This window comes from Muscardinus avellanarius (genome assembly GCF_963383645.1).
Source record: "Muscardinus avellanarius genome assembly, chromosome: 17".
Lineage (NCBI taxonomy): Eukaryota > Metazoa > Chordata > Mammalia > Rodentia > Gliridae > Muscardinus > Muscardinus avellanarius.
The window spans coordinates 18,070,104-18,213,743 of NC_137803.1; the positions used below are offsets into that span (position 1 = coordinate 18,070,104).

General features: G+C 45.7%; 2 protein-coding genes and 2 pseudogenes across 6 annotated transcripts; 3 read left to right on the plus strand and 1 right to left on the minus strand.

Moving 5' to 3' along the window:
- Positions 1-1,840: 1,840 nt before the first annotated feature.
- NARS1 (asparaginyl-tRNA synthetase 1) lies at positions 1,841-28,641 on the plus strand (the record flags this gene model as incomplete). The annotated part of the gene is made up of 15 exons (XM_080714298.1): positions 1,841-1,883; positions 4,612-4,694; positions 8,698-8,763; positions 8,864-8,956; positions 9,042-9,131; positions 12,391-12,469; positions 13,924-13,994; positions 16,813-16,899; positions 21,528-21,749; positions 21,860-22,059; positions 22,792-22,927; positions 23,279-23,392; positions 25,725-25,856; positions 26,178-26,309; positions 28,510-28,641. 15 exons carry the CDS (start codon positions 1,841-1,843, stop codon positions 28,639-28,641), a joined length of 1,680 nt encoding a protein of 559 aa, XP_080570424.1.
- Positions 28,642-38,193: 9,552 nt separating this feature from the next.
- On the plus strand, positions 38,194-83,447 carry FECH (ferrochelatase; the record flags this gene model as incomplete). Of its 3 annotated transcripts, XM_080714299.1 has the most annotated exons (11): positions 38,194-38,260; positions 43,703-43,826; positions 51,944-52,063; positions 56,131-56,279; positions 63,269-63,403; positions 67,374-67,480; positions 72,079-72,177; positions 77,106-77,213; positions 78,286-78,450; positions 82,597-82,656; positions 83,313-83,447. In XM_080714299.1, the coding sequence occupies 11 exons, from the start codon at positions 38,194-38,196 to the stop codon at positions 83,445-83,447; spliced, it is 1,269 nt and encodes a 422-aa protein (XP_080570425.1). The 3 variants fall into 3 exon arrangements, with proteins under 3 accessions (XP_080570425.1, XP_080570426.1, XP_080570427.1); XM_080714300.1 differs by lacking the exons at positions 38,194-38,260; positions 43,703-43,826; positions 82,597-82,656 and having other exon boundaries at positions 51,951-52,063; XM_080714301.1 differs by lacking the exons at positions 38,194-38,260; positions 43,703-43,826; positions 72,079-72,177 and having other exon boundaries at positions 51,951-52,063.
- Positions 83,448-87,098: 3,651 nt separating this feature from the next.
- LOC308275934 (heat shock factor-binding protein 1-like) lies at positions 87,099-87,308 on the plus strand (annotated as a pseudogene). Its single transcript has one exon. The product of its transcript is annotated as a heat shock factor-binding protein 1-like (transcript).
- Positions 87,309-101,456: 14,148 nt separating this feature from the next.
- Positions 101,457-101,913, minus strand: LOC308276006 (microtubule-associated protein 1 light chain 3 beta-like; annotated as a pseudogene). The gene has a single exon. The product of its transcript is annotated as a microtubule-associated protein 1 light chain 3 beta-like (transcript).
- Between the last annotated feature and the right edge of the window lie 41,727 nt (positions 101,914-143,640).

Consider the following 143,640-nt stretch of genomic DNA (forward strand, 5'->3'; position numbering starts at 1 on the left):
GTGTAACAAAATACCCCCAAGCTCTGAGGCCTGAGAGGACAATCAGTTATTCTTTCTCAGCTGTCAACTGTTCTAGGCTGAGTTCAATTGCGCTGGTCACCAAGCTGCAAATTGGATCTTCTCCAAATTTCTTTTGCCGTCCTTAGATCAGTGTGCCAGTCAGGAATGTTCTTTCTTTCTTTATTCTTTTTCTTCTTTTATTTTTCTTTTCTGCAGTCCTGGGCCTATGTTTTATTCTTTATTTTGAAATAGGGTCTCACTAAGTTGCAAAGGGCCTAAGTAGCTGAGGCTGGCCGAGAACTGAGATCTTCCTGTCTCAGGCTCCCAAATGCTGGGATTACAAGCATGTGCCACCACGCCCAGCTCTTAGCCCTATTTTATATTCTTCATCTTGAAACAGGGTTTAAGTAGACAAGGGATAAGTAACTGAGGGTGGCTGCAAACCTGTTATCCTCCTGTCTCAGCCTCCCAAATCCTGGGGTTACAAATATGTGCCACCAAACCAGGTTAGAGTTATTTTTATAACAAAAAAGTAATCCTCTAGTATCAGCCATCATACCGGGTTCCCAGGTTTCTCTCTACTACACTACTATGGTCTCCCTAATGGTGATTCTTGTAAAATTATTTATTTATTTATTTATTTATTTATTTATTTATTGGGGTACTGGGATGGAACCCAGGGACATTCTACCTCAAGCTACATGCCCAGCCCTATTTTTTATTCTTTATTTTGAAACAAGCTCTCAATGAATTGCCAAGGGCCTTACTAAGTAGCTGAGGCTGTCTGCGAACTGTGATCCTCTGATCTCAGTCTCTGGAATGCTGGGATTACAAGTGTGTGTGCCACCAAGCCCATAGTTCTCATGCTAAGCACAGAGGTATGTTAATTTTTTAAAGTTAGAAAGTTGGACCTTCATGGGTCCTATTTTACTTCTTATTTTGAAACAGAGTCTCACTTGAGTCAAGAAGGGCCTAAATTGCTGAGGCTGGCCTTTAACCTGCCATCCACCTGTCTCAGCCTCCCAAGTATAAGAGTGAGCCACCACGTGGACTCGATTTTTCTTTATCACCAACACTACTCCTCCCCATGTCTTTGGGGCGCTCTATTTGCTGATATTAATTCAACCAACATTCTAGCATATGGGGATCTGAGCCCCATCTGGTCTGGTTTCCAAGAGGGGCAGAATTGTTAGTCTCAGAAAGTTAACTTTTACAAAGCCGGGCGTAGTGGCGTATACTTTTAATCCCAACCTCTGGGAGGCTGAGACAGGAGGATCACTGTTCGGAGCCAGCCTTAGCTACTTAGTGAGGGTCCTTTGTAACTCAGCGAGAACGTGTTTCAAAATAAAGAATAAAAAATAGGGCTGGGGGTGTAGCTTGGAGGTAGAATGCCCCTGGGTTTCATCCCCAGTACTGCAGGGAAAAAAAAGAAAAGAAAGAACGTGTTTCAAAATAAAGAATAAAATATAGGGCTGGGGGTATATCTCGGAGGTATAATGGTATAATGTCCCTGGGTTCCATACCCAGTACCGCAAAAGGAAAAAAAAAAAAAAAAAAAGCTAAATTTGAAAGCCAGTACTGAACAAGAAGGATTGAAGCCGAGCAGCAAATTTAGGGCGGAGGAGAGGGGGCGGAGCCAGACATCCCGTGACCGGAAGTTGCTTCTGCCCTGAACAAACATGGCGGCGGCGGCGGCGCTCGCCCGTCTCCCGTAGCCAATGGAACTCCGACGCTCGACTGACTCACCCCGGCGACTCTGCCCTAGGTTGTATGACGCGACGCTCAGCCTTAGAGTCGCGGGTGCACGTTGGGGTGACCGGGCGGCCGCGGCGTGCGGGCGATGTCTTTGGAGGTGACCAGGGCGACTCAAGGGATGGTGCTGGGTGAGTGCGGTCGGCCTCGGCGGCCCCTCGGCGGGCGCACGGCGGCCGCTCCCCGCTCAGTTTGGAATGAGGAGCGAGCGGAGGAGGAAGGCGCTGGACCCGCGCGGGCGGCCCTCCGCGCCCGGGCCGCGCGTCCCGAGCCCTGCGCGCCCCGGCTGCCGCGGCCATCGGTCCTGCCCCGGCGGAACGGGGGCGGCGGCCCCAAACAGGCAGCTCTTCAACAGATCTTCAGGAAGGGACTTAATCAGAATTGATTCTCTTTCGCACAGCCTCTTGCTTTTTTTTATTTCCGGTACTGGGGATTGTACCTGGGGCATTCTACCTCCAAGCTAAACCTCCAGCCATACCTTTTATTCTTTCTTTTGAAACAGGGTCTCAGGAAGTTCGCGTAACCCACGATCCTCCTGTCTCGGCCTCCCAAGGACTGGAATCGTAGACTTGCGCCACCGCACCCGGCCGCACAGCCTCATTTTTGTGCTGAGATTGGGGGTGGGGTGGAGGGAATTGAACCCAGGGACATTCTATCTCTAAGCTACACCCCCGGCCTGATTTTCCTTTTTAATTTTTTAGTTTGAAACAAGGTCTCACTCACTTGGTGAAACTGGCCTCGAACCTCCGATTTTCCTGACTCAGCCTCCCGACTCCTGGAATTACAAGTTTGCGCTGCCACGCCCGGTTTGTACTGAGATTTTCAGTAGAAGAAAAATAGTTTAGGAGATCTGGGCTGATTTGTTCAGTTTCAGTTTGTACAATTCCACAGTTTCGGTTTCTTTGGAAGGCCAGATGGAACTGATTTTTTTTTTTTTTTTTTTTGGAGGTGGAATCCAGAGGCTTTCTACCTCCGGGCTATACTCCCAGACCCATTTTCTATTTTATTTGGAAACAGGATCTCACTAAGTAGCTGAGGCTGGCTTCGAACCGTGTGATCCTCCTGTTTCAGCCTCCCAAGCGCAGGGATTACAAGCGTGTGCCACCACGCCCGGCTGGAACTGATTTTTAAATTTACTCTCTGTAGCAGGGCATTCCGGAGCATGCCTATAATCCAAGTACTTAGGCTGACACGGGATGATCACAGGTTCGAGGACGGCCTCAGCAACTTAGTGAGATCATGCTTCAAAATAAAAATAAAACTACCTCTGGATGTAGCCCAGAGGTAGACTGCCTCTGGGTTCAATCCCTAGTACCAAAACCCCCCACATTTGCTCTCTCTGCCATGGCATTGGGATGTTTAATTTACCTGCTGTACGACCTTTCAAGATGGATATTGTTTCCCCATTTTGTTAACAGATAAGTACAAAAGGGTTGAGGAAATTCCCCAGGACTTAAAATACTGCGGACAGGATCTGGGTCTGGCCACCTTAAACTCCCTTTCTTTATTGTTGGGTACTCAAGTAGAAGTACTGTAACAAGTTAAAGTGATCAAAAAGTTTATTTGAAGCCGGGCATGGTGGCGCACATTTGTAATCTCAATGCATGGTGGCGCACATTTGTAATCTCAATACTTGGGAGACTGAGGTTCAAGACCAGCCCCAGCTACTTAGTGAGGCCCCCCTGTAACTTAGTTAGACTCTATTTCACAATAAAGAGTAAAAAATAGGGCTGGGACTATAGAATTAAAAAATAGCTTGAAGGTAGAATGCCCCTGGGTTCAATCACCAGTACTGCAAAAAAAAAAAAAAGTTTAATTTGAGAGTCTAATTTAGGAGATGAATATCTTTTTTTGTGTGTGTGGTACTGAGGATTGGACCCAGAAACATTCTACCTCTAAGCTATATACCCGGCCCTGTTTTATTTTTTGTTTTTAAATTTTTTTATTTTTTATTTTTGCAGTACTAAGGATTGAACCCAGAGGTATTGTAGTTCTGAGCTACACTCCCAGCCCTATTTTATTTATTTATTTTGCAGTATTGGGGATTGAAGCCAAGGGCATTCCATCTCTGAGCTATACTCCCAGACATATTTTTTTTGTGTGTGGTACTCTTGATGGAACCAGGGGCCTTCTACTTATGGCCAATACTCCCAGACCCATTTTATATTTTATTTGGAAACAGGGTCTCACTAAGTTGCTGAGAGCCTCACTAAATAGCTGAGGCTGGCTTTGAACCCGTGTGAATCTCCTGTCTCAGCCTCCTAAGAACTGGGATTACAAACATGTGCTACCACACCCAGCATATTTTATTTATTTAGAAAAAAAAATTTTTTTTTTTTTTGAAGAACTGGGGATTGAACCCAGAGGCATTCTACGTCTGAGCTATACCTCCAGCCCCATTTTTATTCTTTTTGAAACAGTCTCACTAAGTTGTGGAGATCCTTAGTAGCTCGGGCTGGCCATGAACCTGCGTCCTTCTGCCTCAGCTTCCCATGTACTGGGATGGCAAGTGTGTGCCGCTATGCCCAGCTCCTATTTTTTATTTTTAAATGGTCTCGCTAGCTTGTTGAGTCTCACTATTTACTGAGGCTTTTCTTAAACTTAGGATCCTCCTGTCTCAGCTTCCCATATGCTCGGATTCCAGGCTTACAGGTGCGCGTCACCATGCCTGGCTCAGCTTTCCTTGAAATAGGAAAGTGGGGAAATAATTATGTTAACTTCTTTCTGACTGCAGTAATTTTTTACTAATTATATGCTTATTTTGTTCCCAAAGATAAATTTATGGGTAAAGTAGTTACATTATAAAGTGACCGAGAGTTATTGGCCAAACAAGTAACGTATTCTCGTTTTTGTCAACAGCAGAGCTGTATGTCTCAGATCGGGAAGGAAATGATGCTACAGGAGATGGAACCAAGGAGAAACCGTTTAAAACAGGCCTGAAGGTAGTGTGTCTTCATCGGGAAAACAGCTCAATGATTACGTGACTCGTCAAGATAGACTTTTGGTTTTGTTTCATGTAAGATGTGTCAAGTCGGCCTTTCATTGCTGTAACCAAAAGCCCCGACATAAGCAATTTCAAAGAGGAAGGATGTGTTTTGGCTCGTGGTTTCAGACTCTGGTCAGCTGGCTCCTTGCTTTGGGCCAGAGATGAGGCCTGGGTGGTAAGGGCGCATCAGGGAATCTGGTCAGCACAGCCGGGAAGCAGAGGGAGGGGAAGGGGTCAGGCATTGTTTAGTCTCCACTGCACACACCCGCCCACCCGCTCCTTCCATGTAGGGATCACTTCCTGTATTTTCAACACTTCCTCATAGGCCAGTCGGCCAGGATGGGTTAATCCTTGGATTAGGCAAGAGCCCCCTCGATCCATGACTACTCGGAAGCCCCACCTCTGAACATGACTGCATGGGGTCCAAGCCTATAACACGGAACCTTTGGGTGACCTTCTAGATCCAGACCTGAACATGGCATCTTGCTGTGTTTCCCAGCCTAGCCTCGAATTCATGGACTCAAGCTGCCCTCCTGCCTCAGCCTCCTGGATTGCTGAGAGTATAGATGCATACCACTGTGTTCTACTAAAGCACGTGTGTGTGTGTGTGTGTGTGTGTGTGTGTGTGTGTGTGTGTGTGTGTGTTACTGGGGATGGAGCCATGGGCATTCTACCTCTGAGCTACACCCCAGTCCTACTTTTTATTCTTTATATTGAAACAGGGCCTCACTGAGTTACAAAGGGCCTCACTAAGTAGCTGAGGCTGGCTGTGAACCCATCATCCTCCTGTCTCAGCCTCCCAATGCTGGGATTACAAGCATGCGCCACTGTGCCTGGCTTAAAGCACTAGGTTTTTATTTTTATTTTTTTGCGGGTCTAGGGATGGAACTCAGGCATTTGACCTCCGAGCTACACCTCCTGCCCTATTTTTTTATTCTTTATTTTGAAACCAGGTCTCACTGAGCTGCAGAGGGCCTCACTAAGTAGCTGAGGCTGCCCGCCAACCGCGATCCTCCAGGTCTCAGCCTCCCGAATGCTGGGGTTACAAGCGTGCGCCACCACGCCCGGCAAAGCACTAGGTTTTAAAAGAAAAATTTTTAAGAATGTATGTAATGTATGCAGATAATGTAGCTTTAAGACTGTTAAAAGATGAAGCTGGCTACGGTGATGTTCATATGTAATCTCAGTACTTGGGAGGCTGAGACAGGAGGATTGCAGCCTCTATGACTTAGTGAGACCCTGTTTCAAAATGAAAAAATGAAATTGGGCTGGGATTGTAGCTCAGAGATAGAATGCCCCTGGATTCAATCCTCAGTACCCCACCGCCACATACGCGCAAAATGTCAAAATGTTATGATGAAAACCTTAAGTTCTTTGAACATGTAAAATGGATGTCTGTGGGTACCTTCTTTCCTTTCTTTCTTTTTTTTTTTAACCACAAAGCTTTGCCTATTGGTATTTTTCCTCTCCAGTGAGTCAGGTTGCTGGTTTTCACAAATTGTGTAAAAATGAAAATTATCTTTCTTTAGTGACACTGAGCTCATATCCAGATCACTCCTCGGGTAAATTTTTGCTACAGTCCCACTGTCATCCTGATCCTTGAGACTCAAAGACCTGACTTACATCAGTGTATCAAAGATGGACCCATTTCTCAGAGCCAATTCATGCATCTGAAGCTGGAAACTAAAATGCCAGTTTATTGACATATGCTGTTATTTCCAGAATCCTTCCATGGAGTTAGCACATTCTTTCGAAGCAGAATTTTATGGAAAGCCAAATGAGATCAAAGGGTTCTCTGAGAGCTTGGACTCCACGTGGTGTACGATGAGTAATCCCGTCAGGTGAAGGTGTGGCCCAGGACACCCCCTCTGGGTAGCCACGGTCATACCTGTTGAGCAGGAATGCTGGGATCCCTCCTAAGCTGGGAGTCAGACAGTTATGCTTTGGTATGTCAGGCATGGCCCTTATTTTTTAGCTCTTGGAGGCAAGTCTTCCTCCTTTTTGGGAGTCTCTCTGTGATTCTTCAAAACTAATAACTCAAAAAAAGCCAGGCGTGGTGGCTCAGACTTGTAATCCCAGCATTCGGCAGGCTGAGGCAGGAGGATCGTGGTTCTCGGGTAGCCTCAGCTACTACTTACTGAGGCCATTTGCAACTCATTGAGACCCTGTTTCAAAATAAAGAATAAAATATAGGGCTAGGGGTGTAGCTTAGAGGTACTGCAAAAAAAAAAAAAAAATGACAACTTTGTTCAGAGGAAGCTCTGCAGGATGTCACTTAGCAAAAGTTTTGCCATTCTGATTTGAGGAATACATTTGACTCTTCAACTTCAGCAATATAAAAAGAGGGATTGGTGTAGACTGTCAGGGAGTGAGTTGTGAATGACCTGCAAGTGCAGGCGGCTCTGCCTAACCACAGGGATGGCGAGAGCAGACTCACAGCGACGACGGCCACGTGGAGACTAGGGTGTGTCGGCCATTACTGACTAAAATAGGAAGCTGCGTGTGACTGTATTCCTCTGATGTTTAACTGTTCATCTTTCTAGATGAACTCCCAGCCAGGCATGGCGGCGCACACTCGTAATCCAAGTACTTGGGAGGCTGAGACAGGAGGATCCCGGGTCCACAGCCAGCCTTGGCAACTTAGTGGGACCCTCGGTAGCTTAGATTCTGTTTCAAACTAAAAAATACAATGGAGCTGGGGTGTTTCTCAGGGGTAAAAAGCCCCTGCGTTCAAGCTCTAGTAACACACACACACACACACACACACACACACACACACACACACAAACACACACGGCAGATGAACTCTCATGGATCTTTTCAAAAGATCCAGGTTCCTTCTCTGTAGGAGTCACTGAGTTGGAACTGATGTCCTTTTAGAAAAGGTTAGTTTTTGTAAGCTTCAGATCTTTCACCAGGATAATTTGTTTCACTTTCTGTTTAACTTATTAACTTGAGAGAGATATTGAAAGTATATTTCAGCCGGGTGTGGTGGCACATGCCTGTAATCCCAGTGCTTTGGACGCTGAGACAGGAGGGTCACAGGTTTTGAAGACAGCCTTAGCAACTTAGCGAGATGCTGTTTCAAAATTATAAAGGGCTGGGGGTGTAGCACAGAGGTAGAATGCCTCTGGGTTCACTCACCGGTAAGGAAAGAAAATCAGAAGGGAAGAAAGCTGGTTTGAAGCAGTTTGTAAATATTCATCTTTACGTTCAATTCTTTTTTCAAAAACACATGAGCTATAGACTAGGAAGTGATGTGTAGCACAGCAGTGCCTGGTGTGCCTTAGCGCTGGTGAAGGAGGCAGTCTCCAGTAGTCTCTCAGGTCATAGGCCTTTAGCCCTCTGTGTGCGTCGCCATTACTGAGTTGGAGAATGTCTCCTCTCCCTCCCTTGATTCTTACGCAGCAGCCTCGTAGATGTCGTTCGCAGTTGGCTTTTGCCAGGAGCGGTTCTGTTGTGTCCCTGGGGCCACTTAAGATCAGCTGTTTCTTATCTGCTTGTCCTGGTCCTAGGACCTTTACCCCGTGCAGCGAGCAGGTGCCCCCTGTGGTGCAGTGTCAGCTTTAGCTGTTGGAGGCTGTGTGTGTGTGTGTGTGTGTGTGTGTGTGTGTGTGTGTGTGTGTGTTACTAGGAATGGAACCCTGGGGCATTCTACCTCCAAGCTACACCCCCAGCCCTATTTTTGATTCTTTATTTTGAACCTGGGTCCCACTGAGTTGCAAAGGACCTCACTAAGTAGTAGCTGAGGCTAGCCTCAAACCGTGGCCTTCCCATCTCAGCCTCCCAAATGCTGGGATTCCAGGCTTGCACCACCACGCCTGGCTGCTTTCTTCTTGACTCTTTTTGACTCTTGACAATGTTCTAAATTGGTGAAGTTGTTTCATAATTGAAGTGCTATTTTCAGGTATTATAAAACGCTAAAGGAATTCTTTTTTCTCTTTCTTTCTCTACCCAAGGCTTTGATGACAGTAGGAAAAGAACCATTTCCTACCATCTATGTCGACTCACAAAAAGAAAATGAGGTAGGGCGAATCAGAACCCGCGCAGGACTCTATTTTGAGGCTTAGTTTTCGTTAGGACCTAGAGGTCTTGAAGAAATGACGTGTGTGTCTTTCTCTGCAGAGGTGGGACGTCATTTCTAAATCGCAGATGAAGAACATCAGGAAGATGTGGCACAAGGAGCAGATGAAGAACGAGTCCCGGGACAAGAAAGAGGTGAGCAGGCAGTTTGCCGCTGTGGCATCTTTAAAGGCAGGGTGCCGGGAGCTGCGCTGACCAGTCGCTTTATTCTTACAATTAGGCAGAAGATAATTTGAGAAGAGAAAAGAACTTGGAAGAAGCGAAGAAGATTACGATTACTAATGACCCAAGTCTGCCGGAGCCCAGATGCGTACGTGTGATGTCATCCCCTGGTCGGGGACGGGCGGCGGGCCGTTCTTTCTGGGTTTGAGGGGCGTGCGCGCAGTTCGTCACTTTCCATTGGTGTTCTGTCCTATTAGAAGGGATAGAGAGAAACAGCGTATTAGAATGATGAGGCTGATTCTTTTTATTTTATTTTATTTATTTATTTAGGTGGTACTGGGGGTGGAACCCAGAGGCTTTCTACCTCCGGGCTATACTCCCAGACCTTTTTTTATATTTTATTTGGGAACAGGGTCTCACTACATTGCTGAGAGCCTCACTAAGTAGCTGAGGCTGGTTTTGATCCTTCTGTCTCAGCCTCCCAAGTGCAGGGATTACAAGCGTGCGCCACCATGCACGGCGAGGCTGATTCTTTAGAGGTTCATTTTAATGCAGAGCTTAGTAATCGCATGTTCTGGCTGAACTCTAGCTGACCTGGAACCCACAGGCGGCTGTGCTACCGAGCTGACACCATAAGATGAAACAAGGAAGTGGAAAATCATGAGTTTTTATCTCTTCCTTCTTTTTTCTTTCCCTTTCCCTTCTCCTTCCTCTTTCTTTTTTCTTTTTTTTTTTTTTTTTTCTTTGCGTGTTTGGGAATGGAACCCAGGGGCATTCAACCTCTGAGCTATACCCCCTGCCCTATTTTTTTTTATTCTTTGAAATGGTCTCACTAAGTTGCGGAGGGCTTCACTAAGTAGCTGAGGCTGTCCGCAAACCGTGATGCTCCGGTCTCAGCCTCCCAAATGCTGAGATTACAGGCATGCACCACCACGCCCGGCTTTTTTCTTTTATAAAAATTAAATTTCTTAAATTTATTTTTTGGCACTGGAGATTGAATCCAGGGGCATTCTACCTCGGATCTATACCCTCCAGCCCTGTTTTGTTTTTTTTATATCGAAATAGTCGCACGAAGTTGCTGAGGCTAGCCTTGAACCTGCAGTCCTCCTGTTTTAGCCTGTAAGTACTAGTATTACATGTACATATCACTTCACCCAGCTTTAGTAAAGTTTTTAAAAAAATTTTTCACTGGTGCATTATAATTGTACATTCTGTGGTTTTTTTCTTTTTTCTTTTTGGGGGGTGTACTGGGGATGGAAGCCAGGGGCATTCTACCTTTGAGCTATACCCTCAGCCCTATTTTTTATTCTTTATTTTGAAACAGGGTCTCACCGAGTTGCAAAGGGCCTCACTAAGTAGTAGCTGAGGCTGTCTGCAAACCTTGATCCTCCTGTCTCAGCCTCCCAAATATTGGGATTGCAAGCGTGTGCCACCACGCCTGGCTCATTCTGTGTTTTTTGTTTTTTTTGTTTTTTTGGGGGTTTTGGTGGTACTGGGGATGGAACCCTTCCTTCTACCTCCGGGCCACACTCTCAGACCTATTTTATATTTGGAAACAGGGTCTCTTAAGCCAGCGAGGCTAGCTTCGAACCTGCGCGATCCTGTCTCTGCCTCCCAAGCGTGGGGATTACAAGCGTGCGCCACCACACCCAGCTATTCTGTGCTTTTTAAATAGAAAAAAAAAATGTATCCAGATATAGTAGCACATGCTTGTAATCCCATTACTAGGGAGGCTGAGACAGGAGAATCACAGGTTTGTGACCAGCCTCAGCTACTTAGTGAGGTCTCTGCAACCTAGTGAGACTCTGTTTCAAAATAAAGAATAAAAAATAGGACTGGGGGTGTAGCTCAGAGGAATTCTCCTGGGTTCAATCCCCGGTACTGGGGGAAAAAAAAAAAAAAAACAAGTGCTTATGACTCATGGGACTGGGTCCATTCTTCTCATTCCTCCTGCTCTTTCCAGAACCCAGGCAGATGTGTTGGAGTGTGAAGGGCATGGTGTGGTTGCCAGTGGCCTTGCTGGTGAACTGGCTATTTCTCCTACTTCCTTAGGGATGGCCGTGTTCACCTTCCACCTCCTCCGTTCATCTTTGTTCTTCATCTTTCCAACAAAAGCCTTTGTTAGCTTCCAAGTCCCAGAGCGTGTTGAGAGGTGGGGCAGCTGTAGAAGGCTCTGTTGGAGCTCGGCTTGTAGCCATACTGGGGAGCAGGGACTCCACTTAGGACAAATTGAAATAACTACTTCTATAGCAGTATCTAAAGTTTTTCGGGTGTCTCTGTTATCAGTTTTGCACTAAGAAAATAATATTAAAAGGTGTGTGTGTGTGTGTGTGTGTGTGTGTGTGTGTGTGTGTGTGTGTTTACTGGGGATTGAACCCAAAGGCATTTTCCCTCTGAGCTACATCCTCAGCACTTTTTATTTTAATTTTTTGCAGTACTGGGATTTGAACCCAGGGGCATTCTACTCTGAGCTATACCCCCAGCTCTGTTTTATCTTTATTTTATTTTATTTTTATTTTATTTATTTATTTATTTATTTTTTTGTGTGTGTGGTACTGGGGTTCCTGGAAGCCCTTCTACCTCTGGACTACACTCCCAGACCTATTTTTACATTTTCATTTTGGAAACAGGGTCTCCTAAGCCAGCGCGCGCGGCTGGCTTCGAACCTTCGCGATCCTCCTGTCTCTGCCTCCCAAGCGCGGGGATTACAAGCGTGCGCCACCACGCCCGGCTTTATCTTTATTTTGAAACAGGGTCTCACTGAGTTTCAGAGGGCTTCAAAAGTAGCTGAGGCTGGCCACAAACCTGTGTCTCAGCCTCCCAAGTACTGGGAATACAAGCGTGTGCCACCATGGCTGGCACACTTTTTATCTTGTGTTTTGAAACAGGGTCTCACTAAGTTGCTGAGGCTGGCTTCAAGCCTGCAGTCCTCCTGTCTCAGCCTTCCAAGTGCTGGGATTACAGGTATAGGCAACCACACGTGGCTATAACCCACTTCAGTATGGTGAATTTTTTTTTTTTTTTTTTTTTTTTTTTTTTTTTTTTGGTGTGTGTGTGTGGTACTGGGGATGAAACCCGGGGGCCCTCTACCTCTGCGCTATACTCCCATACCTATTTTATATTTTATTTGGAAATAGTCTCACTAAGTTGCTGAGAGCCCCACTAAGTAGTGAGGCTGGCTTTGAACCTGTGCGATCCTCCTGTCCCAGCCTCCCAAGTGCAGGGATTACAAGTGTGTGCCACCACGCCCGACTTGGTGGAATTTTTTGTTGTAACCTGAAGTAGAGTAGCTGGCTGCAGTTTTGCATTATTTTTTATTTTTAACACTTTATTACTATCCATTTGATATTAGTGGTAACATTGGTATGTGATACATGATGTGATTGATTAAGTATTTACTTTGACAGGTGAAGATTCATGCGTTGGAAGGCTATCGAGGCCAAAGAGTGAAGGTGTTTGGCTGGGTCCACCGGCTACGTAGGCAAGGTGAGTCGTTTAAGGTTTTTTCCCCCCCTGTTTTTAATTAAGCAACACTGGTGTTAGATGAAAAAGAACATAAGAATATTTACTTGGGTTAATTAAAATTTTTTTTTTCTTTTTTGGTGGTACTGGGGGTGGTACTCAGAGGCTTTCCACCTCCAGGCTATACTCCCAGACCTATTTTATATTTTATTTGGAAACAGGGTCTCACTAAGTTGCTGAGAGCCTCACTAAGTAGCTGAGGCTGGCTTCGAACCTGCACGATCCTCCTGTCTCAGCCTTCCAAGCGCGGGGATTACAAGCGTGTGCCACCACGCCCGGCTTAAAAATTTTTTTTAAAAGGAGATAGTGATTTAAATCCTAACTATGTTCCTGTTTATTAATTTGCTTATTAATTTTGTTGTAATATGATAGAACCCAGAGGTATTTCACCTCCGAGCTACACCTGCTGTCCTTTTTTGTTTTGAAATGGGATTTTTTTTCTTTTCTTTTTTTGGTGGTGGTACTGGGAGTGGAACCCAAGGCATTTCTACATCCGGGCTATACTCCCAGACCTATTTTATACTTTATTTGGAAACAGGGTCTCACTAAGTTGCTGAGAGCCTCACTCAGTAGCTAAGGCTGGCTTCGAACCTGTGTGATCTTCCTGTCTCAGCCTCCCAAGCGCGGGGATTACAAGTGTGTGCCACCACGCCTGGCTCTTGTTCTTGCTAAGTTGCTGAGGCTGTCCTGCAACCTTTGATCCTCCTATCTCAGCTTCCCACATATTGGGATTACAAGCATGCGCCACCACGCCTGGCTAATTTGTTCCATTAAAATGGCTATTGAAAGTTTAAAAGTTAAGTACTGTCTTACTTGCAGTAGCAACTATAGTGAATAGGAGGGGTGCAGGAAATACTTGTCAGATTGAATTTTAATTAGTTAATGAAAAACTGGGTATACTACATAGGAAGGTCAGAGTCTAATCTGACACTTGGCCCTACCTAGGTGACCCTTAGAGTGCAATTGTATTCTGCTGCTCTCTTGGCCCTTCTTTATCTTTTTATTATTGTATAATATGTATTTTTATTGTAAATCTTTTTTTTTATTGTAAATGAAAAGAAATAGAACATAAATTTTTTTAAAAAGTGCTTCTGTGCCTGCGCCTGCGCCTGCACCTGCGTGCGGGGCTGGGCTGGCAACGCAGGGGCCTCGGTTGACTAAGACGTTGCACCTCCATCTTTCTGCCCATGGCCTTGCGGATGGCGACAGTCACGTGTGACTTAACAGTTCCGTACAGTGTGAGCACAACGTGTCTAGTGCTGTGTGGCAGTGTCACACGTGGGTACTTCAAAGATAAGGGGCCCCACGGGAGGTTTGAACTTAATTTTGGGTGTTTTTTTATGTAAGATGAAATTAAGAAAAGGTGCTTTCCAGCCCCTTGAGATCAGTCTGCCTAAATTTCTGTTTCTAATTTTTAGGAAAGAATTTAATGTTTCTGGTGTTGCGGGATGGTACAGGTTTTCTTCAGTGTGTCCTGTCGGATGATTTGGTAAGTGTTCTATATGGTTGAAAAGTACCTTTTTTTCTTAGGCGATTCCTTTATTGTTAATTTGGGGTATCTTAGGATCTATATGCATATTTTAAACCTTCATTTTGTGCATTATTAATACATATGTCAAAATGTGATCTTGAGCCGGGTGTGGTGGTGCATGCTTGTAATCCCAGCATTTGGGAGGCTGAGACAGGAGGATCATGGTTCTCGGCCAGCCTCGGCTACTTAATGAGGCCCTTTGCAACTCAGTGAGACCCTGTTTCAAAATAATAAAGAATAAAAAATAGGGCTGGTGGTGCAGCTTTGAGGTAGAATGCCCCTGGGTTCTATGCCCAGTACCACACACAAAAAAAATTCTTAAAAAAAAATGCGATCTTCTATACTATACATTTTTTAATTTTTTTGGTGGTACTGGGATTCCTGGAAACCCTTCTACCTTCAGGCTACACTTTCAGGCCTATTTTTTATATTTTTTATTTGGAAACAGGGTCTCTTAAGCCAGCGAGGCTGGCTTTGAACCAGCGCGATCCTCCTGTCTTCGCCTTCCAAGCGTGGGGATTACAAGTGTGCGCCACCACGCCCGGCTATACTATACATTTTTTAATTTCTTTTTTTTTTTTTTTTTTTTTCTAGTACTGGGGATGGGACCCACAGGCGTTCTATGCCTTCAGCTACACCCTCAGCCATATTTTTTATTCTTAATTTTGAAACAGGCTGTCATAAGTTGCAGAGGGCCTCACTAAGCAGCTGAGGCTGGCCATGAACCGCAGTCCATCTGTTTCAGCTTCCCAAGTACTGGGATTACAAACATGCACCACCAAGCCCGGCTTAAAACATTTTTTTAATTTCTTAATTAAGTTATGGGGAAAAGTTTTTATTCTAGAAAGTTCCTAACATAGAAGAGAATGGACAGTTGAAGAAATCCTTATCCCAGCGTCAGTAACTACCAGTGTGCAGCCAGTCTTATTCTGTTATTCCCACGGGCGTCATCATTCCATTTAAATAAGCTTTTGTATGCAGCTCTTCACAGAACCTCAGAATATTATCTAATAACTCATGAGATTCTCCAAGTGATTTTTTTTTCTTTCTGGTAGGGTTTGAACCCAGGGGTATTCTACCTCTGAGCTACACCACAAGCCTTATTCCTGTGACCCTCCTGTGTCACCCTCCCAAGTACTAGGATTACAAGTATGCACCAACATGCCTGGTTCCTAAATGACTTATAATGGTTTTTTTTTTTTTTTACAATTTTTTTATTTGAATGAAGAGCCAAAGAACTCTCCATTCCTGCATTTAGTTAGTATGGCTTAGGAATCTCAGTCTGTAACAGAGCCATCATTCTGCTTTTTTCCCTTACAGTATTGGGGCTGCTGCTCAAGAGCACTCTAACACTGAGTAACATTCTCAGCCCTTCTTAGTTATTATTGTTTTTTTTTTGTGTGTGTGGCACTAGAAATTGAACTTGGACATTTTGTCCAAGTTCATAAAATAGCTATAACCTATAAAATATAAACCATTTGATAAAATATTCTATGAAATATAAGTATATTTATAGGATATAAATATATTCTAAAAATATAAAATAGCTATAACCTATTTTATTTCTATTGAAAACCAGGGTCTTACTAGGTTGCTGATAGTCTTACTACTTGCTAATGCTGTCCTTAAACCTGGGATCCTCCTATCTTAGCCTCCCAAGCACTGGGCTTACAGGCATGCTGCACCACACCTGACCCTTTTTAATATTTGAGATAGTCTCATTAAGTTGCCCAGACTGGCCTCCAAATTGAGGTTCTCCTACCTCAGCCTCCCAAGGTGCTGAGATTATAGGCACATGCCAACAAACCCAACTTCTCTGTAGCTTTCTCTCAATGACTTTAAGAAGGGTAGATGGGCTCTGTCTCTTGTTTAAAATAGATTTGGAAAGCAGGGCACGGTGGCCAGGCCTGTAATCCCTGACCTTGGGAGGCTGAGACAAGAGGATCACAGGTTCGCAACCAGCATGAGCTATTTAGGCCCTTTGCAACTTAGTGAGACCCTGTTTCACAGTAAAGAATATAAGCCGGCGTGGTGGCGCACGCTTGTAATCCCAGCAATGGGGAGGCTGAGGCCGGAGGATTGCGGTTCGTGGACAGCCTCAGCTACTTAGTGAGGCCTTCCACAACTCAGTGAGACCCTGTTTCAAAATAAAGAATAAAAAATTGGGCAGGGGGTGTGGCTCGGAGGTCAAATGCCTCTGGGTTCCATCCCCAGACCCGCAAAAAAAAAAAGAATAAAAAAATAGGGCTGGGGTTGTAGCTCAGAGGTAGAATGCCCCTAGGTTTAATCCCTAGTATTGCAGAAAAAAAGGATTGGAAAAAAATTTTAATTGATGTTATTTTTTTAAGTGATGGGGGCTGGAGTCTTTTACCCTTGTCTCTGTGTGTCAGGTGGGGACTTGCATATATATTCCCTGACTGCACAGTCACATATCGCTTAATGATAGGATCGCATTCTGGCAATTTTGTTGTGAATGTTGAGTGTACTTATACAGAGCAAAATAGCTGTGATGTCATTAGTGATGCCGTCTTCAGGGATGACTGTTGTGTGTGGTCCACTATTGATAGAAAAGTCATGTGGCACATGGCATTATTAGTAAGTTTCTGCTTCCCATAAAAGTAGCTACTCTATTAATACTAAAAATTTGACGGCAGTCTCATTGTGTATTGTACTAGTATTTGAACCAGATAACTTGTTTGTAAATAACCCCTAATTGTTTATATGTTACTGGAGTCTTCTATTGTTAATATCTTAATCTGAACTTTGTCTTCTAAAGTGTCAGTGTTACAACGGAGTGGTGTTGTCCACGGAGAGTAGCGTTGCAGTGTACGGGACGCTGAAGCTTACCCCAAAGGGCAAGCAGGTAAGTGGATCGGGCTGGCCCTGGAGCAGCGATAGGAGCTAGTTTGATCGCCAGTGTCTTTACTTACACTCCTGGTGTTTGGCATATAAATACATAAATGTGAAGAACTTGTAAGCTTACTGTATCTTTCTTTTTCCAGTGAAATATGTACACTGTGCATCTTGTCTTAGTTCATTTCTTGTTTCTGTAACAAAAACCACAGATTGGGTAATTTGTAAAGAAGAAGTTACTTCTCAGCCAGGCTTCGTGGTGCACACTTGTAATCCCTGTACTTAGGAGGCTGAGCCAGGAGGATGGTAGGTTTGTGGACAGCCTCAGCAACTTAGTAAGGACCTCTGCAACTAGTGCGACCCTATTTCCAAATAGAAAATAAAATAGGGCCGGCGGTGTAACTCAAGAGGTAGAATGTCCCTGAGTTCAGTCCCCATTACCAAAAAAAAAAATTTTTTTTCCTCATATTTCTGGAGCCTGGGAGATCCAGGACTGAGGGCTGCATGGTGCGGGCCTTATTTGTATGTCATAACATGGTGGGACGATGTGCACCAGATAGAAACAGGACGCGGCTGGGCTCCCTTTACAGCAACCGCAGCCTAGAAACTCACTCCCAAGAAAGTGACATTAATCTCTTTATGTGGGCAGAACCCTTAATACAGAAACTCCTCCCATCAAGCCCCGCCTCCCAGCATTGGTGCAGTGGGTCCGTGTGGGGTATTACTGGTGAGTGAGCTCAGACGCGTGCTACCTCCGGACTGTACTCCCAGGTCTATTTTATTTTTTAATTTTGAAACAGGGTCTTGCTAGGTTGCCGAGAGACTTCTGAGAGGCTGTCCTCAAGTCTGTGATCAATCTTCCTGTCTCAGGCTCCCAAATACTAGAATAGTAGACGTGCCCCACTGCTCACCACGCCCTGCTTGCAATGGTATTTAAATGTTATCTCGTGTGTGTGTGTGTGTGTGTGTGTGTGTGTGTGTGTGTGTGTGTGTGAGACTTGCGATTGAACCTTGGGGCATTCTGCCTCTGAGCTATATCCCCAGCCCTTTTGATTTATTTTTATTTCCTTCCTTCCTTTTGGATGGAGCTCAGAGGCATTCTACCTCCTAGCTACACCCCTAGCCTGATCTTATTTCTTATCTGGAAGCAGAGTCTCACTAGGTTGCTGAGAGGCTTGCACAGTTGCCAAGGCTGGCTTTGAACCTGCGATCCTCCTGTCTCAGCCTCCCAAGTACGGGATTACAAGCATGTACCAGCATGCCTGGCTTATTTTTTTGTTTTAAAACAGAGTCTCGCTATGTTGCCGAGAGTCACCACCACACCCAGCTTGCCCTGCCTTTTGAAGGGGACAGAAACTCAAACCATTGTGCAATTCATATGATAAGAGAGCTCGGGGATGTCCAGCCTTACAGACATCCTGAGTAGCCCTCATGCGCTATGATGTAGCCACTTCCTGTGGGTGTAGGGATAACTGAGCTACATGGAAATACAGCCTTCTCAACCTGCCTGAACATTTTTAGAAAACAAAAAAACAATACTATAAACCTCAAACTTTCTGACCAGAAATTGGAAAGCCTTGTTTAAAAAAATTAAATACATCCCTGATATTCATAGAGACATTTATTTCTTTATCAAACGTACATAACCTTTGATTACAGTTTCATGTTGGTTAGTTATGGTTCAAATAACTATGGTTACTCGCCCGGCGTGGTGGCACACGCTTGCAATCTCAGCACTTGGGAGGCTGAGACAGGAGGAGCGCAGGTTTGCAACCAGCCTCGGCTACTTAGTGAGACCCTGTTTCAAAATTTAAAAATGGGGTTGGGGGTATAGCTCAGAGGTAAAATGGCCCGGGGTTCAGTACTGGGGGTGGGGGGGGGGGGAGACTATGGTTAATTATTGCCTCAGAAAGAAAACAAAACAAGTGTAATATTAACCACCAGAGGGAGCAAGCGGTCCTGATCAAGAAGATTTTTTGTGTGTCTGTGTGTGTGGTACTAAGGATTGAATTCAGGAGAATCCTACCTCTGAGCCACACTCCCAGCTCCTCCCTCCCTCCCTCCCTTCCTGTCTTCCTTTCTTCCTGTCCTTTATTTTGAAACAGATTTTACTAGGTTGACAAGAATCTCACCACTTGCTGAGGATGTCCTTGAACCTGTGATCCTCCTGTCTCAGTCTCCTAAGTATTTGGATTATATTACAAGCATGGTGTCACGGGGTTCATGTAAAAAAAAAGCTCTTTATAAAAATGTATATCTGAGCTGGGTGTGGCGGTATATCCTTGTAATCCTGAGACAGGTGGATTGCAGGTTTGTGGCCCGCCTCAGCTACTTTAGATTCTGTTTGAAAATAAAGAAGAATAGGGATGGGGATGTAGCTCAGAGGTAGAATGCTCCTGGGTTTAATCCCCAGTAAAACACATACACACTCTCACACACACACACACACACACACACACACATGGGATGTAGCTCAGAGGTAGAATGCTCCTGGGTTCAATTCCCGGTAAACACACACACACACACACACTCACACACACACTCTCTCTCTCTCACTTGAATTTAGGCCAGGGCTGGTGGAGAGTCATCCTCTACTGGAGGGGAGGAAGGAGTGCTGGGATTCCAGGGAACCAGGGTGGGGCCGTATGAGCCATTGCAACATAAAACACTGCAAATGCCAAAAAAGGAAGAATATCTTCAAGTTCACCAAGTGTTCCTTGGAAGTAATGTGATTACAAAACGAAGTGGTTGTCATAGTTACTTACTGTCCAGTTATACATCCTATAATATGTGCCCTTTTTGTGTGTGGTACTGAGAATTAAGCCCAGATGCATTCTACCTTCTACCTCCAAGGTACACCCGCAGGCCACTTTTACTTCTTATTTGGAAACAGGGTCTTGCTCGGTCGCTGAGAGTCTCACGTCTTGCTGAGGCTGTGATGCATGATATTTTAAATGAATGGCTAGCTGGGTGTGGTAGCACCTGCTTTAATCTCAGTATTTGGGAGGCTGAGATAGGAGGATTGTAGGTTCGCAGCCAGTCTCAGCAACTTCGTGAGGTCTTCCACAACTTAGACCCTGTTTCAAAATAAAGAATAAACAAATGGAGCTGGGGGTTTAGCCCGGAGGTAGAATGCCCATGGGATCAATTTCCAGTTCTACCAAAAAAAAAAAAAAATTTGCTAGTGGGCTGCAATGGCCCAAGCTTGTAGTAATCCCTGTACTTGGGAGGCTGAGATAGAAGGATCACAAGTTTAAGGACAGCCTCCGAAAATAATGACTCTCATCAACCTAGCAAGACCCTGTTTCCAAATAAAAATAGGGCTGGGGGTATAGCTCAAAGGTAGAATACCCATGGCTTCTATCCTTTGTACCAAAAATAAACAAACAAATAAATAAATGAATTGCTAAGCCAGGTGTGGTGGTTCACGCTAGTAATCCCAATATTTGGGAGGCAAAGGATAAAGCTGGCGTGGTGATGCATGCTTGTAATTCCAGTACTTGTAATCCCAGTACCTCCTGGTTCGCGGACAGCCTCAGCTACTTAGTGAGGCCCTTGCAACTCAGTGAGACCCTGTTTCAAAATAAAGAATAAAATAGCTGGGCGTGGTGGCACATGCTTGTAATCCCCACCTTGGGAGCCGGAGACAGGAGGGTCGCACAGGTTCGAAGCCAGCCTTGCTGGCTTAAGAGACCCTGTTTCCAAATAAAAATATAAAATAGGTCTGGGAGTGTAGCCTGAAGGTAGAAAGCCCCTGGGTTCCATCCCCAGTAGCATACACACACACACACACACACACACACGGGTTGGGGATGTAGCTGGGAGGAAGAATGCCCCCATGGGTTTCATCCCTAGCACCGCTCAAAAATAAAGCAAGACAAAACAAAAAAAAAAAAAAAAAGAATTTCTTTTAGTCTATTAGGGGAGAATTTGAATTTTTTCTATATATATCCCAAAGATTAACCACTTTTAATAAAATCATTGCATTTAAGTTTTTTAGTGTGGATAAATATGTTAAATTACTGGGCAAAGAGTAGAAAGATACACTGAAATGTTAATAGCAGTTTCTAGCTACCCCAGTTAATAAATTATAGTTTATCTTCTGGCTTGTACTTTTCTATTAAACATGTATGTGTATTTATTTACTCTGAAGGAAATCTTAAATGTAAGCTGGTGGTACATGCCTGTAATCCCAGCAACTTGGGAGGTTGAAATAGGAGATCTCAAGTTCCAGGTCAGCCTGGGCAACTTAGCAAGACCCTGTCCCAGAATAAAAAGGGAGTAGTGGTACACACCTACAATCCTAGTTCTTGGGAGGCTGAGACAGGACGATTGCAAGTTCCACATCAATTTCAGCAACTTAGTGAGACCTTGAGCAACTTAGCAAGACCCTGTTTAAAAAATAAAAATGACCGAGGGTGTAACTCAGAGGTAGAATGTTCCCGGGTTCAATCCCCAGTACCAAAAAGTATATATATTTCAAAAGGGCTGGGGATGTAGCTCAGAGAATGCCTTTGCCTGCCATCCCTAGTACAAAAATAAAAGCAGGAGGGAGGTAGTGTCAGCTTACCGAAACACGGCACATGGAGTGAAACGTCCCCCTGCTGACTTTTCTTCCCAATCCCCTTCTGAACAAAGGCTCCGGGCGGCCACGAGCTGAGCTGTGACTTCTGGGAGCTCGTGGGCTTGGCCCCGGCTGGAGGAGCTGATAACCTGATCAATGAGGAGTCCGACGTCGACGTCCAGCTCAACAACAGGCACATGATGATCCGAGGGGAAAACATGTCCAAGATCCTCAGGGCGCGCTCCGTGGTCACCAGGTGCTTCCGCGACCACTTCTTCGACAGGGGCTACTGCGAAGTAAGCGCGTTGCTCAGCGGTGGCCCGCAGCGCCCTCTGCTCTTGGGGAGCTCGCAGGGCAGGGGGTGCTCACGCCCCGCTCTGTTTGCTCCTCCTTCCCCTGTGAATAGGTTACTCCTCCGACCTTGGTGCAGACGCAGGTAGAAGGCGGCTCCACGCTCTTCAAGCTGGACTATTTTGGGGAAGAGGCATTTCTGACCCAGTCCTCGCAGTTGTACCTGGAGACCTGCATCCCAGCCCTCGGAGACGTGTTCTGTATCGCACAGTCCTACAGAGCGGAGCAGTCCAGAACCCGAAGGCACCTGTCTGAGTATGCGATTGGTTTTTTGTTGTTGTTGTTGTTTTTAAATATCTTTAAAAAGAAAATCGTTATATAGGTAACTGATGTCTCTATAAAAAAAATTAGTGGATTATGAGGGTAATGGGAGAAATGTTAAGTTTCTCTTTTAGGCCACAGTTAAGCTCCACTTTTTTTTTTTTTACACTTAGCCTTGATCCTTTGTGTGTTAAGGAATAAACAAGGAATTATTAGTCAAGAGGGCCACGCCTAAGCACAGTGGCTCATGCCTGTAATCCCAGTACTCGGGAGGCTGAGACAAGAGGAGCGGAGGTTCAAGACCATCCTCAGTGATTTAGCAAGACTCTCGGCAGCCTAGTGAGACCCTGTCTCAGAGCAAAAACATGAAAAGGGCTTGGGGGGGTGTAGCTCAGAGGTAGATTGCCCCTAGATTCTACCCCCAGTAACACACACACATACATGCACACCAGAACGGTATCCAAAGCTCATTTGCAGAGTTGGGAATTGGTCAGAGTGTTGGAATTTCACTTTTCTGAGTAGTTTCCCAGTGTCACAATCTTTGCTTGAGAAACACAGTGTAAAAGAAGAGCAATTGCCAGGCAAGGCGGCACACACCTGTAATCCCAGGAACTGGGAGGTGAGACAAGAGGATCGCAAGTAGAATGCCCCTGGGTTCAATTCCCAGTATCCTCCCTCGCCAAAATAAGACGAAGAGCGACTCTAAGCCAGCGTCTTGCTCTCCAGATACACCCATGTGGAAGCCGAGTGCCCGTTCTTGACCTTTGAGGATCTCCTCAACCGCCTGGAGGACCTGGTCTGTGATGTGGTGGACAGAGTCCTGAAGTCACCTGCGGCCAGCATAGTGTATGACCTCAACCCGGTAGGTGGAGTGTCTTATGGACGTGAAATGAAAATTATACACCAATCAAAAAAATACTTTAAGAAAATTATAATCCGTTTGTGGATGACAGTGGCTTTGTAGTTTTGATGGTTTGTTGGCTGCAATAAGTGACTGATATTTTGAAGCCCCAAATCTGCTCGCAGTCATCACCAGTAACTGCAAAATATTTCAACTTACGTAAGAGGAAGTTCATAGGCTTTCAGTTTTCGGGATGTTCACATTATTTCCTAGTTTGAAGTAGTATTTTATAATCATGGTGAGTAGTTTTTCTTGTTAATGAACATTTTGGTGTTGCGGCCCTTTATGCTGTATTTTTCCTTTGTACTATAGAACTTCAAGCCCCCTAAACGTCCTTTCAAACGGATGAACTACTCAGACGCTATTGTGTGGCTCAAAGAACACAACATAAAGAAGGACGATGGGACTTTCTATGAGTTCGGAGAGGTAGGCCGTCCTTCTCCTCCTCGCTTCGCGGGTGTTAGCGGGAGGGCGGTGACTGCGGACACACTGCTGACCTCTACGGCAGTAGCCGAGCTGCTCCGCTCCGTGGTCCTTGGAACCCGCCTTTTCTGCAGTGCTCCACTAACACTAGCGCGTTTGTACTTTCCTTCACACACCACCTTTCATTTCTTTTCCTCCTTCGTGGGCCTCCCTCAGCCTCTGCTTGTAAACGACACTCCCGGCCTTCCAGCCAAGCAGGGGCGCCCTAGAAGATTGTGAAGCCTTTCAGATCTCGTGCAGAATGTGGATACACATATATGTTCGTTTTGTTTTTCTGGAAATATCTGGTGCTTTCCAAAGGGATTTATTCCCTTCAGAACAGTGATTTAAAACTCCTTTGAGCCGGGTGTGGTGGTGCACGCTTGTAATCCCAGAGCTTGGGAGGCTGACAGAGAAGGATCGCTGAGTTTGAAGCCAGCCTCAGCTACTTAGTGAGACCCAGGGGCTTTCTACCTCCGGGATATACTTCCAGACCTATTTTATACTTTTTTATGTGGAAACGGTCTCACCAAGTTGCCGAGAGCCTCGCTAAGTAGCTGAGCCTGGCTCCGAAGCGTGAGCCACCACTCGCGGCGAGTGTCTTGTGTGTGTAACTGTTCTTTGCGTAGTATTTGTAAATCGAGTTATTTTATAGGTGAAAAGGAAGTAGTTGCTGCTAACTAGAATGTGGTTTCGGTGTTTAAGAGACATTTACGAGAGGACAAACAATATGCTAGGTGTATAAATCGCCTGTCTTGTCTTGTGACATTACTTCATGTGGCACAGTAGCACAGTTTGAACTGAACTTGAATGCTTTGGCATGCTCACAGTGTGACAAGTAGAAAGCACAGGAGTGAACCGGTGTGCCTCTGCCTGCCCCACTGTGTCACAGACGGCTCCTGCTCCCGGCTCTGGAGGTAACATCCTCCAGGCAAGGTTGTGGAGCTAAACAAGCCAGATGCCTAGCAGGGCCCACGGCCCCGAAGCCCCCGTGCATGTCAGCACGGGCTGTCCTGGCTTCTGTCCCGCCCGTGGGGTGCTAGAATAGTAGTGATCTGCAGGCTTTTCAGGAGGTGGCAAGGCCCCTCTTCCCTTAACTTAGTCCTGTGCAGAGCGCCAGCGTGTGTGCAACACCAGCCAGGAGCCGGGGCTTCCCCTTCTCTCCTCTGCCCCGGCTGGCGCAGGCCCCGCCGCAGCTTCACCTGGTCAGGGCACCGCTTAGCTCCCTTCCAGATCTTAACTAAACAGATCCCCAGCCTTCTCCGCCACCTCTCAGTCAGGTTTTTACAGGGGCAGCGTTTTCAGTTTTCCCTTGGGTTTGGGTGTGGTCTACCTGAGGCTCCTGAGAGAGAAGCTGATGGCCTTGGCTAACTATTTCTTGGTTAACTATTTCAGGTGTGCTTGTACTTACTGATTTGATATTAGAAGGCATAGCCGAATTATTATAATAGGAAAGAAGTATAGGCAGTCACAGGAGAGTTAAAGAAGCGTATCATTAAAGGCGCGCTCCGTGCGTACACTGATGGTGCCGTAGGGCTGAATATTCACTGGTCACCGTCGACCTCTTTGTGTGTGTGGTACTGGGGATTGAACCGGGGTAGTCTGCCTCCAACTGTACCCCAGTTCTTTTTGTTTTTTTTAATTTTTAAAATTTTTTTGTGGTACTGGGATTCCTGGAAACCCTTCTACCTCCGGGCTACACTCCCAGACCTATTTTATATATTTTTTTATTTGGAAACGGTCTCTTAAGCCAGCAAGGCTGGCTTTGAACCTGCGCAATGCTCCTATCTCCGCCTCCCAAGCGCAGGGATTACAAGCGTGCCCACCACGCCTGGCTCTATTCTTTATTTTTGAAGCAGGGTCTCACTGAGTTGTGCATGCCTCACTAAGTAGCTGAGGCTGGCCCCGAACCTGCAATCCTCCTGTCTCAGCCTCCCAAGTACTAGAATTACAAGCATGAGGCACCAGGCTTGGCTCACCTTCTCTTTTGAAACTAAGGAGACCTCATTTTGCTATAGAGCATGATAAAACTGGCTACCGAATAAAAGCTGAGTAGTGTTTACTCACAGCTTAGAGACAGTAGGGTGTTTGAAGATGTACTGAAGGAGGATGTGAACCTTTGACAGTTCCCTAATTGCTGTGTGTACGTGTATAAATCATTCCTTACATCATTGTGCATGGATTGGTGTGTATTCTTGACCTCATTGCATTTCCAGGAGGGAGGCCAGGTTCTGGGCTGAAAGCTGCTTTGGTGCATTTTGAGTATAAATGCTAATGAAGTCTTATTTAACCTCAGGATATCCCAGAAGCTCCTGAGAGACTGATGACAGACACCATTAATGAACCAATCTTGCTGTGTCGATTTCCCGTGGCGATCAAGTCCTTCTACATGCAGCGATGTCCTGAGGATTCCCGCCTTACTGAATCTGTCAGTTTGTGATTCAGAGGATTGTTAGAAGTTTGGGATTTTAAGGGAGTGGGGACTGTCATTTGGAATAAGATCACAAATATTTGGAATATTTAAATATTGAAAATTTAGAATGACAGTAATTAAGTGGGCTTTTTTCTTCCTCAGGTTAATATGCTTTTGTTGGGGAATTTGAGTATGTGAATTTTGCATGATAATAGTGCTTCCTTTAGCACTATTATCCTTTAAAAATAGTAGTTTTTATTGAAGCCCTATAGCCATGCCATGTCTGCTAGCCCGGTGTGATGGTGCTTTTACTTATTTTTTTACTTGTATTTAAAGGTGGACGTGTTGATGCCCAATGTTGGTGAGATTGTGGGAGGCTCGATGCGTATCTGGGACAGTGAAGAAATACTGGCAGGTTATAAACGGGAAGGGATCGACCCCACTCCATATTACTGGTATACAGATCAGGTAAAAACAATTTTTTAAACATTTAAAATTTTATTTTCATTGTAATAGTTCTGTATACACTAAAATTTTTAAGAAGAGAATTCCAAGTGGAACCTTGGGTTTTGATTGTTTGTGTTGTGTTACTGGGAATGGAACCCAGGAGCGTTCTACCTCTAAGCTACATCCCAAGCCCTCTTTTATTATTTTATTTTGAAATAGGGTCTCACTAAGTTGCTGGGGCTAGCTGTGAACTTGTGATTCTCAGTTACTGGGTGCAACATCATGCCCAGTATACTCTGGTATTTGAATGAGGTATATTTAACTTTGTGGTTATTATAATGTCTCTTTGACCAACCTATATTTGAACTCCTCTTTAACTGCCAGCCTTGCTCATTGCTGCAGTTTGTAAACTATATCATTAGATCCTATCAATGTCTAGTCCTCTTCATTTTTTTTTTGACAAATAGAGTTCTTGACTTGGTTTAGAAGATTATTTTTCATACTGAATTTCTTACATGTGGTTCATGAAGGCATATAGATTATGGGTTGAAATTTTTCTTTCTTTTTTTTTTTTTTCTTTTTTTGGTGGTGGTACTGGGGATGGAACCCAGAGGCTTTCTACCTCCGGGCTATACTCCCAGACCTTTTTATTTGGAAACAGGGTCTCACTAAGTTGCTGAAAGCCTCACTAAGTAGCCGAGGCTGGCTTTGAACCCGTGCGATCCTTCTGTCTCAGCCTCCCAAGCGCAGGGATTGCAAGCGTGCGCCACTATGCCTGGCTTGCTTTCTTCCTTCCTTCCTTCCTTCCTTCCTTCCTTCCTTCCTTTCTTTCTTTCTTCCTTCCTTCCTTCCTTCCTTCCTTTCTTTCTTTCTTTCTTTCTTTTTTTTTTTTATACTGTGGTACTGGGGATGGAACCCAGGGCCCTTCTACCTCTGGGCTACACCTCCAGACCTACTTTTTTTATTTGGAAACAGGGCCTCGCTAAGTTGCTGTGATCTTTCTATCTCAGCCTCCCAAGTATTGGGATTACAAGTGTGTACCACCTCGCCCGGCTTTGGGTTGAATATTGTGTGTATGTGTTGGGGGAGGGGGATTGGGGATTGAACCCAGGGGCATTCTACCCATGAGCCACACCCCCAGCCCTACTTTTCTTTATTTTGAAACAGGGTCTCACTAAGCAGCTGAAGCTGGCTGCAAAACGGTCATCCTCCACACCTGACTTTTTGAGTTGATTTTTTTTTTTTTAATGTAGTGCTGGGGATTGAACCCAGGGGCATTCTATCTCCGAGCTTCACCCCTAGCCTGATTTTTTATTTATTTTGAAACAGGGTCTCACTAAATTGTGGAGGGCCTCACTAAGTAACTGAGGCTGGCTGCAAACCTGGATCCTCCTGTCTCAGCCTCCCAAGTACTAGGATTACAATGTGCCACCATGCCTGACTTTGAATTGAATTTTTATCCACAATGAGCTAATTCTATTCACAGTAGAAAATTTAAATTTTTCTAGACGAAATTTATTTACTTATTTTGTGGTACTGGGGATCGAACCCAGGGGCAATCTACCTCCAAGGTTCATCCCCAGCCCTATTTTATATTTTTTATTTTGAAGTCGGGTCTCACTGGGTTGCAAAGGGCCTCACTTATATAGCTGAGACTGTCCACGAACTGGGATCCTCCTGTTTTAGCCTTCCAAATGCTGGGATTGCAAGCATGCACCACCATGCTTAGCTTTCTAGATGAAATTTTAAATTAAGCATGTAAGCCGGGTTCAGTGGCACACACCAGTGCTTGAGGCTGAGATAGAAGGATTCTAGGTTGGAGGCCATCCTTAGTAACTTAATGGACCCTCTACAAGTGAATAAGACCCTGTTTCAAAAATCAAAAGGAAGGCAGGTGTGGTGGGACACGCTTGTAATTCCAGCATCTGGGCGGATGAGACAGGAGGATCACAGTTCACAGACAGCCTCAGCTATTTAGTGAAGCCTCTGTAACTCAGTGAGACCCTGTTTCAAAATAAAGAATAAAAAATAGGGCTGGGGGTGTATTTTGGAGGTAGAAAGCCCCTGGGTTCCATCCCCAGTGCACACACACAAAAAAAAAATCAAAAGGGATGGGGGTGTAGTTGGGAGGTAGAATGCCCCCGAGTTCAATCCCCAGTACCACCAAATAAATGAATACATACATAGAGCGTTCATTCTTCTCTCTCCTTTTACTTACCAGAGGAAGTATGGCACCTGTCCTCATGGGGGCTACGGCTTGGGCTTGGAGCGATTCCTCACGTGGATTCTGAATAGGTACCACATTCGAGACGTGTGCTTGTACCCTCGGTTCGTGCAGCGCTGCAAGCCCTGATTTGCTTCTGAAGAAAAGAATCCAGCTAACAAAGGAGCCAGGCACCTGTTAGAAAAACCAAAAAGCCAAGATTGCCCTGCTTGTTCTACTTGGTGTAATTGTTTCTGTTTCTGCTTTTTATTTTCACAATCATAAAAAGTAGCCCATGTTACCTGAATATCAACGTGACATGTCATTTTAAGAAAAATGCCCATTACCAAGATTGGAGAAATGTGTGGTGTGTGACTAGTTATGGATACAGTTCAGCATTGTATCCAGTTTATAGGTTATAATCATTGTGTTAAATATACATAATTACAGAGTTTTTCATGATGGTCTAGACATTCCATGAAATTAGTTTTTCTGTCCTTTTTAAGTGTAGCTGGAATTCTTTAATTTAGATCATCTTATATCAATGAGTTAAACATCTTGGGGGGAAACTGGCAATATGGCATAAAAATCTGTTTATATTAGAGTACGACTTAGCAGTGCATACTGGAATCAGTGAATATTATCTTTTGCATCAGTTATTAATCTTTTCTAAATCCACTCTGAGGCATATGAATTGATATGGAAGAGTTTGTAAGAATGCAGTTGCCTTAAAATTTGGAATGAACATAACGGGGGGGTTGAGATTTAAATGATTCATAGCAAGCAGCCATCGTGGAAACTGAAGGATCACAGGTTCAAGGGCAGCCTCAGCTACTCAGCAAGACTCAACAAACTACTGCAACTCTGTTTCAGAAACAAAAACTAAAACCGGGCGTGGTGGCGCACGCTTGTAATCCCCGCGCTTGGGAGGCTGAGACAGGAGGATCTCGCAGTTTTGAAGCCAGCCTCAGCTACTTAGTGAGACTCCAAATAAAATATAAAATCGGGCTGGTAGTATAGCCTGGAGGTAGAAAGCCCCTCGGTTCCACCCCCAGTACCACAAAAAATAAAATAAAATAAAATGGAGCTAGAGGTGTAGCTTGGAGGTCTCGAGCCCTTGGGTTCAATCCCCAGTAGCAACATAAACAGTGATTGGAGACGCCCCTCCTAGCATTAAGATAAAGAGACCAGCTGAGCTGTCCTCTTCCCTGGTGATCCTTGAGAAAAGAACAAGTTCCTGAAAAAATTGGCACCTGGAATCTTAAGGGCCGTGGTGGCTGCCGGAGCCCCCCGTCCTGTCCTCGGAGCTGGCGTGCGCTGCCTCGTGAGCGCACGGCGGGCTCACCGGGCGGCTTCGGTGCGGATTTGGCTGAATTCTCCTAATGCATGCTGTGTATTCTCAATAGGCTGTACTCAGCAATCAATAAAGGAACACTTCGAAAACTCTGCTGGCTTTGTTTTCTTAAAACTGAATGTTTCTGTGTCACATTAGTTCATTCCTTATGCATCTACTTATTTTTTATGATATATACATATGAGTAAATATTACTAAATTTAGTAGATTACCAAAGTTACATGGTAATTGAAAGGAATACTTTTTTTAATTTGACAGCACTGGGGATGGAACCCGGGGTCACTCGGCCTCTGAGCTACATCCCAAGCCCTATTGTTTTCTTCTTTATTTTGAAACAGGGTCTCAATGAGCTGCAGAGGCCTCACTAAGTAGCTGAGGCTGGCCGCGAACCACGATCCTCCTGAAAGTTGATAACTGGGTCTTAGTTATAAGTTTTTCGTACTTTGTTATTTTGGACACATTGGATTTTATCCTATTTGCAATTAACTTTAAGTGACAGATGGAAACAGGGCATGTATAGTCTATTTGGCTTGTATCTTTAAAAACTACTTGGGCCAGCTGTGGTAGAGCGCACCTGTAACTACTGCGCGTGGGAGGCTGAGACTGAAGGATTGCAAATTGGAGACCAGCAGTAGCAACCTAGTGAGATCCTATTTTGTATTTTTGGGTGGTTTTTTTTTTTTTTTTTTTTTTTTTCTGTACTAGAGAATGGAACCCTGGAGCATTTTACCTCCAAGCTATACCCCCAGCCCTATTTTTTATTCTTTATTTCAAAACAGGGTCTCATTGAGTTGCAAAGGGCCTCATTAAGTACCTGGCTGGCCATGAACAGCGATCCTCCTGTCTCAACCTTCCAAGTGCTGGGATTACAAATGTGCCACCACAACTGGCTCATTGTATAGCAATTTAAGTTACAGAGAATGCCCAACTGAGGATGGTTCAGTTCAACTTTACACGGATGCAGATGCATACCCCCTGAACAGTTCTTTTCGGTATGCAGTAAATTATGGGAGATGTTCAATATTTTATTAGATGATTTTGCCAAAGGATGAGACAGAAGGATCACAGGTTCAAAGCCAGCCTTGGCAACTTAGCAAGGCTTTCAGCAACCTAGTGGGACCGTGTTTCCAAATAAGAAAATTGACTTGGAGCCAGTAGGGGTGGCACACACTTGTAATCCTGAACTTGAGAGGCTGGGGCAGGGGGATCGCAGGTTTGCCGAGGCCAGCCTCAGCAAGTTGTGAGACCCTGTTTCAAAATAAAGAATAAAATAGGACTGGAGGTGTAGCCTAGAATGTCTGAGCTGGGCGCAGTGATGCACATTTGGAACCCCAGCATTCGGGAGGCTGAGACGAGGATCGTGGTTCGCGGACAGTCTCAGCTACTTAGTGAGGCCCTCTGCAACTTAGTCAGATCCTGTTTCAAAAATAGGGCAGGGCTGTGGCTCAGAGGTTGAATGCCCCTTGTTTCCATCCCCAGACCCGCAAAAAAAAAAAAAAAAAAAGAATGTCTGTGGGTTTCATCCCAAGCCAACACACACACCAGGGGTGGTGGCACATATTTGAAATGGGAGGCTGAGACAGGAGAATAGTGGGTTCCTGGCCAGCCTCAGCTACTTACTGAGGCCCTCCACAACTTAATGAGACCTTGTTTCAAAATAAAGAATAAAAAATAGGGCTAGGGCTACAGCTCAGAGGTAGAATGCCCCTGAGTTCATCTCCTAGTACCACACACAAAAAAGTGAGTGTGTAGTCAGGTGTAGTGGCACACACTTGTAATCCCAGTACTTGGAAGGCTCGCAGGTTGCAGACGGCCTCAGCTACTTAACAGACAGCCTCAGCTACTTAAGGAGGCCCTTTGCAACTCAGTGAGACTTTCAAAATAAAGAATAAACTGGGCATGGTGGCGCACGCTTGTAATCCCCGCACTTGGGAGGCTGAGACAGGAGGATCGCACAGGTTCAAAGTCAGCCTCAGCCACTAAGTGAGGCTCTCAGCAACTTAGTGAGACCCTGTTTCCAAATAAAGTATAAAATAGGTCTGGGATATAGCCCAGAGGTAGAAAGCCCCTGGGTTCCACCCCCAGTACCACATACACACAAAAAAACTAAAAGAATAAAAAATAGGGCTGAGAGTATACCTCGGAGATAGAATGCCCCTGAATTCCATCCCCGAGTAGTGCAAAAAAAAAAAAAAAAAAAAAAAAAGTGTGTGTGTGTCTGTATTAATAAACCTGGCACCACAGGTGGGCTCATGGCACTGTGGTTAAAATGTATCAATAAAGCTAGGTACTTGGGAAGCTGAGATAGGAGGATCTCAGGTTCCAGGCTAGCTTCAGCAATTTACCAAGACTCTTAGCAACTTACGGAGACCCTATTTCAAAATTAAAAAAAAAAAAAAAAAAAATGGGGATGTAGCTCAGAGTTAGAATCCCTCTGGATTCAATCTCCAGTGTCATAATAAAAATAATAAAAAAGGTTAAGTCCAAATGCACATTGTTTTGGCCTGGACTGAGTGGCTTCCGTCATAAAAGGATTGTGGGATATAATCGATCAGATTTCTCTGAGTAATGATTATAGCTTACCATTTGTCACATGCAACCACTGTTTCTCCTGCACCAATTTCCCTCCTCTGTTCTCTTTCTGATTAAGGAGACAGAGTTGAGTAATCTAAATTTAGTTTGTGTAGCTCAGAGGTGCCAATCATGGCAAATAATGAATTAGGGGATTTCCTTCTTCCCTTTCCCTGAAGCATTGAGCTGAAACCAACAAATTCATTTTATTTAGAACCACAGGCTGAACTCGGAGTGTCGTCTGTGACAGGTGAGTGCTTTATTCTCTAATTAAGTTACCCAGGCTCAGACAAACCTTCTCCCCGGTGACAGGGGTGCCGCTTATCTGAATTGGCCCACAGACTTTCCCTTCTGTTTGCTAATGGAATTTGTATATGATTTTGCTAAAAATATGTAAGGCAAGCCGGGTGTGGTGAAAAGCACTTGTAATCTTAGTACTTGGGAGGCTGAGAAAGGAGGATCATGGATTCACAGCCAGCCTCAGCAGTTTACCAAGTCCCTTTGCAAATTAGTAAGATCCTGTTTAAAAAAAGAGAGAGATTGTCATCCCAGCATTTGGGAGGCTGAGACCAGAGGGTCACGGTTCTTGGACAGCCTCAGCTACTTAGGCTCTTTGCAACTCAGTGAGACCTGGTTTCAAATAAAGAATAAAAAATAGGGCAGGAAGTGTGGCTTTGGGGGTAGAATGCCCCAAGGTTCCATCTCCACACCCGGCAAAAAATAAATAAATAAATAAATAAATAAATAAATAAATAAATAAATAAATAAAATAAATAGAGAAGGCAGATATGGTGGCACACATTTGTAATTCCAGTACTTGGGAAGCTGAGACTGGAGGATCGCAGGTTCACAGCCAGCCTCAGCTATTTTAGTGAGGCCCTCCGCAACTTAGTGAGACCCTGTTTCAAAAATAGAAAATAAAAAATAAGGCTGGAGGTGTAGCTCAGAGATGAACGCCCCTGGGTTTAATCCCCAGTACTGGGGAGGAAAAAAAAAAAAAAAAAAGAGGGCTGGGGGCATAGCTCAGTGGGAGAATGCCCCTGAGTTTAATCCCCAGTAACACACACACACACACACACACACACACACACACAATGTAAGGCAAGAAAGAATATGGGAACTGTATATACACACAGAATTGTGTGTCCGTTATGTGTGTATGTATGTATATATATATATGCATATGTATGTATATACACATATATCTCCCATATAATTCTCCAGATTAAGCCTTTCAAGGGCTTTTCTGGTTTTCTTAGTAAATCTGCATTCGAGTTCATAATATCTAAGTTAAAGGTTGTGTTTCCTATTAGTTTTGAAAAGGACTCATATAAAACATTTTATCTGCTTTCATTTCATAACATAAAAAGTTATTCATTGAGAAGTTGTTGTATTTGATATTTGTAAGCAATAAGTTATAGATTAGAAATAACAGATGTATGGTACTCGGAGCAAAATAATGAAATTTTGTTTTCAGTCTATATTATTCACAATTAGGAGGTTTGTTTATTTATAAGGAATTTTGAACGTAATTTTTTTTTGTGTGTGTGGTGCTGGGAATTGAACCCAGGGGCATTCTACTTCCGATATACACTTCCAGCCCTATTTTTTATTCCTTATTTTGAAACAGGGTCTCACTAAGTTACGGAGGGCCTCACTAAGTGGCTGAGGCATGCAGCGAACCTGGATCCCCCTGTCTCAGCTTCTCAAATACTGGGATTGCAGGTGTGTGCCACCACACCTGGCTTCTGAATGCAATTTTAAAAGTCAATAAAACAACCAGGCATGGTTGTACATCCCTGTAATCCCAGTACTTGGGAGGCTGTGATAGGAAGATCGTAGGTTCAAGGACAGCCTCAGCAAATAGGCTCTCGTCAACCTATCAAGACCCTGTTTCAAAATAAAAATAAAATAGGGCTGGGGGGTGTGTGATGTAGCTTGAAGCCGTAGAACACCCCTGGGTTCAATCCTCAACTACACACACACACACACACACACACACACACACACAATCAGTAAAAATGAAATTGCAATATGTGAGTAAAATTGGATAGTGTTGCTGGTTCATTTTAAAAATGTTTTTACCTTGATACATGCAGTAAAGCATTTTGGGGAGTTCTTTCTTTTCTGAGCAGATACAAGTCCAACCCTCCCGTCTATTGATTTTGGAAGGTCTGGCACTTTTGTGCCTCATCACGAATCATCAGCCCCTCCCTGGGCGGGGCCAGAAGCCCTTGCTATCTCCACTGAGCAGAGGGACTCAGCACCCAGGAGAGGGCTGGCTTCCAGGGCCTCCCAGAGCTGCCAGGAGGACCTCACACACATGAGCCTTCGCCAGCCTTTGGCTTCTCTGTCTCTTATCTACTTCTGGCATAGCATTTCAGAATGTGAAATACAGCCTTTTTTTTTTTTTTTTTTTTTTTGGTACTGGGGGTGGAACCCAGGAGGGGCTTTTCTACCTCTGGGCTATACCCCCAGACCTATTTTTTTAATACTTTATTTGTAAACAGGGTCTCACTAAGTTGCTGAGAGCCTCACTAGGCTGACTCACTGAGGCTGGCTTCGAACCTGTGCGATCCTCCTGTCTCAGCCTCCCAAGCGCGGGGATTACAAGCCTGTGCCACCATACTCGGCCTTTTTTTGTTTTTGTTTTTGTTTTTCTTTTAGGCATCAGGGATGGAATCCAGGGGCATTCTACCTCTGAGATACACTTCTAGCCCTATTTTTTATTCTTTATTGTGATACAGGGTCTCACTGAGTTGCAAAGGGCCTCACTAAGTAGCTGAGGCTGTCTTCGAACTGCAGTCCTCCTGTCTCAAGCTCCCAAATGCTGGGATTACAAGTGTGCGCCACCATGCCCAGCTGAAATACAACCTTTTTAATGTAGTTAATTTAATATAATTTATTTATTTTGTGTAGTACTGAAGTGGAACCCAGGGGCTTTTTTACCCCCAGGCTATACTCCTAGACCTAATATTTTATACTTTATTTGGAAACAGGGTCTCACTAAGTTGCTGAGAGCCTCACTAAGTAGCTGAGGCTGGCTTCGAACCTGTGTGATCCTCCTGTCTCAGCCTCCCAAGTGCTGGGATTACAAGCATGTGCCACTACTCATGGCTGTAGTTTATTTTTATTTTTTAAATAAATGAAAACTGGGCATGGTGACGCACACTTGTGATCCAGTTCTTAAGAGGCTGAGACAGGGAGATTGCAGGTTCAAACCCAGCCTCAGCTACTTAGTGAGGCCTTCCTCAACTAGTGAGACCTTGTTTCAAAATAAAAAATAAAGTTGGGCGTGATAGCACATGCCTGTAATCCCAGTACATGGGAGGCTGAGACCAGAGGATCCAGGTTTGTGGCTGGCCTCAGCTGCTTAGTAAGGCCTTCCGCAACTTAGTGAGACCTTGTTTCAAAATAAAGAATAAAAAATAGGGCTGGGGGTGTATCTTGGAGGTAGAATGCACTGGGTTCTACTCCTTGTACCACACACACACATACACACACAGACAAAAAAAAAAAAGAATAAAAAATACGGCTGAGGATATAGCTCAGAATTAGACTGTTCCTGGGTTTAATCCCCAGTACTGCCAAAATTAAATTAATTAATATAAAAATAAAAAATAAAATAGGGCTGGAGGTATAGCTTGGAGGTAGACTAACTCTGGGTTCAATCCCCAGTAACATACACACAACATAAATAAATAATTTAAAAATAAATTTTTGGTACTAGGGAAGTAAGCCCAAGGTAATTCTATCTCTGAGCTATGCCTTCAGCCCTTTTATTTATCTATCACAATTACTACTACTACTACTACTACTACTACTACTACTACTACTACTGTTAGGTACTGAGGATGCTAAACTCGCACTTTTGAAAAAAAAGGTTATTTTTATTATTTTTGGTACTGGGGATTGAACCCAAGGGCATTCTACTTCTAAGCTATACATCCAGCTCTATTTTATTTTTTACTTTGAAATAGAGTGTCTCTAACTTGTGGAGGGTCTTGCTAAGTTGCTGAAGTTGGCCTTGGACCCATGATCCTTCTGTCTTAGCCTCCCAAGTACTGGGATCCCAGGTGTACACCACCATGCCTGGCTAAACTTTTGAGTTTGAAGTAAGCTCTCACTAAATTGCTGAGGCTGGTCTCAAACCTGTGGTCTTCCACTCTTAGCCTCCCAAGTACTGGGAATACAGGTGTGCGCCACCACGCCCGGCCCTTTTTATTTTTTGAAACAGAATTTTGCTTTGCTTAAGGTCTAAGTTGTTCAGGCTCTGAATAAGTCCCTGGTCGGTTTTGTTCACCGCTGTGTTTTCAGTGCACACAGTGGGTGCGTACTATTTGTTCTGTGAGTGAAAGATACCCAGTCTAATTCTGTTCCAGAGGCTAATTGTACTCCACTGAGCACTGAACATATATGGGCAGGGTAGGCTGGTAGAGGTGTGGAACGCAGGGATGGCTGTAAAGGAGGACCACCTGTCCTTGCCCGCTGCCTCAGCGTGGAAGATGGGGACCAGGGCTAAGCTGGGAAGGTGCATCCTTACAAACCTCACTGTACCATCCCTCCAAGAAATGCATTTAACTAACCTGGTCTCCTGTTTTCCTAATGTTCTGCTATTAGCGGCAAAAGGTCCGCTTTCTGATCTCACCTGTCAAACTCTGCTGCAGAGAAGTGGAAAAATGACATTTTGCCTAATATAAAATAACCCCTTGGCCGGGTGTGGTGGCGCACGCGTGTAATCCCAGTACTGGGGACGCAGAGACTGAAGGATCACAGGTTTGAAGCCAGCCTCAGGAGCTTAGTGAGAGCTGTTTCCAAATAAAAATATAAAATAGGTCTAGAGGTATAACTCGAAGGTAGAAGGCCCCTGGGTTTCATCCCCAGTACCAAAATAAAATAACGTCTTTCTGTATCCTGAAAACAAATCGAAAAATAAATCTGCACTGTTGTGTGGTAACTAGGTTGGCAAACTAGACACTTGAGGCAAAACATCCTTGTAGTTCACTAATAGTAATAGAAATGTCTAGAGCCGGGCATGGTGGCGCACGCTTGTAATCCCCGCGCTTGGGAGGCTGAGACAGGAGGATCGCACAGGTTCGAAGCCAGCCTCAGCTACTAAGTGAGGCTCTCAGCAACTTAGTGGGACCCTGTTTCCAAATAAAGTATAAAATAGGTCTGGGAGTATTGTCCGGAGGTAGAAAAGCCCCTGGGTTCCACCCCCAGTACCACTAAACAGTAAAAAAACAAAACAAAAAAAACCCAAAAAACCCCCAAAACCCCCCAGAAATGTCTAGAAATTTTTGCTCTCACTTATGCCTTGACAATATTGGCAGATGCAATTAGGAGACTGGTCCTGCGCAACGAGTGCACTGGAACTTTGGCGCCGGCCACTAGCAGGGCGGGGGTCCTTTCTCACCCGTGGGCCTCTCACAGGACGCTTCAAGGGGCGTGCCTTCGTCAGCCCCGCTCTCGAGGCCACGCCCCTACAGGGCATCCTTGAGCACGGATTGGTCCGTGTTGCCGCTTGGCTCCACCCCGAGGCCCCGCCCCGATCTTGTGGCGAATGAGCTAGCTCCCCACGAGGGGCGTGTCGAAGCCTGGCCCCGCCCCTCCCCGGCAGCGAATGAGCGTAGCGCCGCGAGGGTGCGGGAGCTCCCCGCGTGATAAGGGCTGGGGAGCCGGTGGGGCGCGCCTGCCGGGTTCGGCTGCAGTTGGGCCGGCTCCTGAGGGCGCCGCGGCGGGAGGAACCCAGGCGCTCCGTCCAGGCTGCCCCGGAAATGCTTCCAACCGGCACAAACATGGCTGCGGGCCTGCGAGCTGCGGGTGTCCTGCTCCGCGATCGGCGTAAGTGGGGCTGTCGCCGTCGCGGCTGAGGACCCTGCGACCCGGGGCAGCCGGCAGCGCGCGGCGGGCCCCGGCCTGGGGGCCAGGAGCGGCAGCGGGCTGCGTGGGAGTTCTGCGTGATTAGGGGAGTGGTGGAGAGGGAACTGGGACGGACCCTCCCCTGGCAGAGGCGAGGGGAGCACCTGGGGCACTGGACACCAGTCGGGGCCGCCGGAAAGTGTCCCGTGTGCGGGAGTTACGGGTTCAAGGCCCATCGTGAGCAGTGCCTGAATTTCGCAGAGCCTTAGTTACTGTCATTAGTAATAACAAGAGTTTGGGGGGGGCACTCCAGGAGGACTGGTATGTGAAGGGCCTGTCACCCAGAGGAGGTAAGGTAGGCATCATTGTTATCACTCTCTTGGACACCAGCTTGGCAATTCCTTCCCAGCTGTTGGAGGTCACAGCGTGCCCACTTGCTCTGCCCCAGGCCGGGCATTACTTCTGGACAGTAGGACGCACGTTGGGGCAGCCTGGGCTAGCGTTTTCTAGAGGTACTTGGACAAAAGAGACCCATTAACAGTCTTACATGCTGCTGGTACACACTGAGAATATAGGTTGTGTCCGCTGGGGAGCAGAGTTACCTGGTCTTATAAGCACTCAAGCCTTGGTGAATATTCTTAACCTCTTGGTCTAACCACATGCAGTGTGCCAGGCACTGTTGTTGGGCTAAGCCTAGATTTCCCCTCCTCTAATCTACACAGCAGCCGGTGGGTTGGCCTTATCACCATGCCACAGATGAGAAAAGTGAGACTCTGGCTCAGTGACTTTCCAGGTGCAGCCAGGCAGCTTGTTCCTCTGTGGACTTCTCGGATCTCTCTGTTCCACGACACACACTCCAGACACGGAACCAAGATTCTCTTCAGCTTTGAGCTGAGTTTATTCTGGAGTATCAGTTCGTCCTTTGCATAATTACTTTAAACTCTGTTAGCACAACAAACTCTGTTTGGTAGGACATGTCTTTTTTTTTCCTAGAACCTTCTTTTAGCTAGGCAAACTCTGTTTGATAGGAAATACTCATTTTAGCTCACTAAGGGAGAGGAGTGTTTTAGAGATGTTCTTTTTTTTTTTTTTGCGGGTCTGGGGATGGAACCCAGGGGCATTTGACCTCCGAGCTACACCCCCTGCCCTACTTTTTATTCTTTATTTTGAAACCGGGTCTCACCGAGTTGCAGAGGGCCTCACTAAGTAGCTGAGGCTGTCCGCGAACCGCTATCCTCCAGGTCTCAGCCTCCCGAATGCTGGGATTACAAGCGTGTGCCACCATGCCTGGCTTTTTAGAGGTGTTCTTGAGAGGTAGGTGTATTTATCTCAAGTCCCAAGTGGAAAGGAGCCCATGACAGTGTCACTGTCCTCTCTGAGACTATGAATGGTCACGGAGAAGAGAATTTTGTAAAGGCATGGCAATAGTTAATTAGCACAAAAAAGTACTGGTTCTCATACTGTACTAGGAAATCTTAAGGTACTAGTTCGAGAATCCAGTTTCACCCCAACTTCTTCCTGCCTCTTTATGTTTTTAGGTCTGCAGGAGGATATCTTATTACCAGTAGTCAAATTGTGGAATGTCAGTTTTTCTCATACTCTCATGGACTCTGATGTAATCCATGCACATATGCAATTTAGAACACTGCAGCATGACTAAGAACCTGGGAGCCAGGTGTGGTGGCACACACCTGTAATCCTAGTACTTGGGAGGCTGAGACAGGAGGATCGCGCAGGTTCGAAGCCATCTTCAGTTACTTAGTGAGGCTCTCAGCAACTTAGTGAGACCCTGTTTCCAAATAAAAATAGGTCTGGGAGTATAGCCCGGAGGTTGAAAGCCCCTGGGTTCCATCCCCAGTACCGCCAAAAAAAAAAAAAAAAAAAAAAAAAAAACTTGTGTAAATAATAATAATAAGATAGGTGTTGGTTTGAGACTTTGAGTGGAACTGAACTTTTTTTTGGTCTTGTGATGCCAGAGATTCACCAAAGGCTCTCTGTCAGGGAACTCTATCTCCCCAGTCCTTTTTTTTTTTTTTCTGTGTGTGGTACTAAGGATGGAACCCAGGGGGCATTCTACCTCTGAGCTACAGTCCCTACCCTATTTTTTATTCTTTATTTTGAAATAGGGTCTCAATAAGTTGTGGAGGGCCCCATTAAGTAGCTGAGGTTGTCTGTGAACCTCAACCCTCCTGTCTCAGCCTCCCAAGTATTGGGATTACAAGTGTGGGCCACCACACCAGACTCCCCCAGCCTTTTTTTTTTTTTTTTTTAGAACTGGAGATGGAACCCAGGGGCATTCTACCTCCAAGCTACGCCCCCAGCCCTATTTTTATTTTTTTTATTCTTTCTTCTTCTTCTTCTTCTTCTTCTTCTTCTTCTTCTTCTTCTTCTTCTTCTTCTTCTTCTTTTTTTTTTTTTTGGTACTGGGGATGGAACCCAGGGGCATTTTACCTCCGAGTGACACTCCAAGCCCAATTTTTTTTTTTATTTTATTCTTTCTAATTTTGAAACAGGGTCTCAGTTGCGAAGGGCCTCGCTTACTTGCTGAGGTTGTCTGGGAACCTCGAGCTTCCTTTCTCAGCCTCCCAAATGCTGGGGTTACAAGCATGCACCACCATGCCCGGCTTCCCCCAGCCCTTTTAATTTCTGTTTCGGAGGCAGGGTCTTGCTGAGTTGCCCAGCCTGCCTTTGAGCTTGCCGTCCTTGCGGTGCCCCGCAGGAGCTGAGCCGCTGTGGGCCCGTGCACCTTCGCTTTGATGTGGTTCGGGTCACTCGGCACAATCGCGTGTAATTGGCTCTGTTGGGAATCTGCATGAACCGGGTGGTTGGAAATTGAAGTGGCTCGGAGATATCATTTTCCTATATTTTGTACACATGCAGGGTGTTTAAAAAGAGATCAGAGCAGGTGTAGCTCCCAGTCTCTGGAAACTAATGCTCGTGCTGGCCAGGTAGCAACAGCGCAGAGGCTTCGCCCGTTTGCCTTGATCCTCGCGAGAGTTCCCATAGCGAGATGGCATGACTTTACAGCCGGGGAAGTTGAGGCTCTGGAAGCCCATAACGTGGCTCCAGGTCACACTGCTGGTAAACCGCAGAACTGAATTTAGAGTCAGACCTGGGGGGTCCGCAACCTGAATTCCTCCTCCGCAGAGCGCTTTTGCCTCAAGCAGCCTGCTTGTTTGCTCTTTTTTCTTTCTTTCTTTCTTTCTTTCTTTCTTTCTTTCTTTCTTTCTTTATAGTACTAGGGATTGAACCTAGAGGCATTCTACTTCTAAGTTCTACCCCCAGCCCTATTTTTTTTTTTAAGATTTAAAGAAGTTTATTAGAAAGATAGAAATACAGAAAATAGGAACAGCTCCATACCAGACTGGCATGGAGGGGTGACTCGAATGAATACACCCAAGCCCTATTTTATTTTTATTTATTTTAATTTTTTATTTTTTTTGTACTGGGGTTTGAACCCAGGGGCATTCTACCTCCAACCTATATCCTAGTCCCAGTTTTATTCTTTATTTAGAAACGGTGTCTTGCTAGGTTTCTGAGAGCCTTACTACATTGCCAGGTGGCTTTGAGCCTGCGATCCTCCTGTCTCAGCTTCCCAAATACCGGGATTACAAGCACACAACACCACAGCCACCTGTGGTCCAACACTTAGATTAAACTGAGCTGGACACATGGTGTCTTCGATCCGGGTGGCTTCTCCAGACCCACCTCTAAGTCTGTGGGGCTCAGGTCAAGTGTGTACATGGGACACATATATCAAGGTGGGATAGCAGGCTAATAGCGGGATATGTCCTATCCTCCGTTAGGGACATGGTCCTTCATATTGGACTGGGAGGGTGGACTCCTACAGAGATGTGGAGGACCGGGTGAGCTGACCTGTGGCCCTCCTGCTCCTCCTTGCACCACTGGCTCTTCCCTGCCACCCCTCCGGGTCAAGGATGGCTTACACTGATGGCCCAGTGTCCTCAGGAGGATGGGTACAGGAAATAAACGGGAGCAGCCCCTGGGAGTGGGTGTGGGCGTGGGGAGCAGGGATTCTTGGGTCCTGGGAGCTTGGTGTGCTATGTGGGCTGTGGACTCTGGGGCAGGCATGTCTCCTTGGCCATAGATGGCTTACTGCATGGCGGGGGTGGGGGGGTGCAGCGAGAGGGGGCAGACGGAGCCCTGCAAAGCAGAGACTTCCCCTTGTCGGGGTCCAAGGGCGGCCCTGGGCTCCCAGCGCTGGTGCTGTATTAGCGAAGGCTCAAGGGCAGGAAGGAGAGCTGCAGCTAGTTGGAAACTGGCCTAATTTCCGCTTCCTAAAGCAGCGGCTCCTTGCCTTGTGTGTGGGTCCCGCACCTTTCCACAGAGCGCTTTCTTCAGAAACATTCAGAATGTAGAGGCTAGCCAGGCATGGTGGCGCACACCTAAATCCCAGTACTTGGGAGACTGAGACAGAAGGATTGCAGGTTCGAGGACAGCCTCAGCAAGTAGTGAGACTCAGCAACCTAACGAGACCCTGTTTCAAAACAAAAATAGCCAAGTATGGTGGCACATGCTTGTCATCCCAACATTCGGGAGGCTGAGACAGGAGGATCATGGTACACGGACAGCCTCAGCTACACTTAGTGAGGCCATTTGCAACTTAGTGAGACCTTGCTTAAAAAAAAAAAAAGATTAATATAGGGCTGGTAGTGTAGCTTGGAGGCAGAATGACCCTGAGTTCCATCCCCAGGACCGCAAATAAATATATAAATACATAAATACATAAATATTTTTAAAAATTGCCGAACGTGGTAGCGCATGCTTGTAATCCAGCATTTGGAAGGCTGAGACCGGAGGTTCGTGGTTCACGGACAGCCTCAGCTACTTAGTGAGGCCCTCTGCATTTTAGTGAGACTCTGTTTCAAAATAAAGAATAAAAAATAGGGCAGGAGTGTAGCTTGGAGGTCAAATGCCCCTGGGTTCCATTCCCAGACCTGCAAAAATAAATAAATAAATAAATAAATAAATAAATAAATAAGTAAGTAAGTAAGTAAGTAAGTAAGTAGGGCTGGGTGTGTAGCTCGAGGTAGAATACCCTGGGGCTCAATACCCAGTAATACACACACAGTAACATACACAGTAACACACACACACACACACGTGCGCGCGCAACGTAGAGGTGCTTCTAAGTGATCCTATGAGGTCAGCAGCCAGCGCGGGGAGAGGAGGTGTGTGCGGCTTCTACAAGGCCTCCCTGCCAGCCCTTGTCCACCATCACGGGGAGCAGTGTCCCCCATCGCCTAGGGGAGGCCTTAAGCGCCTTTACCTGCTTGCAGAGAAATGCTAGGAAAATCACCCCTGCCATCGCATCGCTTTAAATTTTCAAGCCAGGCCTTATGCCCCAGGACACGAAGCCACTGTCCCGCTGGACTTCACGCCTGTGCTTTGGTCTTGTCGCAGTGGCGCGTGGCGGCGCGGGGGCCCGGCAGTGGCGAGGCCAGTTGGGGACGGCGGCGGCAGCGGCGGCCACGGAGACAGCCCAGCGGACCAAGAGTGCAAAGCCTCAGGCCCAAGCAGAAAAGAGGTATGAGTGTAATTGTGGGTGCAAACAAGGATTGCTCTCTGTTGTAAACACCAGTGGATACAAGCTGCGCAGGAGGAGAGGGCCTGGGAATCCAGGATGGCAGGCGTGGTGTGTTGTGTGCTTAGCTCCTTTTTAGAAGCTGTTAAACTACAGATTTTAACACTCCTTCCCCGGCCCCCAGGGCTCTTGTTAAAGAAAACAGAGTTGTGTAAAAACAACCTGCAAATCATGGAAGAATTGGGTTCTGGAGTATGTCACACAAATTATGTGTGTGCCGGAAATGTATTTATGAACATAATGTAATTATGTCCATGAAGTGTATGTCCTGGGCAGGAGAATAGCTAACCCAGCAGGAATTTCTGCAGAAAACCCCACCAGAACTAGAACATAATTGCAGATGACTTACCATGACTTGTAACTTATTGAAGAAATGGAGTCTGTTTTTCCTATCTCGCCTCTTCTGTATGCTGGTGGAGGACACCAGGCTAACGTTGCTGAGTGTCCACTTCAAAAACAGAAGCCTCGAGCCGGGCGTGTGGCGCACACTTAGAATCCCCGTGCTTGGGAGGCCGAGACAGGAGGATCGCGCAGGTTCAAAGCCAGCCTCAGCTACTTAGCGAGACCCTGTTTCCAAAGAAAATAGAAAATAGGTCTGGGAGTAAGCTCAGAGGTAGAAAACCTCTGAGTTCTACCCCCAGTACCACACACAAAAAAGGAAGTTATTTATTTATTTATTTATTTATTTATTTATTTATTTATTTATGGTGCTGGGGCATTCTACCTCCCAGCTACACCTCCATCCTGATTTTTTTATTCTTTATTTTGGACACACTACCATTATGCCATGAAGTACCTATTCTTTATTTTGAAACAGGATCTCACTAAATTGTGGAGGTCCTCACTAAGTAGCTGAGGCTGGCTGCAAACCCAGATCCTCCTGTCTCAGCCTCCCAAGTACTGGGATTACAAGCGGGCGCCACCACGCCAGTCTAAAGAGAAGTTATTTAGAGCTAAGAATATAGAGAAATAGCGTATTTCACCAGCAGGCAGAATGAAAGAAGGACTTAGTGAATCTCTTGACCTTTTCGCCCGAGCAGATGTTTATTCTAGGAAAGCTATACAGCCATGAAAATGAATTATTCTAATTTTGCGCTTGTTTTTCATTGCGATCATGGGTGCGTTGATTGAAAGCAAAGTAAATTGAGGTTCGCTGGGGATAGGGCATGAGGTGGGGCCCCAAATCATTTCAACTCTCCGTCCTCCTAAAAGACAGAGTTAGTGGGAAGACGGGAAGCCCAGATGTAGTTTCTGGTCGGCCGCATGCCAAGCAGAGCGCTGGCCCCCTGTTCCCACTGGATCCTCTTCCCTCCTGCGCCTTAAGTTCTTAGGGGTTGGAATAAACATGGCTGTAAACTGAAAAACCGATTCAGTGTGGATCCCTGGGAAAAAAATTATTTTACTACTATATCGTTCTAAGTGGCAAAAGGCAAAAATATAAATGGTCTTAATATTAAGTAATTAAAGTTAAATAAAAATCTAAAATAAGCCCCAGTTTCCATTAAGTAACTTTATGTCATATTTCTTCAAAAGCAATAAAAATACAGATAGGAAAAAGAAAGATAAAAATCACTGATAATCTTATCATCTAGTATTTTGTCTCTGTTAATATTCACTCAGTATATTTACTGAAATGTCATGATACTACATTTTTTTTTTTTTTTGGTGGTACTAAGGGCAGAACCCAGGGGCTTTCTACCTCTGGGCTAAACTCCCAGACCTATTTTATATTTTATTTGGAAACAGGGTCTCACTAAGTTGCTGAGAGCCTCACTAAGTAGCTGAGGCTGGCTTCGAACCGGTGCGATCCTCCTGTCTCAGCCTCCCAAGCACGGGGATTACAAGCGTGCGCCACCACACCTGGCCTCTATACTACTTTTTTTTTAAACTTTTTTTTTTTTTTTTTTTTTTTTGCAGTACTGGGAATGGAACCCAGGGGCATTCTACCTCTGAGCTCTACCCCCAGCTCTATTTTTGATTCTTTATTTTGAAACAGGGCCTCACTGAGTTGCAAAGGGCCTTGCTAAGTAGCTGAGCCTGGCTGGAGACCCTGATCCTCCTGTCTCAGCCTCCCGAATGCTGTTATTACAAGCATGCACCCCCATACCCGGCTTCACCATAGAACTAAAAATATTCTTCTATATTATTTGTTTAGGAATATTTTATTAAGACATAATTTATCTAGTTCCACATTATGGGCATAGATTATTTTATCTATTTACTTATTTTGGATTGGGGATTGAACCCAGGGGCATTCTACCTCGGAGCTAGACTCCCAGCTCTTTTTATTTTTTTGTTTTGAATCGGGGTCTGGCTAAGATGCTGCAGATCTTGCTAAGTTGCTGAGGTTAACTTTGAACCTGTCATCTTCCTGTCTCAGTCTCCCAAGTGCTGGGATTACAGGTATGTACCACCATGCCCACCTATTTCTAGTTTGTTTTTTCTTTTTTGTGGTACTGAGGATTGAACCCAGGAGCATTCTACCTCCAAGCTTTATTTATTTATTTATTTATTTATTTATTTATTTATTTATTGCGGGTCTAGGGATAGAACCCAGGGGCATTCGACCTCTGAGCTACACTTCCCGCTCTTTCTTTCTTTCTTTCTTTCTTTCTTTCTTTCTTTCTTTCTTTCTTTCACGGGTCTGGGGATGGAACCCAGGGGCAATTGAGCTTCAAGCTACACCCCCTGCCCTATTTTTTATTCTTTACTTTGAAACCGGGTCTCACTAAGTTGCAGAGGGCCTAAGTAGCTGAGGCTGTCTGCGAACCGTGATCCTCTGGTCTCAGCCTCCCAAGCGCAGGGATTACAAGCGTGCGCCACCACGCCCGGCTTCTTATTCTTTATTTTGAAACAGGGTTTCACTGAGTTGCAAAGGGCCTCACTGAGTAGCTGAGGCTGTCTACGAAGTGGGATCCTCCTGCCGCAGCCTCCCAAATGCTTACAAGCGTGCGCCACCACGCCCGGCTCAACGCCTGCCCTTTTGAAGGCATTGTCTGTGTAGGACTTAGAATGAACAGTACTAGACTAGATGCTACACTGGATAAGGGGTCTGCAGACTCATTCTGTAAAGAATTAGTTAGGTAATGAAGTTTTTAGGCTTTATAGGCTGTACCCTGTCTTTACTGTTTTTATTTTGTTTTGTTTGCGGTGCTGGGAATGGAACCCAGGGGCATTCTACCTCTGAGCTCCACCCCTCTGCTGTTGTACTGTGAGAGTCCAGATACCGCACGAACACTGAGTGGAGCTGTCTTCCAATACAACTTTATCTCCAAAACCAGGGAGTGTATGTGTATGTGTGCACATTTGGTACAGGGTCTGTAGTTTGTCAAACTCTATCCTTTTTTTTTCCTCCCAATACTGAGAATTGAACCCACCAGGGGGCATTCTACCTCTAGCTATACCCCCGACCCTATTTTTTATCTTTATTTTGAAACAGGGTCTCTTTGAGTTGCAGAGGGCCTCACTAAGTGGGTGAGGCTGGCCATGAACCTGCGGCCCTCCTGTGTCAACCTCTTAAGTACGGGGATTACAAGGGTGTGCCATCATGCCAGGCTTTTTGCCCAACTCTCTTCTAGAGGTAGCATAGATCACAAGTCACTCGTATCTTGTAAGTTTATTTGGATACTAGGGGTTGAACTTGGCATTCTACCTCAGAACTAATTTACACCCCACTCCTTTTTCTTTTTTCATTTTGAAACAGTGTCTTGCTAAATCGCTGAGGGTCTTGATAAGTTACTGGGCCTGGCCCTGAACCTGCCATCCTTCTGTACTGGGATTACAGGCATGAACATGCCATCCTTCCAAGTACTGGGATTACAGGCATGTACTGCCAGACCTGGCTGTCCCTGGCAGGTTTAATGAAGAGCTGTGATTTTGTTTCTTTTCCTTAACATAGACTATATACAGGAGAATAAAATCCTTTTTTTTTTTCCCTCTCTGAGCTTAAGTTTCTGTTATGGGCATTGACTGGTGCTTAAGAAAAATCTCGTATTTTGAGAGCCTCAGAATATAAGAACGCCTAGCCGGGCGTGGTGGCGCACACTTGTAATCCCAGCATTTGGGAGACTGAGACAGGAGGATCGCAGTTCGAGGACAGCCTCAGCTGCTTAGTGAGGCCGTCTGCAACTCAGTTAGACCCTGTTTCAAAATAAAGAATAAAAACCAGGGCTGGGGGGTGTAGCTTGGAGGTAAAATGCCCCTGGGTTCCATCCCCAGAACCGCAAAAAACAAAAACAAAAACAAAAACCAGTAAGAAGTTTCCAAATACGCCTTGCTACACACACCTTTATGTGCAGACAAAGGGAGCCTGGGGAGGCAGACCTGGGTCCCAGGTGTGCTCTGTCTGGAGGGGCGGAGAGGCCGAGCCCCTTGACTAAAGCTTGGCACTTGACACACTAGAATCCGGCCGAGTGGGCTCGGGCTTCCTAATGCGCCGTTCATCATGCACAACACAGTTTGGAATTAAGTGCACGCGCATCGCGGCGTCTTCAGATCTGTGCAGCTCTTTCATGTCTGAGGTTTGGACGACCGTGAGCCGGGCAGAGGAACACCCGCGTTAAAGCCGCTCTTGTTCCGAGCTCAGGTGTGATAGATGAAAAACATAGTTCTAAATCCCGTTTGCACACTGATGCCCACTGTGGCTTAGGTAGGTCTTTTAGCCCCGGGGTTTCTTACCCAGTAATCTGTTAACTGGCAGCCATCCACGGGAAAATGCACTTAATTTATTGTGAGTCACAGATTTTGAGGGTGGAAGACAGGATCCCAGAAGAGTGGTAGTCTAAGTAGAAAGATTAAGAGAATATTGCAGCTTCACCCAGCGGTGCAATTGAAATTCTTTTTTTTTTTAGGTAGCAAGTAAAGAAGACTCAACACCACTGTTAATTTAGAGATAGGACTTCTGCGTGGAAAAGTTCTGTAACAGTGGGGTCACTTGGTTTCATTAGAAAGAGGATAAGGCCCTCATTTTCAAAGATAGTGGTTCTCAACAGGGATTGGGGGGCCTTTCCCCCCTTACAGGATAAATTGGGCTATGTCTGGAGGTGATTTGGGTTACCACCACTGGGGCGAGTGTGTGCCCTTGCTAACTAGCAGGCAGAGGCCAGGGATGGTGCAAACTATTCTACATTGCATAGGACAGTCCCTCCAACAAAGATTAGCCAGCCAAAATGTCACTAGTGCAGAGGCAGAGAAACCCTGGTCTAAGGCAATGATGTGCGAAGTGACTTTAGTTAATATATCTTAGAAATTAACATATACATATGTACATACATATATACTGGGGACTAAACTCAGGAGTGCCCTTACCTTTGAGCTATACTCCCAGCCCTATTTATTTTTATTTTGAAACAGAGTTTTGGTAAATTGCTGATGCTGGTGTCTAACTAGAGATCCTCCTATCTCAGCCTACCAAGTGTTGGGTTACAGCATGTACCACCATGCTTGACTTAGCTAATATTTTTAATGAGATCTAAATTAAATTTTTATTGTTGTTGTTGTACTGGGGATTTAACCCCAGGGACATTCTATCTCTGAACTAACCCCAGCCCCATATTACTTTTTTTTTTTTTTTTTTTTTTTTTTTGCGGTAATGGGGATGAAACCCTGGGGCATTCTACCTCTGAGCTACACCCCCAAGACCTATTTTTATTCTCTTTCTTTCTTTCTTTTTTTCTTTCTTTCTTTCTTTTTTGAGAGTCTGGGGATGGAACCCAGGGGCATTTGACCTCCAAGCTACAGCCCCTGCCCTATTTTTTTTATTCTTTATTTTGAAACAGGGTCTCACTGATTTGCAGAAGGCCTCACTAAGTAGCTGAGGCTGTCTGCGAACTGTGATCCTCCAGTCTCAGCCTCCCGAATGCTGGAATTACAAGCGTGCGCCACCACGCCCAGCTCTATTCTTTATTTTGAAACAGGGTCTCACTGAGTTGCAAAGGGCCTCACTAAGTAGCTAAGGCTGCCTGTGAACCTCCATCCTTCTGTCTTAGCCTCCCAAATGCTGGGATTACAAGCATGCGCCACTACGCCCGGCTCAAGTCTATAGTTTCTATAGTGTGTGTGTGTGTGTGTGTGTGTGTGTGTGTGTGTGTGTGTGTTTCATTTCCCAGAAGCTACTTGATTTAACACTTTGTTACAGAGTTTGACTTTCTTTTGCTTCTTTCTACTTGTGCTGTGCCTGATTCTGAAAGCTCGTGGCGTGTCACCTGGAATCGCTCATGCAGTGGGTTTCCCCCGGGAGGATAGAGAAGCGAGTGTGACAAGTGGAGGTTATCATAGCAGGAGACGCTGGTGAGGGAGAAGAGGCAGGTACTGGCGCAGGGAGCACAGCAGCAAGACATCCTTTGTTGGGGATGGCTTCACAACTGACTGAAGAAGGCCGGACATGGTGGCGCACGCTTGTAAGCCCAGCACTTGGGAAGCTGAGATGGGAGGATTGCAGGATCGCAGCCAGCCTCAGCTACTTAATGAGGCCCTCTGCAACTTAGTGAGACTCTGTTTTAAAATAAAGAAGAGAGCTGGGCGTGGTGATGCACACATGTAATGCCAGCATTTGGGAGGCTGAGCCAGGAGGATCATGGTTCACAGACAGCTTCAGCTACTTAGGCCCTTTGCAACCCAGTGAGCTCTTGTTTCAAAATAAAGAATAAAAGCCGGGCGTGGTGGCGCACGCTTGTAATACCAGTACTTGGGAGGCTGAGACAGGAGGATCATACAGGTTCGAAGCCAGCCTTAGCTATTTAGTGAGGCTCTCAGCAACTTAGTGAGACCCTGTTTCCAAATAAAATATAAAATAGGTCTAGGAGTATGCCCTGGAGGTAGAAAGCCCCTGGGTTTCCTTCCCAATACCACACACACACACACACACACAAAAAAAAAAAAAAAAAAAAAAAAACCAAAAGCAAAATAAAGAATAAAAAAACAGGGCTAGTGGTGTCCCTCGGAGGTAGAATGCCCCTAGGTTCAATCTCTAGTACCACAAGTAAGTAAGTAAGTAAGTAAGTAAATAAATACTCAGCTAAAGAGAAGGAAGCAGATGAAAGAATGAGAGATGGGCTCCTGTTCTATGTTGGAGGTTTAAAATCACAAGAGAGCCAGGCGTGGTGGCGCACACTTGTAATCCCAGCATTTGGGAGGCTGAGACAGGAGGATCATGATTCAAGGACAGCCTCAGCTACTTAGTGAGGCCCTCTGCAACTCAGTGAGACCCTGTTTCAAAATAAAGAGTAAAAAATAGGGCAGGGGGTGTAGCTCGGAGGTCAAATGCCCCTAGGTTCCATCCACAAACCCGCAAAAAAAAAAAAAAAAAAAAAAAAAAAGATCACAAGAGAACCAGATGTGATAGTGCACATGTGTAATCCTGATACTTGGGAGGATGAGAGAGGAGGTTCACAGGTTCGAAGCCAGCCTCAGCAAGTTAGGCTGTCAGCAACTTATCGAGACCTTGTTTCCAGATAAAAAAATACAATAGGGCTGGGGTGTAGCTCAGAGATAGAGTGTCCCTGGGTTCCGTTCTCAGTACCACCACCCCCCAAATAAAATAACTCACAAGGGGACCCTTTTCTGTTTGGCAGAACTTACTCTGTGCCCAGTCTTGCTGTGACTAAGTACTTTATCCACTGAATTCCTAAAAGAACTATTTGAGGTGGCAGGCGAACGTCTGCTTTGCACCCGAGCAGACCTGAAGTTTGGGAGGTGGGGAACTTGTGTATTTGTGAGATGAATGCATACATATACATACACACAAATGCCCGCACATGCCGCGCCCTCCACCTCAGGACAAGTCGGGAGTTCTACCCGGACTCTCGGTCTCCCAAGGGTCAGGTGCTTGTTCAGGGCTGTCAGGTTGGCAGGGAAGCCTTTCAGACCAGGGGAGATCAGTGTCGTGGTTGGAGCCAAGCCTTGAAGGTCAGGGTCTGAGTAGACAGCGGAGGCCCCTGCAGCCCCACGTGGGCCGCCAAAAGCTTGGTAGGTTTGACCTTTGCATCCAGATCAGAGTGTGTTAGCTGAATGGAGCTTCTGCCTCATGTGATCCAGGTACTGTTGCGTTTTATTTCCTGCAGGAAGCCAAAAACGGGCATATTAATGCTGAACATGGGCGGCCCCGAAAGCCTTGGAGACGTTCACGACTTCCTCCTGCGGCTCTTCTTGGACAGAGACCTCATGACACTTCCTATTCAAAAGTAAGCTGCGTACGAACACCTGCATGTCTTACTGCCGGGGTCCAGCCCTGGCAAGAGTCGAGGTTCGTGTGTTGGCGAGGGGAAGCCGAGGTCGATGAGAGAAGAAAGACCACACGAATTAGATTCCAACTTCTCCATTTTATTCAGGATTTGTTACAACTTTTATACTTTATTTTTTGGCAGAAAAGCAAGGGCATAACCATGCAAGCAGGATCTCCAAGGACGGGAGAAAGTTAGTATTTACACACTTCAGGGCAGGGTGTCAGACGTTTAAATAATCATAGTATGTTCTGTCTCACTTCAAAAGGCTGACTCAAACTCATCTTATACAGTGGCTCAAACTAAGGTCAGTTTGAACTTAATGTTTGGCCCAAACTTTATCCTTGGGAAAAAATCTTTGCTGCCCGAGTCTCTCACAAGCCGCTGCCCATCAGTTTTAGTTATAATGTTTATCCATAAAATTCCAATTATACATATTAATCCAAATAATCCTGAAGTAATTTTATGAAGAAAGGAATGCTAGACATACTTCATGGGGGATCTACGCCGTGCGGATCTCCTGATCGAGCTTTCTCAAGGTCTGCATGAGATGCCGTGGCATCTTATATCTGTGACCCGACTCTGTTTCCAAAAAAAATTAAACGGTTTTAACGCACATCTATCAGTGGGACAGCGGCTCATCGGTTACTCTTGGAAACGGAAGGATGAGCTGTGGGAAGGATTGCAGGGGAGAGAGAATTGCAGTTGTCTCGACACAGCCGAAGGAACTTGAGTTTTAAAGATATTGCTGCATCTAGCTGGGCGTGGTGGCGCACGCTTGTAATCCGAGTACTTGGGATGCTGAGATAGGAGGATCGCAGTTCGCGGCCAGCCTCAGCTACTTAGACCTTCCGCAGCTTAGTGAGACCCGGTTTCAAAATAAAAAATAGGACTGGGCTATCACTCAGAGGTAGAATGTTCCTGGGTTCAATCCTAGTATTCCCCCCACACACACACACACAAAATGATATAGTTGCACTTGGTACTTAATGGCTGATTGACACCCTGGGGAGCAGTGTTTTTTATTCATTTGTACTTAGATATGGGTTGTTGTTCTCTTCCTTTCCTTCTGCTTCTTTACTCCCTTTTCTCTCCTTTTCTTCTGAAGTAGCTTTTGCAATGAAAAATTAATACATACATATGATATAAAAATGCAGAGAGTGGGGCATGGTAGTGCACGCTTGTAATCCCACTACTTGGGAGGCCGACAGGAGGATCGCAGGTTCTCAGCCAGTCTCAGCTACTAAGAGAGGCCCTCTGCAACTTAGTGAGACTCTGTTTCAAAATAAAAAAAAATAAAAAAATAGGGCTGGGGTGGAGCTCAAAGGTAGAATGGTCCTGGGTTCACTTCCCAGTACCACAAAAAATGCAAATATTAGAAATATAAAAAGCAAGTGTCTCTCGGAGAATGGCGGTTCGCGGACAGCCTGAGCTCCTTAGGCCCTCTGCAACTCAGTGAGACCTGGTTTTAAAATAAAGAAAAAAAAAGTCAGGCATATTGGCGCATGCTTGTAATCCCCGCTGCATGCTTGTAATCCCCGCACTTGGGAGGCAGAGACAGGAGGATTGCACAGGTTCAAACCCTGTTTCCAAAAAGAAAAAGTATAAAATAGGTCCGGGGGTATAGCCTGGAGGTAGAAGGGCTTCCAGGAACCCCAGTACCATCAAAAAAAAAAAAAAAAAAAAAAAAAAGAAAGAAAGAAACAAAGAAAAAAATTTAGGGCAGGGGTTGTAGCTCAGAGGTCGAAGCCCCTGGGTTCCATCCTCAGACCTGCAAAAAAAAAAGAAAAAAAAACTGCAAGTGTTCCTTTCACCTTGAACTCTAGCCTTCCACCCAGAGGTAAATAGTTACATCCAGAAATAGTTCATATAGCCGGGCGTGGTGGCGCACGCTTTGTAATTCTAGCACTGAGGAGGCTGAGACAGGAGGATCATGGTTTGCAGACAGCCTCAGCTACTTAGTGAGGCCCTTTGCCACTCAGTGAGACCCTGTTTCAAAATAAGAATAAAAAATTGGGGTGGGGGGTGTAGCTCGGAGGTAGAATGCCCCCTGGGTTCCATCCCCAGTACTGCAAAAAAAAAAAAAAGAAATAGTCCATATACAGCCAAATACACACACACACACACACACACACACACACACACACACACAAATATTTCATCCCCTACTTTGTTACACAAATGTGAACATATTTATGTATATAATTTGGTACTTTGCTATTTGTGTCTATGTATTGGTGGTAGGGGTACTGGGAATTGAACCCAGAGACATTCTACCTCTGAGCTGCACCCCTACACCCTCTGCTCTACCCCATTTTATTTCTCTTAAAATGGGGTCTTGCTAAGTTGCTGAGGCTGGGCCTACACCCATGATCCTCCTGTCTCAGCCTCCCAAGCACTAGGATTATGGGTGTGCACCACCATGCCTGACTGTTTTTTAAACTTAATACTATTTTGTTTTATGTCAAAGTTTTACATTTGACTTATTTTATTTTTAAATAATAATAATAATAATAATAATAATAATAATAATTGTTGTTGTTGTTATTATTATGTGGTACTAGGGGTCAACCTTCGACCTTTGGGCTATACTCCCAGTCCAATTTTATTTTTTATTTGGAAACAGTGTCTCACTAAGTTGCTGAGGCTGTCCTCGAACCTGCGATCCTCCTTTCTCAGCCTAGCAAGTACTGGGATTAAAAGCCTGGATTACCACACCCAGCTGATTTGGCTTTTGTAAATGACTGTCTAGAATTGTACTTTATGGTTATACTTTATTTTATTTATTTTCTGTGGTACTGGAGATTGATCCTAGGGACATCCAACCTCTGAGCTATACCCGCATCCCTATTTTATTTTTATTTTGAAACAGGATCTCATTAGTTTGATGAGTCTCACTACTTGCTGAGGCTGTCCTTGAACCTGCAATTCTCTTGTCTCAGCCTCCCAGGTACTGAGATTCAGGTGTATGCCACCACCCCAGGCTCCTGGTTGTACTTAAATTTCTTTAACCTGTGCTTCACAGGTGGACAGGTTGTTTACAATGGGGTTTTTTTGCATATATCATTGCCCATATGTATCTATAGGATTAACACTCATTTTGTTAAACTAAGAATAGTGTTAAGAATAGGAATTATTAAGAATTAAGGAAATTAAGAATATTTAAATTAAGAATAGGAATCCTGCTTCCTATGTTTTATTTATTTATTTATTTATTCATTTATTTATTTTACGGTAATGAGGAAACCAAGGGGCATTCTACCTCCGAGTGACACCTCCAGCCCTAGTTTTTATACTTATTGTTTTATTTTATTTATTATTATTATTATTATTATTATTATTATTATTATTATTATTATTTGGTGGTACTGGGGTTCCTGGAAGCCCTTCTACCTCCGGGCTACACTCCTAGACCTATTTTTACATTTTTATTTGGAAACAGGGTCTCCTAAGCCAGCGCGCGTGGCTGGCTTTGAACCTGTGCGATCCTCCTGTCTCTGCCTCCCAAGCGCGGGGATTACAAGCGTGCGCCACCACGCCCGGCTTTATACTTATTTTGAAACAGGGTCTCACTGAGTTGCAAAGGGCCTCACTATGTAGCTCAGGTTGTCTGTGACCTGTGACCCTCCTGTCTCAGCCTCCCAAATGCTGGATTACAAGCGTGCGCCACCACGCCCGGCTTGCTTTCTATGTTTCATATCTTAGTTCTTGTTAGGCTCAGGATCAAAGTGTAAGATAGTAGCTAGCATGGGCGCTGGGTTCTGCATGGGTGTCAGCAGGCCCGAATCTTCAAGGCGTGCTGCTTGAACAATTTGTGGAGTGCAGGGATGGCTTCTCCCCAGAGAGCATTGGGTTTAAGCTCTCTCTGCCCAAAGAGCTAGCTTTTATCAGCGATCCTAAGCTTTTATATTTTAGGCTTGATCCTGTTAGGTTGGTCTTAAAACTTTGCCTATCTTTATTGAGTAGAAAATGTTTCTCAGGTTGCTAAGGGGAGTAAAATCCACTTACGTACATGTTCAATGATTTAGTAAGCTGGCACCCTTCATTGCCAAACGCCGGACTCCCAAAATTCAAGAGCAGTACCGCAGGATTGGAGGTGGCTCCCCCATCAAGATGTGGACTTCCAAGCAAGGAGAAGGCATGGTGAAGCTGCTGGACGAGTTGTCCCCTGATACAGGTATGGTGTTTCTTCATGAACATACTGCGCGCTTGATTCTTTCAAAGTAGCTCTGAAGCCAGGCATGGTGGCACACGCCTATAATCCCAGGGCTTGAGAGTCTCAGACAGGGGGATCGCAGGTCCCAGGACAATCTCAGTAACTTAGCAAGATCCTGTTCCCAAATAAAAACTTAAATAGCCTGGGAGTGTAGCTTGGAGATAAAATGCCCCTGGGTTCAATCCCCAGAAGAACACACACACACACACACACACACACACACACACACACACACACACACAGATTTAAGGAGAAATTGGCTAGGCATGGTGATGCACGCTCGTAATCCCAGTTCTTGGGAAGCTGAGACAGGAAGATCGCAGGTCCATAAGTCAGTCTCAGCTACTTAGCGTGGCCCTCCGCTCGGGCTAAGGGTGGAGCTCAGAGGTATAATGCCCCTGTATTCAATCCTACCACACAAAAAAAGTGATTACAGAATTGGAAACAGCATTGAATGACAAGTGCTGTTGTATGTGCCGGGTGCTCTTGATTTATGAGTTTCTACGTAACACATGCCACTTAACAGAGTTCTCAAGGAATTAGCCTTTGACTGCAGGAACTGTTCCTCCAATTCCTTGGTTACAAGTTAAAGAGCTGGAAAACTGGTCCATGAGTTTCAAAAGGAAGTCCAAGGTGTTAAGTAGAGCTAGTTTATAAGGCAGGAGCAACATACCATGATTAGAAGATGCATATAAGCCGGGCTTGATGCTGCACTCTTGTAATCCCAGCATCCGGGAGGCTGAGACAGGAGGATCCGGGTTCGTGGCCAGCCTCAGCTACTTCGTGAGGCCCTATGCAACTCAGTGAGACGCTGTTTCAAAATAAAGAATAGAAAAATAGAAAATACGGCTGTGGTTGTAGCTTGGAGGTCGAATGCCCCGGTGTTACCTCCCCAGTACCGCAAAAAAAAAAAAAAAAAGAAGAAGAAGATGCATATATATGTACGTGCACTGGAAATAAATCTTTGGGAAATGGGCTGAGGCCTTTTCTTTCTGGTTGGGTAGCCAATTAGCCCAACCTGTAGAGCAGAGCGAGCTAGCTGTCCCTGAAGCCCCAAGATGCTCAGCAACTTCCAGCACCTGTTTTCAGCTCTCGATTAGGGGCCACGTTGCAGGTGTCTGGCAGCTGTCCTCTGAGCTGTCGTCATTCACAGAAGGAATGCTGAGCACACCCGGGAGCCGCAAGAGCCACGTTTAATCACATCCGAGACGCGCTCCGCTGTACCACCTGCAATTCCTATTTTTAAAATTTTATTTGGAGATTGAACCTGAGGGCATTATTCTACCTCTGAGCTACACACCTCCAGCCCTAATTTATTTTTATTTTAAAACAGAGCCGGGCGTGGTGGTGCACGCTTGTAATCCCAGCGCTCGGGAAGCTGAGACAGGAGGATAGCACAGGTTGGAAGCCAGCCTCTGCTACTTAGTGAGACCCTGTTTCCAAATAAAGTATAAAATAAGTATAGCCGGGAGGTAGAAAAGCCCCCAGTACCACAAAAATAAAAAATAAAAAATAAATAAAACAGGCTCTCTCTAGATTGATGAGAGTCTCACGACTTGCAGAGGCTGTCCTCGAACCTATGATCCTCCTGTCTCAGCCTCCCAGGTACTGGGATTACTGGCATATGCCACCATGCCAGCTCACATTATTTTTTTTTGTACAATTCTAAGATACACAAAATACCACTACTTAATTTAACACCACCTGTGGTAGGCATGGACCAGTCAGAGAAATGTTAAAATTGAAAAAACAATGTGTATGGGAGGACACAGGAAATGCATTTGTTGCCTGTCCATTTCAGGGCTTCAGGGCTCAGGACGGGAGCGTGACACAGTGGGGACTTTCAGCGAGAACAGCCCCGGTTAGGCAGGACCACGAGGCGCAGCGAGAACAGCCCCCGATAGGCAGGACCATGAGGCGCAGCGAGAACAGCCCCCGTTAGGCAGGACCACGAGGCGCATTCGCGTCACCTTCAATTGCTTCCAGAATCCACCGTTTCCCATTGCACAAAGGGACGGAGGTTCTGCGTCCCTCAGTAGAGCACTTCATTTGGAAAATTGTTCAGTGCTGCTTCTGGATACTAGGTCTGCCTTTCGAGCCTTCCACCGTGGCCCCAGGGCAATTCTTAGTTCAGCCACAAAATCTATCTTTTAAATGTTAGTGAAGGGAGACGTGGCTGTCCTCCACTCACCCCTGCTTCAGAGAGAGCAAACTCTCATTCTTAATGCTTTATCCGCAGAAAAGGTTTAGAGTGAATCAGGTTTGTAATTCTTTTTTTTTCTTCTTCTTTTCTTTTTTTTCTTTTTTCTTTTTTTTTTTTGCGGGTCTGGGGATGGAACCCAGGGACATTCTACTTCTAAGCTACACTCCCTGCCATATTTTTTATTCTTTATTTTGAAACAAGGTCTCACTAAGTTACAAAGGGCCTCACTGAGTAGCTGAGGCTGTCAGCAAACTGTGACCCTCCAGTCTCAGCCTCCCGAATGCTGGGATTACAAGTGGGTGCCACTATGCCCGGCTTGCAATTCACTTAATAGAAGAAAGAGGCAGAAAGAGGCCACTTCTTTTTTTGTTTCTTTGCTTGTTTACATGTTACTATGATACCCATCTTTTCTTTCCTATACAAGAATGTACTATTTTGTGTGTGTGGGGTCTGGGGATGGAACCCAGGTACATTCTACCTCTGAGCTACACCCCTGCCCTATTTTTTTTTTGGGGGGTGGTGGTACTGGGGTTCCTGGAAACCCTTCTACCTCCAGGCTACACTCCCAGACCTATTTTTACATTTTTATTTGGAAACAGGGTCTCCTAAGCCAGCGCACGTGGCTGGCTTCGAACCTGCGCGATCCTCCTGTCTCTGCCTCCCAAGCGCGGCGATTACAAGCGTGTGCCACCATGCCCGGCTTCTATTTTTTTATTCTTTATTTTGAAACTGGGTCTCACTAGGTTTCAAAGGTCCTCACTAAGTAGCTGAGGCCGTCCTCGAACCGCGATCTTTGGGTCTCAGCCTCCCAAATGCTGGGATTACTTGTGTGCGCCACCACGCCCGGCGCGCCTGCTGCCAGTTTTTAGGGATGTAGTTGGTACTTGGTAGCCAGTATGGATATTTTGAGATTTGCACTGGTTTTGCAGAGAATTAAGCAATTAATACAGTGAAATATAGTAAAGAATATGGTTTCATATAACTACAGTGCCTCGCAGTGAAATATAGAGAATGAGATAAGCGAGAGGTGTAATCATTTGATAAAAAGTCCCGTTGGCTGGGCGTGGTGGCGCACGCTTGTAATCCCTGCGCTTGGGAGGCTGAGACAGGAGGATCGCGCAGGTTCACAGCAACTTAGTGAGACCCTGTTTCCAAATAAAATAGAAAAAGGTGGTCTGGGAGCATAGCCTGGAGGTAGAAAGCCTCTAAGTTCCACCCCCAGTACCACACACACACACAAAGTCCAGGTTGTGTGGCGGCATGCCCATATAATACCAGCCTCAGCAATTTAGGGAGGACCGGCCTCAAAACAAAAAATAAAAGAGCTGGGGATGTAGTCAGAGGTCGAACACCCCTGGGTTTGATCTCAAGGACTCCTTCCCCCAAACTGTAAGTCTATGTTTTTAAAAATTATTAATATATTTTTAAAAATTATCGTTTAAACTGGACATGGTGGTACATGCCTGTAATCCCAGTACTTTTGGGGGAGACTGAAATAGTATCACAGTTTCAAAGCCAGCTCTCAGCAACTTGGTGAGACCTTGTTTCCAAACAAAATATAAAATGGCCCGGGGGTGTACCTTGGAGATAGAATTCTGTCGAATTCAATCCCCAGCATCACATACACAGACACAAATGATAGCTTAAGCCGGGTGTGGTTGCACGAGCCTGTAATCCCAGTACTTGGGGGGCTGAGACAAGAGGATTGCAGGTTCAAGGACAGCCTCAGCAACATAGTGAGACCCTCAGCTATCAGGCAGGACTTTGTTTCAAGACAAAAAATAGGACTGGGGATGTAACAGTTCTCAGAGAGTTCCCAGTGCCCCTGAGTTCAGTCCCTAGTACCATACACACATAAATAAATAAACAAACACACAAATAAATAAAAATAAATAAATAAAAATAAACAATCAAATAAATTGGAGTTTAGTTATTTGGGCTGAGGCTGTTTTGGATAAAGCTGGGTACGAAGTGGGCAGGTGCTGGGATCTGGCTGGGTGAGCCTGCGCCGCTCCTGATGTGTGACTTTAGGCGGATTCCGTACCTCACTAAGACCCATCTCCAGAAGGGGAGGTAACAGTGTCTTCTCCTCGGCCTTTGTAAAAATTAAGATGGCATTCGCATGGCTCATGGCTAAAAGTCCCCAAGCTTTAGGCATGGTGTTGGCAAGCCGACACAAATCTACAGGCATCATGCTACGCGTTCCAGGCCTTTCTCTCCAAGCTCATGGCACACCCGGGAACTGCTGCACATGCTGGACGAAAGAAGCTTTACTGTTGGCAGTCCTGTTTTTCTGGCTTTTCATCGTTCTCGCCAAAGTGTCCACTGGGCAGACTAGACAAGTCCTGAGTGCTGCGATTGAGCATGACTCAGGCCAGATGTGGTGCCCACCAGATGTGGTGCTGGTGAACACTGGAGAGTCTCCTTCCCCTGCCTGTGTCCTGCCAGGGACAGCCAGCTACGGCAGGACGCTCACCAGCACGGGCGCGGGGCCTCTGGGCACTGTTGGCTCTCGAGCATAGGCCGAGTCGGGGTGCGTTGCCACTCTTTCCTTTTTTGTGTGTGTGTGGTATTGGGAATGGAACCCAGGGGCATCCTACCTCTGAGCTACACCCCCAGCTCTATTTTTTATTCTTTATTTTGCAACAGGGTCTCACTAAGTTGCAGAGGGCCTCACTAAGTAGCCGAGGCTGGCTGTGAACTGCGATCCTCTGGTCTCAGCCTCCCAAGCGCGGGGATTACAAATGACCACCACCACGCCTGGCTGCCACCCTTTCTAAAATGGGTGTTTTCAGGTCTTTAGAAAGCATTATGCCGGGCATGGTGGCACATGCTTGTAATCCCCGCGCTTGGGAGGCGGAGACAGGAGGATCGCACAGGTTCGAAGCCAGCCGCGCGCGCTGGCTTAGGAGACCCTGTTTCCAAATAAAAATGTAAAAATAGGTCTGGGAGTGTAGCCTAGAGGTAGAAGGGCTTCCAGGAACCCCAGTACCACAAAAAAAGAAAGAAAGAAAGAAATAAAGCATTATCTGTTCTTTCCAGAGTATTTTACTCTCTGTCACTTTCAAATGTGGTCACCGCCCCACCTTTATCTGCAAGTGCAGCCCCTCTGTTCTCTCCGTCTGCACTGTCTGCACTGCGGGAGGAAAACTCTGACCCCGGGTGTGTGCTCTGACATTCCACCTACTGAGCAGGTGAAAAGACCCACAGCAGAGGGGAATCTCGCTCAGCCGACCTGCTCATTGTATCATTTCCAAATAGATTAGGAAGTTGTTTCTACCAGCTGGCTAAACTCAGCTCCAGTCACCAAGAGTTGCTTAGAAATGCCCTTGGAGAGCTGGGCGTGGTGTCGCAGGCTTGTAATGCAGGAGCATGAAGAAGATAGAAAGGGGAGTTGGTGGAACTTCAGGGAAAGAACACGAAGATAAGCAGCCGACTTGGGCCATTTTGGGCCCAAGAACAACTTGCATTCCATTTGACTCCTCCGATTTAAGCATTGCTTTATATATATGTTACCAGGGAACTTTGATGATGAGTTCCAGGGCTTTTGCCTCTAATGACCGAGGTGATCTGGGTGTCTAAGGGAACTGGGTGGTGGCGACAGGCAGGGTGCAGAAGGCTTTGTGAGGGTGGGGACCCAGATTACAATCCCAGCCCTACCTTCTGCCAGGTGTGGCTTTGGGCGGGTCAGTTAAACTGCAGTGTTTTCCTTATCTAAAAGCCAGAGCTTGATCTGGGCTGAGACAGGAGGATCGCACAGGTTCGAAGCCAGCCTCAGCTACTTAGCGAGGCTCTCAGCAACTTAGTGAGACCCTGTTCCCAAATAAAATATAAAATAGGTCTGGGAGTATAGCCTGGAGGTAGAAAGCCTCTGGGTTCCACCCCCAGTACCACCAAAAAGAAAAAGAAAAGAAAAGGAAAGGAAAAAGCCAGAGCTTAAATGAGAAAAAAATAAAATTAAAAGCCAAGTGTCTCCCACAGTGTCTAGTGTGCAAGAAAAGGTTACACCTACTGCTAGTTTTCCATCTCTGTCTTGAGTCTCTCTTATCCTCGCCAAGAAGAATTAGAAACCAAAGCTTGAATTTTATTTATTTAGGTACTGGGGATCGAACCGGGGACATTCTACCTCTGAGCCATACCCCTAGCCCTATTATTATTTTTGAAAGCAGGATCTTGCTAGGTTGTTGAGGGTCTCAGTACTTGCTAAGGCTATCCTCAAACTTGTGATTCTCCTGTTCCAGCCTCCCAAGTACCACTGTTACAGGCCTGCAGCACCAGGCGGTGGTGCTCAAGTTTTAAAAATCATCCTGCTGCCCGCTGCGACATGGCAACTTTGTAATCCCAGCATTTGGGAGGCTGAGACAAGAGGATCGGTTGGAGGACAGCCTCAAGCTACATAGTGAAGCCTTCTGCAACTTAGACCCTGTTTCAAAATAAAGAATAAAAAATAGGGCTGGGAGTTAGCTCAGAGGTAGAATGCCCCTGGGTTCCATCCGCAGTCCCGCAAAAAAAAAAAAAAAAAAAAAAAAAAAAAAAAAAAAAGGAAAAGAAAATTGTAACCCAAAGCCCATGTACCCAGCTGGGCAACAGATACGATCCAAGGAAGATTCTAAGCTTGCCCAATGATCAGCGCCCTAGGAAATTAGGTTAACAATTCTTTGTTCTGGGCTGTACATTACGTTTGGTGGCTCCGAGGAATCTATATAAAGATTAATACTTTCTCCTTTCCACTTGGACTTCCTAATAGCGCCTCACAAATACTATATTGGATTCCGCTACGTCCGTCCTTTAACAGAAGAAGCAATCGAAGACATGGAGAGAGATGGGCTGGACCGGGCCATCGCTTTCACGCAGTACCCGCAGTACAGCTGCTCCACCACGGGTAAGGCAGCCTCCGGCTGCGCAGAGTGCCCCGGCCGGCCTCGCAGGCTGATAAGTCATTTGCGATGATTTGAATGGCAAGTCTGGCCTGTCTCCTTTAAACACGGGAGTTCAGGTCAGTCCATTTGAAATCTCATGGTTCATCTGTTCCCTGAATTATTGACCCATCAGCTGAGAATTACAAACGGTGCGAGGACGCAGGGCCTGCGCATGTGCAGTGCCTCGACGCAGCCGCGGGTGGGATCGGCCAGGAACCGGCGGCCCCTCTCTGGGTTTGTGGCCAGACCTTCGTTTTCTGGGGACCCTGATATTCCCAGTAACGTAGCAGAAGTGATAGTAGTTTCTGTTTTGGAAGTAGAGGTGCCCATAGGAAGGATTGGTATTTTGTATAGGAGTGCATGCCTGTCTGCACTCTTTTCAGTGATGGGTTGGTTACTGGTTAAACTATAACTCAGTGTGGGATTCCCTCTGCAAACCTCTCTCCGTGTTTTTGATTTTGGAAAATGTTAGTACTTTCAGCCGGGGCGTGGTGGCGCACGCCTGTAATCCCCGCGCTTGGGAGGCAGAGACAGGAGGATCGCGCAGGTTCGAAGCCAGCCACGGGCGCTGGCTTAGGAGACCCTGTTTCCAAATAAAAATGTAAAAATAGGTCTGGGAGTGTAGCCCGGAGGTAGAAGGGCTTCCAGTAACCCCAGTACCACCAAAAAAAAAAAAAAAAAGAAGAAAGAAAAAAGAAAATGTTAGTGCTTTGTCTTTCCTATGTATTGACCGCAGCTGGAGAATAGTGCATGCTTGCCCACCTCTGCCGTGCTGCTTGTAGGCGTACCTTCTACTATCACTCACGAATATATTTCTTGCATGCTGTTTCAAGTACTAGGGTCAGCACATTTTTACACCCAAATTGCTTTTCGAGAGTAATGTTTATTATTTCCATAACTACAAGGAGAAACAAAGGCCACCGGAAGAAACATTTTGAGTCTGTAGAGTGCTTTCAAATATTTCCCCAGAGCACCTGTTAAAATGCTGAGTCCTTAGACACCCACAAGCGTTTGAATTGTGATTTCTTTTGGAAATGTACAATTTCAAAATTTCTCATAATATATTATTAGACATGAGTCAGGTCTTAGAGATTCTAAGCTATATTTTTGTCTTGCTTTAAAAAAATTTTACGGAGCTGGGCATGGTGGTGCATGCCTGTAATCCCATTACTTTAGAGGCTGAGCCAGGAGGATCACAGGTTCGAGGACAGCTTCAGAAAGTAGTGAGACTCTCATCAACCTACCAAGACCCTGTTTCAAAATAAAAATAAAAGAGGGCTGGGGATGTAGCTCGGAGGTAGAATGCCCTTGGGTTCAACCTCCAGTACCACACTTATACACACATAAAAATTATTTTGACATATAGATGTCTGCTCTCAAAAAAAGAAAAGCTAAGATTGTTATTTATATGAAGAAGGAGTGACTGTGGGCGGCATGTCACGACTGGATTTGACGGTGTGTTCAGAACTTCAGCGCATGCTCAGTTCTTTAGCGCATTCGTGCCTAAGGACAGATGCAACATCCGTATTTAAGGCCAGGCACAGCTTTACCTCTGAGCGTGAAAGCTTTTTGGAGACGCATTTATTCTTGAGGCCTCTGGATTGTCATTTATCTGCTGCGTCTTTTAGACAGTGCCGTAGTGGCAGACTGGTGTCTCTCTCACAGCACTTATCTTGGTTATTTCCCCCCCACCTTTTTTTTTTGTGGTACTGGGGGTGGAACCCGGGGCTTTTCTACCTCCGGGCTGTACTCCCAGACCTTTTTTATACTTTATTTGGAAACAGGGTCTCACTAAGTTGCTGAGAGCCTCACTCAGTAGCTGAGGCTGGCTTTGAACCTGTGCGATCCTCCTGTCTCGGCCTCCCAGGCGCTGGGATTATAAGTGTGCACCGCCACGCCTGGCTTTATATTTTCCCCTTCTTAATTACTTCTAGTAGTTTATTGAATGTTTCTAAATGACCTGAAAGAGCAGATGTAGGATCCAAAAGCCGTTTTGTACATCTCAAAATGATAGCCATCAAATCCCCTCTCTGATTTCTAGAAATGATTTTTTTTTTAATACGGAGTATTGAACCCAGGGGTATTCTACCTCTGAGCTACACCCTTAATCCTATTTTTTTTAATTCTTTTTTTTTTTGTGTGTGTGTGTGTGAGTCTTGGGATGGAACCCAGGGGAATTTGACCTCCGAGCTACACCCCTTACCCTATTTTTCATTCTTTATTCTGAAACAGGGTCTCACGATGTTGCAGAGGGCCTCAGTAAGTAGCTGAGGCTGGCTTTGAACCTGCGGTCCCCCTGTCTCAGCCGCCCAAATTCTGGAATTGCAAGCATGCACCACCACACCTGGCTTAGAGAGTACATTGGATCCTTGAATTAACTCCATATGAATTATTTTGATTAACTATATTTTGCTCACCAAAATTGAATCCATTTATGTTTGGAAAGTTGAGCCTTTGCCTGAGCATAAATTTTAGTTAAATATGGCTCTGACCTGATTAGCCTTTAAATTTTCCTATAGTTAGGAAACCCAGTGGATTAACGATCAGAAGCAGGTATATTTATTTATTTATTTATTTTGCAATCCTGGAAATGGAACCCAGGGGCATTCTACCTCCAAGCTACACCTCCAGCCCTATTTTTTATTCTTTATTTTTTTTTTTATTTTATTATTTTTTTTTTTTTGCGGGTCTGGGGATGGAACCCAGGGGCATTTGACCTCTGGGCTATACCCCCTGTCCTATTTTTTATTCTTTATTTTGAAACCGGGTCTCACTGAGTTGCAGAGGGCCTCACTAAGTAGCTGAGGCTGTCTGCGAACCGCGATCCTCCAGGTCTCAGCCTCCCGAATGCTGGGATTACAAGCGTGCGCCACCACGCCCGGCTTTATTCTTTATTTTGAAACAGGGTCTCGCTGAGTTGCAAAGGGCCTCACTAAGCAATAGCTAAGGCTGTCCTCGAATCGCAATCCTCCCATCTCAGTCTCCCAAATGCTGGGATTACAAGCTCGCACCACCAGGCCCGGCGGAAGCAGGTATATTGAAACTTAACCTGTGTTAAGATTCAGGAAGAGGTCCCTGCTAGGATTGGTTTCATGGGGCCAGAGTTTGGCCACAGTAAGAAATTCTTCCTTAGGCCAGGAAGAATTTCTTTGTGTTGATATCATCTGCCCTCCCCTAAGCTTTGAATCTTTATGATTTCCATCTTTCACTTAGAAGTACTAGTTTTATTAGATTGCCTGTAAGGATTTGGTATCCATTTAAGTTATTCGAGGGAATGATGATAATAGACACATATAAAAAGAGAGAGCTCGTCGAAGCCTCTCAATAGGCCACTTGTCTTATTGTGATGCCATTAAATTAAAAGGTGATGCTTTTATTGTAACACAGAACACATTCATCTTGTAATATTAAGTAAAAATATCGCAGATGCTCAGGATACGGAATTGTTATATGCCAGCATTATAACTTTATCAAACAAAACAGCTATAAAGAAAAATTCTGGAACACAACTTTGTTAGAATAAAACAGTGGCTATATAAGCTATATGCTGCAATAATGGCTGCTTACTTTGTTTATTTCTACCTCATGTCTACATTTTCTGTAAAATATTTTAGCATGCTTTCCATTGGAAGACTTGGTTCCTGCAAATAGCAACTGGCTTACGTCTCATAAATCTCTGCTCATCATGGCTCTCGCTAGAAATGGCTTCGATGGCCTTGGATTCTGTTGAAATTGATTGCGTTTCAGTGACCTTCGTTTGCAGGGTAGTTAAATCCATATGCATTTTAAAGTATTGAAAAGATTGTAATTAGACTGGGATTCTGGATAGAAGCAGATACCTACTTTGAATTTCCAATGACTGCCTTTACTCGTCTGCTTTTTATTTCCACCGTAATCTTGAGTCCTCTGCTAAGCGGCCCCTGTCTATTACAGGCAGCAGCTTAAATGCCATTTATCGGTACTACCAGGAGGTGGGAAAGAAGCCCACGATGAAGTGGAGCACGATCGACAGGTGGCCCACACACCCGCTCCTCATCCAGGTAAGCCGCCCGGCCCGCAGCCCTCCCAGCTGCGCTGGGGAGTCGCGCTCGCCCTGCCGGGTCCGGGTCCGGGTCCGCGCTGTCCTTTGAGCCCTACCTTCCTTCACGCAAATGATGTGCTAGGGATTAAAACAAAGGCATTCGATTCTTGACTTATTCTGAAGAGAGAAAATAAATTTAAAGATTAAATAGTATGCTCTTTTCTTCAAATTCATCTGTTAGTTCTAAATTATAGCAAAGTAAATTTTGAGTCTTGTATTTCCCAGTGACCTGAAGCACATTAAAGATTATATGTGGTATGTTAGCTAACTTATATTCGTAGATTGAATGACTTACAAATAAATTAAATCCTCTATTTTCTAAGTGGTTTCTTCACGAGTATGTGGTACTGGGAATTGAACCCAGGGTATTCTACCTCCAAGCTACACCCCCAGCACTATATTTTTATATTTTGAAATAGGGTCTCACTAGGTCGATGAGAGTCTCACATTTGCTGAGGCTGTCCCTGAACCTGCGATCTTCCTGTTTTCAGCCTCCCAGGTACTGGGATTACAGGTGTGTGCCACCATATCCAGCTTTAAGTGTTTTAAAATGTTGAAAGATTGTAAAGATTTTAAGGTAATATATTCACATGTTCTGAGACATGAAAATGAAAAAGTTTTCATGGAGAAAGTTTCATTAATTAGAAGTTTCAAATTTCTCCTATTCAACGCGCGTGTGTGTGTGTGTGTGTGTGTGTGTGCGTGCGCGTGCGCACGCTTGATTTTGGGGGAATTCATTAAATTATAATTTTTTTTTTTTTGTGGTACTGGGGGTGGAACCCAGAGGCTTTCTACCTCCGGGCTACACTCCCAGACCCATTTTATACTTTATTTGGAGACAGGGTCTCACTAAGTTGCTGAGAGCCTCACTTAGTAGCTGAGGCTGGCTTCGAACCTGAGTGATCCTCCTGTTTCCACCTCCCAAGCGCGGGGATTACAAGTGTGTACCATCACACCCGGAATTAAATTATAATTCTAAAACCAATGTCTTTGGATTGGTATTATTTTTTTCTGCTTTTTAAATATGGGAATGCAGTTGGTAAAATAACGCCTTAAGTCATACAAATAGTTTTTTTTATCAACCAAAGTTTATGCTTTTGAGTAACAGAGGTGGAAGAAATATGAAATGATTTAGACTTTACCTAGTTTATTTTTTATTCTTTCAATATTTTCTGCCTTTTTTGTGATACTGTGAATTAAACCCAGAGGCATTCTACCACTCAGCCCTTTTTATTGTTTATTTTGAAACAAGATTTGCTAAGGCACTGAGGTTGGCCTTGAATTTGCTAAACTTCTGTCTCAAGTACTGGGATTATAAGCAGGACCATAGCACCTGACCGGGTCTCTGACCACTTGCAAAATACCGGGTTTACTTCTTAGAAAGCTTGGGGTCACTTACAGTCTTTAACCACTAGATGGTGCTAGACATCATTAAAATCAGGCTCCCTTATCAAGAGCAGACACTGACCAGTAGGCATGCAAAGAGTTAACTCATGGGGTGAACTCCAGTTCTAAGGAAAAGAGGGAGCCCCCTTGGGGACGGGTGTGTGGGCTCCTCATCCCAGGCTGCTGGGTGTCACCAGGCCAGGGCTACCCCCAGCACCCACCCCTCTGTGTCCCCGGACTGCAGCTCTTGGGGGCTGAGGTTGTAAAGGAGGCGTGGTGGCGCTCACTTGTAATCCCAGCATTTTGGAGGCTGAGACAGGAGGATTGCAGTTCCCACACAGCTCAGCTACTTCGTGAGGCCCTTTGCAACTCAGCGAGACCCTGTTTCAAAATAAAGAATAAAAAATAGGGCTGAGGGTGTAGCTTGGAGGTAGAATGCCCCTGGATTCCATCCCCAGTACCCCCTCCCCCCAAAAAAAAGGAAGGAAGGAAGGGTGTTCAGGTCAGCGGGGACATGTGGCACGGGAGAAGAGAGATCTGCGCAGCATCTGCCTGTCCAGGGAGTAATTAGATTTACATTAAAATTCAGCCCTTTGAAAGTGGGGGGGAAAGATGGAAAGGTCTCTTAACTGAGGAAGCCTCTGTTCATAAAATGAAAGGGAATGTGAGGCATTTGTCAGCCCTCCTGGCCGGCGTGATTGAACACTCCAGGGCCGGCACCGCTTTCATTCCGCAGAGGGGCTGCGCGCAGCAAGCCCCGCAGATGGACTGGACATGATTTAAGCGGCACTTCTCCCTGCCCATGGCGGCTGCAGTGTTGAAGATGGCTTAGAGGCCCTTGCGAGCCATAACGGATTGTGTGCTTACTTGCAATTCTGCAAGCTGAGTAAAGGAAGAAGAAGAAATAAACCACAGAACACCAAGCTCTGGATAAGAGGGGAAATTTGGGGAAATGAAAACGAAAAAAACCTAAAACTAAAAATAGAGTTAAGAGTCGGGCGTGGTGGTGCACACTTGTAATCCCAGCCCTTTGGGATACTGAGACAGGAGGATCGCACAGGTTCGAAGCCAGCCTCAGCTACTTAGTGAGGCCCTCAGCGACTTAGTGAGACCCTGTTTCCAAATAAAACAGAAAATAGGTCTGGGAATATAGCCCAGAGGTAGAAAAGCCCCTGGGTTCCATTCCAGTACCACAAAATAATATATATAGTTAAGAACCAAAACTACTGTTTTTATTCCACATTTCTACTTGTTAGACATAGGAATTGCTCAAAATAGTTACTTTGTTACTATTATCCCCAACGTTGCTATTTATCAGGCTGTTGGAGTAACTGGGGGTAAATTTGTGTCCCAGGCGCCTACATGAGCTTTGCAGTGGCCCCATTATCTAAGCTGTTGTCCAAAACTGTCTGTTCTGTCCTCAGTTTCCAAATGCTGCAAAGACCCCCCAGGATATTTAGTTTTTGTTTGTATCGAATACTATCACATTTACTCTGGAGGCAAATTATAAATTCTGAGAAGGAAATTTAATCCGTTTTCATTTTGCATCTTAGAACATTTATTTCCCAAATTCAGGAGTTCTGGATGCTGATAATGTCTCAGTATTTATTAGTGAATAATTTTCACATTCTGTGGTATTGTCTAATCACTGGTATATTAAAATACCAACAAGTTCTGGGCGTGGTGGCGCACGCTTGTAATCCCAGCATTCGGGAGGCTGAGACGGGAGGATTGCGGTTTGCAGACAGCCTCAGCTACTTAGGTCCTTTGTAACTCAGTGAGACCCTGTTTCAAAAAATTAAAGAATAAAAAATAGGGCTGGGCGTGTAGCTTGAAGGTAGAATGCCCCTGGGTTCCGTCCCTAGTACCGCAAAAAACAAACAAAATAAACAAACAAAAAACCAAACAAGTGCAAATTTGTATGATTTTGGCAAATTGTCCTTTATAATGTGTGTGTGTGTGTGTGTGTGTGTGTGTGTGTGTGTTGCTAGCGATTGAACTCAGAGGCATTCTACCTCTCAGCTACATTCCCAGCCTGATTTTATTTCTTAGGAAATAGGGTCTTGCTAGGTTGTAGAGAACCTCACTAAGTTATTGAGCCTGGCTTCGAACCGTGATCCCAGCCTCCAAGTACTGGGATTACAGGCATAAACCACCACACCCAGCTAGTTTTATATGTATTACCACCCTCTCTACCTGATTTCTTGAGAGTATGTTTCTTAAGATCAGGGCTATTCTCTTACATAACTATGAGACAACATGGAACATCAGTGACTTTAACATTGATACCTAACTTTTATCTAAGTCCAGTTCACCTTCCAGTTTCATCACTTGACCTATTACTGCCCTTTGTTTTTGCCAAAGAAGGATGAAAGTGTGAGATGAAAGGGAGCCCCTCGTGATGGGGTTTCAGCACTTGCGCACGTGTCCAACCCGACCAGGGAGTAACGGCTGGCGCACAGAGGCGTGGGGGTGGCGGGAAGATGTGGCTGGACGGCCCCGCGGCCCCCAACCTCCCCCCTGTGTGTTCAACAGGGGCTGGACCACCCGTCATCTGTCATTAGGAAGGTTGTGGGACAGATTGTCTCCACGAGGGGCCGGGACTCAGGAGGCAGATGTCATAAAAATAGAAGAGAATTTTCTTATTCTCTCCTATTTCTGGCTAATGTGTTTTAATGTGATATGCCTGAAAGCCAGAGTAAGGAAGATTTAGAAAGCCCCTGTAAGCTGTTTTCCTGCTAACCGAGCAAATGGGCGGCCTTAAAACAACTTCTCCTGCCCTGTGTGTTTTTTCCATCTGGAAGTGCGCCCTGCTCCTTCCCGAGGGGAAGCAGGTCCACGGCGCTCATTTGCAGCAAGCCATTAGTGAGCTTTAGAAGTTTCCCATCAAATTCCCCAGGCCCCCACAACCGTTAGGATCCATTTTGACGAGGAACCCAAGCAAAGAGACTGTTCTGTTTGCAATTTTTTTTTTAAAAAAAAGAGAGTTCCGCTACCATCTTGCACCCCGTTAAGATGTATGACTACCATGCACTAATAACAAAATAAAAAAGAGACTTCCGACTTTTGAGGCTGCCCCGGAGCCTTTGGGTGCAGCTCTCAGGTTGGAAGGATTTGCCTTGCTTTGCTTTCTGTCTTCCCATCGCCCCTTCTTCCTTGTGACCCCCGCAGTGCTTTGCAGACCACATTCTGAAGGAACTGGACTGTTTTCCTCCTGAGAAGAGGAGCGAGGTGGTCATTCTGTTCTCTGCTCACTCGCTGCCCATGTCTGTAAGTAAGAACGCTTTGTGGGGTGACCTAGCGGTGGGGGGCCGGGGCACCTGATGTTCTAAATGTGTAAAATGGACCCAGCTGCATTATGTCCTAAAGCCCAGTGCAAGAACAAATTGTGAAATTCCAGGCTTAACTTGGTGTTAACTTAATTAGACTCACCTCTCGAAACCTCATAATAATTAATCCAAATTAAAATGTTGCAAATCTTTTCTGAATCTTCTTTAACAGGATGTATAATTGCAGTGCATCAATAAAAATATTAAATGATTATAGGAGGATATATATATATACATATATGCATATATGTATCTTGATTGTGGGAGCGGGTACTGGGGATGGAACCCAGGGGCATTCTATCTCTGAGCTACACCTGCAGCCCTTTTTTTTTTTTTTGGTGGTACTGGAGGTGGAACCCAGAGACTTTCTACCTCCAGGATATACTCCCAGACCTTTTTTTTTTTTTTTGAAACAGGGTCTCACTAAGTTGCTGAGAGCCTCACTAAGTAGCTGAGGCTATCTGCGAACAACAGTCCTCTTGTCTTAGCCTCCCCAGTACTGGGATTACAAGTGTGCGCCACCACACCCAGCTTGCAAGATATATTAAGATAGAAGAGTTTCTAGTAAGTAGGACAGTTAGAACTTCTTTTTTCCTGCCCCCGTTGAAGGAGTGTGTTGGGTTGTATAGCCGGCTAGCATTTAGACCAGTGCTTCCGATTCTGTCCTTTATCCTCACGACATGATAGGGGCTGTTTCAGTTCTAGGAAATGATTATAGCCAGCCTGCCCTCCTTCGTTCCTTCGTTCCTTCGTTCCTTCCTTCCTTCCTTCGTTCCTTCCTTCCTTCCTTCCTTCCTTTCTTCTCTTAGGATTGCACCCAGGGGCATTCTGCCTCTGAGCTTCCCTGCCAGTCCTATTTTATTTCTCATTAGGAAACAAGATCTTGCCAGGTCGCTAAGAGTCTTGCCATGTTGCTGGCTTCTGACCTGCCATCCTGCTGCCTCGGCCTCTCAAGTTCAGGATTTCAGGCGTGCGCCACCATGCTCAGCTCAATCCTAGTTTCTGATTTGCTAAGAGTAGGGATCACATTTTGGCAGGTTAATATATAGCCTGTCAGGTTGTGACCTGGTTGGTCTTTGGTTCATCTTATGGTATTAGGTTGTATATTAAGATACTACAAGCCAGGCGTGGTGGCGCACGCTTGTGATCCCAGCATCTTGGGGGCTGAGACAGGAGGATCACGGTTCACAGCCAGCCTCAGCTACTTAGTGAGGCCCTTTGCAACTCAGTGAGACCCAGTATCAAAATAAAGAATAAAAAATAGGGCAGGGGGTTTAGCTCGGAGGTCGAATGTCTCTGGGTTCCATCCCCAGACCTGCAAAATAAAATAAAATAAAAAAGATGCTACAAGCTGGGCGTGGTGGCGCACATTTGGAATCCCAGTACTTGGGAGGCTGAGACAGGAGGATCACAGGTTTGCGGCCAGCCTCAGCTACTTAGTGAGGCTCTTTGCAACTCAGTGAGACCCTGTTTCAAAATAAAGAATAAAACTTAGGGCTGGAGCTGGAGCTGGAGCCGGGAGGTAGAATGTCCCTGGGTGTCTATTAAATTTTTGGAAACAAGATCTAGCGAGCATACCATATGATACATAGAAGGGCCTGGAATAAGTAAACAGTTTCATCAGCTCAGAACTAGTATTGCGTCCAAAAACCATTGCTTTCCAAGCCAGAGAGGTGGAGAATTCCATTTCGTAAGCGTGATTAAGGTTTGCCCTATGGGTCAATGGAGCAGCCTCAGCCTGGGGCCGGGCCCTCTCCTCCCTGCTCCTTGCCGCCACCTGCTGGCAGCCGGAGCCAGCCTGGGCCGCTTCCCTCGCAGCCTGGGCAGGCAGCCCTGCGTGGGTACCTGGGTACCGGCAGGCGGCGCTGGAGAGAAATGGCCCCTTCTGGTCGCCTGCCTGTTTCTTCTGAACAGTGTCCTGCAAGTCCGCTCCCCGTGCCCATCCAGTGTAGGGGCACAGCTGAGGCGCAGAAGGGAGCTCCCAAGGGCCCGAGGACCGTTCCACAGCAGCCTCCCCGGTGCTGGCCTCTCACCCCAGCCTCCTTCCCTCCTCTCTCCTTCCTGCACCGCAGGGATGGGGCACCGTGCTGGAGGAAGGCAGAACTGACCTAGCAAGCTTGCTTTCCCCCACATTTGCCCTAATGGGTGTGTGTGTGTGTGTGTGTGTGTGTGTGTGTGTGTGTGTAACCCAGGGGCAATCTACCTCCGAGCTACATCCCCAGCCCTATTTTTTAGTATGTATGTATATATGTATGTATGTATGTATGTATGTATGTATTGATTGATTGTGGTACTGGGGTTGGAACCCAGAGGCTTTCTACCTCCGGGCTATACTCCCAGACCTTTTTTATATTTTTATTTAGAAACAGGGTCTAAGTTGCTGAGAGCCTCACTCAATTGAGGCTGGCTTTGAACCCATGCAATCCTCCTGTCTCAGCCTCCAAAGCGCGGAGATTACAAGCGTGCACCACCACGCCCGGCTTTCAGTCTTTATTTTGAAACAGGGTCTCTTTAAGTTGCAAAGGGCCTCTATAGACTCACCACTTGAAACCTCATAATAATTAATCCAAATTAAAATGTTGCAAATCCTTTCTGAATCTTCTTTAATAGGATGTATAATTGCAGTGCATCGATAAAAGTATTAAATGATAATTGGAGGATATATATACACACATTTACATATATCTTTGGGGGGCGGTACTGGGGATGGAACTCAGGGGCATCCTACCTCTGAGCTACACCTGCAGCCCAATTTTTATTCTTTATTTTTATTTATTTTTCATTTTGCGGGTCTGGGGATGGAATCCAGGGGCCTTCGATCTCCAAGCTACACCCCCTGCTCTATTTTTTATTCTTTATTTTGAAACAAGGTCTCTAAATTGAGGAGGGCCTCACTAAGTAGCTGAGGCTGTCCACAAACCACAGTCCTCCCGTCTCAGCCTCCCGAATGCTGGGATTCCAAGCGTGCGCCACCACCCTGGCTAACAATGCAGTATTTTTTTAAGCATCTACTATATTACAGGCACTGTTCTATCATAGGATATGGGAATGAAGAGAATACAGAACAACAACAGCTTTGTTCCTAGAGAATAGCAGGAAAAGAACATGAAACAAAAACTAAAAACAAAAGTTAAACATTAAACAAAGAAAAAAGTCAGCGTGGCAGGTCAGGAGGTAATAGACGTCATAAGATTTAGCAGGGCTGGGGGCTAGGCAGTCACTACACAACAGAATTTTAGAGTGAAATCAAATTTGTACTGAATATTTTCAAAGATTTTAACAGGCTATCCTGTCCGCAACATGGAGGGGACTTTTGCTTTGCCCAAAGCACTTGTCTTCTGCCTGTGGTTGTGGGAAGAGTCAGAAAGAAACAGAAGTAGAAGGCGCAGGTCATATCATGAGGGGCCCCGACTTTGAACAGTGTGCTTTCTCTTTATTCTGCTAATTCCACAATTTTTTTTTTTACCATAAACTCAGCATTCTGTACCTTGCCCATAGTGCATGCTTTTAATTCCTGCTTTAAAATTAACCATTCAGAGCTCGGTGTGGTGGCGCACGCTTGTAATCCCAGCACTTGGGAGGCTGAGGCAGGAGGATCGCACAGGTTCGAAGCCAGCCTCAGCTACTTAGTGAGGCTCTCAGCAATTTAGTGAGACCCTGTTTCCAAATAAAAATATAAGATAGGTTGGGGTGTAGCCCGGAGGTAGAAAGCCCCTGGGTTCCATCCCCAGTACCACTAAAAAAACCAAAAAACAAACAAACAAACCAAACACCATAGAGCCAAGTGTAGTGGTGCATGCTTATAATCCCAGTACTTGGGAGGGTGAGACAGGAGGATCGCAGGTTTGCAGCCAGCCTCAGCCCTCAGTTACTTAATGAGGCTCTCCACAACTTAGTGAGACCCTGTTTAAAAAAAAAGAAAATAATACAAGCTGGGTGTGGTGGTGCATGCTTGTAATCCCAACATTTGGGAGGCTGAGACAGGAGGATCGAGGTTCGTGAACAGCCTCAGCTTTGAGGCCCTTTGCAACTTAGTGAAACCCTGCTTCAAAACTGGGGGTGTGACTTGGAAGTAGAATGCCCCTGGGTTCCATCCCCAGTACCCCTCCCACACAAAATACAAAATAGGGATGGGGTATAGCTCAGAGGTAGAATTTCCCTGGTTTCAACCCCCAGTACCACGATAAATAAATAATCAACCATTCATGTGACTAACTGCTAAGGTAGACATTTCCAACCCCCTTTGGTTCTTCCTGCTGTGTGTGTGTGTGTGATTGTGTGTGTGTGTGTGATTGTGTGTCTGTGTTTGTGTGTGTGTCTGTGTGTCTGTGTTGTGTGTCTGTGTGTGTCTTTGTATGTCTGTGTGTGTCTCTGTGTCTGTCTGTGTCTGTGTCTGTGTGTGTCTCTGTGTGTGTGTCTGTGTGTGTGTCTGTGTGTGTGTCTGTGTGTCTGTCTTTGTGTGTGTCTGTGTGTGTGTCTGTGTATATGTATGTCTGTGTCTGTGTGTGTCTTTGTGTGTGTCTGTGTGTGTCTTTGTGTGTGTGTCTGTGTGTGTCTTTGTATGTGTGTGTGTCTTTGTGTGTGTGTGTCTGTGTGTGTGTCTTTGTGTGTGTGTCTGTCTGTCTTTGTGTATGTGTGTCTGTCTTTGTGTGTGTGTCTGTCTTTGTGTGTGTGTGTGTGTGTGTGTGTGTGTGTGCGCGCTGATGAAATGGAACAGAAGGATGGAATCCAGGGTGCTCCATGATCGCTCTGATCTTCTCAGATAGAAAGGGAGGACCGGGGTCCTGGCCGGCACCGCGTCTCCACAGTTGGAGCTGCCAGAGTCCTCCATGTTGACAACTGAACTGACGCACCGTGTCTCTGCTGCAGGTCGTCAACAGAGGGGACCCGTACCCGCAGGAGGTGGGCGCCACTGTCCACAAAGTCATGGAGAGACTGGGTTACTGCAACCCCTTCCGACTGGTTTGGCAGTCCAAGGTGGGTGCTTTCTCACATCTAGACGGGCAGCTCTGGAGGAAAGCCCCTTTTGGACTTTGTTATAAAATGATTCGATTTGGCTCTTGGACCTAGAGCAGCTCTTCTGAAACCTGATGGCTCACCTGGGCAGAAAGAATGCTATAAGCAGCCAGGTGTGGTAGCACAGGCCTATAATCCCAGGACTTGGGAGGCTGAGAGAGGAGGATCACAGGGATTGAGGACAGCCTTAGCAGGTAGTGAGGCCCTCAGCAACACAGCGAGATCTTGTTTCAAAATAAAAATAAAAAGCTGGGCGTGGTAGCACACGCTTGTAATCCCAGCATTTGGGAGGCTGAGACCAGAGGATTGCGGTTTGTGGCCAGCCTCAGCTACTTAGTGAGGCCCTCTGCAACTCAGTGAGACCCTGTCTCAAAATAAAGAATAAAAAAATAGGGCAGTGATTATGGCTCAGAGGTAGAATGCCCCTGGGTTCCATCCCCAGACCCGCAAAAAAATAAAATAAAAATAAATAAATAAAATAAAATTGGGCTGGGGTGTAGTCCAGAGGTAAAATGCCCCTGGTTTCAATTCCTAGTACTAACCCCCTCCCCTTCTAAAAAAAAAAAAAACAATAAAACTCTGTAAGCAGCTGAGCGTGATGGTGCATGCTTGCAATCCCAGTACCTGGGAGGTTGAGGTAGGAGGATTGCAGGTTCACTGCCAGCCTCGGCAACTTAGGCCATCAGCAACTTAGCTGTTTCAAAATAAGAAAAATAAGGCTGGAGGCGTAGCTCATAGGTAGACGGTCCCTAGTTCATTCTCTAGTACCACAAAACAAAACAAGCAAAAAACTCTTTAAGTGCATACAATAGGAGAGAAAAATCAAATGTCAAGTTGAGTTCCATTGGTTCGATGCTTTTTTTTTAGTTGGAATGACAGAGCAGCTGTGTACTGATAGCGAGCCAGCTTCTCGAGGGCCGCAGGGAGGCCATCCCTCACCCCTGGCGGGCAGGTGTGTGTCGGGTGGGGCAGCGCTGAGCTCTCCGCCCACAGAAGAAAGCTCCATTTCCGCGCTCATCCTCCTTTCTCGCAGGTTGGTCCGATACCCTGGTTGGGTCCTCAGACAGATGAGGCCATCAGAGGGCTCTGCGAGAGGGGCTGGAAGAACATTCTTTTGGTTCCGATAGCATTCACCAGTGATCACATCGAAACCCTGTATGAACTGGACATCGAGTACTCGCAGGTCTTAGCCAAGGAGGTAAGTGCGCCCACCTGGCTCCTTAATGCCACCACGGTCTGTCTTCAGATGAAACGCGCAGCGGGGCGTGGTGGCGCGTGCTCGTAATTCCAGTACTTGGGAGGCTGAGACAGGAGGATCTCGGGTTCAAAGCCAGCCTCGGCAGTGTAGGGGAGGCTCTCAGCAACCTAATGAGACCCTGTTTCCAAATAAAGAAATAAAATCGGGCTGGGGGCATAGCTTGGAGGTAGAATGCCTCTAGGTTCAATCCCTAGTACCCAAAGCGAACAAACACCAAAACAGCAAAACTGCAACTAATTCTGTCATTCAAAACATGTTGATTTCTACATGTGTTTGCATGCACTGTATTATCGTGTGTGTGTGTGTGTGTGTGTGTATGTGTACATGGTACTGGGGATTGAACGCAAGGACATTCTACCTCCAAGCTACACCCCTAGCCCTATTTTTTTAATTTTTATTTTGAAACAGGGTCTCCCTAGGCTGCCGAGGCTGGCTGGGAATCTGCGATCCTTCTGTATTAGCCTCTCGAGTCCTGGGGTTACGGGTGTGCGCCACCAGGCCCCGCTTCGTCGTTTTAAGTACATACTTGTGCCATTGTCAACCGAGTGGCCCAGGGGCCATTTCTTTTAGTTTGTGTTACTATGGGAAAGTAATAACTACATTTTTTAAGAAAAAAAAAAAAAAGAATTGTGACGGGGTGTGGTGGTGCATGTCTATAACCCCAGTACTTGGGAGGCTGAGACAGGAGGGTTGCAGGTTTGCAGCCAGCCTCAGCAATTTTGCAAGGCTGTCAGCAACTTGGTGAGACTCTGTTTTTTGTTTATTTCTTATTTTTATTTTTGGAACTAGGGGTGGAACCCAGGGGCTTTCTATGTCTGGGCTACACCCCCCAGCCCAATTTTTTATTCTTTATTTTGAAACTGAGTCTCACTGAGTTGTGGAGGGTCTCATTAAGTAGCTGAGGCTGTGCATGAACCGTGATCCTCCTGTCTCAGCCTCCCGAATGCCGGGATTACAAGCGTGGGCTGCCATGCCTGGCTTTGAGACTCTGTTTTGAAATAAAAAATAAAGTAGGACCAGGGGTGTAGCTCCAAGATAGAATGCCCCCGGGGTCAATCCCTAGTACAAAAAAAAAAAAAAAAAAAAAAAAGAAAAGAAAGAAAATAAAATAAAAGAAACAGAAAAAAAAGAATTGTACATTTCACCCGTCGTGAGGGCCGAATGCTCTTGTTGGCAGCTCCTTTCCCTCGCCTGCCGCGGTCGTGTCTTTTGCACAGGCTGCCACGCTGCTCCCAGCTGGATTTTGCAGTGTATAAAAGTCACCGCAGCGCCTGTTCTAATTTCCTTGACCTCTCTCATGCGCCCACTTAATTAGCTGTTTGCTACCATGTTGTGATCAATCTGGTTATTGAAATAACAAATTCCACCCTCCGTGTCTTGTAACGTAAGATGGATGGGAATCGTCACTCGGGTTGGAGAAAAACTCCTACTCGCCTATCTCCTGGCTTCTGAGGGCGGGCCTGAGACCCGTGTCCAATCTACAGCCCCGTGCCTATGGGATGTGGGGAGTCACGAAGGCCCCTTCTCTCTCCCCACTTCTGCCACAAGTCCTGGAATGATAGATGGAGGCCTGGAGCAGGTGCCGGGCAGGTGCAGAACCCGAGCCAGCCTCCACCTCCAGCCTCCACCTCCAGCCTGCACCTCCAACCATTTGTAAGTCCTTGCTGGTCACCAGCCAAACGTCAAGGAAGTTAAGGGGCTCCGTAGCGTGCTCACCTGTAGGGATGAGAAAGGACTCGCCGGCGCGCCGTAGTGGACGAGCTGAGGCTGCGGTGTCATCCCCGAGTTCAGCTTAGTGCCGCTGTGTCCATCCCGTGCTGACCTGGGCTAATCGGGGACGCGCTGAGAAGACTTCAGCTGAAATATGGTTCATACCAGAGTGTCCAGAAAACGAGTTCTTGTCTGTACTGAATGACAGTTAGTAATATACTAAGCTGAGTCATCGAAGGGATGCGTTTTAGTGAGGGATAAAGTCGTCTATAGGGAATAAAGAAAACCACCTAAGTGTAATTTATTTTATTATTTTGATGAGAGAATATAGTATACTTCAAGTAGCTAACTCTGAAAAGGTTTCAAAAAATTTCCCTGAATAGAAATGACTTTATTGCTTGTTGATAATACGGAGAGAAGAACACACTTGTACTCTTACCCCCAGAGAAAACATCTGGTAGGATTTTGATAAAATAAGTCCCTTTTACTTCTAAATGTATAAATGTCTATTTTATCTAAACTAGGCTTCTAGTTCCTTCATATTTAACAAAACTTTTTTATTTTTATTTTTTTGTAGTGCTGGGAATTGAACCTAGAGACAGGAGGATCACGCAGGTTCGAAGCCAGCCGCATTGGCTTAAGAGACCCTGTTTTCAAATAAAAATATAAAAGAATAGGTCTGGGAGTGTAGCCCGGAAGTAGGAGGGTTTCCAGGAACCCCAGTACCACCAAAATAATAATAATAATAATGATAATAATAATAATAGAATAAAAAATAGGGCTAGGGGTGTAGCTCGAAAGTAGAATACCCCTGGGTTCCATCCCCAGTACTGTAAAAATATTTAAAAAATTATTATTATTATTATTATTATTATTATTATTATTATTATTATTTGGTACTGGGGATGAAACCCAGAGGCATTCTATCTCTGAGCTACACTTCCAGCCCCATTTAAAAAATGTCTTATTTGGAAACAGGGTCTCGCTAGGTTGCTGAGAGCCTTGCTAAGTTACCAAGGCTGGCTCTAAACCTGTGATCTGCCTGTCTCAGCCTCCCAAGTACTGAGATTACAAGTGTGCGCCACCACACCTAGCTTTATTTTTTAATTCTGAAAGAGGGTCTCACTAAGTTGCAAAAGGCCTCACTAAGTTGCTGAGGCTGTCCGACGAACCTATGGTCCTCCTGTCTCAGCCTCCTAAGTACTGGGATTATATATGCCCCAATACCTGGCTTCTAAAAATATATTTAAAAACCCAACTCTGCGCTGGGTTTAGTCTAGACCATATGCACATTCTAGAGTCCATAAATTAATATTCTCTATTTTGGCACTTGGGAACAAAGCAAGTAGAACATTAATTAAGGTAACATTTAACTTGTTGCTTGTTGATAATACGGAAAGAAGAACACACCCGTAATCTTACCCCCAGAGAACACATCTGTCAGTATTTTGATAAAATAGGTCCCTTTTTCTTCTAAATGTATAAATGTCTATTTTATCTAAACTAGGTTTCTAGTTCCTTCATATTTAACAAAACTTTTTATTTTTATTTTTTGTAGAGTCCATAATTTCTAGAGTCCATAAATTAAAATTAACTTAGGTAGCATGTGCAGGAGTATGCATTAGGAAAGTGTAATTAAAAAAAAGCAACCAAGAATCCTTTGAGAATCCCATCAAGGACAACCTCAGCCAGGCGTGGGGGGTGCATACCTGTAATCCCAGTACTTGGGAGGCCAAGAAAGGAGGATCACAGACTTAAGGCCTGCCACAGCAACTTAGTAAGACCCTCGGCAACCTAGTGAGACCCTGCTTCAAACTATAAAACAAAAAAGGGTTGAGGGTGTAGCTTGAGGGTAGAATCCCCAGTATCCGCCCCCATTGCCACAAAAGGATAACCTTAGACTTAGTTTAGAAACAAATCACGGGCCGGAAGCTAATGGGACAAGGAATACCACAGTGAGCTCACATGTCACTCCGTGACCATCATTTTTGTGTGTGTGGTACTGGGGTTGGAACCCAGGGGCTTTCTACCTCCGGGCTATCTTCCCAGACCTACTTTATACTTTATTTGGAAACAGGGTCTCACTAAGTTGCTGAGAGCCTCACTAAGTAGCTGAGGCTGGCTTTGAACCTGTGTGATCCTCCTGTCTCCGCCTCCCAAGCGCGGGGATTACAAGCGTGCGCCACCACGCCCGGCTCGTGACATCATTTATGAGAAGTCTGTGAACACCAGAAGTCAGTCTGTGTGTGTGTGTGTGTGTGTGTGTGTGTGTGTGTGTGTCTGTGTGTGTCTGTGTGTGTGTCTGTGTGTTTAGCAGTTTCTTTAAAAGGAAAATAAAACGTGTCTGTTTTTTCTCCCCTTTCTCATCTGATTCAGTGTGGAGTTGAAAATATCCGAAGAGCGGAGTCTCTTAATGGAAATCCGCTGTTCTCTAAGGTACCTGCAGTGTTGCAACCATTTTCGCAGAACATACCGGGAGTAATCCTCTGAGAAACTCCTGTGGAATATTGGTTTTCTCACATATTAGAACATTTGGAGTTCCAATTAATTACAAAAATAAGATCGAATTCCTTATCCGCCGCCTCCTCCTTCCTTTAGGTAGCCCCAATTTTCTCCCGCCTACCCACCCATAGCTATGCCTCCTTTAAAACCTACTTTTCAGAGAAAATGTGGAGTGGTGGGGTAAGAGGAGTCATTCCCTCAAATCTCTATTTTAACATTCCCAAAGCTGAGGATGCTCAGGAAAGGATGCCGTAACAGGACTCGGCTCAAGGGCTCCACAATTCAGATGAAAAGAAGCCCCAAGCTGGGCCTGGTGGTGCATGCCTGTAATCCCAATACTCGGGAGGTTGAAGCTGGAGGATTGCAGGTTGGAGGCCAACCTCAGCAATTTAGCAAGGCCCTTTTGCAACTTAGACCTTGTTTCAAAATAAAACATAAAATTGGGTTGGGAGTGTAGCATAGAGGTAGAACATCCCTGGGTTCAGTCTCCTGTAGCGCAACACACACACACACACACACACACACACACACACACACACACACACACACCACGCCACTTCTGACGGCACTGTGCTGCTTATGTCTTGCAGGCGTTGGCCGACTTGGTGCACTCACACATCCAGTCGAACAAGCTGTGCTCCAAACAGCTGGCTCTGAGCTGCCCTCTCTGCGTAAATCCTGTCTGCAGGGAGACCAAATCCTTCTTCACCAACCAGCAGCTGTGACCCCCGGAGGACCCCGCGGGAGGCGGCAGATGGCCAGCCTCCAGGCTCCTCGGCTGCCTGCCGAGGAGGACGCTGTTTAGAGACGGGGAAGGAAGCTAGCCAGAGGATCCGCAGCCTTCAGGCACAGACCGTGTGCTTTGTTGGGGCGTGGGCTTTGAAATCCTTACTAAGGGGCTTCTGCTTTCGCAGACTGGCACAGTGAGTGCCCACAATCCCTCTCCCTGGGTAAACTGATTAGTCGGGAATGTCCACCAGGACATTAAAAAGATGCATCTAAGGAAGCCAGGTACAGTTGTGCACCCCCGTAATCCCAGTGACCGAGACTAGAGGATCACGAGTTCAAGGCCACTCTGGGCAAGTTAGCAAGATCCTGTCTCAAAATAAAAAACCAAGGACTAGGAATGTAGCTGAGTGGTAGAGCTGGGTTGCATCCCCAGTTCCTCAAACAAAACAAAAGTTAACGAGATGTACACCTATTTCAAATACCGATTTTGCCTTCATTGACTAAAGCAACTGCCTAAACAGGTACAGAGAGTTCCCTCTGTGGCTCTCAGCGTGCGAGAAGGCTGTTTACAACCTCCTGCATAGAGTTATAGGGTAAATGAGTAGAGTTGAGTATATATGTGTGTGTGTGTGTGTGTGTGTGTGTGTGTGTGTGTGTGTGTGGTACTGGGGATGGAACCCAGGGGCATTCCACCTCTGAATTATACCCCCAACCCTATTTTTGATCATTTTGAAACAGGGTCTCTCTGAGGGTTTTTGTTTTTTTTTTGGTGGTACTGGGGGTGGAACCCAGGGGCTTTCTACCTCCGGGCTATACTCCCAGACCTATTTTATATTTTATTTGGAAACAGGGTCTCACTAAGTTGCTGAGAGCCTCACTAAGTAGCTGAGGCTGGCTTCAAACCTGTGCCATCCTCCTGTCTCCGCCTCCCAAGCGCAGGGATTACAAGCGTGCGCCACTGCGCCTGGCTCTCTGAGTTTTAAAGGCCTCACTAAGTGGCTAAGGCTGGCCATGAACTGCGATCCTCCTGTCTCTGCATTTGAAAAAGAAACATCACCTGATCCTTCCCCGAGTTCCAGCCTGTGCGTGAGGCTGTGGTCGGCTGCTGTGGCCCGCTCTCATTCTCGGGCATTTGGTCGTCTGTGTCAGAGTCTCACTTACCCCGCCCTGAAGCTGGATCAAGCGCAGATTCCAGAAATGCGCTGAGATTCCCCAGACACGTACGGCTAATAAGTGTGTAGAAATCCAGACTGCCTTCCTTCCACAGGCCTTGATTTGCGTCCACGGTGCCTCAGAGAGGGGGCTCCGGCTGCTTCCTGGCCCCAGGGACGGCGCTGCTGGGAAGCGCGTCCGTCGGCTCCATCTTGAAATCTCCCCTGGACCCTTGGGGGCCCTAACACCAGTGCCTTCTTCATCTTAGTTGAATATTTCCTTTCTGCACTTTTGCTTGCAAGTTATTTCATACAGTCAGCTACATTTTGTAACCTTGAACGCATTCTTCATTTACATTGTTTTTTTCTTTTTACTATAAGGTGATATAGCCATACAAGAGAACACTGGAAAAACACAAGAAAATCACCCACCCCGGCGCAGCAACTATTATCATTTAATTGGATTACACGCCAGTCTAACCCTGTGGATATTTTTTTATTTTTTATTTTTTGTGGTACTGAGGATGGAACCCAGGGGCATTGTACCTCCCAACTACAACCCGGGCCCTATTTTTTAGTCCTTTAAAATTTCAAACAGGATCTCACTGAGTTGTGAAAGGGCTTCGCTAAGTAGCTGAGGCTATCTGCAAACTGTGATCCTCCTGTGTCAGCCTCTGGAATGCTGGGATTACAAGCGTGTCCACCACGCCCGGCTCCCTGTGGACTTTTTTTTTTATCCTCCTCCTCTTCCTTCTGTGTGTGTGTGTGTGTGTGTGTGTGTGTGTGTCCAGGGATTGGACCCAGGGGCATTCTACCTCTGAGCTCCACCCCCAGGCCTATTTTATTTTCTATAATGAAGGAAGGTCTGGCTGAGTTGCCGAGGTTTTCGCCTACTTGCTCAGGCTGGCCACAAACCTGCGATCCTCCTGTCTCTGCCTCCCAAGTACTGAGATTACAGGCATGTGCCACCATATCCGGCTCCTGTGGGTATTTTTGATGCCATTGTCACCTTGAATTTGTGAGTGAAAAGTTGTTCTAAAAACGCAGAAATAATGTCGGATCAGACTCTGATCATCTCTAGTTGGATGTAAGTGGATTAAAAGTCTCTGATGGATTAAAAGTCTCTGATGGATCCGTGAAGAATTTGTAATGATCACTTTCTCTTCCCTCTAAGCCCTAAAACTTTGTTCTTCAAAGGAGCATTTCTTTGATTTTTTTTTTAAATAAGCCAGTTCATAAAGTGGAAGTGATTAGGAGTTTCATAGATCTCCTATATTAAGGATTTTCTGTTAATAAATATTATGACATCATTAAGGTTTTAACCAGTTTGATTTAGGCTGTGTGTTAAAATTGATCAGAATGATTAAATACAAGGACTTTACATTCTAATATAGGGAAAGAAGCATGATACCTGCCTAAGTTAATCATTTCCCCTGGTGATAATGGCCTTCAAACTTGGGCAGCATCTATACATTTTCCCCCAAAATTGACTTTTTTATTAGTAGGGTATTTATTTATTTATTTATTTATTTGTTTTGCAGTACTGGGGATGGAACCCGGGGCATTCTACCTCTGAGCTACACCCCGAACCCTATTTTTTGTTCTTTATTTTGAAACAGGGTCTCACTGAGTTGCAAAGGCCTCACTAAGTAGCTGAGGCTGTCCGCGAACCAAGATCCTCCTGTCTCAGCCTCCTGAATGCTGGGATTGCAAGTGTGCGCCACCACCCCCGGCTTCCTTGGCATTTTTTGTTCTAAGAAGTGTTACCTTTGACTGTTACCCGTAGATAGATAAGGGTCATACATGAGGGCAGCATTTGATAGCACAGAATCTTTTCAGAGCTGATCGTCTTTGAGAATTGTTATCCTGTTTGTCAACTTGGAAGTTCAAACATTTGCCCTGGCAATTAGCAATGAACTTCTAGCAGTTTCTTCAAGCTGGGCAGATCTGGCTTTTAATTGATGAGTCAACTAGAGAAAACTTGCAGGGGTCTTTTGGGAGGGACAGTTTAGCTTGGCAGGGTGATTCTAGGCCCAGGGCCATGGGAGGGTAGTGCAGGAGGAAGGAGCTGTTCTAAGAAATGAGCATTCAAGGAAATGTTTGCACTTGGAAGGGAATTCATTGTCAAAAGCCCTTTAAGCCGGGCATGGTGGTGCATGCTTATAATCCCAGCATTTGGGAGGCTGGGACAGGAGGACTGCAGATTCACCAACAGCCTCAGCTACTTAATGAGGCCCTTTGTAACTCAGTGAGACCCTGTATTAAAGGATCCCACAGGTTCGAAGCCAGCCTCAGCTACTGAGTGAGGCTCTCAGCAACTTAGTGAGACTCTGTTTCCAAGTAAAGTATAAAATAGATCTGGGAGTATAGCCCGGAGGTAGAAAAGCTCCTGGATTCCACCCCCAATACCACATACAAAAAAATAAAATAAAAAACAAAAAACAGAGTAGGTAGGTGATAGGCTGAGACTTCGCCGCCAAGCTGGGAACCGGGGAGATGGCCGAGACCGACCCCAAGGCCATGTAGGACCTCACCTCGGTGGTCCAGACACTTCTTCAGACCATGTCCCACCAGATCATTGGGCGAATTGATGACATGAGTGGCCGCATTGACAACCTGGAGAAGAACATCGTGGACCTCATGACGCAGGCCAGGGTGGAGGAGCTGGAGGGCGAGAACAAGGTCCCCGCCTCACAGAAGAGCTGAAGGTTGCTAATAATTACAGAGATCTGATTTCTCTGAGCCAACAGAAGACCAAATGGCTTTTTGCAACCAACTACTGTGTATAGACAGGTTTTTATAGTATAGAGTATGGGTTCTTATCACATAATATATTGTTTATAGAGTGATTTTCCTCCCAGTTTCTCAAACATGATCTCTTCACATCCTGCAACTTGGTCGGTTGTGCTCTCTTAATTATTAAACACTAAAGTGTTGGCAGTTCCTGCAATAAATATATAATAAATAAAGAATGAAAAATAGGGCTAGGGGTATAGCTTGGAGGTAGAATGCCCCTGGGTTCCATCCCCAGTATGGCAGAGAGAGAGAGAGAGGGAGAGGGGGAGGGAGAGGGAGGGAGGGAAGGGAGGGAGAGAAGAAGAAGAAGAAGAAGAAGAAGAAGAAGAAGAAGAAGAAGAAGAAGAAGAAGAAGAGGAGGAGGAGGAGGAGGAGGAGGAGGAGGAGGAGGAGGAGGAGGAGGAGGAGGAGGAGAGAGAAATGATTTAATGGTCTTTCTTTGATGCAGAAGAAGACAGTTTTCTGAGTAATATATTATCATTCTTACCTTTTAGTATGTATCAGTGCCAAGTTGCTGCTCAGCAAATAGTAAAAATCTATGACTTTTCCTGATTATATCTCAGAATCCATATCTGTGCTCAGGTAACCCATAAGCAGAATGTAATGTTTTTCTAGAATTTGGTTAAATTTTCTCTATGGCTGAAATTAGACAGCAATGATTAGGTATGAAGAGAAAGTAGAAATTTCTGCTTCATGTGGCCCAAACTAAGCCTGTCAGAAGGCACATTATATCAGCTGGCCATTGGCGGCACATGCCTGTAATCCCGGTACTTGGGAGGCTGAGATAGGAGGATTGTAGGTTTGAGGACAGCCCCAGCTGGTAGTGAGGCTCTCATCAACCTAGTGAGACCCTGTTTCAAAATAAAATAAATAATAAATTAGGTCTGGGGTATATGTAGCTTAAAGGTAGAATACCTCTGGGCTTAGTCCCCAGAGCCACCGTCTGCCACCACAATTATATCAGTTAACAACACATTATATCAATAACCCTAAAGTAATATTGGGTCATTTATACTTTCAGCTGATTTCAAAAATAGATTTTTCTTTTTTCTCCTTGGTTCCTTTATGAGGAAAATATGCTGATGTTGTAGAACAGGTCATTTAGAATAAAGTCACTACATTTATTTATTTATTTATTTATTTATTTATTTATTTATTTATTTATTTATTTATTTATTTCAGCACTGGAGCTGGAAGCCAAGGGCATTCTACCTTTGAGCTACACCCCCAGGAAAGAGGGTCTCACTGAGTTGCAAAGGGCCTCACTAAGTAGCTGAGGCTGGCCATGAACCGCGATCCTCCTGTCTCAGCCTCCCAAATGCTGGGATTACAAGCATGTGCCACCACGCCCGGCTTGCATTTATTTTTCCTTACCTAATCTACTCACACAAATTGTGTATTTCATTCCGGAAAACACAATTTAAGGCACAGAGGGGGGGATGTTTGCTCTACCCAATACCGTCAGGTTCTTCTGCGATCGATTAAAGAGCCTGGAGGTGAGACAGTCGAGCTTCCACACCGTGAGTGGGGCCAGCAGTAAGACCTGAGCCCTGTCCCAGGTGAAGATGGCCGCACAGCACCTGCGGTCACGGACTCCGTGGTGTTTGCTCCTCTGTTCTGTGGTTGGGCAGAGACGCAGCAAAGCATGCTAGAGGGTGGGCGGAATTTAAAGATGAAGGCCGGAAGGCAGAACGAGCCTACCTGTGTGCCCAGACACATGACTCTACCCTCTTCATCCAGCCTGGAAAGCCCTTCTGTCAGAATTTTGAAAATGGCGCTGGAACAGGCTTTGCAGCCTGGGAAATTCAGTAGGTCATCAGCAGTGGGAAAGAGAACATGCTGAGTTCACAACTGAAACTACTGCTTTTTCTCAGGATTATTCAGTTTCTCAGTTGTTAATAGCAAGATGAGATTCCTCCGGGGAAGACAACAGCTAATCATTTCTTTTATTATTTCTAAAAAAAAATTTACAACATTAAGAACATTTAATTAAGGTCATGCCCCAGAAAGGCTTTGCCAGTATTGTTCATAAGAGTTTCATTGTAATTGTTTAATACTTGAGAGTCCTTTGTAACCAACCTCATACCTCCTTCCAGTCCAACTGGTTTTCTATGACAATTTCATTTTATAGAAACTACCATCAACTGGGCGTGGTGGCAAATGTCTATAATCCCAGGACTTGGGAGGCGAAGACCAGAGGACTGAGGGTTTGCAGCCAGCCTCAGCAGCTTAGCAGTGCCTTCTGCAGCTTAGCGAGATAATGTTTTAAAATAAAAAAAAAATAAGCCAGGCACGGTGGTGCAGGCCTATAATTCCTGTCCTTCGGAGGCTGAGATAGGAGGATCACAGGTTCCGTGACAGCCTCAGCAAGTAATACAGTGAGGCTTGGATTAACCTAGGGAGACCCTATTTCCAAGTAAGAAATAAAACCAGGCTGGGGGTATAGCTTGAAGGTAGAAGGCCCTTGGATTCAACCCCCTACACACAACACAGACAGACACACACACACACACAGGGCTGGGGGTATAGCTTTGAGGTAGAATGTCCCTGGGTTCAATTTCCAGTACCACCCACTCCCTCCCCCCACCAAAAAAAAAGAAGAAAATAAAAAACAGAAGAGATATAGAAAAAAAGAATCCTATGATTTTAGAGTATATACTATCAAACAGATTAAAGCTAAACGTTGGTACGGCTCAAGAAAGCCGAATTCTGCTTGGATCGTTGCTAGTTACAAGACTTAATCGTGTCATCATTACGTTGTGCTTTTGTGCACCTGCATTCTAGCCTTCCTGGTCAACTCCGCCGAGGAGACCTGCAAGCCTTTCGTCTGCCTTTGCTGGGTTTCCTCCAGCTCGATCGCTGTGTGGTACGGCTATTATGTGATTTTTACCTTAAGAACTGTGCTTCTTTCCAAAATGTGTTCTTTATAAATAAAGTGTGCAGAGCTCCATAACACGGTGCCACACGCTATTGTGCTGTTTAAGAGAGTAGGTTGCTGTTGCCGATTCTGCAGCAGGGCACAGACGTGCACAGCAGCCTGGCTGCCCTCCCTCCCTCCCTCAAAGACGAGCTCTGGGAGCGGCTGTCTCCGGAGAATGCATTCACACTATCCTAGGGTCCCACGAGAGGAAGAGACGCTTTTGCTCTTGACATGGGGATCTTATTAAGTCTTTCTACAGGGAAAAGGATGTAAAACACGCAGCCCATGATAATCGGCTTCTTACAATGAGCTTTGACGACACTGGCTCGGTTGTTTTTAGTGGAAATCATTAGCTTCCATTTTTAGTGCGACAACGAGTATTGGCTAAATTTGTCTACAGTAGGCCATTAAGATGGATGTTGGAATTAAAAACATTTTTGGAAGAAAGCCTGGCCTGAGCCTCGGTTATGAGCCCTTGAGCGGGGACTTGGGTCCTGTGCCTCCTGCTCGATGGCTGTCACTCTTGACGGTTTCCTGCTCTCCACCTGGGAACACATGGGCCAACTTCTCCCCTTGCAATGCCCCCTGCGGGTCCAATGTTTATTTTCCTCTTCTGTTAAGAAATGATGCATTCTGCGGGCGAGGGAGTGTACTCCTATAATCCAAGTATGTTGGAGGCGGAGACAGGAGGGTCACAAGTTTGAGGCCAGTGTGCAGTAATTTAACAGCTTAGCAAGACCCTATTTCAAAATAAAAACAAGCCAGGCGTGGTGGCGCGCGCCTGTAATCCCTGCGCTTGGGAGGCAGAGACAGGAGGATCGCGCAGGTTCAAAGCCAGCCGCGCTGGCTTAAGAGACCCTGTTTCCAAATAAAAATATAAAAAGTAGATGTCTGAGCGTGTAGCCCGACGGTAGAAGGGTTTCCAGGAACCCCAGTACCACCAAAAAAAAAAAAAAAAAAAAAAAGGCTGGGGGTATAGCGCAGAGGTAGAATGCTTGTAGATTCAATCCCTAGTACAAGAAGAAGAAGGAGGAGGAGGAGGAGGAGGAGGAGCAGTTTATAGCTGGGCGTGGTGGCACAGGCTTGTAATCCCAGTACTGAGGAGGCTGAGAAAGGAGGACTGCAGGTTTATCGTCAGCTTCAGCTACTTACTGAGACCCTGTTTCAAAAGTGAAGAATAAAAATGGGCTGGGTATAGTCTGGAGGTAGAGGGACCCTGGGTTCAATCCCTAGTACTGCAAATAAATAAGAGCAATTTATAAGCCAAGCACTGTGGCATACATCTGAAATCCCAGTACTTGGGAGGCTGAGACAGGAGAATAGCCGTCTTGAGGTTAGCCTTAGCAACTTAGCAAGACCCTGTTTCAATATTTTATTTATTTTTTTGGTACTGGGAATTAAACCCAGGGGCATTCTACCTCCAAACCACACCCCAGGCCCTATTTTATTTTTATTTTGAAGCAGGGTCTCACTAGGTTGATGGGAATCTCACTACTTGCTGAGGCTACCCTTGAACCCGAAATCCTCCTGTCTCAGCCTCTCAAGTACTGGGATTACAAGCCTGTGCTACTATACCCAGCTTTCTGTTTCAAAATTAAAAGAAATAAAAAGGGCTGAGGGTATAGCATGGAGGTAGAATGCCTCTGGGCTCCATCCCCAGCACCAAAAGTGAAAAACAAAAGCAGTTTATGTATGTGGGATGGAATTAACTGTAAGGTATCCTGATACTTAACATTTTTTTGGGGGGGGGACTACAACAATCACAAAGTTATAACTGATCATTAAAATATATTAAAAGCAAATGTAACAAAACCCATCACTCCGTATTTATTTTTATCATATTGTCTGTGGATTATGTAAACATAAATTTTGTTTGTTTGTTTGTCTTGGTGGTACTGGGAGTGGAACCTAGAGGCTTTCTACCTCCGGGCTATACTCCCAGACCTATTTTATATTTTATTTGGAAACAGGGTCTCACTAAGTTGCTGAGAGCCTCACTAAGTAGCCGAGGCTGGCTTCGAACCTGTGCGATGCTCCTGTCTCAGCCTCCCAAGCGCGGGGATTACAAGCCTGCGCCACCACGCCTGGCTCTATGTACACGTAAATTGATGGAGGAAATGTTAGTGCAATTTTAAAGTAGTCTCTGTGGCCATTACATCACGACTAGCACCAACACATGAAGACGCATTGGTTGGAAACTAATGGAAGAATGTTTATCCAAGTGATGGTTTGATGAGCAAAGCCGATGTCTCTCATTTGCATTCCTCAATAATGAAAACACAGACGTCAACATTCAGGTCAGGACTGGACCCAGTCAATGGCAGCCATTGGTTGTCTACAGATACAGGAGCTTGGTAAACCTGATCGAAGCGTCCTTTGAGCATCACTGACTATACGAAGTTAGTGCATTTTTTATTATTTGTAAACGGTATGTTCCACATCTTTTACACCAGTAACTCTGTGTGTGTGTGTGTATGTGTGTGTGTGTGTGTGTGTGTGTGTGTGTTACTGCAGTTTAAACCCTGGGGCATTCTACCTCTGAACTACATCCCCAGTCCTATTTTTTATTCTGTATTTTGTGTGTGTGTGTGTGTGTGTGTGTGTGTGTGTGGTACTGGGGATGAAACCTAGGGGCCTTCTACCTCCATGCTACACCTCCAGACCTATTATATATATATTTAAAAAAATTTTTTTTGCGGGTTTGGGGATGGAACCCAGGGGCATTTGACCTCCAAGCTATATCCCCCGCCTCATTTTTTATTCTTTTATTTTGAAACAGGGTCTCACTAAGTTGCAGAGGGCCTCACTAAGTAGCTGAGGCTGTCCGAGAACTGTGATCCTCCAGTTTCAACCTCCTGAATGCTGGGATTACAAGCGTGCGCCACCACGTCCAGCTTTTACATTTTATTTGGAAACAGAGTCTCACTAAGTTGCTGAGAGCCTCACTAAGCTGCTGAGGCTGGCTTTGAACCTGCGATCCTCCTGTCTCAGCCTCTCAAGTACTGGGATTACAAGTGTGCACCACCATGTCCGGCTATTTATTTATTTACTTATTTATTTATTGGTACTGGGGGTGAAACCCAGGGGCATTCTATCTCTGACCTACACCCCCAGCCCTATTCTTTATTTTTTTAATCTAAATTTTATTTTATTTTATTGTAATCATACATCACTTTGGAATACAAGACTTGAGAGGCTATACAAGCACATATCATCCAATAAGCCCTCATCCAATCTCCATCCCATTCCCTCCCCCTCCCTCGATCCCATGCTTAATTGGTGATTATCTCTGATATAATTGTTTACACATCTCATGAGTCTTAAAGAGATTCCATCCTCCCCTATCCCCTCCCCTCTGATTGGTCACCTTAACTGCTTTTCAATAGGGCCCTTTCTACTACTCGACCTCCTCCTGTACCCCCTTTCCTCCTAGTTCTTGCTAATTAGGGGAAGCATCTGGATTTTATTTTCTGTGCTATTTCTCTATGCATGCCGCATTGCAAGTTCCGATCCAACTCTTGACGGCTCCAGTAGTGGCCTGGCAACACAGAGGACTCTGATCCCGACCTCACTGGCTCCAGCACCGGCCTTGCCTCATGGGAGGCCCTGATCCTGGCCTCGCTGGCCCCCGCACCGAACTAACCCCTCGGCTGGCTCCTCTCTCGGCCTCATAGGCCCCAGTACCGGTCTAGCCTCACGATAGGCTCCGATCCCCGCCTCGCTGACCCTGGCATTGGCCTAACCCCTCGACAGGCTCCTATCCTGGTCTCGTAAGTCCCAGCTCCATTCTTTCCTCACAGCAGTTTCCGATCCCGGCCTCGCTGGCCCTGGCACCGGCCTTATCCCTCGGCAGAGTCCAATCCCAGCCTTGTAGTTCCCAGCACCGGCCTTGCCTCATGGCAGGCTCCGATCCCTACCTTGCTGGCCCCGGGACCGGCCTAACCCCTTGGCTGGTGCTGATCCCTGCCTCAGAAGCTTCAGTAGCGGCCTTGCCTCATGGCAGGCTCCCAACCCAGCCTCCTTGGCCTCGGCACTGACCTCACCCCTTAGCAGGCTCTGATTCCGGCTTCAGAGGCCCCAGCACCGGCCTTGCCTCACAGTAGGCTCTGATCCTGGCCTCGTTGGTCCCGGCCCTGGCCTAACCCCTCGGCAGGCTCCAATCCCAGCCTCGCTGGCCCCGGCACCAGCCTAAACCCTCAGCAGGCTCCAATCTTGGCCTTGGAGGCCCCAGCACCAGCCTTGCCTCACAGCAGGCTCCGATCCCGGCCTCGCTGACCTGACCGGCCTAACCCCTCAACAGGCTCCGATCCTGGCCTCAGAGGTCTCAGTAGCGGCCTTGCCTCACAGCAGGCTCCGATCCTGGCCTCGCTGGCCCCGGCACCAACCTAACCCCTCGACAGTTTCCGATCCCGGCCTTGAAGGCTCCATCACCTGCCTTGCCTCACGGCAGGCTTTGATCCCGGTCTCTCCGGCCCAGGCACTGGCCTCACCCCTCGGCAGGCTCCGATCCGAGCACCCTCTTCACCCAACAGGTTGTCCCACGTTCCCAAGGGTGCGTGGTGGTAGTATTCTGCCTCTGAGGTAATTTCTTCAAAAGTTCCAGGTGTATTACGTCAGATCTCTGCCTCCCCTGAGTACTTGCCGCTGCTAATGCGACTGCCTCCACAATTTCAAATCTTTCCCAAGCTCTTTTCCCATACCGCACAATGTCCAGTATTCCTGAGCATTCGCGACAGTAGCATTCGACCTTTGGGGTAATTTCTTCAGAGGATCAGGGTGGGTTGGATCAGATGTCTGCCTCTCCCAAATCCAAGTCTCCACCACCATCTTGGCCACTGCTGCCGCCACCGCCTTCCTCCTAGGTCTCCACTAGACTCTCTCCTTACAGGTGATGTCCAGGATTCTTAACAATGTAGAGAAGCAGCAGTCCTCCTTCGCAGGGAATTTTCCAAAAGTTCCAGTTCAGATGGATATGTTTTGTCTGCAACTCCAATATTCTAGGGCCATCTTAACTCCTCTCAAATATTTTTCTTTTTCATTTCCCTTTTTAAAAAAAAAATAATAAGAGAAGAGAGTATGTGTGGTTTGGGGAGGATGTGGGACCAGGCACTCGGTAGTGATGAAAATTTTTTTTTATTTCCGGGTGGGAGGGGGTCTCCTAAGGGTGCCCCGCCTGCACCCACCCACCCTCCCGGGGTGGGGGCCATGCGGCCTGGACCTCTGAGGCCTTCCGGGTGGAAGGGGGTCCCCTAAGGGAGCCCCGCGTGCGCCCATTCACCATCCCAGGGTTGGGGCCAGGCGGCCGGTACCTCCGAGGCCTTCCGGGTGTGTGTGGGGGGTCGCCTCCTATTCTTTATTCTTTACATTTTATTTTTATATACATTTTTTTTATGGTACTGGGGATGAACCCAGGGCATTCTACCTCCAAACTACACCCCCCAGCCCTATTTTTTATTCTTTATTTTGAAACCAGGTCTCACTGAGTTGCAAAGGGCCTCACTAAGTAGCCGAGGCTGTCCACGAACTGCGATTTTCCCATCTCAGCCTCCCAAACGCTGGAATTGCAAGGGTGCGCCAACACACCCAGCTTCTATTTATTTTATTTTATTTATTTTATTATGGTACTGGGGATTTAACCTAGGGGCATTCTAATGTCAAGCTATACCCCCAGCCCTTTTAAATTTTTCTACTTTGAAACAGGGCCTCGCAAGTTTGCTGAGTCTCACTAAATTGCTGAGACTGGTCTTGAACCTCCAATCCTCCTGTCTCAGCCTCCCAAGTACTGGGAGTACACGTGTGTGCCAACATGCCTGGCTTAAAAAAAAATAAAATTGAAACAGGGTCATCTAACTTGCCGAGGTTCTCACTAAGTTGCCGAGGCTGGCCTTGAACCTGCTATTCTCCTATCTCAGCCTCCCCACAACTGGGATTATAGGTGTGCGCCACCACGCCCAGCTACTGGTACTATTTATAATAAATACACCATCACAATCTAGGCATACATTGTCATTTCAGACTGCTGCTTGGTGACCATTTCCCAGTGTACTACTGCTTCAGAGGAAGTGTGTCTGGGGTGCTGGGAATGCACCCTGAAGTCTTCCTCCAGACTCATCATTTAAAGCGGGTGGTCTCTGCTGTGTCACTGTTTGGGATGAAAAGCTGCCCCTCCAGGACTAGGTGTTTAATCTTTCCAGTACGATCCCCTCTGTCTCCACCACCAACTCATGAGCCTGTTGTACTAACCAAACCCCTGGAAGGCGAAGCCCAGCTGGCAGATCCAGCCGGGGTGGGGGGAAGCTGGCTGGGAGAAGAACTTTCCAGTGGCTGAGGAGGTCTGAGAAGCGGGCTTTGCTTCATGGTCTTCACTTGGTGGTGGAAAATCGTCCGGAGCGAGGACCACAGGCGATGGTACTTGCTCGAACGTGAATTGGCTGTGGACGACGCAGCGGCCCTCACGCGCCTGCTTCCTAGCGGCCGTCTGTCCACCGCCAGCGGCTGAGTGAGCACTCTGTCCAGAGCTGCTCCAACCCAGCTGGCTCCTGCAGGCAGCCCCCGCCTTTTGCTGGTGCGTCCGATGTCGCCTTCGGAGTCCAGCACCTTGCATTGCCCGGTTTCTCTTTATCATGAAGCAAAGCCAGTCTTTCTCAGAGTTAGGCTCCACACATTCTCTTTATCTGTCATTTTTGTGTGGGTTACATGATAGGAAAGAAAAAAAGTGTCAGACATTGAATTCCAACCTCTTTCTGTGCCTTAGAATTTGACCAAAATAGCTGAGTGTGGTGGTGCACGCCTGTGATCCCAGGACTTGGGAGACTGAGTCAAGAGGATCACGGGTTTGAGGCCAGTCTCTGTAGTTAAGCAAGACCCTCAACAACTTAATAAGACCCTCTTTAAAAATACTAAAATAGGGCTGAGGGTTGAATGCTCCTGGGTTTAATTCCCACTACAAAAATAATAATAAATATGCTGGGCGTGGTGGCGCACACTTGTAATCCCTGCGCTTGGGAGGCGGAGACAGGAGGATCGCGCTGGTTGGAAGCCAGCCCCGCTGGTTTAAGAGACCCTGTTTCCAAAAAAAAAAAATAAAATATATAAAATAGGTCTGGGAGTGTAGCACGGAAGTAGAAGGGCTTCCAAAAATAAGTACTACCAAAAATAAATGAATAAATGAATAAATGAATGAATGAATGAATGAATAAATAATTAAGTCAGGCCTGATGGTGCATGCCTGTAATCCTAGTACTTGGGAGGCTGAGACAGGAGCATTGCAATTTTCAAGGCCAGTCTCAGCAACACAGCAAGACTCTGTTTTGAAATTTAAAAAAAGAGATATGGACTGGGGGATAACTCAGAGGTAGAATGCCCCTGGATTCAATTCCCAGTACAAAAAAAAAAAAGAATTTAAAAGAACTTAACCTGGTTGTATGCCTGTAATCCCAGTCCTTAGGAGGCTGAGACAGAAGAATCACAGGTTTAAGGCCAGCTTCAGCAACTTAGCAAGACCCTGTTTTGAAATTTAAAAAAAGAGAAAAAGGCTTGGGATAATATAGAGTGCCCTGGATTCAATCCTCCAGTACCAAAAAGAAGAAGAAGAAGAAGAAGAAGAAGAAGAAGGAGAAGGAGAAGGAGAAGGAGAAGGAGAAGGAGAAGGAGAAGGAGAAGAAGAAGAAGAAGAAGAAGAAGAAGAAGAAGAAGAAGAAGAAGAAGAAGAAGAAGAAGAAAAGAAAAGAAAAGAAAAGAACTTGATCCTTTCCACCCCTCTGGGCCTTTTCTCACTCCCCTTCAGCTCTGCGCTTGGGAGAGCCTTCTCTTGTTTCCTGATACAGCATTATCCTTGGCTGCAATCCCTTGATCCTCAGGAGCTAGGAATATCTCCAGGGTTTTATGCCTGATCCCTTCTGTATCCCCGAAGGCCAGGTCCCGAGCTGAGCCATGGTGCCCGATAGAAAAATTTAGCCTGGCGCCACCTTCCCGCGAGCCGAGTGTCTCTTCGGGAGCGTCACCGGGCATGTTTATTGCAGCTGTGAAGCACTGGGTGGCATAGCATTTAAAAAATAGGTTTTTATTAGTGCATTGTAGCCGTGCGTCAAATCAAGTCTTAAGTGTGATAGAAACATACCACACAGCATGAAGTAACATTCTGAGGGTCTGTGGCTAGCTTGATTATAATCTCTTCTCATTTTTTTTTTTTTTTTTTTGGTACTGGGGATTGAAATCAGGGGCATTCTACCTCCAAGCTACACCCTGAGCCCTATTTTTCATTCTTTATTTTGAAAAAGGGTCTCACTCCTTAACCGAGGCTGGCCACAAATCTGTGATCCTCCTGTCTCTGCCTCCCAAGTACTGTGATAACAAGAGTGCATCACCGTGCCCGGCTTCTCAAAAAAGCTTTAAATGTACTCCTCCAGACTAAAGCTATGCATCGCCAAACACTTCTTCCTTCATTTTCTGTCTGTGTCTGCACCATCTGAACCAGATTATCTGCCAAGCCTGTTGCAAACCTGGCCGAGTTTGTGCTGGAAGAGCAGGGATTGTTCATCAAGCCCCTGAGGAGGTGGACCTGGGAGGACCAGGAAGAGGCCCGGGAGGCTGGACGCAGCCAGATGAGCCGCCCAGCTGTTCCCCTCGACAGAGTCTCACTTAGGGACAAGATTCTGGGGTTTCCACCAAGCGTGGTGGCGCACGCATTGTGATCCCGGTATCTGGGAGGCAGAAACAGGAGGATCACAGCTTCGAGGCTAGCCTCAGCAATATAGCGATGTCCTTTGCAACTCAGTGAGACCCTGTATCAAAATAAAGAATAAAAAAATAGGGCTAGGGGCATAGCTCGGAGGTAGAATGCCCCTGGTTCCATCCCCAGTATCGAGAGAGAGAGAGAGAGAGAGAGAGAGAGAGAGAGAGAGAGAGAGAGAGAGAGGTGGATTTGATGGTCTTTCTTTGATGCTGAAGAGGAAGATAGTTTTCTGAGTAATATACTATCATTTTTACCCTCACAACCTGCATCGTGCGCGCAATCCTACTTAAAGCAGGGGTCCGGAGTGGTTGACCTTCATTTCAATATATGGATTTTTCTTTCTGAGACTTATCCAGTGGGGTGCTGGCAACTGCTTACCAACTCTCTAGGAGAAACAAGAACCTCGATTTGCTGTGTTCGCTGATTTGCATTAGGTGAATGAATACTCCTGGCCACAGCCGCTTCCCAGCGACCTGCGTGACAGCCATTGTAGGGTTGGGAAGAGATATCAACTACTGGCTTCAGGAGTCTGCACTAGCCAGCCTGGCGCACTGCGGGAGACCTTGATAGCCGTGTGTTCTGGAATGTTCCACCACCCCATTCTTTCTTGGTCCTAAGCAGAGTCCTAGAGAAGCCAAGCACTAGGCAGGGGTAGAGCCAACAGAGGGACAAGGCAGAGTACTCTCAGAGGTAGAGTTGCACCCCTCAAAATGGGCCTCTAGCTGGGCATGGTGGAGCACACCTGTAATCCAGTACTTGGGAGGCTGGGGCAGGAGGACCACAGGTTTGAGGCCAGCCTCAGCAACTTAGTAAGACCCTGTTTCAAGTAGAGTAGGTAGGGTAGATAAAGAGGAGAAAGTCACCCATGATCTTATGAGGCTTGATGAATCTAATTATCAAATGCACGTATATTTTAATCTTTTGTTTGTTTTTGGTGGTACTGGGGATGGAAGCCCTTCTACCTCCGGGCTATACTCCCAGACCTATTTTTACATTTTTATTTGGAAACAGGGTCTCCTAAGCCAGCGAGGGGCTTCGAACCTGCGCGATCCTCCTGTCTCCGCCTCCCAAGCGCGGGGATTACAAGCGTGCGCCACCACGCCCAGCTTATTTTAATCTTTTGCAAGACAACTTGTATTGTCCTTTCTCTAATCCGTATTGGTTACTTAATATCTAATGGATGCATTTTGTCATTACATATTATTTATTTATATTTCACTCATTCATTTATTTCTGAGCTACATCTCCAGCCCTATTTTATTTTTATTTGTAAACAGGGTCTCATTAAGTTGCATAGGGCCTAAGTAGCTGAGGCTGTCCTCGAACCTATGATCCTCCTATCTCTGCCTCCCAAGTACTATGATTACAAGCATGAGCCACCACACCTGGCTGGCTCGTTTCTTTCTTTCCTTCCTTCTTTCTTTCTTTCTTTTTGATTTTGTGGGAACTCTGGAATGGAACCCAGGAGTATTCTACCTCCAAGGTACATCCCCAACCCTATTTTTTTATTCTTTATTTTGAAACAGGGTCTCACTGAGTTTCATAGAGCCTCACTAAGTAGCTGAGGCTGGCCTTGAACCTGCTCTCCTACCTCAGCCTCCCAAGCACTGGGATTACAAGTGAGTACCACCATCCCCAGCTTGTCATTACATATTTTACTACAGAGGTTTTTTTTGTTTTTGTTTTTGGTGGTACTGGGGTTCCTGGAAGCCCTTCTACCTCTGGGATACACTCCCAGACCTATTTTATTTTTGGAAACAGGGTCTCCTAAGCCAGCGCACACGGCTGGCTTCGAACCTGCGCGATCCTCCTGTCTCCGCCTCCCAAGCGCGGGGATTACAAGCGTGCGCCACCACGGCCGGCTACTACAGAGTTTTTAAAGGACTGCACTGTGTGGGTATATTATAACCCACAAAACCACCTCTCAATTACTGGAATTTTTTAAATTTTTCATTTATTGCTTCTTATTAAACAATAATTTGATAAGCACTCTGTAGACATGCCCTTTGGACATATACTCAGTCATTTCCAGAGGAATAATTTCTGTAAGTAAATTTTCTGGATCAAAAGATATTCTTGCAGGATAAAAAGAAAGGGTCAGGAGAGATCACATGTATAATGCATTTAGTACCTGAAGGCTGTGCATATGTTAAGGGTCCAATAAACGGTAATTATTATTAAACTGTTATCAATTTGGTTTTTTTTTTTTGGTGTTTTTTTTTTATTGGCAACTTAGGATGCAAAGGACTTTATTGTTAAACTTCTAAAACGTGAAGACAAGACGCCGAGGTTAAATACTATAGAGCTTTTCCAAAACTGCAGGCTCGCGTGGAGCTCGGGGTCTGTGATACGAAACGCCTCCGAGGGCTGCTGGGTCACGGCTGCTCTGGGGGCCCGACAGGAGGAACCGTCGGTCCGGGCGGTGACGTCCCTTTTTCTCCTCGGTGAGGGCTTAAAAAACTCGAGCTGCACGGGCGTCCATGCTCAGGCCGAGCGCTCCCTGCCGAAGGTCTCCTGGGAGGCGTACACCAGGTACAGGGAGCCGTCTTCGTCCTTCTCGCCCTCGGACACCTCCGGGATGGGTGTGGACGCACTCGCCACGCGGTGCCCATTCGCCAGGAGGAAGAAGGCCTGGTTGGCGTGGAGCTGCAAGCGCCGTCCAGTTAACTCGATGAGCTCGCTCCTGTTGCTGTGGTCAGGCACCAGGAACTTGGTTTTGTCCAGGCCCGGCAGCTGCTTCTGGCCCTTGTAGCGCTCTGTTATAACCTGGATCTTGGTGGGATGCTGCTCTCGGAGGAGCCGCACGTCTTGACTCTTTGCTCGAAGCGGCGGTGCTGCCTGAACGTCTTCTCCGACGGCATGGTGCGGGAGGCCCTGGGCGGCTGGGAGGGTCCCACTCGGGCGACCACGACTTCCCTTGTGTCGCCTCTGCCCGCAGCCGGGTCAGGTCTGTTATCAATTTGGATAGCAGTCTATTGCTATATTGCTCTCAGTGGTGACTTAATTCTGGGGTGTAAAATTCTACAGTGTTTTTGTTTTATGTTATGCAAAAAACATGATGGAAGAATGAATATAGACAATTAAGGATCAATTCTATTGCCTTGTTTTGTGGCGCTGGGGATGGAACTCAGGGGCATTCTACCTCCAAGTTAAACCCACAGCCCCATTTTGTTTTTTATTGTGAAACAGGATCTTGCTAAATTGCAGAAGGGCTCACTAAGTTGGTGAGACTGGCTTTGAATCTTCAATCGTGTCTCAGCCTCCCAAGTACTGGGATTATAAGCGTGCACTACCCCATCCGGGTCTTGTCTTATTCTTTTTTTGGTGTGTGTGGAGGGGTCTGGGGATGGAACCCAGGGTCATTCGACCTCCAAGCTACACCCCCTGCCCTATTTTTCATTCTGTAATTTTGAAACGGTCTCACTGAGTTGCAGAGGGCCTCACTAAGTAGCTGAGGCTGCCTGCGAACCGCGATCCTCCAGTGTCAGCCTCCCAAGTACTGGGATTATCAGTGGGCGCCACCACGCCCAGCTTCTTGTCCTATCTTTAAGTTCTCTACTGCTTTTATTTTTCGTCACTTATGTTGCTAGATTTCTGGGCAGAGAACAAAAACAGACTCTAAAGCTGGTTGATCTTTAAATTCATCAAAGATGTTGAATGTTGGGAGAAAGTTGAGTTTCAAGTTGGATCGATTTGAGGGGGTTACGTGCGGGTTTTACCTACTCCTTCCTGGGCTGCAGGTCCCCACTCTTTGCCTGCGTGTGTCCCCAGGGTCCTTCTATCCCCGCACAACTCTGAGCCGGCTTCTAGAGGGCAGAGCCGTCCCTCAGAGCCGGGCAGGCTTGAGCCCAGGTACCCGCGGCCCGTAGGCAGCTGTCCCCTTACGGCGCAAGGTCAGCGGGGACTGTGTTCCTCCCTGATTCTGCCCTCCTGAAGCTTTTCATGCCCTGCTCACCCGCAGTGGGCCTGGGCCAAGGCCAAGCTGCCCATCAATATTTTACAGTAGCGGTGTTATAAAATTGATGGAAGACGCACAAAGGACAATTCCCTGAAGTGATGAACCCGCTGAGAAGGGATATTGGCTAAAAGGAGATTTCCCACTTTGCAACAGTGTGAACTCAAGTGGCAGGCTGGAGAGGCCTTTTATATGCACGGGGCTCAGAGCCTGCTGGAAAATCTGACCTGGTTTCAAATCCCACCTACCACTGTTAATTTAGTTGGTTATCTATTAACAGTCTCCTGGCAGCTTACTTTTATGTTTAAAATTAAGTGCTTGATTGATTATTTTCTAGAACCGTGATGGGCTGTTGTTCTATACTTAAGCCAATCCATTAGTGGGTTCTCTCATTACGGATCTTTCCTTCCTTTCTTGGTTCATTGTTTGTGTGTATGCGCGCGTGGGTCTTTGTGCGTGCGTGCGTGTGTGTGTGTGTGCGCGCGCACGCGCGTGCACCTGCGTCTTGGGGGAGGGGAGAGTTGGAGGATGGCAGAAAGGAGGCTTCATTTTGAAAGTGGAGGAGAGCGGGACGTCATATCCCCCTAAGGACACATTTACAAAGATTTTTATTTTCTTATTTTTTTTTTTAACTTGTGGTATAGGGGACTGGATGGATTTTTTGGTGCCTAGGAGCAATGGTACATGGGAAGGAACAGTGTCTCAGAGAATTTTGTATTATGATGATTTCATTTCATCAAAAATATCAGCATAAGCTTCTATTAAAAAAAAAAAAAAAAAAGGTAGGCCAGGCGTGGTGGCGCACGCTTGTAATCCCAGCATTCGGGAGGCTGAGACCGGAGGATCGCGGTTCGCGGACAGCCTCAGCTACTTAGTGAGGCCCTCTGCAACTCAGTGAGACCTGGTTTCAAAATAAAGAATAAAAAATAGGGCTGGGGCTGTAGCTCAGAGGTCGAATGCCCCAGACCCACTAAATAAATAAATAAAAGGTCTCCTTGCCTTAACTAGTTATGCCTGTAATCCTGGTATTTGGAAGGCTGAGACAGGATGACAGGTTTAAGACCAATCTCAGCAATTTAGTGAGACCTTGTTTCAAAATAAAAAAATAAAGTAGGCCTGGGGTTGTAGCTTGGAGGTAGAATGCCTATGAGTTCAACCTCCAGAATCAGAAAAAGGAAAACAATTCTACTTGTCTTTTATCAGCTGCAAGGGATCTTCAAATATTTTCATATTTCTAACATTCTTAGAAAATCTTTGCTAAAGTAAGGAATCTCCAACACATCCCCGACTTGGCAAATGTATAAATCTCGATTTTGGACTCAGACTAGAATATGCATTGGCTCAATTGTCCAGGCCAAGGCCCTTCATGCTCGGAAGCTTTATCAGGGTCCTGAGCAGGAGGGAGACGGCTTGGGCTCAGCAGGGGCTGGTGCTAACTTAGCAGGTGGCCTTCCCGCCCTCAGCCGCACACCCAGGACTGTGGAGATCTGGGTTCCACAGAACTGTTTCCTTGGCCCCAGAAGCCCAAACACTCAGCTCCTCCGGACTAACGGGATTGCTGTGGCAGCTCTCCAGGGGTCAGCTGCATGTGGAACCAGGCCTCCCCCACTTCAGGACCATCCTGAAGGAGAACCCACTTCCCATTCCTAGTCCCCAGGGGCCACCGTGATGAAAAGCCTCAAACTAAGTGGCTTAAGACAGATGGTTGGATACAGTGGTACCTGCCTATGATCGCGGTACTTGGGAGGATCGCAGGTTCAAGAAAGCCTCAGTGACTAAGACAGACCTTCAGCAACCTAGCGAGATGCAGCTTCAAGATGTAAGACATAAAGGGCTGGGGGCGCATCTTGGAGGAAGAACACCCCCGGGTTCAATCCCTAGTACCAAAAATTAAATCAGATCAAATCAATAAACCTCAGAAACAGCCAGGCATAGCGGCGTATGCCTGTAACCTCGGTACTTGGGAGGGTGAGCCAGGAGGATCACAGGTTTGAGGCCAGCCTCAGCAACTTTGCGAAATCCTGTTTCAAAATAAAAAGCAAAAAGGCGGGCGTGGCGGCGCACACTTGTGATCCCAGTATTCGGGAGGCTGAGACAGGAGGAATGTGGTTCGCAGACAGCCTCAGCTACTTAGTGAGGCCCTTTGCAGCTCAGTGAGACCTTGTTTCCAAATAAAGAATAAAAAAATAGGGCTGGGGTGTAGCTCAGAGGTAGAATGCCCCTGGGTTCTATCCCCAGGATTATTTAAAAAAACAAAAAAACAAGCAAACAAACAAAGGATATTCATTCTCTCACGTTCTGAAGGTCGGAAGTGTAAAGTCGAGGTGTCTGGCAGCAGGCTTCCTCCCACACCCAGGGAAGGGTCCTTCTGGGTCTCCTCCAGCTTCCAGTGGCTCCAGGTTCCTTCCATCTCCATCGCTTCAATCCCTGCCTCCTCCTCTACGCTATCTTCTCACTGCCGGAGGCGTCTCCTCTTTTATTCATTATAAGGATGCATGTCATTGGGTTCAGGGCTCTTCTGGATAAAGCAGGATGCTTTCGTCGCAAGATGGTTAATGCAGTCTGCGAAGGCCTCTTTTTCAGGTCCCGGTCATGGATGCTGGAGTATGCGGTGGGTAGATGGCACATCTCGGAGCAGATGCCCTGGACTCCTGAAGGGTTCGGTGCCTTGCTCAGATCTCACAGCTGACATGTAGAGGGCTGGAGACTGGGTTCCAGGATGCACATGTAGGCCTGCGCCCTGAAAGCCTGTTTCTCCACTCTGTGTGAGGTCTCTTAAGCAGAAATGCGGACCTAGCAGACCTGACTGTGCAGGAAGGGCTTCCAGGAAAGGGAGGAAGGGAGTAAATAGTGAGTTTTATGGTAACGCTGTAGAGTAGCCATTGTTACGGGCTGGGAAAAGAGGAGCTGGGCCTTAGTCTTGACTGCTCCTCACTGGCCCTGCGGCCATGGGGGGTTCTTGCCCTTCTGAGCATCTGGAACATCCAGAGAGGCGGTGATTAGACAGGACAATCCCCTGGCCCTCCGGTCCCAGCTGTCCTGCACGCTCCCCCTGGCAGAAACCCACAGGGAAGATGGAGGCTTGGGCTCCTCTTATTTTTGATCAGCATTGACACAAAGCTCAGCATTCGTCTGAGCTTCCAAAATAGCAAAGATAATTTTGCAGCATTTTCCAAAATAGTGTTTGCTGCTCAGGTATCACGTGGAAAATGGAGCCCCTTCTAGGGCATTGTTTTTATCCCAAGAACAAAATGGGTGTAGAGTCTCTGTGTTAAAGAACGGGGAGAGAGGATTTATTTAGATCACTGCCTTGTGCCTAAATACGATCTCCCAAGAAACAGAGAGGTCATGTGGTTTTACCTCTGATAGGATAGAGCTAGTGCCAGCACCCAGACAGAGGCTGCGCAGAGCAGGACCCCAGAGAGCCCATACAACCCACATTTACAGATGAGGACCTGGAAGTTCAGGGAGGTGAAGTGACTTGTCCAAGGTCACAGGGTGGGGCTTCTGCTGCAGGCCAGGAGTCTTTATGTCTAGAATTCTTTCTAGGATTCTACTTTCAACTGAAATTTCACTGGGGCTTTACTATTCAGGACATAGTCTTTTTTAATTTTTTTGTGGTGGTACTGGGGATGGAACCCAGGGGCATTTTATCTCTGAGTTATGTCTCTATTTTATTTTTAAATTTTATTTATGTATTTATTTATTTATTTGGTATTGGGGAATTGAACTCACAGGCATTGTACTACCTCTGAGTTATATACCCCCAGCCTGATTTTATTTTATTTTTTTGGAAACAGGGTCTAAGTTGTGGAGGCTGGCTTTGAACCTGAGATCCTCCTGTCTCAGCCGCCCAAGTACTGGGATTACAAGCATGCACCACCACGCCTGGCTTATTATTTTATTTTGAAACAAGGTCTCACTAAGTGGCCGAGGCTGGCTGCTAACCTGTGATCCCTCTGCAGGCCATATTTTTATGCAGAGTTAAAAATTACACTACATACCTGTAATCCCAGAAATCGGGAGGCTAAGGCAGGAGGATCATAGGTTCAAGGCCAGTCTCAACAACTTAATGAGACCCTCGGCAAAGCAAAAAAACCCAGAACCAAAGAATACATTCACTGGCTCCCAGTAACACTGACCTCTGGTGCAAGTTAGAGGAAAGGGGGGGCTGACTGAGGCGGCTCAGGAGAGCCGCGTCCCGCGTCCTGCCTGTGATGAGCTGTAGATGCGCCTGCGCCGTGCTCGTGCTCGGTTTCCACTAGAGAGCACATTTTTCATTTGCAAACCCACTCTCCATTTAAAAGGCTTCTGGAGCCGGGCGTGGTGGCGCACGCTTGTAATCCCCGCGCTTGGGAGGCAGAGACAGGAGGATCGCACAGGTTCGAAGCCAGCCGCGCGCCCTGGCTTAGGAGACCCTGTTTTCAAAATAAAAAAATGTAAAAATAGGTCTGGGAGTGTAGCCCGGAGGTAGAGGGCTTCCAGGAACCCCAGTACCACCAAAAAAAAAAAAAAAAAAAAAAAAAAAAAAAAAGGCTTCTGGTTCCTGACCAGAACTATCACTCCTGCAGATGTTGGGTGAAGTCCTCAAGTTCTATTTTCCAGCATCAGTATCTTATCTAAGCACTTAATTATTAGTATTAATCTTGTGTATGATGCTGGGGATTGAACCCAGAAGCATTCTATCTCGGAGCTGCACTAAGTGGCCGAGGCCCAATTTTATTTTATTTTATTTTTATTTATTTTTTTGTACTGGGAATGGAACGCAGGGGCCTTCTATCTCCGAGCTACACCCCAAGCCCGATTTTTTTTTATTATTCTTTATTTTGAAACAGGGTCTCACTGAGTCGCAAACGACCTCACTAAGTAGCTGAGGTTGTTCGCGAACCGCCATCCTCCTGTCTCAGCCTCCCAAATGCTGGGATTACAAGCGTGCGCCACCACACCCGGCTTATTTTTTACTTGAAAACAGGGTCTCACCAAGTTGCAGAGTACCTCATGAGGTTGCTGAGACCGGCCACCCACCTGAGACACTCCTGTCTCAGCCTTCCAAATACTGGGATTACAGGTATGTGCCACGACGCCCGGATCTATTTAAGTACTTTTTTTTTTTTTTTTTTGGTACTGGGGGTGGAACCCAGGGGCTTTCTACCTTGGGCTATACTCCCAGACCTATTTTATACTTTATTTGGAAACAGGGTCTCACTAAGTTGCTGAGAGCCTCACTAAGTAGCTGAGGCTGACTTCGAACCCGTGCGATCCTCCTGTCTCAGCCTCCCAAGCGCGGGGATTACAAGGATGTGTCACCACGCCCGGCTTACTTAAGTACTTTTAAGAGAAAAAGCCAGAAGAACAAATTTCAGTAGTTATGAAAAATAGGGGCTCATCCTGCTCAGATCTTTTTTGTTGTTGTTGTTGTTTTTGTTTTGTTTTTGCACTGGGGATTGAACTCAAAGACATTTTACCTCCAAGCTACATTTGAGATCTTTTTATTTTTTGTAATTAATTAATTAATTAATTTATTTATTCATTTTGCCGTACTGGGGGTGGAACCTAGAGACATTCTACCAACAAGCTACGCCTCCCAGCCCTATTTTTTATTCTTTATTTTGAAACAGGATTTCACCTATGTGCAAAGGGCCTAAGTAGTAGCCGAGGCTGTCCACAAACCGAGATCCTCCTGTATCAGCCTCCCAAACGCTGGAATTACAAGCGTGTGCTCTCACGCCTGGCCCTTTTTAAAAATTATTATTTGAAACGGGGAGCCAGGTGTGATGGTGCACGCCTGTAATCCCAGTCCTTGGGAGGCTGAGACAGGAGGATCACAGGTTCGAGGACAGCCTCAGCAACATAAAAAGAGCTGGGGAGTTAGTAGCTCGGAAGTAGAGTGACTCTGAATTCAATCCTCAGTACCAAAACAAAAAAACAAAAAACAAAAACCAACCAGGGTCTCGCTAAGTTGCTGAGGACTGGCCTCAAACCTTCACTCCTCCTCTCTCAGCCTCCTAAGCACCGAGAGTACAGGTGTGAATCACTGTGCCTGGCTCAGCTGTATTTGAATAGTACTTGTCATCAGTTCAGACGTTAGCTTGACCTTTGCCTTGGGGTCTATATCTCTCCCATACAATGTGACTTTCTTGGCGGGAGGTCCTTTCATCTATATGACAAGCCCTGGTGCTTCTGACTCTCCAGCTTGCCACTGACGGCGGGTCTGGTGGCCCAGGAGAAAGCTCTTGGTCTCTGATGAGCCTCCAGCACCATCCACAGCTGGCTTAGCCTTGGGAACGCCATGATTTTCTGGCCGCGGCGTGTGTGCTTGAGTGTTAGATGGGGAGGAGGAGCGGAGGGAGCCCAATTTATAAATCACTTCTTGCAAATCCTATTCTTCGCCGGTTGTAAACTCATTTCTCTGCTTTCTCCAGCTTTGATTTATGTCCGGGGGTTTGTGTTCCTTCCTCTGGCTGGAGGCTTGGCTTGAGCAAGGCGTTCCGTAAAAATGAAAGGTGATTTGCATGCGCTGGGCTGATTGAGTCGCATTCTTTAGAGGGCCGTTTTTAGATGGATTGTCTCGGCGGGCCTGCCTTCTTTTGTTTTCTGGGGTTCAGAGGTTACATCAAAAACCTCCCAGCCTGCTGCCTGATGTGACCTTTGAACTCCAAAGGGCACAAGATCGAGTGGCCATAAAACAAGGGGCAGACATTAAAGGTGTTATTCTGATTGTCCTCCAAGGACCGGGGTTTAAGGCTTGGTCACATGACTCGGAGCAGCGGGGAGAACCAGCGCACATCCGAATTTCAATCTATAAGCCAGGAAGGATGTGAAAGGGCCTCCGGTGCGGACACCGGGCCAGTTGCTAACAAGGTCAGCGGCATCTCTGCACAGCGGTTTCAGGCAAGCAAGCCCAAGGATGCTCAGACACGCCGACCTGCACTCTCCTAGGTGTAAAGGGTTTTATTTTTTATTTATTTAATTAATTTATTTATTTTTGTGGGTCCGGGAATGGAATCCAGGGGCATTCTACTTCTGAGCGACACCCCCTGCGCTATTTTTTATTCTTTATTTTGCAACGGGGTCTCACTGAGTTGCAGAGGGCCTCACAAAGTAGCTGAGGCTGTCCACGAACCGCGATCCTCCAGTCTCAGCCTCCTGAATGTTAGGATGACAAGCGTGCGCCACCGCGCCCGGCTAAAGTGTGGTTTTTCTATCGTGGCACCAGGAGCAGGTTCCTTTTTCTGTTCGTAGCCGGCGTGAGGATGGCAGGAGGTTACCAGGAGGGTCTGTGCGCGGGCATGGCCGGGTTCAAACTCACAGGAAGGAAGGCTAGCTGAAACCTCAGAGCGCGGCGTGTGCGGTGGGAAGGAAGAGCTCTCCATCCGCGCTGGGTTTTTAAGAGGGGAAGAAGCACTGGCTCCGAGTCAAACCTCCACGGAGTGTGTCATTAGGAAGGGAAGATCGAGCTGCAGTAATGATAAAGGTCTCCTTGTGGCCGGCTTGCATTTCAGAGCCAACCAAAACAGACACGCAAGGGAGGGCGGGGGCAAGGGAAGGCGAGGGCCCAGGATCCTTGACACCAAACAAGTGATCCAGAATATTCTAAAGCCATAAGTGAACTTCTCCTGATTTATGCAGAGGTTTCCAAGGTCTTTCAAAAATGCATGTGAGGAGCATTTGCACTCCCTGGTGGCCTGGGAAATGGTCCAGGGCAGCAGAAAGGAACAAAGCCCCTGGCCTGAAAGCTTTCTGCTATATAGAAGCTGCCATGGTGTGTGTGTGTGTGTGTGCGTGTGTGTGTGTGTGTGTGTGTGTGTGTGTGTGTGTGTGTGTGTGTGAAGCCCATAAACAGGCCTGGGAGTGGGGGAGGGGTTGTCCTTGGAGAGAGAGGTCAGAGGTCACTCCAGATTGTAAAGGGGAACCTAGTCCCAGGTCAGGGCGACACATGTGTCTCCAGATGTTACCTCCATGCCCAAATCAAGTGGAGGGATGGGGTATTTTTTATTTTACTTTTATTGGTCCTGGGGATTGAACCTAGGAGTATTACTACCTCCAATCTACAACCCCAATCCTTTATTTTATTTTATTTTATTTTATTTTATTGTGGTACTGGGGATGGAACCCAGGGGCTTGTCTACCTCCAGGCTATGCTTCCAGACCAATTTTATATTTTATTTGGAAACAGGGTCTCACTAAGCTGCTGAGAGCTTCACTAAGTAGCTGAGGCTGGCTTCGAACCCGTGCGATCCTCCTGTCTCAGTCTCTCAAGTGCTGGGATTACAAGCATGAGCTACCACGCCCGGCTATTTTTTATTTTTATTTGATTATGTATTTATTTATTTAGTTTTGCGGTACTGGGGGTGGCATCCAGGGGCATCCTACCTCTGAGCTATACCCCCAGTGTATTTTTATTCTTTTTTTTTTTTTTGGTGGTACTGGGGGTGGAACCCAGGGGCTTTCTACCTCCGGGCTATACTCCCAGACCTATTTTATATTTTATTTGGAAACAGGGTCTCACTAAGTTGCTGAAACCTCACTAAATAGCTGAGGCTGGCTTCGAACCTGCGCGATCCTCCTGTCTCAGCCTCCCAAGCGCGGGGATTACAGGCGTGCACCACCATGCCCGGCTTTATTCTTTATTTTGAAACAGGGTCTCACTGAGTTGCAAAGGGCCTCACTAAGTAGCTGAGACTGTCCACGAACCCACATCCTCCTGTGTCAGCCTCCCAAGTACTGGAATTACAAGCGTGTGCCACCACGCCCGGCGGCAAGAGTACTTTTTTTAACTTTTTAAATTTTTTAAAAATTTTTATGAGGAACATATTGAAAATGGCATACATTCAGACGGTGCTTGGTGCCCTTTCCCCCTCCCCCCAATTTCCCTTCCCACTCTCCCAACAATGAATGTCCAGGTGGACCATGCTACATTCATACTTTTACACATATTCAAACGTAGCTCCTCCATTAATCAACCTCAGCCTTCTTCCTCTCCTCTTCTTCCATTCTAGCTTTGCTGAGGTTTCCCCTCCATTATCTGGAGACCCTCTGGTATCCGCAGTGCTCCCTAGCTTGGGCATATTAGAGAAAACACATGTCCCTTCTCTCTCTGTGCCTGGCCGATCTCACTTAACATAATGTTCTCCAGGTCTTTCCATTTTCTTGTGAATAACACGATTTGGTTCTTCTTTATTGCTGAGTATATTCCATTGTGTGGCTTTCCATACTTTGCAATCCATTCATCTGCCAATAGGTGTCTGATGTGAGGTATGCCTGTGTCTCTGAGAGGTGTCAAGGTGGGAAAAGAAGTCATCTTCTAGGAAGGAGGAGCCATCCTAAATTGTGAGAGAGGAATGATGCAAAAATAATTTCGATTGGGAAGAGAGCAGAGAACTTTTGACAGGGCCTGTATCCCAGGCTGAGATGGGAAAGATGTTCTCTGTTGAGTAACTATGGAGCTGGTTTCCCATTTCAGAGTCTGGGGTACCCCGCCTGCCTTCCCCGCTGGTTTGAAACCTCTGTTCCTTTAAAAGACCAAATTCAATCCCCTCACCTCCAGGGACCAAATTAGCTGAGGATGACCTTTCCTCTCTGATCTGTGGAGTACCATTTATCTAGCAAGTAACTTGCTGGGTTCCTACTGTTGATCAAACAGACACACCGTGCTCTTGTATTTATAGACTCAGATGTCTACAGCAACATCTAAACCCCCTCTTCCAGCTAAATTAGGAACAGTTTCCTTCCTCCCATTCATCCTGCCTCTAAAAATATTTCTTGGTTAATCGATGTATTGACTTCTTGGGTGCCCTGTACATCTTCTGATGGACATTCATTTTATTAGAAGTTTAGTTGGAGAGCACTGATTACAAATGCCCCTCAACCTCCCTAATGCTGTTTCTCGAGTCGGTGATGTGTAGAATATCCACACTGATTATGGCACAGCCTCTTATCAGTTCTGCACGGCAAAACAGATCATCCAGAGATGGCGTTTCCAGAAGGTCGAGGCCCAGGTTTTATGGCTGTGCAATCGAGGCAGGGCGGAGATAACATCAGCAGAGATTCTGACTTAAGTGGTCTGAGTTGAGACCCTGGTTTAAGTATTCCTTAAAAGCTCCCACAGAGCCAGGTGTGGTGGCACATGCCTGTAATCCTAGTACTTGGGAGGCTGAGACAGGAGAATCACAGGTTTGAGGCCAGCTTCAGCAACTTAGTGAGTCCTTCTGAAACTTAGGGAGACCCTGTTTCAAAATAAAAAAATAAAATAGGGCTGGGAATATAGCTCAGAGCTAGAATGCCCCTGGGTTCAATCAGTGTTATAAAAACAAACCAACCAACTAGCTCCCAGATAGCTGGGTGGGGTGACACACACCTTTAATCCCAGTACTTGGGAGGCTGAGACAGGAGGATCATAGGTTTGAGGCTAACCTTAGCAACTTAGTGAAACTTTGCTTCAAAATAAAAAATAAATAGGGCTTATCCCTGTGTTCAACACACACACACACACATACACACACACATACACACACACCCCTCAGATGACTCTACTATATGGCAGGTTTAGGAATCACTTCTCTATGGTCAGACCAGACTGCTTCCTGTGTTTACCTGTTACAATACCCATCCCCATCCGTGTGGTTTCTGAATCCCAATGTCATATTAGTGGGAGAGGAAGGCTGAGCCAGAGTTCAGGTATCTACCTTGGTCCAGTTAGTTATGGTCAAGGTGTGGGGTCGTGACTCATAAACCGGGATATCGAGGCACCTGCTCCTTTAGGTTGGGGTGTACTCCCTAAGAACAGGAAGATTATATGCCTGGCAGACATCTTCAAAGGTGACTGGCCTATCCTTGTGCCATTAGGGTATCAGACCCAAGTGTGATTGTTCTGAGGTCTGTGAGCTTTTTAAGGGCAGAGATTATCATTTTTTGAAAACCCCATCTATTAATCATGTTTCTTGTTTTCTATATTTTATGATGCTTTGACAAGTCGAGCTAAGTCTTGTGGGCCCGGAGAGGGACGAACCCTGCCAGAGTTAGCGAATTCCTAGAGATAGCAGACAACTTGGCTCCAGGAATGCCTTTGATATGCAAACCAGCCAATCCCAAGTCCATCGCTCCATCTATCTCCCTTTCATCAGGATTGAGCTGACCTGACAACATCCGCCTGCCCCCAATCACTCCAGGACCCTGTCCCAGGTAACGAGGGACCACCCCGTGAGCCCAGAACCCACCAAGGTGCAATCCTGAACTTGCTGGGCACTTCACCCTCACCCTGCCTCACCTGGTCTTCCCCCTGAGAGCCTTGATAAAGGCCAGGCCCCTGTCTTCCCTTACCTCCGCCTCTGGACTGACCCTGCTGCTTCTCTGTGTGGCTTTGCCAGGTGTGGCATGGGGTATTCCCTTCTTTGGGAACTGTAATTAATCATCTGTCTTTTTTTTTTTTGGTGGTACTGGGGTTCCTGGAAGCCCTTCTTCCTCCGGGCTACACTCCCAGACCTATTTTATATTTTTGAAACAGGGTCTCTTACGCCAGCACGGCTGGCTTCGAACCTGCGCGATCCTCCTGTCTCCGCCTCCCAAGCACGGGGATTACAAGCGTGCGCCACCACGCCCGGCTCATCTGTTTTTTTTTTTTTTTTTTTTTTTTGGTGGTACTGGGGTGGAACCCAGGGGCCTCCTACCTCCGGGCTATACTCCCAGACCTATTTTATATTTTATTTGGAAACAGGGTCTCACTAAGTTGCTGAGAGCCTCACTAAGTAGCTGAGGCTGGCTTCGAACCCATGTGATTCTCCTGTCTCAGCCTCCCAAGAGCGGGGATTACAAGCGTGCGCCACCACGCCCGTCATCTGTCTTTTTAATGGTGGTTGTGTCCTGATCCATTGGCCTTGTTATACAGGAATTAAAGCAAATTCCAGATGTGTGTGTGTGTGTGTGTGTGTGTGTGTGTGTGTGTGTATTTGTATACAAAAATATATTTTTTGTGGTACTGGGGATGGAATTCAGGGGCTTTCTACCTCTGAACTACACCCCCAGCCCTACTTTTTTTTTTTTTTTTTTGGTGGTACTGGGGGTAGAACCCAGAGGCTTTCTACCTCCAAGCTATACTCCCAGACCCATTTTATATTTTATTTGGAAACAGGGTCTCACTAAGTTGCTGAGAGCCTCACTAAGTAGCTGAGGCTGGCTTTGAAACTGTGCGATCCTCCTGTCTCAGCCTCCCAAGCGCGGGGATTACAAGCGTGCGCCACCACGGCCGGCCCCAGCCCTACTTTTTTTCTTTATCTTGAAGCAAGGTCTCACCAAGTTGCAAAGGGGCTCACTAAGTAGTAGCCGAGGCTGGCTTTGAACCGCGATCCTCCTGTCTCAGCCTCCCAAATGCTGGGATTACAAGCATGCGCCACCGTGCCCGGCATTCCCAGTTACATTTTAAGAGAGCCCAGTATCTGGCATAGTATCTCTCACAGAGGCAAGTGATGAGTATTTGCTGAATCAAATAGATGGATAGACAGATGATTGGATGGATGGATGGATGATTGGCTGGCTGGCTGGCTGGCTGGCTGGCTGGATAGATGGTCAGGTGGATGGATGGATAGCTCAATAGACTGTTGAGCAAACCCTAGAGAATTTAGTGGAAGTATGGAGTAATGGTATGTGCCTGCTCCAGCCCCAGCTGATGGCTGTCTTAGCCTTTCCTCCCGCGCTCCTAACTCTGTTATAAAAGCAACCACAAAGCCAGGTGTGGTGGTGCGTGCCTGTAATCCCAGTACTTGGGAGACTGAGACAGGAGGGTCATAGGTTTGAGGACAGCCTCAGCAACCTAGCAAGACTCTGTTTCAAAACAAAATTGTAAAAAGGGTTGGAGGTGTAGTTTGGAGGTAGAATGCCCCTAGGATCAATCTCCAGTAACACACACACACACATACACACGTAACCACAGGCAATTACGGTGCAATAACACAATGGAGGGACCAGGTGACTTCCTGAAAAATAGCAATCAGACTGAAGACCTGGGGCAGAAAATGTGTGAGTTCTGTATCTCTGGTACTTATTTATTTACCTATTTATTTATCTTGAGGCACTGGGGATGGAACCCAGGGGCATTCTGCTTCTGAGCTACACCCCCAGCCCTATTTTTTATTTTATTTTATTTTTTGCGGTACTGGGGATGGATCCCAGGGGCATTACTACCTCTGAGCTACACCCCCAGCCCTATTTTCTTTTTTTATTCTTTATTTTGAAACTGAGACTCACTGAGTTGCAGAGGGCTTCACTAAGTAGCAGAGGCTGTCCATGAACTGCAATCCTCCCGTCTCAGCTGCCCAAATGCTGGGATTACAAACGTGGGCCACCACGCCCAGATCATGTCTCTGCTTTTTAAAGAGACCTTCACTGTTTGTAAATAAAAATGAACAAACAAGCGGAGTGTGGTGGCACACGTTTGTAACTGCAGTACTCGAGAGGCTGAGACAGGAGAATTGCAGGTTCGAAGCCAGCCTCAACAACTTAGCGAGGCCCCTGCAACTTAGTGAGACCCTGTTTCCAAAGAAGAAATAAAATTGAGCTGGGGGTTTAGCTCAGAGGTAAAATGCCTCTGGATTCAATCTCTGGTGACACACGCGCATGCGTGCGCGCGCACACACACACACACACACACACACACACACAGACATAGAGAGAAATGAATGAGCATTGATATCACTGTGTCAGGACTTTTTCCTCTTCTTCACATAATCCTTCTCTAGGATTAGGGGAGAAAAAAAAGGCTGAGCACCAAAGAACTGTTGTCCCTTCTAGTCAAAACGGGGGAAACCGACACACTCAATCCTGGCTCATTAGACCTGGGGATGAATTATGGGACGTGGAGGGAAACGGTGCCTGGCGCACACGTAATGAACCCAGGACCTCCAGTGATGGATGGGGGGGTGGAGGTGAACATTCATCTACTCTCCGTGGCTCTGATGATGTCATTTTTAACCAACCGTGAACTTCGCCCAGAAGCCAACCTGAAGACCCTGATAATGGGGAGCGAGGTTGCCCGGGGAGAAATGTTAACCAGATTCCGGGAGTCCTGACAGTCCGTGCTGCTGAGAGTCCATTTAAATGCTCTATTTAGCTCCTGAATTAAAACAAGACGGGGCGAAAACTCTAATCAATTCAATTCAGCCACCACACTCCGGCACGAGCCGGGGAAGAAAATGAAGGTCACAGGAGAAGTCCACGCGAGAGAAGTAGACAATTCCTGCGGATGAATGGGGTTATGTCGAATGGCCTTGAAGATGAAGGCAGGCCCAGGCCGCAGTTCATTTAGAGCAGCCGTGGCCGTCTGTCGATAGCAGGGACCAGATTCTTGATCCCTGCTTTACTCTCAAGGTGTATGCATGTGTGTGTGTGTGTGTGTGTGTGTGTGTGTGTGTGTGCACGCACTCACCTGCCAGAGGGGGTTAAAAAAAAAAAAAAGGTTAAGCAGGTACCAAAAAGAAAAATATGCTCTTCCAGGATCACCAATTAGACTTGTTTGTTGACTTCCGTGGTGGCTTCATTCACATTTCAGCGCCTGTGTTATTTCTCTGCATCATCAGAATGCTCTAGCCTGAATTCCCAAACTCTTAAAAAGGGATGAGGATTTCAGCCTAGCTCATATCCCCGGTAGACCAGGCCTGCGGCAGCGCGGCCTTACACAAAAGCGGGGATTGGGGGGGTGCACGGCAGGAGACTAGGGGCCTCCTGGGTCCAAAGATCAGCTTCTCTGGGGCCCAAAGACCAGCTTCTCTTTGCTTAGCATTCTGCAGGCAGCATCCCCTAGGCCCTGGGAAGGCAAGGGCGTGCTGTGTGCCAAAGGCAGACTCAGAGAAGGCAGAGGGAAGGGGGCCACAGGCCCGCCAAGGGGAGCCAGGAGGGACCCATGGAGAAAGGGGGTCCAGCTGCCCCATCTCTGTGAAGACAGTGCTCAGACCCCAGAGGGCATCCTGTTCTGCTGCCTGGGCTCTTCGGAGCCCTCTGGGACTCAGACACCATCTGCGGAAGGAGCAGGACCCTGTTAATTATGGCTGCCTCCTCGCACCTGATCCAGCCTGGCACCTTGACTTCCTGTCTCACTTGTATCTACTCCAGCCCCCCTGGCCTCCTCAGACTCCACGTGCCAGGACACAGCGCCCTCTCTTCTCACTTCCCGAAACACTCTGTGTTTAAATACGCTCGTGGCTCCCTCCCCGCGTCACTGTTCAAAGGTCACATTGTCAGAGGCCTTCTCTGACCACCTTTTAAACTAACACCACACATTTGCAGGGCATGGTGGTCCACGCCTGTAATCCCAGTACTTGGGAAGCTGAGACAGGAGGATCATGGCCAGCCTCAGCTACTAGACCATGTTTCAAAATAAAGAATGAAAATTAGGGCTGGGGTGTAGCTCGGAGGTAGAATGCCTCTGGATTCCATCCCCAGTACCACAAAATACATACATACATACATACAGACAGACATAATAAATAAATATAACACCACCACCCTTTGCTCTGTTCTTTTTTGTCTCTGTAGCACTTGCTACCACTGTTATATATATATGCATATGTGTGTTTGTGTGATGGATATATATATATATATATATATATATATATATAATCCCTGTGTGTATGTGTGTGTGTGTATATATATATATATATATAATATCCCTGTGTGTATGTATACATCCCTCAGTGTGTGTGTGTGTGTGTGTGTGTGTGTGTGTGTGTGTGTGTGTGTGTATACATGTATTTCAGGCCAGGTATGGTGGTGGTACATGCCTATAATTCCAGTACTTGGAAAGCTGAGACAGGAGGATCACAGGTTTGAGGACAGCCTCAGCAAGTAATGAGACTCTTAGTATACATATGTACACACAGACACACACACACACACACACACACACACACACACACACACACACACACTCCATCTGTCAGGATCTGTGTGTGACTGGTTCCAGGATTCCCTATACATACCCAGATTTCAGAATGCCCAACTCTCATATGTAGAATAACAGTATTTTAGCCGGGTGTGGTGGCGCACGCTTGTAATCCCCACGCTTGGGAGGCTGAGACAGGAGGATCGCACAGGTTCGAAGCCAGCCTCAGCTACTTATGAGGCTCTCAGCAACTTAGTGAGACCCTGTTTCCAAATAAAATATAAAAAATAGGTCTGGGAGTATAGCCCGGAGGTAGAAAGCCTCTGGGTTCCATCCCCAGTACCACCACCAAAAAAAAAAAAAAAAAAGAATAACATAGTATTTTAAAATAACCTATGTATAACCTATGTATACCCTCCCATATCCTTTAACTCATCTCTAGATCAGTAGAACTTTATGTGAAAATGCTACATAAGTAATTGTTATACTGTATTATTTAGGGAACAACAAAAAGGGAAAACTTCTGTGTTCCATCCAGATGCAATCCCCACACCCCGATATTTTTGATTCCCTGTTGGGTGAATCACGGATGCAGAACCCATCCAGTCAGGAAGCCATGCATCCAGGAAGCCAACTGGACTTGCTTGTTACTGTCTATCAGCTCCCTTTAAAATTCCATCCCGCAGAAGCCAGGCCTGGGTCTTTTCCATCTGCTGCGGTACCCAGCACGTTCAGAACAGCCTCTGTGCAAGCCCAGCATGATGGTACATGCCTGTAATCCCAGTTCTTGGGAGAGTGAGATAGAATCATGGGTCTGAGGAAAGCCTCAGCAAGTACTGAGACTCTCCTCAACCTAGCAAAACCTTGTTTAAAAAAAAAATAAAAAGGGCTGGGCGTGGTGGCATGCACTTGTAATCCCAGCCTTTGGGAGGCTGAGACAGGAGGATCGTGGTTTGCAGACAGCCTCAGCTACTTACTGAGGCCCTCTGCAACTCAGTGAGACCCTGTTTCAAAATAAAAAATAAAAAGTAGGGATGAGGGTGTTGCTTGGAGGTAAAATGCCCCTGGGTTCCATTTTCAATACCACAAAAATAATAAATAAATAACTATTAAAAATTAAAAATGGCTGGGGGTGTAGCTTGGAGGTAGAATGCCCCTGGGTTCCATCCCTGTGCAGGAAGCTTCCTGAATGCGTGCATGAGCCCACGCAGGGTTCTGCTGGGACACGCGGGGAGTGCAGGGGACCAGCTTCTGTCTGCCCTCCAGGCCTCCTGTGGCAGCCATGCCTGGGGAACCCACCGTTTAGGCCCGCTCCTTCCTTCTCTACACCTCCTGAGTCCTGAGCAACTTTATCTAGCCTGGGGCAGCACAGGCTGGCTCAGGCCCATAGACCCATCACGATCATGTATTCTTCCAAATCTATTATTTATGCCTAAACTGTCTGCCCCGAGTCCATCAGGCCCGAGGCTCCTCAGGCTCCAAAGCCCGGCTTTGAAGCACAGAAAGCTCCCCCGCCCTAACCCTGCCATCTCTGCTGTGGGTTTCCACGGGCCTATTTTGTAACATGGACCTGAAAACTGGCTTCCTTTTACTGCAATTTGTGATGTCATCGCTTCCCTGATGCAGGACGTGGGACCGGCAGTCCCTGTGGCTGCCTAGATCAGGGGCAGGCCACAAGGTGGAGAGGAACAGGGGTCGGTAGAGGGCAACAGCCGCCACGTGCACTCTAGGAGAGCAACTTCCGCCTCTTACTGCAATTTAAATGGCCTCGGTGAAATCTCCTTAAAAGCCGGGCGTGGTGGTGCACGCTTGTAATCCCCATGCTTGGGAGGCCGAGACAGGAGGATCGCACAGGTTTGAAGCCAGCCATGCTGGCTTAAGAGACCCTGTTTCCAAAAAAAAAAAAAAAATATATATATATATATATGTATATATACATATATATACATATATATACATATACATGTATATACATGTGTGTGTGTGTGTGTATATATATATATATATATATATATATATATATATATATATATATGATATATATGTCTGGGAGTGTAGCCCGGAGGTAGAAGGGCTTCCAAGAACCCCAGTACCACACACACACACACACAAAAGAAATCTCCATAAAAGCACTTCCTGTGTGTGTGTGTGTGTGTGTGTGTGTGTGTGTGTGTGTTTGCGCACGCTCGTGCATGCATATGTGTGTTACTGGATATTTAACCCAGTAGCATTCTACCTCTGATTTATACCCCCAGTCCTTTTTCATTTTTTAATTTGGAAAAAGGAAGGCTGGGCGTGGTGGCGCACACTTGTAATCCCAGCATTCGGGAGGCTGAGACCAGAGGATCGTGGTTCGTGGACAGCCTCAGCTACTTAGTGAGGCCCTTTACAACTCAGTGAGACCCTGTTTCAAAATAAAGGATAAAAAAAAAAAACAGGGCTGGGGTATAGCTTGAAGGTAGAATGCCTCTGGTTTCCATCCCCAGTACCACAAAAATAAATAAAATATAAATAAAATTGGAAACAGGGTCTCCTTAAGTTGCTGAGGCCCTCACTAAGTTGTTGAGGCTGGCCTCGGACCGGACCTGAGATCCTCCTGTGTCACCGGCGGGTTCAGTCCTGTTGGGGGGCAAGTCCACTAGCGGTCGGGGGCCTCAGAAAGATGGGTCAAAAGGCAGGCGACGTTCTGCAGATCCTTATCTGCAGCGGTTCTTTCCCCTCTATGAATTCCTTAAGTTTTTAGTTACGACGCTTTGGAAAAGAACCTGGGGTGGACAAAGGCTTCTTGAGCCAATGACACTTTATTATGAAAACCCCAAGAAATTTATACACTTCATCAGTAAAGTTAAGAGAAATGGGGGGAGGTCTTTCAGCTGGCTGTTGGCCTTTGAAGAATTAACTTCTGTTTCTCTCCAAGGTCCCAAGGTCTTGTAGATAAGCAGTTCCAGGTGGCAGCCTCCCAGGATAGTCAAGGCTTGGGAGCTTCTTGGGAACTTTTCCTGGAACTTTCCATCTTTTGGGCTCAGTTCATATAGCAAGTGTGGGGAGATGTGGTGATTCAGGTGGATGTGATGGAGTTTCTTCAGGTGTTGGTACCTTATCTTCTAAATCTGAAAGCTTAAGCATACTCACAACACAGTTTGGTAGACAAAATACCGCAAATAACACCACAAGGTTCTTAGTTCTAATTGTCAGATGTATTTCCTTAACTGCTGAGCACTCTTCTTTAAACAACAAGCCTATTAAAAGAATTCACTTCCCTGTCACAAACTCTCTGCAACCTGCTTCTAACTTTTTAATTTCTTTCTTTCCCAGTTGGGACTTTCTTATGATAAGCTCTTTTTCATGCAAAAATGCTTTTCTTATTCTTACGGTATTTCTTTTCCTTCATACATATATATTTAAAATGTCTGTCCTATATTTTGTAATATTTATTTCTAATTATGCGGCCAGTTTTTTTTATCTCCTGGAGTGCTTACACTGAGGTAAAAGTTAATAGTCTTTTTCTTTGGGTCTATTGTATTTGGGCAGCTAAGTTGTTTCTTTAAGGTTACACACAAGGTTTCTCTCTGTCTCTAGGCAGGATTTCAAGGGTGAATAATTATTTTGAACTGAGCTACTTTTGCCGGAGTGATAGATAGTGATGAAGGTCGGAGGCCATTTGTGATTGCTGCAGCTGGGGTGCTTATCACAGTACCTGAATTCTGGCCAGTTTCTCATTATTGTTGAGCAGAGCCAAGGACGTTTAGACAAATTATTAGAGAGTTTATTTCCACGGACTCAGTTTCTTTTTATATTTCTAATTTCACATCACTGGAGCAATTCGTGTAGAAAGTTAAAAGGAATAATAGTGAAGGGTATCTAAAAGTGGGGGGTACTTTAGCCAGAGACGACACCTCCTTCTCGGGGCGTTTTTGCCGAATAACTATGTGGAGTGGGGGTTCTCAACACATAGATGCCGAGGCAGCAGGATGTCTTGGCACTCCTGTCTCAGCCTCCCAAATACTGGGATTCCAGGCATGGGCCACTGCTCCTGGCTAAAAGTGCTTTCTAATTGGTGTCACGGGATTCATAAACTAAAAAAACAGTCCAATTGAGCACTGCCGGGGATGGAGGGACACGTCGTACATGCTATACTGCACTCATTAGCTCCAGTATTCCTGGAGAAAGATCTAGAGATAGAAAACCAACGCTATGAAATAGTTGATAATGTGTGAGTCACCCCCTGATGTTAGATATAAAGTGTCCCTGAAAGAGCTTGTTTATTAATGTTTGGAGATGACATAATTGAGTCCAGGGGTTGTAATCCCAGCAGTGGATAAATCCTTTCTAATGGGTTTATCTGGGTGATGACTCAGGCTGGTAGAGTGTGGCTGGAGGTGGTCCCTGGGGGGGTGAGGCCTTGGGGATTATATAAATGGTTCCTCTTCCTCCTGTTCTCTCTCTCTCTCTCTCTCTCTCTCTCTCTCTCTCTCTCTCTCTCTCTCCTGGCCTCCATGATTTGAGGAGTGCAGCCCATGTGCTCTCCTCCTCCGCTTCCTGCCACCATGCCTGAGATCTGCAGTCCCCAGCCTCATGTAGCCTGAACTCAGAAACTTAAGAAAATCAATCTTTTCTCTAAGCAATGTGGTCAGGTCTTTAGAATATGGCTGTAGGGATGCTAACTGAACACCTGGTAATACCCCTTTGGAGAATATACTCCGTGAGTGTATTCAGAAGAAATGAATATTTGCCAGAAGCAGCAAATGAAAAGAAAATTATAACAACACATGATTTGTTCAAAGATAATCATGGCATTTTTTTTTTTACAAGAAATGAAAATATCCAAGACAGGAGAGCAGTTAATTTAAGCAGACTATGATGTGTCAGGATGATGGGAGAGAAGCCAAGTCTTTGGGCTGAGGGTAGCATAGCTGCTTTAACAAATAATCCTAAGCCCTGGTAGCTTAGCACGATAAAAGTTAATATATGGTCTACATCCCAATCCAATGTGGGTTGGTTGGGGAAAGGAGTTTCTTCTCTATATACCATCACAAGGGATCCAGGCTCCCACCTCTTGCGGCTCCACTATTCCTCCTCTGTATCCGATAGTGGTTGAGGAAAAAGAGGGCAGATAGAGGACCGCCAGAGAGACTTCATGAACCAGATCTGCAGGAACATTACTTCCACCCACATTTCAAGAGCCACGACTCAGTCGGTTAGCTGCTTCTGACTGTCAGTCGGTTAGCTGCTTCTGACTGTCATCTCAGGGTATGCCCAGGGTGAGGAGAAAACACTTTGCTCACGATATGCGTGTTGGTTATGCTGACATATAGGAATCCAAATATTAAATATTATTCAACTGAAAAAGCAGAACACAGATGCCCTGGTTAGGACTAATATCTAAAAAGTATGTAACTGCATCTATGGATAGCCATCTACTCAGAAGTCATTCTAGAGTATTGTGGGCTTTGTAGTTATGTGTTTTTGTATTTTTGTTTGTACCTCCAAGCCTTTTTATTTTATTATTTGGAAACAAGACCTCATGAAGTTGCTGACAGCCTCACTAAACTGCTGAGGCTGGCTTCGAGTCTTTGACCCTTTGTCGCAGCCTCCCAAGTACTAGGATTACAAGCATGTGACACCACACTCGGCTGGATTTTGTATTTTTTAGTTCTCCTGTGAAATGGAAAGGTACGATTGAGTGGAAAAGACAGTAGCCGTGGAATCATGTGACTGGAGGCGCCGTCCCTTTACTCTTGAGAATTTTTTTTCACTAAAAACACAGAAGCATATTTGTGACAACATGGATGGGCAAGGAGGACCTTCTTTCTCGTGAAATAAGCCAGGAAAGACACAGAAAGACAAACACTAAATGATCTCACCAACATGGGAAATCTAAAAGTGTACAAGTCATAGGAGCAGAGACTGGAACCGTGGTTTTCTGGGGCTATGAGGCTGGGGGTGGGTCAAACTTTCAGCTATAAAGTAAGTAAGGCCCGAGAATCTAATGTAACTCATTCATGCGGATGGATGTGTTAATTAATCCGATTGTGTTGGTCATTACACAATGGATACACAAATCATCACATTGTACACCTTGAATATATTCAACTTTTTAAAATCAATTAATAGCCGGGCGTGATGGCGCATGCTTCTAATCCCTGCACTTGGGAGGCTGAGGCAGGAGGATCACACAGGTTTGAAGCCAGCCTCAGCTACTTAGTGAGGCTCTCAGCAACTGTTTCCAAATAAAATAGAAAATAGGTCTGGGAGTATAGCCCGGAGGTAGAAAGCCTCTGGGTTCCACCCCCAGTACCACCCCTAAATAAATAAATAAATAAATAAAATCAATTAATAGTGTGTGTGTGTGTGTGTGTGTGTGTGTGTGTGTGTGTGTTCCTGGGGATTGATCTCAGGGGCATTCTGCCTCTGAGCTACGCCCCTGCTCTATTTTTTGTTTTTGTTTTGAAACAGGATCTGGCTAGTTTGCTGAATGTCTCCTGGGTTGCTAATCCATCCTCAAACCTGTGATCCTCCTGTCTGAGCATCCCAAGTACTAGGATTGTAGAAGTGTGCTACTGTGGCTGGCTCAATTAAATATTTTAAATAAAAATAGAAAATAAATAAAGGTTTAGTATAAAAAAGAGACTTCTCAATTATTTTTTCTGGTTATAAGTGTCTTTAATGCATAAAATTAGAAATTTATTTTATTTATTTTACATATATTTTATTTATTATATATATTTGATTTATTCTTTTATTTATATTTTATTATATTTGTTTTATTTATTTATTTATTTACTTATTTATTTATGATACTGGGGATGGAACCCAGTACCTTCTACCTCAGGGCTACACTCCCAGACATACATGTATATATATGTGTGTGTATATATATATATATATATATATATATATATATATTTTTTTTTTTTTTTTTTTTTTTTAATTTGGAAACAGGGTTTCTTAAGCCAGCACGGCTGGCTTGAAACCTGCGCAATCCTCCTGTCTCCGCCTCCCAAGCATGGGGATTACAAGCTTGCGCCACCATGCCCGGCTCTATTTTATATTTTATTTGGAAACAGGGTCTCTTAAGCCAGCTGAGGCTGGCTTCGAACCTGCGCGATCCTCCTGTCTCAGCCTCCCAAGCCCGTGGATTACAAGCGTGTGACACCACGCCCGGCCAATACTTTATTTATTTTAAATATATTTTATTTTATTTATTTATTTTTGCAATACTGGGGATGGAACCCAGGGGCAATATATATATATATATATATATATATATATATATATATATATATATATATATATATATATAATTTTTGTGTGTATGTGGTACTGGGGGTGGAATCCAGAGGCTTCTACCTCCAGGCTATACTCCCAGACCTATTTTATTCTTTATTTTGAAACAGGGTCTCACTAAGTTGCAGAGGGCCCCATTAATTTGCTGAGGCTGGCCGTCAACCTGTGATCCCCCTGTCTCAGACTCCCAAGTACTGGGTTACAAGATTATATATATATATATATATATATATATATATATATATATATATGTAGCACTGGGGTTCCTGGAAACCCTTCTACCTCCGGGCTACACTCCCAGACCTATTTTATATTTTTTATTTGGAAACAGGGTCTCTTAAGCCAATAAGGCTGGCTCTGAACCAGCGCGATCCTCCTGTCCCCGCCTCCCAAGCGCGGGGATTACAAGTGTGCACCACCATGCCCGGCAGGCCCATGTTTCTGATTACTTTTTTAGGATAAAAATCCTTAAAGAGGAATCTCCAAGTCAGGGAATATGAGCTTGTCAAGGTTCTGAGCGCTCATTGGCCAAACAACCTTCTGAAAGGTCACATCACTTAGAGTCCCCTCCGGCTCACCTCTGTGGCATCTGGCACTTTCAATATTTCTATTTTTTACTGACTCGATAAGCAAAAATCTGTGTCCGGTGACTTTATTTTTAATTTCTTTGATGACTTTTGTGACTGAATGCCATATATATATATATATATATATATATATATATATATATATATACATTCTCTAGGCATTTGTATTTCCTTTTTTGTAAATTACATATGCATAACCTTTATCTGCTTTTCTATTTCTTTTTTCTTTCTTTCCTTTCCTTTTTTTTTTTTTTTTTTTTTTTTGCGGGTCTGGGGATGGAACCCAGAGGCATTTGACCTCCGAGCTACATCCCCTGCCCTATTTTTTATTCTTTATTTTGAAACCGGGTCTCACTGACTTGCAGAGGGCCTCACTAAGTAGCTGAGGCTGTCCGCGAACCACGATCCTTGAGTCTCAGCCTCCCGAATGCTGGGATTACAAGCATGCACCACCACGCCCGGCTTCTATTTCTTTTTCTTATTGATTCATAGATGCTTTATATACTAAGAATATTATATTTACCTGTCATGTATGTGGTTTGTATTTTTTCAAGTTTATTATTTGCTTTTATTTATTTATTTTTTTACTTACTATTTACTTATCTACTTGTTTGCAGTGCTGGAGGTTGAGCCAGGACAAGTGTTCTGCCATAGGGTTACACCCCCAGTCCTTTTTTTACCCCCTTGTACTGTGGGTTGAACCTAAGAGCATTCTACCACCAGGCTCCACCCCCAGCTCTTTTTCTTATTTATTTATTTATTTATTTATTTATTTATTTTTGCAGTACCAAAGATTGAACCCAGAGACATTGTATCTTTGAACCACACCCCCAGCCCTATTTTATTTTTTCTTTTGAAACAGTGTCTCCCTAAGCTGAGGAGGGCCTTGCTAAACTGCTAAGGATGCCTGAGAACTTTCAATTCTCCTGTTTCAGCCTCCCAACTAGTGGGATTCCAGGTGTGTATACATCACCAAGCCTGGCTATTTTTTTTTGCTTTGAAGTAGGGTCTCACTAGGTTGCTAGTCTGGGTGATGCTGTCCTCGAACCTGTGATCCTCCTGCCTCTGCCTCCCAAGAACTGGGTTTGCAGGTGTGCGCCATCACACCGGGGATCTTGCCATTTTCTTAAAGAAAACGTACAAGGCGACGTGCATGCAACTGGGTTTGGGGTAGCAGGAGGTTAGAAGTCTCTTTATCTTTTTACCTTTCATGAGTGTGTCTCTCTGCTCATATTCACATCTTCCGCAAGCTAGGAGAAGAAAAGATGGACTATTTTTCCCCCAAGTCTCAAAAGATGAGGAAAGAATATTTTTTTGTTTGGGGGGGGGGAGGAATATGTGATAGTCACTGGGTGGTTACACTAAGTTAAGAAAAAAAAACATAAAAAGTAGAAATTAAATTTAGGTATTATCTAGAAATCTCAGTTCTCTCTCATCCTGGTCTCAACAGTCCAGTCAACTGAACGTGGTTGATGGAGTTTCTGCCGTGAGCGCCAGTCTTGCTGAGAGATATACTGAAGGAGAACAGACCATCGTGTGTTCGAGAAGAGAAGCCCATGCCATGCAAAAGCCAAGTGAGTGGGCACTGTGGCAGGTGCCTGTAAGTCCCAGCACTTGGGAGGCTGAGACAGGAGGATCACAGGTTTGCGGTCAGCCTCAATAATTTAAGGAGACTTTCAGCAACCTAGCAAGACCCTGCTTCAAAACAAAAAAATAAAAAGGGTTGGGATGTAGCTCAGAGAGAGAATGCCCCTGAATTCAATATCTAGTACTATCACCAAAAAAAAAAAAAAAAAAAAAAAAAATCCAGAAAAAAAAAAGCCAAGCCAGGTAAGACAGTATATGGCCAAGGGCTTTGTAAAAAACGACACACAAGGGCCATTGTGAATCCTAACTGCTGCTGGGTAGGAAGTAGAAAACAAAACAAAGCTATAAATATATGTCACTTTGGGGGTAAGGGTTCGTTTAGAAAAAAAAGACGGAGAAATAACAGTAGTAGGTACGTTCCATTAAAAGCAGAGATGAAGCCGGGCGGAGTGGCGCACTCTTGTAATCCCGGCATTCGGGAGGCTGAGAGCGGAGGATCACAGTTCGCGGCCAGCCCCAGCTACTTAGCAAGGTTCTTTGCAACTTAGTGAGACCCTGTTTCAAAATTAAAAAGATTAAAAAGATAGGACTTGGGGTGTAGCATGGAGGTACAATGCCCCTGGGTTCCATTCCAGGTACTGGAAAAAATAAATAAAAGGCAGAGTCGATGCGAAATGGAGGGGTCCGTCCTCCAGGGCGCTGGCCTGGACAGAGCGCTCCTCCTGAGGACTCCCCGCACCGGGGCATGTCGCGGTGGCCAAGACCAAGGCTGGGCGCAGAACGTGAGGATACTTGGCTTCTCCGTTCTTGGCTCTTTTCCTTGAGTCAGAACTTAAGGATGGGTTTGGGCTTGCAGGGACAGAAGACAGGGATGAAATGGAGGTGTCGTCATGGAGACGAGGCTGTATATTTTGGTGGCATTTTATTTTCTTATACACATTGGAAAATGAAAGTGTTTTATTTTTTTTTCCAGAGATAAAGACAGAGGTTTATTTAGGAAAGTGGTGAAAGTGGTTTCAATAAATGATATGTTCCAAAGATCTCATCAGATCTGGACTGATAATACCCAGAATTACCTTTATCTGTGATTTTCCTAAAATTTTTGTCTCATGGGAGTGGAAAATGGCTCACGCTCTATTTTCCTACGGCTTTAATCAGGCCACGGGCTGTAATGTCAACCCCAGGGTTCTAGCGCTCATGGCTTTCTCTTTGTTTTTTCTTCCATTTCAAAACAAAACAGTCAAATTGTTCAGTATTCAAAAGCCTATGCGTCTAGACAGGGGATTATTAAGTGCGCATTTTTTCCCCTTCTCTCCATGGAGGACAATGGTAAAAGGTCTGAGATCCACTCCCCGTAGCCCTGGGTAATTTTTTTTTCTGTCATCTTTAAGGATGACACACAATGTGTGAAGATGACCCACAACTGAGGCCTAATTACGGTTCTCCAGCGGGCACGCAGCATTTTGGAGGAAGTCTTAAACGAGCACTTAAGCAGTAATGCCTGTGAGCACACCACCGTGGATGCCGAGGAGCACGTCGACTCCTGCGCCAGGAGCAGCCTCCTCCCCCTGCTCCCACAAGCACTTTTATCACCAAGTTATTAGACCATTATGGTCTACGATTGTCTTTTACCGCCTTGGATTTTTTTTTCCTTCTGGTGTCAGACGTGAGGAAAATGATATGTAATATGATCCAAAATGCTCTTGTTTGTTTTAATCTACTGTTTTAATATATTATGGCTTCCTGCCATTACCCTTCTCCGGCAGGGCCCTAGGGCCCCTCAGAGACAGCCCGAGTGTGGACTGTGCTGGGTATTTTGGTGCAAAGTGGGGCACATGTCTTCTTGCCAGGTAGGGACTCAGAGATAGAAATGGGGGCCTTGGAGGCCACTTGAAAGGGGATGAGTCCTGGGGATTGAACAATTGGAACCAGCCCTTCAAGAGATCAGTTTCAAACTTAGAGCTTCAGTAGGTGCTTCTATGGGGTTGGGGTCTGTCTTAGTTCTTGTTCTTGTTGCTATAATTGAATATCATGGACTGGGTAATTCATAAAGAAAACAACTTTATTTCTTACAGCCCTGGAGGCTGGAAAGTCTGTATGTGATGAAAACCTTCTTGCTGGTGAGGTCCCTGTGGATGGTGCAAGACAGAGTACATTTGCCAGAGAGAGCTTGCTTTCATAACAAAGCCACACTCTAAATAACCCATAAGGTTATAAGTCAGGAGAATGGGTTAAACCATCCATGAAGGTAGGGCTCTCATGACTTAATGACCATTTATATGTCTCACCTAGTACCCCCTCTTAAAACCTCACAATGGGGCTTAAATTTCAACATGATTTTGGGCGGGGACAGTCAAACCATAGTAGGATTTTTGCTTCCTGGGGTTGAGGTAGGCTTAGGACAGTTTTCCAAAACATAGCTTGCCAATGTTGAAGAAAGAAAGCTTCAAAGGGGATCTTCAATTGTGTGTGACATGGTCCCTAGCAATGTAATGCTCGATGATAACACACAAGCCCGAACAACTCTAGTTCTGGCTCTGCCATCCCTTCCCTCACTGATCCCTTGACCCCTTATCTCTAAAAGAAGGGTGCAGTACGAGGCTTTCCATACCTCCCACCTTTCCCTATAAGCGCTGTCATCTTCCAGCCTTAACGTAGATAGCAGTCGTGCTTCTATTCCATAAAACTGTAAGCTGCTGGAGGCCAGGGCCAGTGAGCCAAGCAAGGTCATAACTAGAGCCATCTTTGTTGCTATGGTGATCACCAAAATAATTCTGGAACGTTCTCTGGGAGAGCTGGCAGAGTCTGATCCATACTGGGTGTTGGTGGGGATATTGGTCTTCCTCCTTGGCCTTAAGCCACAGAGCAGTTTATATAAATTTATTTATAAGTACATAAAAATAAAACTAAACATAAATATATATAAAAATAAGCCAGATGTGGTGGCACATGTTTCTAATCCCAGTACTTGGGAGGCTGAGACAGGAGGATCGGAGGTTCACAGCAAGCCTCATCTATTTAATGAGGCCCTCCACAACTCAGTGAGACTCTGTTTCAAAAATAATTTAAAAATAGGGCTGAGGGTATAACTTGGAGGTAGAATACTCCTGAATTCATCCCCCAGTACTGCAGTTTATATATAAATATTTATTTTATTTGTATTATTATTTATTTATGTTAAATTAGTGCAGGAAAATGTAAAAAAAAGACCCATATTTGTAGGTGAATAAAGGCATCACAAAGAATTTCAACCCTGCACTATCTAAGAGAGTATCCAGGTGTACATGTGGTTACTGACTGTTGCAAGTATAAAATAGACAATAGATTTTAAGACTTGATATAAGAAAAATAAGCCAGGCATGGTGGCACATGCTTGCAACCCCAGCATTTGGGAGGCTGAGACAGAGGATTGCGGTTCAGGGCCAGCCTCAGCTACTTAGTGAGGCCCTTTGCAGCTCAGTGAGACCCTGTTTCAAAAAAAAAAAAAAAAAAAAAAAAGAATAAAAACTAAGGCTGGGGGTGTAGCCCTAGGTCCCTGGGTTCCATCCCCAGTATCACACACACACACACACACACACACACACACACACACACACACACACAAAATAATGTTGAAATCTATTTTGTATATAATTTTATTTTGGAAATAAAAATACACTATAAAACTAATTTTGCCTGTTTTTTTTAAACCTTTTTCAAAGATGGCTAGTAGAAAACTTTAAATTACATGTGTAGTTCACCTTATATTTCTCATGTACATTACTGTTGCAGATGAATCAAAGGGTGAGGAGAGATTAAATACTAACAAAACAACGGGAGTGTGATAGGCAGAAGACTTCTCGCTAAAACACTGAAGGGCAGAAGATAATGATCTTTAAGTTTCCAAAGGGAAAAAAGACTAGAATTTATTATCCAGCCAAACTATCAATCAAATATGAAGATAACGTAAACAGTTTTCATTCATGCTGGATTCAGAACAAATTCAGGCTCTTCCCTGCCAAACAGTCATTTGGAATATATGGGAGAGAAACAGCCACGGTCAGAGAAACAGTGCAACTGTTCTGGGGGTGAAATGGAAAATCTCTCAGGAGGAACCCTCCAAAGCAGGCCTCGAAACACAGCTCCAATTAGCATGTGAAGTCAAAGGACCCTGAGAAAAAAATGTCTTTGAGAATAGAATGGGGCTGGGGATGTAGCTTAGTGGTAGAGCATTTGCCTAGGATGTACAAACCCTAGCCTATCACTTCCTTGCCATAAAAAAAAAGCAGGGCTATTAAGAAGATGGGAAATATTAGCCCAGTGGGGGAGAAGGCCTAGGTGTTTTTCTTTCTCTTTATAGGAAAAAAAGAAAGACAATTGGAGATGCCAGGCATGGGGGGACTAGCAATAAAAGTGTTCGTTCAAATATAAAAATGAGTAAAAATGTGGCCTGATTTTGAGTAGTTGATGGAATATAAGAAAAGAGAATCCATTTGACCATATACCTGTGACATTTTGTCTTAAGGAAATCAGTGATTTTTGGTTCTATTTCTTTTTCAATGGAGTGGATCACCTTATTTCTACAGTGACTAATATGTAATAATAGTTACATAATTATAGTTATATGGTTATAAGTTTCAATTCTTATAATCAAAATCAAAGAATTATAGGATAATTATAGGTACAGACTAGAATGTATGTGTAATGATCGACACCATGTGGGTAATGCTGTAGCTGGTGAGCAGGAGTGGGAAGGAAACCCATAAATGTGTAACTTTCTTCATTTCACCTTGGAATGAGATAAGAGATATTGTATAAGAAAGATAGGACAAAATGGAGAAATACATATAATATATGAATATATCATACTATTATAGATAACAATTTATATAAATTTATTTATAAATATATAAAATAAATACAAATAAGTATATACAAAAATAAGCCAGGCGTGGTGGTGCGTGCTTGTAATCCCAGTACTTGGGGAGTCAGATGCAAGAGGATTGCAGGTTCACAGCCAGCTGCAGCTACTTAGTGAGGCCTTCCACAACTTCGGGAGAAGCTGTTTCAAAAATAAAGAATTAAGAGGCTGGGACAGGAGGATCGCACAGGTTCAAAGCCAGCCTCAGCTTCTTAGTGAGGCTTTCAGCAACTTAGTGAGACCCTGTTTCCAAATAAAGTATAAAATAGGTCTGGGAGTATAGCCCTAAAGTAGAAAAGCCTCTGGGTTCTACCCCCAGTACCACAAAATAAATAAATAAATAAAAATAAAGAATTAAAAAATTGGGCTGGGGCCGGGCGTGGTGGCGCATGCTTGTAATCCCCGCGCTTGGGAGGTGGAGACAGGAGGATCGCCCTGGTTCGAAGCCATACCTGCTGGCTTAAGAGACCCTGTTCCAAAAATAAAAAAAGTATAAAATAGGTCTGGGAATGTAGGCTGGAGGTAGAAGGGCTTCCAGGAACCCCAGTACCAAAAAAAAAAAAAAAAGAGCTGGGGATATAACTCAGAGGGAGAATATGCCTGGATCCATTCCCTAGTACCACCAAAAATATATATTATATATAAATATATTTTATTTATATACCAATATTAATTTTATTTATATTATTAATATTACAGTAAATTTGTATTGGTTATATTATTAAATACTTGTATATAAATAAACTATATATAAATACTTGTATACGACACATTAAATATATTTATGTATTTATATATACTGTTATATATAACAATATAAAGGCATGTATATTATTTAAAAGGATAAAGGAAATTAATCAAACAACAAAGCACCATAACCCACAAAACTCAGAATAGGAAGAGATGTTTAGTAATGTCCCAAGTTAACTAAATCCTTCCTTTATTAAAGAGAGTGGAGCGGTCTGCGTGCACGTCGCTATCACTACGAGCTGCGTTGTGATGTGAAACTATGATGCATCAATAAAAACCCCAAAATATAAAGAGAGTAGAAATGACCCGATATTCACGAACCCTGCCAAGCCAAGGGGTGGAAATCTCGGCACCATTTAGAATTGTGGACACTTAGAACACTGTTTAGAATTTTGGACATTGAACAACTGAGGACATTGTTTAGAATTATGGTGGTGACTTATCAGAAAAATTAGAAACAAAAGATCAAAAGGGCTTTCTCTGAAGTGTGGGAGAAGGCCGGGTGGGGAGTTTACTGTTCATTGAAGACAGTGTCTCCTGTGTGAATTTTTAAACCTACGTATGTATTGTAAAAGAGTTTTGAAAATGTATTCATAAAGGATGGTGTTAACAGTAGGTGTAACACAAGCCCTAATTAAAGAATGGTTCTTCCCTGCTGGTGCCATTGCTGGCTTGGGTGTTTAGCTACTGACGTATCTTCAGGCCCTTTGGGGGTTTCTGCTCTGTGGCTGAGCTCCTGTTCTGTGTGTTGACACACTCCATCACTCTAAGTCAACGTGTGCACTTAACAGTGCTATTTAAGCCCTAATAAATATTGTATCAACATTCATGGGGATGGTATGGAGAGAAGGGAGCTTCTATACAAGCAAGAGACGTCTCTCTCTCTCTCTCTCTCTCTCTCTCTCTCTCTCTCTCTCTCTCTCTCTTTTTGCAGGTCTGGGGATGGAACCCAGAGGCATTCGACCTCCGAGCTATACCCCCTGCCCTATTTTATATTCTTTATTTTGAAACAGGGTCTCAGTGAGTTGCAGAGGGCCTCACTAAGTAGCTGAGGCTGTCCGCCAACCGTGATCCTCCGGTCTCAGCCTCCCAAATGCTGGGATTACAAGTGTGTGCCACCATGCCCGGCTAAGAGACGTCTCTTGAGACCATAATAGAGAAATTTTCAATATCTTTACTCATTTCCTTGAGAAAGCGAGAAAAATCGTGGATCCTCTAGGCCGCCCAGAGTTCTTGCTCCTGAACCCAAACAAATCTCCCTAATCTGTCTGTATGTGCGCGTGTGTGTGTATGTGTGCCTGTGTGTGTGCGTATGTGTGTGTGTGGTACTGGGGATGGAACCCAGGGGCATTCTACCTCTGAGCTACATCCCCAGCCCTATTTTTTATTCTTTATTTTGAAACAGGGTCTCACTGAGTTGCAAAGGGGCTCACTAAGCAGCTGAGGCTGTCCGCGAACCGCGATCCTCCTGTCTCAGCCTCCCGAATGCTGGGATGACAAGTGTGCGCCACCACGCCCGGCTTCTCAATCTCTCATGGTTGCTTGGAGGCCACGATATCAGGGCATTTCTCAGAGCCCTCCCGTGAGAAGTGAAGCCCTGCCCCTCACCCTACTGGCACTAGGACTTGCCCTGACTCTGGTATGGCGTGTCCAACCAAAACCTAGCTTGCCATGGACCAAAGCAGGTTCCTGTTCTCTGAGTCTCTGCCCCCATTAGGCCTCCACCAGGAAGCCTCCTGCTAACACCTGACTAGTTCCCAACCTCTCTTCTCCTGTGGGGCGGCCCCTGGCTTCCCTCTTCCCTGAGCTTGACCCTGTCCATTCTCATTTGCCTATAATGTCACGTGCCCCTCACTTTGGGAGCTCTTTCCACACAAACCTAGTTTTTGCCAGGTAGCTGGAGTAGTTGGAATAAGTATTTGGTTGTAAAAAGTATCATGAAAGGGGTCAGCACACATTTGGATGCATGCATTCCAATCTGTTTGCTAAAATGTTTAACCTTTGCATGTATTGCTTTACTTTGTTAATGGTTTTGATGTTCCTTTCAGTCTACAAGTCCTGTTTCGAGTCGCAAGCATCTTCTGACTCTCTGTACCTCGTTGCCTATCCCCAAACAAATTAGCCTGAGAGCCCTTATGTAGAATTTCCCCTTGAAATTCTATTTGTCAAGACTTCTTTTTACATAAGTCACAGAAATGTGAATCAAATTTGTTGAAGCAACCAGGAGACTCCTTAACTAAGAGTTGAAAGTACATATAAATTCAGTCACAGCTGAGCCCAGAGGCCCATACACACTTAATAGGGTCTGTCTCACCCACTGTTATAGATATAAAATTTCCCCCAAAGAGCTCATTTATTATATTCAGGGTTGATGTAGTGGAGTCACGAGGGTTGTAATCCCAGCAGTGGGTAAATTTTAAATATTATCATTATAATTAATTTATTTGGGTGGTACCTGGTAGGCTGATAGAGTGTGGCTGCAGCAGATGGTCCCTGAGGATTTTACGTGGTTCCTTGTCCCCCTGATCTTTCTCCGGCTTTCAGCCTCCATGATGTGAGAGGCACAGCCCACGTGCTCTCTCTTTATCTACCTCCCGCCGCCATGCCCTGAGATCTGTGGTCCCCGGCCTCACATGGACTGAGCCCCAAACTCTAAAGAAATAAATCTTTTTTCCTCTATGCCAAGTGGAACACTCCTTGTCTCCAGCTCTTTTCCACATGGCTCCACGTAGGAAGAAAGATGACTTCTGGGCTCACCAGATGTATGTTTTCTATGCTGTGTAAAACCAAGGGAAGTTCAGGTCTGTCTTTTTGCTTTTAGCATATTAGATCTCACAGAAAAATCCGGAAGAATGCCCCCTGGGTCATAAGTCTTTGTTGTACTCCTACTCTGCATGTGGAATAAGAAGTTATTAGCCCTATCTTCAGGCAGATATGGTGATTTGCAGACTCCCCAGCAACACACTTCAGCGCTTCTTTGCTCAATGCATTTCAACCTGTTTTGATTCAGGATAACTTTGTGAAATGCCTATTATAAGCCAAGCTCCGTGTCATGCATTGAAGATGCATAGATGAAGGAACAAAGATGACTGAGCAAACATCCCCTTCGGGGCATGCAAACTACAGCCAGAAAGATAACACCGCACAGTGTCACAGTATGAATCTGAGCGAGGTACAGGGAGTGAGGAGTGAGAAGCCGTCTAAGTTGTATCTTTTGTTTTGTTTTCTTACAGGCCTGGGGATTGAACCCAGGTGCATTTTACCTCTGAGCTACGCCCCCAGCCTCATCTTATTTTTAGTTTTATTTATTTATATTTTTTGTGGTACTGGGAATTGAACCCAGGGGCATTCTACCTCTGAGACACACCCCAGTCCTACTTTATTTTGAAACAGGGTCTCACTAAGTTGCAGAGGGCCTCAGTAAGTTGCTAAGGCTGGCTGAGAAGCTGTGATCCTCCTGTCTCAGCCTTCCAAATACTGGGATTACAGGCGTGGGCCTCTACACCTGACCCTGAGCTGCATCTTGAGGGACAAGTAACTCTTTGGTGTGTGCCTTCTTTTCCCTGTTCTCTTTTTTCTCTTTCCGTGTCTTCTGTTGCATTGATTACTCTTGTTCATTTTTCTTCTTAGTTAAGAAGATCCGTATCCTTTCTGATTCACGAGAAGCTACTCTAGAAACACAATATTCACCCTTGAGTTATAAAAGTCTCATGTTAATCGCCACTCTTGCTGCACATCTGGGGGGCTCGCATATCTTTGATTCTGTGCTGGGCATTGTATTGTTTATAGCAATATATATGGCCTAGGATGATGTTACTTGACTCCAGAGATATGTTTATTTGCTTCTACCACATTACCTGGGAATGCTAGCAGTCTAGGGCAATGACCTTAATGCAAATGCAAGACATTTTATGACTGTCCGAGAACTGATTTACTTGAAGCTGTCTAACTGTCTATAGCGCAGTCCCGAGCCTTCCAGCTATTGGTGGGCTCCCAGGTTTTGAAAGGTCCTCTTCTGTCCTCTCAGCTTTTGAAAGGCTGCCAGAAACACAGACCAGCAGCTCAACGGAACCATTTTCTGTATCAGCAAATGCACCCAGCGCAAAGCTACACCAAATGAAATGCTTCCTACTCTAGGTAGGGCCCCTCCCACAATTTGGTCAGTAGTTCCTCCCCATCCTATTAGGTCTTTGATGCTTTTAATTTTTGTATTTCATCCAGATTTTCTGATTATTTCCTTAAAGAAGATTCAGCTGTACTTCCTTGTCTGCCTTTACAGATAGATCTCAGTAAGTGGATGGATTAGGGAGGGATGATCCAGGCAGTGGGCAATAATAGTACATGGAATAAAAGCATGAATAGTACATGGAATTGGAAAGGTGTATGGGGAACAGCAAGTAGTGACACGTGGCTGGAACATGGGGTACAAGATAGGGAGAAGTGGGAGAGAAGGAGATGCTGGGAAGCAGGATCACTTTCAAAGCCTTCCAGTACCAGTTCACAGCATTGAGACCAATCTGCAGCCAACAGAGGAGACTGACTGACTTCAAAGCAAGGGAGTGATGCAATCAGATTTGCTTTGGCACTTTAACTCTACTATGGATAATGTGTTAGTGTGGAATTTTGTCTTTGTTTTGTTTTGGTACTGAGTGTTGAACCCAGGGGCATTTTACCTCCAAACTACTCCCGCCCTGGCACTAATATATATATATATATATATATATATATATATATATATATATATACACACACACACATATATATATATGTATATATATACACACATATATATGTATATATATGTATATATAAAATTTCGAAACAGGATCTAAGTTGCAAAGGCCTTTGCTAAGTTGGTGAGGCTGGTGGAGAACCTCCTACCCCCTCTCCTAGCCTCCCAAGGACTGGGATTACAGGTGTGCACCGCCATGACTGGCTTGTGGGTGATGTTTTTAGGGGAGGGAGGGAGGGAGGAAGGGAGGGGAGAGAGAGAGACAGAGAGAGACAGAGAGACAGAAAATGAGAGAGAGAGAGAGAGAGAGAGAGAGAGAGAGAGAGAGAGAGAGAGAGAGAGAGAGAGAATGAGACCTGTCAGACCTGTCACTGTCCTGGTGCATCCTAAGTGGTCATATAGTCAGTGTTGATTCTTGTTGCAGATAGAAAAAGAAGAAAAGGAGTTTAAAATCTTACCCGTCACCCAATCACCCCAGCAGCCTGAATGGACAGGAAGTCATCTCACGGGGGCTCCAAGAGCTATAGAAAATATGCAGCTGGAGGGCCAGGAGCGGGCAAGAGGCGCATCCTTGTTCTATATTAACCTTCTTAAGAGAGCACAGAGCCTTCTCTGCTTGTGAAAAAGCTTTTTTTTTTTAATTTGTAAGTGGAAACATATTTTTTTCTTAGGGTCGGAAAGCCTGAGAAAAGTGAAGTTAGTGTTCTGTGATGGGAGCTATTTCTAAGCTCAGATAGGAAAAAGGCAAAAATCAATTGGAAATTTAGCTGTCATGAACCAGGGCTTAGAAATGACAGCTAACTCCCCTTGACCCTAGAGAGAGAATCACCCTTCACGGCGCTCAGCTTGCCTGGCTTCTTTTGTTCCTCTCAAACTCAGGTCCTTGGAGATGGCGCTCCACAAAATAATTTTAGATGATAACTTCAGTTCTCTTCAGGGGCTGTTTATGCCTGATGGGACACCTGCAGATAGCACGGCACCATCAGTACCAATAACTCGACAGTGGTGTGATCTCTTGCCGAGGAGAGAAGTCTGTCTTGGGAATTCTCTTAGAATGGCCTTTTGAGAGCCTGCATATCGTATTATGACCTAAGCTCTTTGTGAGCCATCTGTGAAATGGGGGATAACAATAGCTAGCTTTTAAAGCTAGCTTTCCCTCCCTCCCTTCCTTCTTTCCTTCTCTTTCTTTCTTTCTTTTTCTTTCCTTCTCCTTTCTTTCTTCCTTCCTTCCTTTTTTCCTTCCTTCCTTCCTTCCTTCCTTCCTTCCTTCCTTCCTTTCTTCCTTTTTTCCTTCCTTCCTTCCTTCCTTCCTTCTTCCCTCCCTCCCATGTCCCTCATTCATTCTCCCCCCCCCCTCTCCTATTCTGCTGGGGGTTGAACCAAGGGGCATTCTACCTTCAAGTATACCCCTAGTCCTATTTTATTTTTCTTTTTGGAGTCAAGGCCTCACAAAGTTACTGAGAATTCACTAAGTTGCTAAGGCTGGCTTTGAACCCACAACCTTGTCTCAGCCCCCAAATACTGGGATGATAGGTTTTCTTATAATAATTAAAGTGAGATGGTCCATGTACAGTGCTTTGCATACTGCCTGATGCACAGTCAATTGTTAGCATTGGTTATTATCTCCCTTGGGAATGTCCTCAGTGGTATCAAATCCTTTTTTTTTTTTTTTGTGTGTGTGTGGTTCTGGGAATTGAACCCAGGGGCACATTAGTAGCTTTGGGTTACATCCTCAGCCTATTTTATTCTTAATTTTGAAACAGGGTCTCAGTTAGCAGCGGAGGGCCTCACTAACCTGGATTCTCCTGTCTCAGCCTCCCAAGTACTAGGGTTAAAAGCATTCACTACCACACCTGGCCAAATCTTTTATTTATTCAACAAAATACTATGAGTACCAACTATGTGTAAGCTAGCTTGCTAGATCTGGGGCATAAGAGGGAGTAATATTCAGTGCTTGTGAATTCAGGGTCTCTAAGAACTCACAGTGCAGTGAGGAGATGGTGAGTCCAAGAGCAGGTCTCAGGCTGCTGGAAACACAGGCCAGCATGGAAGGGCACCAGGGAGACCTCCAACCCAGACGTGTGTCTTAAAAGGTGAGCAGGAGCTCATCAGCCAAAGAAAGAGGGAAGATGGAAGAGCATGTGTAAAGGGCTATTGGTAAAAAGTGGACGGAGCCCTACAGTGCCTGCCAGTGGTTCTCTATGACCGGGCTTTGTGGTAAGAGGCTGGATGGTAAGGGGTGAGGCCAGAGAGGCAAAGAGTCTATCCAGGTGAAGAGCCCTGAATGACATGCCAAAGACTTGGGACTCTATCCTAAAAACATCAGCAAGACCCCGAAACCACTTAAGTAAAGAAGTCAGCTGCAAAATCCAATTCCTGATTTAGAGAAAGTGACCTTGCTGCAACAGGTTGGAAAGAAAGAGCTCTGGAGGTAAGAAAACCAAGAAAGACCCTCTGTTGAAATCCAATAATAAAACAATGGACGAGAGGCCCTGGGCTGGGGCACTGTTGGTGGCACGAGCAAGAGGAGGCTGGAGACCTATAGAGCAAGTGAAACTGTCATCAATTAAAAGGGACGAGGGAGAAGCCAGGCATGGAGGCGCACGCTTGTAATCCCAGTACTTGGGAGGCTGAGACAGGAGGAGCGCAGGTTTATGGCTAGCCTCAGCTACTCAGTGAGCCCCTCTGTAACTTAGTGAGACCCTGTTTCAAAATAAAGAATAAGGGTGTATTCATTCGAGTCACCCCTCCATGCCAGTCTGGTATGGAGCTGTACCTATCCTCTGTATTTCTATCTTTCTAATAAAATTCTTTAAATCTTCAAAAAATAAAACCAAAAAAACAAAATAAAGAATAAAAAAATAGGGCTGGAGATTTCACTCAGAGGCAGAACGCCCCTGAGTTCTATCCCCAGTACCGCTAAAATAAAATAAAATGGATGAGGGAAAAAGATAAGTCAAAGATGACTCAATTTCTAGATGAGGCAACTAAGTGGCATGTTTGCTAATCAGGAGGATGAAGAACTAGGGCTGATTTAAGAGAAAAGTGATGAATTGACTTTTATGTAGCATTTAGCTATCTAATAGGCAGCTGGATATATTTATATGAAACCCAGGAGAAATGTTTGGGCTATTGACAAAGAATTATGGGGCATCAGCACATAGATGAGGTCAGCTGAGAGGAGACGGAGCACCAGGGTATCTGTCTTAGGAGAGACTGAGCATCTCTAACCAGAGATGCGGGAAAGCTGGGTGGGGGAGAATGGTACCTTGAGGCCAGTGGAGGAGGGTGGTTCAGGAAGGAGGGAGAGGGGAGGAGTGCCAAGTACAACTTGAAGGAGCAGTATGACAGGAGTGGAAATGACCTGCTTGGCTCCCTGAGGAGGAGTTTGGATTTCTTGGTAGGGTGGACAGCAGGTCACAGTAGGTTAAAGGAGTGAATGGGGGTTAAGGGATACTGTGAGAGCAAACTGGTTTAGGGTTCTATGGACTGAGGAACAGAAACCAGAGACTGTATATGTAATTATAAGAGGGGATGTACTCGATTGGCTTATGTGATGAGAGGCTGGATAGTTCCCTAATGACCGTCAGCAGGCTGGAGAGCCAGAGAAATCAAGAGGGACCAAAGAAGTAGCCCCAGTCGGGGCTGAAGGTCTGGAAACTCCCCAAGAAAAGTCACTAGCGTGAGTCCACGCTGGAAGGTCGAAGAAACTGGAGTCTTACGCCACTGTGGATGGCATCAGCAATAGACACACCTACTCAAGAAGAAAGGAATTGCGTGTGCCGGTGGGCTTCCTCCTCCTGCTCATGTTCCATTTGGCCCCCAACATATAGGTGCCGCCCATATTCAGGCTGGATCTCCCTCTCAGTTTGCTGTCCCACGTGTCAATCATCTCTGGAAGCACCCTGACAGGCACACCCAGAAGTGTGCTTTATTAGACAAGTCGACCATCAGGATTAACCATCACACTATTGCTTCACATAGACTCACATATATAGAAAGAAGGTGATTTGAAGGGAGACTCGAGATAGCTAGAGCAAGCTGAGTTTTTTTTTAAACCATTTATATTTATTTTTAAAGAAAGGAATGTGGGAGTGGAAACATGGATGATAAAACTCAAGTTGAAGCCAGCTGATGGAGATGGTTACAGAGAGGACAGCAGTGGTATCCAGAGCCCCAGGACATGGGCTTAGACAGACCAGTAGGTGATAAAGGAAAATATAAGAGAGGAAGCAGCTTCAGGGAGGTTTGGAGGGTGGCAATTAGTTGAGAGAGGTCTTACAGGGTAGGGATGAAACTCAGAATGAAGGTAGATGGGCAAGTTCAGCAGATTGAGGAGAGTAAGACCCGTGTGTGAAACCACTGGAAATGGAACGACTCAACCGCCCTGGAGTCATGCCATGCCCGTGAGGGTGCCGGGAGCCCTCAGACCTGTGGCGGCACCACACTGCTCTGCTCCGTGGTTTCCTTCTCGGAGGAGGCGAAGAGTGTGGGAATCTCAGGCTGGGGGTTGAAGGTGTATGAAACGGAAGCCAAAAGACGTGAAGGCGTTGAAGAGCTTGCCAAGCTTGGCCCTTAGGGAAGCTGGGTAGAAATCAAGATGGCAGGAGGTTGGTAGGTGGAGAGCACAGACCAGACGGAAGTTGCAAAAAACTCCTCTGAGAGTCGATGTTAGTTGTGATTATAGTTTAAAGCCACTTCTGATCAAATGTTCTGAAGAAGGTGGGTGATCAAACTGGAAGCTATAATGGTAACTACAACCATAAAAAGTGGAGCTGTAACACTGAGAAAGGGAAGCTGGTTTTCTCTTGTGGGGGTACTGCAGTTAGTCCTACAAAAGATGTCAACACATCTTAAGCCACGGTAGTACTTTGGAAGGGGCGTTCATCCCTCAAGTGACCTGTACTGAACCTGCAAATCCT